Source organism: Ictidomys tridecemlineatus, chromosome 9, assembly GCF_052094955.1.
Source record: "Ictidomys tridecemlineatus isolate mIctTri1 chromosome 9, mIctTri1.hap1, whole genome shotgun sequence".
Lineage (NCBI taxonomy): Eukaryota > Metazoa > Chordata > Mammalia > Rodentia > Sciuridae > Ictidomys > Ictidomys tridecemlineatus.
This window is the reverse complement of record NC_135485.1, coordinates 111,621,175-111,765,353: the sequence shown is the minus strand read 5'-3', so window position 1 is coordinate 111,765,353 and position 144,179 is coordinate 111,621,175. Positions and strand designations below refer to the sequence as shown.

Here is a 144,179-nt window from a genome sequence, read left to right as displayed (position 1 = left end):
TGTGTTATTCCTGATCCGTAAAAATATGACCAATTTCTCCATTATGAACAAGGTTTAATACATATTTATTTCCTTCCTTCCTTCCTTTCTTCCCAGGTTGGTTTCAAACTCCTGAGCCCAAGTGACCCTCACTCCTCAGCCTCCCAAATTCTAGAACTATGAGGTGCAAAACACCATGCCTGGATTTTGCTGCAGATTTGTTCTAAATGATTATTACAAGTTTAAAAAGTTACTAAGAGTTTTTAACATACTGCTTTAGACCCAAGCAAAGAATTATAACTGAGATAAACATATATTTCTAGTTTAGTCTTTAATAATGTTATTTTGATAGATGTTCTGGTACTGAATGATTATTGGGACAAGTTATATATGAATAATAATAATAATAATAATTATTATTATTATTATTATTATTATTATTATTATTATTATTATTTTGGAACCAGGTATTAAACTTAGGGTTACTCAACCACTGAGTCCCATCCCCAGCCCTTTTTTGTATTTTATTTAGAGACAGGATCTCACTACTTTTCTTAGCATCCCGATAAGGTGCTAAGGCTAGCTTTGAACTCAAAATCTTCCTGCCTCAGCCTCTTGAGCCACTGGGATTATAGGCATATGTCACCACACCCGGCATGATTTATTATTTTAAATATATTTTTGGCATAATTGATATATGCTTTATATAATACTTAATAAATAGTGATCATTTAGACAAATCACACAGTTCCAGATTAATGCCTCCTAACTTATGTAAATCATGACTTTATAATTCTCAAAAATTATGAATAAATTTCCATTTTTCAAAATAATTTTTCCATGTATCTTTGGTAAAAAATATAAAGTCTTCTTTTCAATTCCCTACCCACAAGTAATGGCTCTTTGGTGTAATGACATTATAGGATCTGAAATAAAAACAGAATTCAGAAATCCCTTGGATTTTCAGAATCTTAAAATCTGTTTTTAACCTCACAGTGTGTAACCACTGTCACCAAGTGAATGGTTTACATTATGATTCTCAAGTCTAATTCATACAGGTAAACTTTTACTAATGATGGAGTTTAGCCATCAGTACTTTTTTTCTCCAATCCCTTCTTAAGTCCACTACTTTTCTTTATCACAGAAAAAAATATATTATAGAATACATAACTTAGCCAGTATGGTATGAGTGGTTAAAATTTAATTTTTTGAGTCATTGGGCTTTGATAATCCATGGAACACAGCACTATGTGTTTGGTCAGCTTTAGGCTTCCACAGCCTTCCATAAGTCTCATAATATTTTAAGTTATATATATGCTCTAAATATCTTGCACCAATACATCAAAATTCTAAAGTGCAGATTTTTAAAAAAAGAAAAGGAGGCCTTTGGGAATATCAAAGAAAAATACAAACACTGCAGAATCAGAAAAAAAAGTTACTCTAAATCAATCATGTACACTGAAAATTATTTTTTCCTGGAAAATCATAATTTTTAAGTAGTTATGCTTGGAAAATAGTAGAAGAAAAATAGAATCTATTTGAAAACGTTCTGCCTTCACTGTTGTTCATAGGATTTATGCTAAAATATAAAGCTGTGTAGAGTTAATATGAAACTCTCTTTAGCATTTAAAAGCATTGATAGGTAACAGACATATGACTGGTGGAAACATGAGGTTAAACTGAAAATACTTTTCTTTCTTTCTTTCTTGTATTGGTACTAGGGATTGAACCCAGGTATGCTTTACCACCAAGCTACATCACCGGTCCTATTTATTTTTTATTTTGAGACAGGTTGTAAGTTGCTGAGAGTCTCTCTAAGAAGCTGAGGCTAGGGCTGGGACTGTAGCTCAGTGGCAGAGTGTTTGCTTAGCATGTGTGAGGCACTGGGTTCGAGTTTGGACACCACATAAAATAAATAAAATTGTGTCCATCTACAACTAAAAAATTAAAAAAAGAAGAAGAAGAAGAAGATGATGATGATGATGATGATGATGATGCTAGCCTTGAACTTGTGACCTTCTTTCTCAGGCTCCTGAGTTGCTAGAATTATAAGTGCCCCACCAAAACCAACCAAGGGGATAATTTCATAAACTGGGACTTCTGTGCTGATTCCCACATTCATTTATTTAAAAAGTAATTTACCTGCAACCCTGCCTGGTTTAAATCAATAAGATATGTTTCATTCTCAAACAACCTGTTATCTACAGGAGAAATGCAGGCCTAAGGTCTGTCTGCTCCCTGCTGATAAGAAAAACACAAGTTACCTTTAATGGGTGGTAGAAGGAGTCTTTTGTGACCTTTATACAATTCTAGATATTTACATGATATTTAGAAGCAAAGTCCCTAACCATAAAATCTGTAAGAACAAGTTCCATTAGGACTAGGCAATATGGGCCAAGAGGACTCAGAGTTGCCTTGGATCATTAACATGTCACGATAATAGTAAAATCTCCCCTGTATGGGGTAAGGTCTTGTGCCTTGGGGACTTGAAAGTAGGATACAATTCTATTGTCAGTCAAAAGTCAAGAAGTGAACTGGGCAGGACTTCCTGGAAACTTTGCTGAGAACCTCAAAAACACTGGAGGACAGGAGTTTCTCCCCTCTGAGAAAACCCGCCGTCTCCCTTTGACAATGTACTTTCTTTCCCCTTTACCTATCCCTTCTAACAAACTCACGCTTGCTACTCTGAGTGATGTGTCTGAAATCCTTCTGGAGTGTTCGTAAGAAGCACTGAGAAAGGACATCCATCCTCACTTTGGCTCCACAGTTGTTCTTGTTCCATAACATGACATGCAGTTTGATAGGTATTTTGGTTAATTTTATTGAATTTTTCAAATTTTGCTACACCTTAGGCTTATCAGTATCTTAGATCTTTTCATATGTTCTCTGTTATGCAGCACAATTTGTGACACACGAAACAAATAATAAACATTAATTATTTCTCAGCAAAGTAAAAATTTACTCATAAGGCAACTGAACTAAGGTATATAAAGCTTATTTATAGTCAAATTTTAACCCCAATCTTCTGCTTCTTATGACAATCAAGTGATATTGCTGAAAAATATTTCACAACCAAGTATAATATCCTCAGAACAAAATCAGGCAGGATTTACTTGCTAAAGGTAAATTACAATGAAATGACAAATTTGCAGACAAAAGAAAATTAATGCTTGTATATCTGGATATCCTACTAAAATGCCATTGAAAGAAATTTTAAATTCTGAATGTTCACGTGGAAAATCATGATGTATGAATGTATTCTTATTGCAGTCTATCTAAGCATACAATACTCCTTAAGTAATTAAAATTACATGATTTGGCCCTAATTTTTGTTAATTCTTCATTCCAATAGCTTTTTCTTCTTTTTACCTTCTTAGGACAAAAATCAGAGGCCAAGGCCTTATAAAAGTCTTCTCTCATATAATGCCTTTGGCTAGGTCCAGCCAATCTTTTTTCTCCCTTACAAAGAAAAACAAGTTGTTGTCTCATCCTAGAGTTCCACGTCTTCTATAGCACTGTCCTCCCTGTCCAAATTCTGACAATCCTTTGGGGTTTAATTCAAATGGCTACCCCTTCAAGGATTTTTTTCTTGTTATCTATTGTCTAAAATTATTCTTTTTCCAAATTAATACCATATCTTTCTATTCTCTGCCTTTTATTGGTATGTTTAACTCTTTCTTTTACTAATATCCCCCATGCATTGTGTTACATAGTGTCAATGACATGTCATTGCTCTACCCTTTACAGGACGGGGCATATTGAAGATTCTTAACAAATAAATGATAAGTAAATGAGTTAATTAGTAAAGGATAGATTCAATTGAAAAATATTTTGTATAATTTAAGTTGTGTCTATGAAGACATGTGGAATGAGATTTTTAGTCAGTGTATGGGAGATACTTGGGTAGCTTTACATATCCACTAATGGTAAATCTAGAAATACAATGGGATATTTTTGGTTGGGAAGGTTTTTCTACCTTCTCACTTTTTATACCTTTATCATTTTCCCAGTATGTCTTATGTTCCTGTAAGAAGTTAAATTCATTAGATGTAAATATGTTTTATACTGGCTCTTCCTGCTGAAGTTTGAATTAGCAGTCTGTTTTCTGAATGCATCTATCTCCTACTCTTCAGAAAGTTGTATCTACAGCAACAGTTATATTCAGGCTGAGAACTGTCTCTTTTGTCTACTTAAAACTGCCCAAATAATTAAATCCTAACTCTGGTGTTTGGCATATGAATTTTTTATCTTCCAACTTGTATGGGTCAATGTTATGCCCTAAGAATGTTAGCCTCCTTTTTCACACACACAAAAAAAACTAATTTAATTCAACAACAGTTAACAACTAAAGGAATATATTTGTATGACAGTGATAAAATGTGGGGCTTTTCTACTAGATTTCTGAGCAGCTTTGGCAATGCCAGCTCTGCGCTCATAGATCCTCTTCACTATGGGGATTGAATTCACTATACTGCCACTTGGTGCCATGATGCCAGCCACCTGTTCCTAAAACTGGGACTCAGTGAGGAGACACTAGCAGGAACAAACAAGGTAATGCTTTTATCTAATGTGTTGACTCAAAAAAAACCCACCACTATTTACACCAGTTAAAACTCAAGATGTAATTCAAACTGAAATCAGTAGCTTTTTTTTTTCTTATTGGATAGCAAATGAAGAGGCTATCCAACAATTGTTATTAACAATCAATCCCAAAACATAATGGCTTAATATTACTACTCTTCATTTATGTCACATATCTCCAAATTAGCAATATGAACTGAGCTCAGCCAAGTGTCTTTTCAGGGCTAATCACATGTGCAGGGTCTGCAGCTGTATCAGCTGAGCACTGGTTGGACCAAGATGGCCTCAGCTGGGATAACTCTTCTCTCTCCACATGGTATCTCATCTCCGAGAGGCTACATCAGCCGATGCACAGGTGGTGGAGCCTTGAAAGACTGTGTTACAGGGAACATTTTAAAAAGGCTAGACAGGGCATTCCTACCATTTTTTGTTTACCAGGACAACCCAGATCAGAGGTGATAAAATAAAGACTACTTCTTGATGACAATCAATTGAAAAGTGCATGGATAAAGAATGAGTGAGAATAGTGGCCATTTTTGCAGTGTGCCATATTTCTCTTGGTCAGGAAGACTGATTCCATGTCAACACCTAAAAAAAAAAAAACTCTGATCTTGTTTGGGAGTAATAACTTAGCTAATATCCCATTTAGGTAAAGGATTCCTCATGAAGTGTGGGGCAAGTATGAGGCAAGAAATACCTACATGTTGATTTCCGTTTTGTCATTGGATTTTACTTATAAGTCATGGACTATTTTGTTGTTACAGTTTTACTGAGGAAAATAAGATAGATTTCCAAAATGTAGAATCATGGAATTCTATGCCTCAGTCATCATTTAATAGAAATTTTCTTGAAATGAAGGACAAGAGAGAGAGAGATAATCAAGAGTGTTCTAGTAAATTAACTTTCTCATATCAAAGTCTGTCAATTTTATGATTCATTCAGATAGCACTTGTTTTGGATATAATAACTAAACTGTTGTTTTCATCTACTGCATTTCCTTCTATTATTCTACATTCTTCTCCTTATTATTTTGTTCAAGCAGGATACTGTGCTGAATTGAACCATGAAATGAACTGTATTGAACAACATTAACAACAGAAATGTTCTGGGGTGTCATCTGCATTTTCATTTCTGGCTGTACAATTTTTTCTACAGTTATCACTTTGGTAATAATGTAATGTTTTTCATTAGATATCAAATCATAGACGAAGACAATTAAAATGGGTTAGCTTACCAGCATCAGTAAAAACAGTGGGCCCTAAACAGATCTTCCATTTGAAATATTTTGCATTGCAACATCTGTTAACTCTTCTAGGCATATTGCTGTTGATGTCAAGGATCACTCTTCAGTCTGAAAACACACCTTTGAGCATTTCTGGAAGTCAGTAAAGAAATAATCCAAGCAGTTCTCAGGGGAAGAGAAAAGAAAGGAAGATTCCTGGTGTCTTGAAGGAAGAGCCACCTGGACATTGTGGCTGGTCTTGTTTTCTTCTCAGTTTATTTCCTGCCCTTCCTCTGTTTGGATCTATTTTAGATATCTAATGCCTATATAACTATATTCCAGGCTCCCTTGATAATTTATTAGGTCCAGTAGATACACTATCATGAAGTTCAAGGCACAAAGAAAGGAAAAACCAGGGTATTGCTCCCTTTCTGTTTTGTGGTTGAGCTTCTGTTGTACTGCCTCTGCTCATGGACCAGTCCCAAGTGGGCAGGCCATTGTGGTTGGCATTTATACTGAGGGATCTTGGTGCTTGGGTCATAGGAACACTTGCCACCTCTAGAGGTAGTAGCTGCATGTGATAGCTAATGTTCTAACTCTTCCTAACCTTTCAGGTATTCTAATTTTTTTTTAAATTAACTGTTTTCTATTAATTTCCCAGAGTAGTTTCTATTATTCCACTGGATGTTCCATTGGACATCAATTAATAGAGGGGATATGAAAAAAAATAAACTACAGATAATGATGGCTTAGAATAGGGTGTGAAAGTGATTAGATTCAGGGTTTAATTTATAGGTTGAATGTGGCATAGTAATAAACATGTGGTCTTTGTCTCAACATATAGCTCCTAATGATATCAGGATTTCCTGAGTGGAAAGAGTGTCTTTTGTATGCTAATGAGATAACTAGTTTCTGGGGACACTTATATATAGTTTCAATATGGGGACTGGTCATCAAAGAGACCGTTCCTTTAGAATGTTGGAATTTTCAGTCCTACCCCCTGATCTCTGTGGATAGGAGAGGGCCTAACTTTGAGTTCAATCACCAATAGCCAATAATTTAATCAATCATTCCCACATGATGAAATATCCACAGAAACCTCTCATCTATGAGAGCTTCTGGGTTGATGAGCACATCAAAGAAGGAGCTGGGAACACAGCAAACCTGGAGGGGACGTGGAAGGTCTGTATCTGCTTCCCTTCCTTGTCCTATGCATCTTTCATTTGCTGGATCTTAAAGTGTACATTTATGTAGTCAATAAGATTTCTGGGTAAATTTTATGAGTGCTATGAGAGAAATAGGAAGTCAAAGATGACTGGTTATCTTTGCCTGAAAAGTTAAACAAAATGATCAAATTGCCATGAACTAAAATGAGAAGTATGAAATGAAAGCAAGAATACGGTGAGGAGATCGAGAGTTCAGTTTTAGACATGTATGTTTAAGATATGTATAAAACATTAAATTGAAACTGTCAAATTACTATACACACAAACACACACACACACACACCTATGTGCATCTGGAGTTCAAAAGAAAGGTACAGACTAGAGATATAAATTTAGGAATGAACAGCATTTATGGTTGTCTATTTAATGTTATCAAATTGGATGAGATCATGCCCCAAAGTGAATATTTGTAAGAAAGAAAATACTTCCAAAAGTGAATGAGGGGTCCATTGATTACACCCTCAATTTTTTTTAAAACCTTATAATTTAGTGCTGTACAACAGAAATTCCTGAAATGATAAAACATTCAATATCTATACTATCTAGCATAGTAGCTATGTTCATTTTCTATTTCTCCTATAACAAATCATCTTACATTTGATGCTTAAAATACAAATTTATTATCTTACAGTTCTATAGGTCAGAAGTCCAACTCAGTGGGCTATAACCAAGATGTCAACACGGTTACATTCCTTTCTAGAGTTTCCAGAGGAGAACGTTTCTTTGCTTATATTCCATCTTGGAGACACCACATGCATTACTTGGTTCCTGGTTCCCTTCTTACATCTTCAAAATCACTCAGGTGAGTTGCATTCTCATAGCTTAATATTTTGATCTTTTCTTCTGTCTTCCTTTTCCATTTTAAGAACCTTTTGATCTCATTGGGCACACCTTGATAATCTAGGTAAGTTTGTCATCTCACTGTTTTCAACCTTAATCACATCTACAGTCCCTTTGCCATGTAAGGTAATTTACTCACAGGTGCCAGGGATTAGAATGTGGATATCTTTGGGAGGTCATTACTTTGCATGCCAGAGAATGGTCACTATTACTATATGGTGAATGGGCACTTGAAATATAGCCAATGTAAATGAAGAATGACATTTTAATTTAATTTAATTTTAACTAATTGGAATTGAAATACCCATATATGGATAGTCGTTACTTTATGGAAAGATCTGGAAGAAAAAGAAAGTGAAGAGAAGGAAGACTTCAGCATAGTTGTAGTTCTGGCCATGTTAGCTAGTAATGGCACCAACAGAATTAGCTTTAAGATATCTTATGATAAAGCAAAATGATAAAAATACACTACAAACCAAGAAAGAGGAAAATTTTGCATTCAAGAAATAGTGGTAAGGAAACAGGCCAGAAAAATGTTCACCTAATTCTAAATAAGTATTGAAGTTTTACTCCAAAATACATATCATTTTGAGGTAAATTCATAAACAGAAGTTACACAATGTACTGAAAACTATAATGCATCAGAACTTAAATGATAAATTATTGATGCTGATGGATAAATGAATTAAGATACTTTGTCTCAAATTCAAGCATAACAAATACAATAGCAGAAATAACATATATAATTTATAATTCACCAGAAAGAAGTAACCAAGTTGAAGATAGAGGAATTTTATCAAAATGACATAAAAATATGAACAATGAAATGATAACACAAGATGGCAGCAAAAAGTTTAAACATATTCTGATAATTACAAGTTTAGCATATTTTTTTCTGAAATGTTAGAGCTAGAAGAGTTCAAAGTTTAGAATTTTTTCAGTTTGGAATGTTTGCATAGAATTTACCAGTTGAGTATCCCTAATCTGAGAATTTGAAATCCCAAATATGCCAACATCTAAACTTTTTGAGTGCAGGCCTATAATGATTAGATAGATTCCTTTATCAGAGACAAAGAATAATTATTAGCCTTCTGTAAGAATCACTTTTTTAAAATGACACAAATGTAAAAGTCAAAAAGGGAAATTAGAAGCCAGACAGCACACAGAATGAAATTTTAGCAGAAGTGAGAGCTGTTCTCTGAGTAGAACTTTCAATTCATAATGCAGGTGGGGGCTCAGAAAAGTTTAAGTCAACATTTCATTTAATGGTCTTCAATTGTAGTTTCCCCAAGAAGCCTACCACAAGCAAAAGAAAATCAACTTTTCTTTTTTTTAACTTTTCTTTCTTTCTTTCTTTCTTTCTTTCTTTCTTTCTTTCTTTCTTTCTTTCTTTCTTTCTTTCTTTCTTTCTTTCTTTCTCTCTCTCTCTCTCTCTCTCTCTCTCTCTCTCTCTTTCTTTCTTTCTTTCTTTCTTTCTTTCTTTCTTTCTTTCTTTCTCTTTCTTTTTTTGTATGTGCAATATGCTGGGTGCTACCTGTCCCATCAATCTTCTAAAACAAAGCCTATGAATTCATATGCCTTTTTCATGTATTCCAGAAATTGAAATGTTTTTCTTTCAAGAAAAAAGACACTTAGGGAAACAGGTACTCATAGACTATAAGTTTCTGTGTCATCTGTAAACATTAACCAAATTAGTCTTCCATTTATAATGAAAAAAATGACTCTCAAGCATTTGTAAAAAAAATGAATTCACAAAAAAGAAAACACAACTGACTTGTTATTTTGATCAGAGGTTTTTAATATGCTATTTATTCTGAAAATGAATGTATCTACACGCACACGTGCGCGAACACACACACAATTTGTTAACCACAACCAGATAAGAAAGATAAGGAATGCAAAAAAAAATTAAAAATAAAACAATAAAAGCTGAAGAATTAAAGAATGGTCCTAGTATTAAGCAAAGCAAAATGTGTTATGATTTTGAGTGGTCAGCAGAGTATAATACTAATGAATATGTTTGAACTTGATAATTTCAGAAGACCATGGCATTGGGCCTATTGAGAAGGAATGGGAAATGTAACACATTACTTAGGTGGGGAATGAACAATATCAGTAAGAAAAATTACCGTTTGTTGGTTTACAATTTGAACCAGCAAAACTTTTGACTAAGCACAGATACATTAAATGTAGATTTTTTTGTTGACATTATAATAATGAAGGTATCCACATGGAAATTTGAGATGAGAAGAAAATGATATGGTACAGTAATCCTGTCTTCCTGGTAGATACTGGGTAGTTATAATACTTGTCTAAAGTTATTACCATGAGAAAGGATCACTTTAAAAAATTATTTAAAATTACTAAAGTCACCAGAGTTAAAAATACAATACAAATGTAAAAATGACAAAGCCAAGAAGAAATAGTAATGTGAAGAAACCCTGATCATTCAAAGGGAAGAGAAAATACATAATATGTAAAGTTGTTAATCTAGAAAATAGAGTTATAATTAATTTATTCAGAGTTGAAGAGATAACCAGCAGAACACCACAAAATGGAAGTGGTAGAGTGGTTGCCTCTGGGAGATGTGATTATGGCTATTATAGTATTTTGCGCTGTCAAAATCTGCTTTTAAGAAAGCAGAGACACAAAGAGAACAACTTTTTATTTGAAATTTGCATCCTAAGGGAATTTTAAGAAATTAACGTATCCACAAAAAATAATAGCTGCTATTTGAAAAGATAGCTTTCTTAAAGGTTAAAATAGTCATAGCTGTCTATTTTTTTTTCTACTTTTGATTTTCTCTGTAATCTGAGTTATTTAGAAGAGTGGTTATTTCAAAATGGTAGGTTTATCGTATTTTTTTTCCTGTCTTTTACCTATTAAGTTTGAGTTATTGTGCCCAGAAAATGTCATGTATAGAAGTTTTTCTTTGGAGAATTTTTAGAGATTTTCTTTGTATATGAAGAGATTTTTTTATAACTGTTCCATGGGAGTTTTAAAACAATGTAAGTCATCCTTGTCATAGATATAAATAGTTTTAAAGCCTGGCTGTGTTAGAATACCATAGAATGCTATATAACTGTATTGTTTTAGGCTACAAACAATGGTTTCTTAAAGCAGTTATGTTAAACCTTGACCCTTGTGGCTTTGCTATTTCTCCCTCTCCATCTATATATTTCAAAGGCATGTTATTTGCAACACCAAAGACCAGATTTAATAAAATATTTTAGTCATTTAGGTTTCACCTTGAATTTTATCTTCTTGAATATAAATGCTGCTAATTATACAGCCTTTCATTTTTACCAATCACTGGATATATTTTCCTAATCTGCTATAATTGTAAAATAAAAGGAAGAGGGAGAAACACAGAATGAGGGGTTAAAACCCTCCCCAGACTGTTCTTTCACAAAAGCAGTGAGAACACTCACAAAACTTACAATCAACTTTTTTAGAACTCTGAAACCTAACCAAAAGCTTCCAAAAATCTAAGGTTATTTTAGTTTAGACAAATCATGGCATCTTGGTAACAACGGTGAGGTTTGTGGTGTTTAAAACTCTTCCATGCCCATTCCCCTCTCACCATGGTAGCCTTGAAAACAGTCACAACCACAGTAGCTGTGAAAAGTGCGAGCCTGGCAGTTTATAGAGGGGGAAAGGAGTTTGGACCTCCCGCAGATCCTCATCTTGCTCTGCTGTTACACTTGAACTGTGTGGGAGCTGCCTGACATTCTCTGTTCTCAGGGCTCATTTTTTACTTGACCTGATTTAGAGCTTTCTGTGTGAGAACATCCATATCCCAAGTGTGTGTCTAAAACAATCATTGGTAATTGTTCAAACACAGTTTCCTGAGTGAGATACTGCTGAAGACTAATAAGAGGCTGAAAAAGAAACCTGAAAGGCAAAAAATTAGGGAAAGAGGAATTGAGAAGGCTTTGAAAAGCTATAAACATGGCTGGGAACCTAGCTGGCCACATGCATGTCCAGGATTGTGAACACATGAGGGAAACTCCCCAGAAGGCCCTAAACCCTCACATCTGGTTGACTTCCAGCTACTGCACAATCAGGAAGTGAGGATCAAGGTACAGTTGTAAACTGTGTGCTGAAGTGTTAAAAAGAAGTGTCTGAACGTGAACAGAGACCTTCAGCAAATGCTGAGAGGCTTTTATGGTTCAAATTACTTAAGGGGATCTCTGTCCGATCACTAGCTGATGACTAAATTAACCAAGTAGACATTGAAGTGGTTGAACATGGAAGAAATATAGATTTAACAGAATTAGTTCAGGAAGGTCACAAATGAAAGGAAAGTCATAAAATAAAAGAAACAATAGTAAACAGCAATAGCAAAATCCCTGGGGGTGATGGAAGTCTGATTTCCGTCTCATTTCTAGGTTGCCACAACATAGTAAAGGACTCTTTTATTTTTTTTAATAAAAAAATATAAGACACAAGGGAATGGAGTTGTGGCTCAGTGGTAGAGCTCTTGCCTAGCAAGTGCGAGGCCCTGGGTTTGATCCTCAGCACCACATAAAAATAAATAAATAAAATAAAGGTATTGTGTCCAACTACAACTAAACAATACATATTTAAAAAATATATAAGACACAAAAAGAAATGAGATAGAAGTATTTTGCATATACAGAGTAGATAACTATCCCCCAGAAAAGTGACTGGACTTGTAAAACACTGGATTTATTAGTTAAAAAAAATTAAATCAGCTATTTTAAATATCTTTGACAACTAAAGAATGTCTACTACCCAGATCCCATTCTGGTGGTAACCATGCTGTTCAATATGATAAATGCTAGCCACGAGTGGTATTTAAATTTAAAATAATTTAAATTGAAAAAAATTAAAATTCAATTCCTTAATGCACTAACAAAATTTCAAGTACCAGTCATATATAGCTAGTGGCTACTATATTAGACATCACAAATATAGAAAATTTATATAAATGCAGACAATAATACTGGGCAGAGCTATTCTATAATATTTAAATTAAAGGTATGCAAAAGGGAGACTTATTCACTATCCATGGGAGTGTAAAGTGTCCAGCCTTTCTGGAAAGAACGGCAATATCTATCCAAGATAAAATGGCTTAAGTACCTTTTATAGTGAACTATAACCATATTTGTATATATGTATAAAAATATAATGTAAGGACACTTGCAGTGTTATATTTGTAATAGCAAATGATTGCAAATACCAAATTGTCTTTGATGAAAAATAATTAGCTAATTTAGATTATAAAACAGTATGAATGGTATCATATTATATATGAGTGTGTGCAGGAGTGTGTGTGTGTGTGTGTGTGTGTGTGTGTGTGTGTGTGTGTGGTGTTAGATCTCTGTAACTGGAACAAATAAGCTTTTAAGGATATTCAATGTTATGGTTTGGACATGAGCTATCCCCCAAAAAGCTCTCATGTGAGACAATGCAGGAAGATTCAGAGGAGGAATAATTGGATTGTAAAAGAGTCTTAACCCCATCAGCAAATTAATCCCCTGATAGGTATTAACTGAGTGGTAACTGAAGTGGTAGGATGTGGCTGGAGGAGTTGGGAATTGGGGAGTAGCTTTGGAGTATATATTTGTTTCTGGCAAGGTGTCACCTCTCTTCTGCTGACTGATCATCATGTGAGCTGCTTCCCTCTGCCACACTCTTCTGCAATGATATCCTCCCTCACCTCAAGACCCAAGGAATGGAGCCTGCTCTCTATGAATTGAAACCGTGAGCCCCTAAATAAACTTTCCTCATTTGTAATTGTTCTGGTTGGTTCTTTTAGTCACAGCAGTGAAAAAGCTGACTAAAACACCCACTGAAATTTTAATGATATAATGTTCAACCTTAGAGAGAATTAAAGTTTAAAAGAGAATGTCCTGTTTTGCTCTTTTTCTGTGATGTTAGAATTTCATTTCTTTTATTACAAAAAGAAGAAGAAGAAAGGTTTAAAGAAGCTATTATAGTGGAAGCAATGCCCTCCAAATTTCCCCATCATTTTAGAAATTTTTGGTTTTCAATTAACACTGTCATGAATACTGAGAAAATTATAATGCTTTTCCTCATGCGTGCTTTTCCTCAAACATGATCACATTTAGATACAGACCAATAGATAATAAAGAATTGCACATATTTGAGAAAAAAAAACCATAACATACATAAACATACATTTTTCTAATGCAATACTAAATACAGAGAATTGAAATAAAATTCAGTTTTCAGTTTGATAGTACATATACCGAAACAACAGCAGAATGAGCTGCTATCTAATTCTTCACTTTTATCTATTGTGTGTGCTATTAGCTTTGAGCTTGACCAATCTCTTGGGGGCTCTTGATAACATATTTCTGCAGAACCACTTTAATAGATATATAAGAATATAGAAAATCAATCTGGATAATTGCTTTTGTAAAGGTGAAGAATATACATATTCTCATTGGAATCTTAAGTAAACTGGTAGAAAAAGTGATCTTCTCATTGTAATATCAGAAGTTACAGCTGAAGCACTAGAAATGTATCTGAGGCCTGGTTAGGTGGCACATACCTGTAGTCACAGCAACCTGGGAAGCTGAGGCAGGAGGAGAGAGTTAAAAGCAGCCTCACAACAAATGGTGGTGGGAGAACTAGAAATCCATATGCAACAAAATGAAATTAAACCCCTATCTCTCACCACGCACAAGACTCAGCCTTCATGGTCCTGAATGATGTTTTAAACTAAACATTAAAATTAGCATATTTGTGATGTATTTTGTGGTTACATGTTGAATCTACCTCAATCGTTATATTTCAACAAACAAGAGGATGGATATATTATCATCTGAAACATTTTTTTCTTGCTTTATGGAGAATTGGATCTGACTCATACAATAGGCATTTCTGACAAAGAGTGCCAGAGGAAAATTGACACCAGAAATCTGAAATTCCAGAAACTTTGAATTCAAACTTGTTTTTTTTTTCTCTATGTATTCACTTTATTTATCCTGTTCTCTTCAACACAGCACCCTCACTCTTGAGAGGAGAGCAGGCTTATTTCATTCTTGTACTTTAACTTCTGGGCAAATATCACTTCCTAAGAGAAGGTGCTGAAGTCCTATAAGCAGCACAGCCAGCAAGACAATCCTGCCCTCCACCACGGTACTTGACTTCTGCCTTTATTTTATTTTTTTATTTTTATTATTAGTTGTTCAAAACATTACAAAGCTGTTGACATATCATATTTCATACATTTGATTCAAGCAGATTATGAACTCCCATTTTTACCCCGTATACATATTTCAGATTCACATAGGTTTCACATCCACTTTTTTACATACTGCCATAATAGTGACTTTTGTATTCTGCTGCCCTTTCTATCCTCTACTATCCCCACTCCTGTCCCCTCCCCCTCCTCCCATCTTCTCTCTCTACTGTAATTCGTTTCTCTCTCTTGTTTTTTTTTCCCTTTCCCCTCACTTCCTCTTATATGTAACTTTGTATAACCATGAGGGTCTCCTTACTTTACTATGCAATTTCCCCTCTCTCTCTTTCCCTCCCCCCTCTCGTCCCTGTTTAATGGTGATCTGCTTCTCATGCTCTTCCTCCCTGCTCTGTTTTTAGTTGTTCTCTTTATATCAAAGAAGACATTTGGCATTTGCTTTTTAGGGATTGGCTAGCTTCACTTAGCATAATCTTCTCTAGTGCCATCTATTTCCCTGCAAATTCCATGATTTTGTCATTTTTTAGTGCGGAGTAATACTCCATTGTGTATAAATGCCACATTTTTTTTTTTATCCATTCATCTATTGAAGGGCATCTAGGTTGGTTCCACAGTCTAGCTATTGTGAATTGTGCTGCTATGAACATCAATGTAGCAGTATCCCTTTTAAGGTTTTCAGGGAATAGTCCCAGAAGGGGAATAGCTGGGTCAAATGGTGGTTCCATTCCCAGCTTTCCAAGGAATCTCCATACTGCTTTCCAAATTGGCCACACCAATCTGCAGTCCCACCAGCAATGTACAAGTGTACCATTTTCCCCACATCCTTGCCAGCACTTGCTGTTGTTTGACTTCATAATGGCTGCCAATCTTACTGGAGTGAGATGGTATCTTAGGGTGGTTGTTCTCAGCATTCTAAAATTATATATCAAAGATGCCATCTTAAAAAAATTACAGTCATGTGACAATTAATGATGGGGACGGTTATGAGAAATGCCTTGTTGGTCATTTTCAACACTGAGCTAACATCATAGTGTGTACTTATAAACTGAGATGGTATAGTTCCATTACTACATGCTGCCTCTTGAAGCAACCAAGAGATGATGCAGTAAACACAGGATGGATGAGGCTGCTGTCAGCATAGCATGACATACTGTTTCAGGATAAGCATTTTTTTCTAATTTAAAATTAGAACTGTCTTCTATTAATTTCCCAGAGTAGTTTCTATTATTCTACTGGGCATCTCTTAATAGATAGGAGTAGGAGCACACTCTAAAATAATGTTGAAATGTATGGGATATACCTAACTTAGTAACATAGTCACTATCATTATCAAGTGCCATACACTATTATGTGCTATCCACTATTTTTATGTGCTATATTTTTATGCAACTGGCAGTGCAGTCAGTCATTTCAGACCAGTTTCACCAGGAATTTGTGAGTAATACATTGTACTATGATGATGTTATGTTGGCTATGATGTCACTAGGTAATAGAATTTTTTCATCTCCACTATAATCTTATGGGAACACCATTATATATGTGCTCTGTCATTGACTAAAATGTTGTTATGAAACACATGACTATACAATATAAAGTGATTTTGTGAAATTACACATTAGTTAAAAGAAACACAAAGACACTTTTAATGTGTTTAAAAAGCACTTCAGAATTAAAACATCAAAGATTACCTAGATGTCAAGAAGCCCTGTTAAAAATAAGTGATTTAGGAGCTGGGGTTGTAGCTCAGCACTAGAATGCTCACCTAGCATGCATGAGACACTGGGTTTGATTCTCGGCACCACATAAAAACATAAATAAATAAAGGTATTATGTCAATCTACAACATAAAAATATTTTAAAAAGTGAGTGATTTAGTGATTTATATTATCCAGTAAACCTGGAACTAGGACAAGAGCATTTTTTTTTGATTGCTCACCAGAATCATGTGTTAGTAAGTCATTTAACTTTTTCCTTATATCACTTGTAATATAACAGAGACTGAATAATTGAATTCCTAATGTTTCCATCAGCTGCACCATTGTATGAATTGAGGCTCTCATCTCCTCCTTCTTATTATATATTTTTAACTAATTTCTTAGATAACTGTGAATTCATACGTAGTTGAACACAGTAATACAGAGAGATCCCCTGTACTTTCTTCTGTTTCCAACAACAGTGACATCTTAACAAAATTATAGCACAATATTAGAACTAGAATATTGGCATTAATTGAATTGAGATGAAGAATGGCTTACCATAATTTGATTTCTTAATGTTAATTGGGAAAAGACATTAACAATGTTTGAGAAATTATTGTATTTTTGTTTTATATGCTTTATTTCATTTGATTGGAATTATAGGTCACTTTGAAACAGGCTCAACTAAAAATGTAAAAGTCAGATTTGAAGTTTTTCTGACTTTCAGCCCCTATTCTTTCTACTCAGCATGTTGCCCATGAAACAAATCTGAAAGATCTTTATCCTTCTTCAGACAGCATTAAACCATGTCACATATATCATGGGAAATATATGTGCATCTTATGCATCTGATTTCATCAGAAAACCTTTGCTTACACAGCTTTGCAGAGCCTCAGATTTAGAAAGATTTAAAATACTTCCAGGTCTAGGTCACTCAGCCCCCAAATTGTACCAGGATTAAATTTGTAATGTCTGTCTTCCTGTCTTCTGGACTCTCTCCTTTCTTTTTCACCTTTTACACAAAAACCTCATTCTCTGGATGATAAATGATGGCAGGACACAGAAGAAGAAAAAGCAAGAATGATTTGAAAGGAAGCATTTATATTTTCCAAGGGAAGAAAAATAATGTCAAAAATCAAATCTGCTTGGACCATTCACTTATTTATATAAATCAAACAAAACCACGTGCACTTTCTTTTGAAAATGCAGAATAGAAAATAATGCTTTTTCTACTATCGCTTGGTACCTTCTAGGATACTAAGCACCGAGAACAGCCCAGGCCTAAGCCCTTTGAACCTTGCATCCATGATGAGAGGAAGCTTAGGCTATATGGTTAAATAACATGTAAGAATTCTAGCTGAAGGTTCTGACTTTCTTAACAAAACTCCTAAAGCACAAGAAGTAAAATCAAGAATCAATAAATGGGGTGGATTCAAGCTAACAGGCTTCTTCTCATTGAAGGAATCAAAAACCCCTATCTCTCACCATGCACAAAACTTAACTCAAAATGGATCAAGGACCTAGGAATTAAACCAGAGACACTGCATCTAATAGAAGAAAAAGTAGGCCCTAATCTTCATCATGTGGGATTAGGTCCCAACTTCCTTCTTTGCCTTCTAAATGAAGTGATTCTATTCCCATTAGCCCCTGTTTTATTTATTTATTTATTTATTTATTTATTTTTTGGTTATCTCTATTTGCCACTTCCCTGATTCCTGTCTGAGAAAACACAATATTATGACTGCAGAAATTGTATTTAGCTGTCCTAACAGAGAGATTCCAGAAAGGAAGATGGAAATAAGCAAAATGAAAAGAGAATGCAGTTCAGCAGAAGTCCATCAATGAGTTTAAAAATGTCAAACCCAGAGACTCAAAAACTGACAGGATCTTTGAGAAAATGTGGGTTTGTTGAGCCATTATAGATGCTACTCAGATAAAGAACCAATCCTGGAACAAATCCTGAAACTTCCAGCAATAAAGCTAGACAGGAGTGGACCATGGCTGCAGGACCTGGAGCAGCTGGACTAGATAGGCTGCTGGACCAAGAGCCAAGAGTATTTTTATTGCCAAATGTGGGTGAGGCAGACATAAGCTGTTCCCAGTGTAACTACACTGGTTGTAAGAGAGTGGAGCACCACCAAGTGGGAGAGATTTAGGATAGAAGGGCAAGTCCTTAAGGTGAAGTAATTGCTGCTTCTGGATTGACTGGGATTGTAAAAAAGGATGTGACATTTAGGGCATGGTAACAGTATTTGAGGTAAGGTATGGTTTTAATAGACATTCTTGAATGTGACATGACCTTGTGTTATTAACCTCTCTCTTTTTTCCTTTTCTCCATCCTTTGGCTGTTGCAATTAAATTTAGCACATCTCAGAATTCTTCTATTCACAAAATCAAGCTCCAATATTTACTATTTGTGAAACTTTGTTTACTTAACTACTTTTTACTTTAGTTTCATTTCTATGGCATAAGAGTAATAATAGGAGCAAATAGATTGAGTTGTTTAAGTAGAAAGCAAGATAAGTCAGTGGTAAGCACATTTTTAGCCCTCAGGAAATGTTAGCTTATTGTTCCATAATTACTTTTATTAACATGAAAAAGTAGAAGACAGGCACAGTGGTGCACACCTGTAATCTCAGTGGTTTGGGAGGCCAATTCAGGAGGATCATGAGTTCAAAGCCAGCCTCAGAAATTTAGTGAAACCTGGTCTCTAAATAAAATATTAAAAAGGGACTGGGGATGTGGCTTGGTAGTTAAGTGTCCCTGGATTCAATTCCTGGTACCCCCCCCCAAAAAAAAAGAGTGGCATCAGTTGATCTTCCCAACAAAGGCAAGCACATAGGGAAATGGGCATATGATAATTACCATATGGTGTATCCTCAGGCATGTTATCTTCCAGTAAAATAGGTTTAAGGTAGATCTGGGAGTATCATTGGTAGTGTAACAGAGATACAAGTAACATTAGCATCACACTTCTGAAGGAATCTGATTGGATTAACTTCATTATAATGCAAATCCTCTGTGTATTTCAAGCCAGACAAAGTTACAGTATCTCTGGGTCCATTCAGTTGAGGTCTGTTTTCTTTTGTCATACCAGGCTTAAATCAGAATCATTTGTGTTTTAAGGTGACTGGGGGCCTAGCAGGTTTCTAGAGGGTTGTTTTTTGTTTGTTTGTTTGTTTTTTAACATTCTTTCTGAAAATAGGCATGTTTCAGTAAAAGGGAACATATTCTCCTTATCCTAGAAGAGATGAGGAATCTGATCCTCCACTGTCTTTCCCACTTATCAATCATCACGAAAATTACCCCACTCTGTGTTGTAGCTGTTATTGCTTGGTCTCCATTTAGGAAACAGTTAAATCCGGAGTTGCCAGTTATTCACTATCATGCCTATGTCAGTGGCATTGTGTTGCCATGCCTAGCAGGAGCAACTTACAGGAGAAAAGCTTTCTTTTGGCTTACAATTTTGGAGGTTTGGTCTGTGGTCAGCAGGCTCCACAGCAGAAACATCATGGTAGAAATTTGAGGCAGAGGAATTCTGCTCAGCTCATAGCAGCCAGAAGGAGAGAGAGAAAGAGGGAGGGAGGGAAGGAAGGAGGGAGGGAGGGAGATAGAGAAGGAGAGACTGAGAGAGGAGACATAGAGAGAGACTGTCAAGAAGGGGCCAGGGACAGATACAGTCCATAAGACCATGCTCTTAGAGACTTACCTTCTCCAGTTACTTGCCTATAGTTACCACTCCAGTAGTCCATTAATCTATCAATGGATCAATACAGCAAGTAGATTAGTTCACTGATTAGGTCATGTTATGGTTTGGATGTGGTATCCTCCAAAAGCTCACGTGTGAGACAATGCAAGAAGGTTCGGAGGAGAAACGATTGGTTTATAGTCTCAACCTAGTCATGGAATGATCCCTGTTGGGATTAACTAAGTGGTAACTTGAGGCAGGTGGGTGTGGCTGGAGGAAGTGGTTCATTGAGAGCATGGCTATGGGGTATATATTTTGTATCTCCAGAGTGGAGACTCTCTGATTCCTGTTCACTGTGTTATGAGCTGCTTCCCTCTGCCACCTTTTCCCTCCATGATGTTCAGCCTCACCTAGAACCATCAGAAATGGAGCTGGCCTTCTGTGGACAACAACCTCTGAAACCATGAGCCCTCAAATAAACCTTTCCTCCCCTGTAGTTGTTCTGATCAGATCCTTTAGTTACTGCAGCGAAAAAGCTGACTACAATAGGCCAGAACCCTAATCATTGCCTGAACCCCCACCTCTGAATCTTGTTGTGTGGGGATCATGCTTTCAATATGAGCTTTTGGGGGAACGATTCCAGATGCAAAACATGACAATGCATTTCTCTTTGGCACCAACATCCATCTGCTTCACATCCTTGTTAATTTCAACCATCACTCAAATGTAGAAGCTTTTGGATAAGAGGCGTTTAATTCTCATATCAGTATTACTTTGGCTTCTGTTCCCTAACCCACCCTATGTCTACTTGTTTTCTAAGTTCCTTCCCTATGTCACCACTCCATGATAAATGAACTCCTGGGATCATCAAATGTTTTTCAAAATATTTTTTATAACCTGGATTATGCAAAAAGAAAAAAAACATTATTTTTCTTGGAAGATCTTGATTAACTTCTTTTCTTCAAACAACGCTCTGTATTTTCCCACTAACCTAGTGTTGTAAGGGAGGACCTATGCACTTCATGTCATTTTCAGACCCTGTTTGTTATTGTTGTTGTTGTTTTGTTTTTGCTTTCTCATAAAAATTGCATCTTCTTCACGGTTCATGACAATAAGTTGTACTGTCTTTATCTATATTTGGGCTAAGCAACAATCCAAGCACTATCTTTACAAATGATGTTTAACTCTGCAGCAGATGATATGGTGTTTTTCCAGAACCATTAGGATTTATGCTGTAGAAATACTAAAAGCATTTGCAAGAAATTTTATATAACCTATTTCCCACCACAAAAAAAGGATCACATTTTAAAGTTTGAAAATGTAAAGGATATGAAATGTTATTCCATTTGCAAGGTAAGAAGTTAGGCTACCTATATCTATCTATTATTTATCTACATACCCATACATCTATTAACAGACTTGTGGTTGAGAGAAGAGACCATGTGTTTATACAGCATCTCAGAAATGCCCCAACTCCTAATTGGGCAACACCATATTCCATTTATGCATGCAAAGGATACACTATAGGACAGAAACCCTAAAACTATGAAAGTCAAATTTCTACAGAGCAGCTAGCACATTTGTCCTCCCTCCTTTCTGAAGACTTTGCTCTGTGATGTAAACAAGTCTTCTTCAGGAGAGGATTAGATAGTCTCTAACTTTTCTTCATTATTTTGGCTCCATGGGCATTTCATTTTTAATGATGCTATTCAACTCTTCTTTACTCAGAAAACCTAGATCAGACATAAATGAAAAATATTAGTTTTTTCACAACCTGTGGTCCAACTGGTCAGACTGGTTTCATAGAAACTGGGTTTACTGTAGGCTACTTTTCTCCAGAAAGAAGCTATTCAAGTTTGCCTCCTTCCAAGCCATATGTTAAAGGTTGAAGTACTATACACAAGGGTAGACAATCCTGCTTCTTAGACACAAAGATAGTTATTTTCAGATATGGGATGTGTGGAATGCAATAATTTCTAATTTATTTTGGAGAAGATATTTCAGCATTGCCCATACTTCCTCAGAACTTTACAATGTACTTGTTCTTGATTCTTCATATTGTTTATCTCCCAACTTCAAGAGTTCATGTGGTTAACCAAAGCCACATTTAGATAATGTATTTGCCACTTTTTGCACATTTGGTTCCATTGCACAATATTATCTACATATTGGGCTAATATGATGTTATGTAAATGTTCAGACATTGGATCTATTTAGAGTATGCTAAGAAACAATGACCTAAGAGTTCACATAGTCTGTAGCAAGAACATAAAAGTGTTTATTCCAAATAACTGCAAATTTATTCTGATCCTCTTTCTCAATGGAAATGGAAATTAAACATTTTCCAGATCAATGGTCACACACTGTGTATGGGAGCCTATGCTAATTATTCCACATCCATCTCAGCAAACAGAATTCATCTGGTTGACTAGTGAATTAATTTGGGACACAATAGGACCATCATGCCTGTATCTCTTAAGCCTTTAAATGTGGTACTGATCTTTGCCATTTTTTTCCAAAATGCAATATTGTATTTGATTTACTAACTTGACCAGTGGGGAGGGGAATGGTGACAGTTTCAGAGGCTTCCATGTGGCCTTTTTCATTTTAACATATTCTACCAATTAGGACAGGAACACATGAGGAAATTAAAACAATAACTCTGTATATCAATACCAATTATACATTAAGGGTCAGGACCAGAAAAGTGGCCACTGGATAGTTCTGGGGACCCAGTGAACTCACTGTGTGACAATCTGTAACAATATTGCATTTATTATATGCTCTACATATCTGAGCACCAATGTCAGCATAGACCCACTGTTCAACAGTCCTTAAAATGTTTTTGTATTCCCCTCTTCCTAGTGTATGGTTTGCCTGAGGAAATATTGGGAGGATCATTTTCCTACATACTTGCCCATTGGCATGGTCAGGTTTGGTTTCTTCCTCCTGAGGTCCCAGTTTGCCCTTCAGCTCTTATGTTTCAAATATGAAAACTGGTTTAGGTAGACAAACTGGCAAGCACTGAAATGGTATGTGTCCTGGTGCCACTCAGCCTCCTTCATTGATTTATTTTGATTCTATGGTGTTATGGTTTGAATATGCGATGTTCCCCCAAAAGAACATGGGCAATGAAGAAATGTTCAGAGGTAAAATGATTAGATTATGAGAGTTGTAAGATAAGCAGTGGTTTAATCCATTTCATGTATTAATAATTTGAATGGATTACTGGGTGGTAACTACAAGCAAGTAGGGCATGGCGGAAGGAAGCAGATCACTGGGGGCTTTCCTTTGGGTGTATTTATCTCAGCTCTCTCTCTCTCTCTCTCTCTCTCTCTCTCTCTGCTTTCTGGCGGCCTGAGTGACTTTTCTCCAGTATGCACTTCTGCCTTGATATTCTGGTTTAACTCAGGTCCACAGCCACGAAGCCAGCCAACCACGGAATGAGACCTCTGAAACCATGAACCCCAAATAAACTTTTCCTCCTGTAAGTTGTTCTTGTCAGGTATTCTGGTCATTGATCAAAAGCTAACTAATAGATGAATTAAGTCACTCTTGTTCCTAGGGAAGATATGCTTGCTTAACCATTTCCCTGGGATTCAGAATCCCTGATTTCCCTGTCAATCTGTTAATTGTATTAATCTTAACCACCTTCCTTTTATATAAATTTATTTTTTAGTTGTAGTTGGACACAATACCTTTATTTTACTTATTTACTTTTATGTGGAGCTGATGATTAAACCCAGGGTCTTGCACATGCTAGGCAAGGGCTCTACCGCTGAGCCACAATCCCAGCCCACTTCCTTTCTTTTTATGTGAAGGAACATCACCTGGAATTTTTAAATTTGGGGATTCTGGCATTCTCAACTGTATTAATAAACCCAGTTCTATAACAGGATATTCTGCTATTTTTATTCATGTACAGAGGAAAGATCACTGTTTATTGTTTCAATGATACTGTGCCTCTCTCATGAGAACATAATGTATCACTGTAAGAGAAGTGTCCTCTACTTATAGCCACAGAATATGGTCAGTTGATAGAATTTCTAACCTTACATCAGTATCTATTCTAGCACTCCACTATTTGCCATTGTAGTTATTCAATACAATAGGCCATTTTTATCTCAAACTTCTAAGCACCAGCCAACTAGCCTATGTGCACCACCTCTTCAAGTCCTTGCCAGGTTATTAGAGCATGCTGTATAGGAGAATATTACCATATCAATAGATTTCCTCATTATTTATGTTTCTGTTCCACCTGTCTTCCAAACTCCCAATACAGCATCTACAGAATTCATCCAGTCTCATAACATGATTTTCTGGTTCCTGCTGATATATGTGGGCTAGATCACAGAATTCTGTTGGGACATAGTCCATTTCTTCTCTTCCAGTCCCAGCAGTTCACTGGCCAGTTAAGGTTGTGGCTTGATGTTACTTACTGGTCTAGTGGTAAGGAAGTGAGGTGGAGCTAGTTATTTAGGTGGGGCTGCTCTCTAAAGATTGCTGCCTTATCTTCAGGCAGAGAAAATGGATAGCCTCTAGCAGGAAATGGGATTTTTTGAAATAGACCCAGAGAGTTCAAGAAAATCTGGGTCTTTGACCTTTTTTAATCCATGGCACCATCCCACACCTAAGAGTCTCCCTCATTTCCAACCACAGCTGGACAATGCAGGTGATGCATTGGCTTTCTTAGTGGCTCTGCTGGTGGCCCTGATCCTCTGCTTTGTAAGACAAAAGTTACTTTAAATATGCTGTCAAGGAGGACCTCTGACTTTCACAGTTTGCTCTTGATCTGTGATTAATTACCCTCAGCCTTTCAGTGTCTTTCCCCAATGCATCAATTATGCTCAGCAAGAGCCATCTGATTCCATTGTCTTTATAATTAGTACTTCCACCAGTCTCTCCAAAGCCTGATAAATTGTAGCAGTCTGTGCAGTTTCATTTTCTGGTGTTTCATTCCAAGAGGGAAAGTTTAGTAACTGTTGCTCACATCAAATCATCAAATTTCATTATATCTCCTTGTTTTATACCTTTCTTCTTCACTAGACAATATTCAAAATGAGTTGCAAGTCCTTAGTTCAGTGCTTGACACAATGTAGTTACTCTATTTATTGAATATGTAAATATTAGATTTATTTTATGCTCTGTGTGATGATTTTTCACTAAGTCCAATAATTGGTTGCTTGTTTAAATAATGCAAACAGAATGAAGCTAATTCTAATATACTAAAACTGGATTCTATCTGCTGGAACGAATCAGATTCATAATAAGAAATAGATTGCAGCTAAGCTAATTGTTATCATTTATCTAAAATTGGCTTGTCAGCTCAGTCTGATGTGTTGGGGTCTAATCTAAGTGGCTCCAGACAGTACCTCCTGTCTTGAGGCTTTTTGGAAATAGACACCAGGATTCTTGACAGAGAGCTCTCCACATGTAATGAAAGAAACTCCAGTTGTTGTTCTAGGTTAATTTTAAAATCAACTGTGTAAATAGTTGTAGCAATGCTCTTAATTTCAGTGAGAAGTTATCCTCTTTACTTACCCTCACAAACACACATGTATTTTTTTTATTAAAATGGAGTCCATTATGACTTAGAGTAGACACTTGCAAAATTCCAGTACTGCCTTAACTAGTGGAACATAATGGGATCAGTTTCACAGCCACCCTTATCCCCTCACCCAAATCTCTGCCTTTCGTTCCCAGTGCAATTTCTTTCAAGCTTGTTTTACAGGCTAACACAGAGAGAATGAATGCCTTTGTAGCTTGTTTGCATGCTTGGGGTAAATGTCAAGGTCTCCAAGTATGTTTCCTTCTTCCAGAGAAAGAAGGAACAAGAAAGACTGGAGCCTTGTGAAAAAACTCTGAAGTTTCCACATATGCCATTTGGCAGCATGCAAAACAGCAAGGCTTTCAATCGCCTAAAGGATATCCAGGCTTGCTTTCTGTCATTCCTCCACCACTGGTTTCTAGCCCTGAATCTAAGAGCGCTGCTGAATGCACAAAGAATTCTGTTTTGTTTTGTTTCCATTTCTGTTCTTGCTTGAGCTCCCCTGATGTTACTCCAGCTCAGCAGTCAGCTGCTCAATGAGAGCCTGTCTCTTCATCATGCAATTTCCTACTCTCCATTCTCCACTCCCAAGATCCAACAAAAGGAATTCATTAAAGGAGTTAAGTGTTTGGTTATTATCAAAGGGGGGGGGGGAACAAATGTAGCTATTTTTAACCACAGTGATCTTTCACAACAGCCATTAAAGTGACCTTTTTCCTTATTAACTGCAATCCTAAAGAATCACATACAATTTCTATTGGTCACCTCAGATGCCACTATAGGACGGGTAACTGTGGGTTTTGTTGCTATTTAAAAAACATGGACAGATTAACTATCCAATGGCAAACATTTTCACAATAAAACATTTCAAAGTGCATGTGCGCGCACACACACAAACATATCAAGGACAGATATGTGAGTATTTGAAGAAATCAGCGTGTTTTCTTTGTTCTTTGCTCATTTATGTGCCACATGTGAAGTTACTGAATTTTTTGGTAAGTCCTGAATGTTAAAGCAAATATGATTGACATATGATGATCAACTTTCCTGGAGATCAAGTTAAAGAAACTTCTTCTTCTACCTTTATCAAGTGCTGTAGGTAACAGAGTAAAATCCTTTAATCTAAGAGTAGTCAAAAGTTCTAATAGCTTGTAAGGCAAAGAAAGAAACCCTAGCTTATTTCTAAAAAGGCCTCAAATGCATCTATTTTTGACAAATGGATTGGTATATAGAAAAGTTACTTTATTCTTTTATAAAATTGCATTTCAATTTTAAACTTTTAAAAACAAATTCAACAGAGTTGAATGATTACATTTCACATCCAAGAATTGAAAAAGCTTAAAGAAAAAATAATAAAGCTGATTGGGCTGAGTTTTTTCTTTAAATCTAAGTGTTTATTTATAAAAATAAAATTGAATGCAATTTGCAATGTTTCTCTCTGTGAATTATGAGGGAAGGCTGAGCATGTTTCTTAGTTGTATTGTTGAATGAGAGATAAATGAGAGATAAATGAATGTTGGGTCTTAAACATAACATCACACATAACATCAAGATTGACAATCAAAATTAAAATTTAATTTGGTTAACTATCACACGCTATTCTTTTAGGCTGTGGCAATAGCTTTTGCTTTAGTGTCTGTCAACAGTTGTGCCTGTCTGGGAACTAACTCTGATACATAGGGATGGGGCTCCACCATTAATGTCCAACCTGTTTTCTCTGCTCCAGTTGATTGGGTCTGTTGGGGACACTTCATTTAAGCTGTGGCAATCAGATGATCCCTGGAATTTAACAAGCTGAACGGATAAAAACAGAGGTTGGGAATTTCTGGTAGCTCAGTTTCACTATGGTAGTGTACCCAAGATCTGTGAATTCTCTCAGGAGAACCTGCTCTGATACATGTTTTGCCTGTAGTACAGACAGAGAGACAGTACAAAATGCATTCAATTTTATTTTTATAAGCAAATACAATTTGGTGTTTTACTTTGGTGAAATTTGCCAGCATATTCCTAAAACATATGTTAATTAGTTTAATTTATCTCCAGTTGGTATCTATTCCTTGCAACCATATACTTAAGTAATGCCTGACTTCTATTTTCATCATGCATATACATTTGTTTTCACATTGTAAACATTAATGTTATTTTTCACTTCTCCTGTTTACTAAAGTAGGTAGAACAAGTATTTTTCTCTAAAAATTTGAACTCAGATTAAAATGTTTGCACTAATCATAAGAAACAAAATTTCAAGTCTTTCCAAACTAAAAATTTCATACTTAGTATTATAGTTTAACAACAACAACAAAAAATTGCTGAGAGAATATGCCCTTAATCTAAATATAAAAAGTATTCTGTCAAAATCTAATATATTTTTAAAAATTTGGTTATTATATTTTAAGTCGATTTATTCTTAGAAAGTTCATTTCTGCTGCTCAGTATACTCCATTAATTTTTGATAAATCAGTGTTCTAACTAAGGAAAATATTGTAAAGGACAGTTGTTAAAGGTCAAGTATAATAAAGATCAGCTCAACATTTTAAATATTGTTACTTGTCCAATTTAGGGCTTTTAACAATAGATTTCCTTAAAATTTTGATAATTCATTATTCTTTTTTAAATGTTCAACCTCTTGCCACTGTACAAATGAAGAATAATAACAGCTTCCATAGCAACCCTTATGTAATGTCAAAATAGCTTCTTACAGATGACGAATCAAGTTAGTGATGCCACATCTCATTTACTACTATCACAAAAAAAGACACTTATTGAAAAATTCATTTTACTCTTGAGTAAAATAGCAGTTATTTTTGTCCTTTGCTCCCTTGCAATATTACCAGCTTCCCTGGGTCATGGCACAAGTCTCCCAAACACATATATTCAGTCTTATGGTAAGTTCTCCATAAATATTTGTTGAATGAAAATTCACCTCCCCGAGAGGCTAATGATGAACAGATGCAGGCAAAAGCAAGATGGTAGCACGAGGAAGAACAGAGAAGGTAAAAAATCATTAGTTGGAGCAGAGGGAATAAAAGAAAAAATATCAGTTGTCAGTTTGAATGGACAGAGTGGATATAATTGAGTCTCTGATAAAATAGATGAGAAGGAAAAGGGTGACCTACAAGCTTATTTCTTACTTGAGTTTACAACTGTCATTTTAGTGGAAATAAAATATGTCTCCCTTTCATTGATAAAGAACATCAATCTTACAGGTTTTTATAACATTAGAGGCAATTACATTGGTTTTTAAGTCTGAGGAAGTATTGTAATGGAAATCCACTATTTTTCAAGTTGAAGTATAAGCAGAGTGTTAGTCTGCTAATAATCTCTGTCTTTAGTTTTGTTTGTTCTATTTGGCATAGGCTTACACTAGATTAAAATCCTAGCAATTCTGAATCCTAGCTCATGTCTATACTTATCACAGTTTACACAATTTTACCAATGACTCTCTACTTCCTGGAGATTTCAGATAGAAACATTTTCTTTTTTTCTCTTCTGTTTCTATTATTCTTCTTAACATTTTTCCTTCCTATATATCAGCTAATTAGCCAGGGAGAAAATAATAAGGACGCTTGGGACAAAAAAGCCAGGCATTATGTATTTTAAAAAGGTAATTTAGCCTGATGATTAAAGAATATGTGGGAAACACTCTTCCAACGGGGACCTGTTGGCCAAGTTACCCAGCTGGGCAAAACTACGGTTATTTCACATTGAAAACAACATAGTGCCAAAGGCACATTCACCATTTTACTCTAAAAATTGCCATATCTGCAGGGTAAGATGGTGCTCGCCTGCAATTCCAGTGGCTGGGGAGGTTGAGGCATGAGGATCACGAGTTCAAAGCCAGCCTCAGCAAAAGTGAGGCACTAAGCAACTCCGTGAGACCCTGTCTCTAAATAAAATACAAAATAGGGCTGCGGATATGGCTCAGTGGTCCAGTGCCCCTGAGTTCAATCCCTGGAATATCCCCCCCCCAAAAGAAATTGCTATATCTGAATTGAATTATAAATTTGAATTATAAAATCTTCATTTAATTTTCTGTCACTCACTGTTCATTAAAAATTGCAATCTTAAAACTGTCACTTCTCCAAGTGTTTTCCTTGGAATATTGAAACCAGTCAATGCTCCCTAGAACAGGAAGTACCTCATGAGGGTGAGCTTTTGAAGCTCTGCCTGTTGCATCTCGCTCTTGAAGATGAATAATGCTCACAGTAACATTAAAAGCTCTGAAAAGTAGTGCAATAAAAAGGTTTAATTTAGCCATCAAATTATTTTATATATAATTCCCTGAGAACTAACATTTTATGGAATATATTTTGAAAAAATAAGATTTAGTTGGCAAGTCTGATATAGCTCTAATAATTAACACAATATTTTTCTTTAGATTCGTCATCTCCTCTGGGTCAACGTTTCTAGCCAGAAAAATGACATAGACATATGGACATTAAATTTATGTAAAATTCAAAATTTGCATATTATTTAAGTGTTATGCTTAAAATACACCATTGGGCACCATGCTGAGGAAGCCTGAACCTTTTGATTCACTTACAAATTAAGCTTTCTTTTGGCATTTCTGCCATGAGGTGTATTTCAGTGTAATAACTTAAGTTTTATCGATTTTACCCTCACCTTTCCTTAATGAATGTCAGCCTTTCACCTTTCTCCTGGCCCCTCTGAGTAATCTGTAAGGAAAAGGATATTTTCAGAAAACTAAGAACCAGGAAACCAAGGTGGTTTCCTCCCTGACCCCAATAAGTATTCTAAAATATAGTTTTTAGAATAAAAGTTATAGGTATATTTATTTTGTGAATAAATTGTTGATATATTAGAATTTCCTTATTCTGTTATATTATTGATATTCAAAAGCATACTACTGAATTGGTTTAACAGTCTCTAAAACATTTCTTAGTGTTCTACTTTAGCCAAAATAAGAAATGCAGAGTGTCCTTAGCCAGTATGCAGACTATTTCAAATATATGTCTAAGGATGTGATACTTTTAGCTTTTCTATTATTTTCCTTTCTCTTCCATGTAAGTTAGGATGATGTAAGGATATAAATAAATGATGCTTTACAATCTACTTTAAATCTAAGTCTAGAAGTTCTTACTGAATCAAAAAGCTTTTTGGAAATTATCAAATATCAAGATAATGATTAGAAAGGTGTTTCTGTATTAGTAATAAAGCTTGAAACTTTATTTCAAACATTTTTTCCTTTGGTTTCTTTTTCCCTAAACTCTTACTGTTTGATGGTTTTTGTTCTTTGTGGTTTTTAAATTTCATTTCTTTTTTATAATACTCAGCATAGAAAATAAGAAATCAGCACATTATAAATCTAATAGATATATCTATTTAAATAAAATTAATATCACTTTAATTTGGTTGCATCTTGACCTTAAAAATTTGACTTTTTCATATGTAATTAGAGATGAAAAAATGGAAATGAAAAAATTCTTGATGTTTTTAAGTGTAATTTAATTAATATTTGACAAAGTACTATAAATGCCATTATTCTCAATTTATATCTGATTTTTAGAGGCCAAAATATTTCCTAGAGTCACATAACTAAAAGGTAATAAGGCTAAAGCTTGAACCCATGTATTCTTATTAAAAAATAGCCAATAATTTTTATTTTTTAATAATTTTAAAATAACTGCTCATGGTGGCTCATACCTGTAGGCCCAGTTACTTGGGAAGCTGAAGCAGGAGGCTGGTTTGAGCTCAGGAGTTAGAGGCCAGCCTGGGCAACTTAAAAATACCCCTTCTCTACAAATATAATAATAATGAATAATAATAATAATTATTAATAATAATAATTTCAAAGTCATCAGCATGTTCAGTATTGGGTGAGCTTGTCAAAATAAATAAGAATAAAAATCTTTTAGAGAAACAAATTCCTGGTATTAAAGTCATAGCAACTACAGCCATTCCTAGTTTAAAGATGGGGTATGTGCTGAGGAATGTGTTGTTAAGCTGTTTTATCATTGTGCACACATCCTAAGTGTACCTAGAGAGTGTAGGTCAGTCACTTGTCTGGTCTCAGGATGCTCTGGTAATTTTTAAATACATTTTACACACACACTATAAACACTTGGCATACTGCTTAACAGTTAACTTTTTTCCTAAGTAATAGGAGTATACCTTATAATAATGATGAAAAAGCATGGTATACTAAACACCTAAAGTAGAAACATAGTTTTCTGGTCTTATTTATCCAGTATTATATGCTCTGCATAATTTTAGGTGCTAGGCTTTCATGAGTGGCAGAGCAGTAGGTGTGTTCATATCAGCATGACCACAGTCATTTGAGAAAGGCGCGTCTTATGATGCTGTGAGGGCCATACTGTCCAGGAGAAAGGACCTTCTTCGCCACTTCATTACAGTCTTCTGGAACCACTGTTACATGTGTGGTCTGTTGCTGACCAAAGTGTCATTTTTTGTTTTCAGTTTGCACAGTACGAAGAGTTAGTTTTCTGTTTACTTTGGTGTCCCTTACCTGTTTTCCCCTTGCTTATCATCCCTGTCCTAGAATTTCCATCCATGACATTCCATAGAAAAAAATGCCCTCATATTTTTAATGCCCTCCCCCACATTTTTTTTAAAAAGTAAATCTATTCTCTAACCTCAAATGTGAAAGACCTTAAGTGGCTGGCCTAGTTTGGATTCTTGTTTCTTGTATAGTTGCTGAATTCACACCTGCTGCTTCTCCATCTGCTACAGTTTTAGATCAGTAAGACCTTCTTGAAATATGTAGAAAATGTCAAACATATTCCCAAAAAAGTGCTGTCTTCTTTAAGTGGATGGTGTCCTGAGATGACTGAAGCTTTCTTTTCTAAAAGATTACACCCACCTCTTTTTTTTCCCCCACTGACCTTTATTTAAAGAATCAAGACAACTTGGTCATGGTTTAAAGAACTATTAGATAGCAATTCAAAAGTAAATATCAGTGTACTTAATGGTAAGCGCTTCAAAGGTCATCTATCCTATTTTTAGAATATATTACTCATATACTTGAACAATATGACAACTTTGATCAATGCTTTTTTATTTAGTGAATGTACAAATGAGTTTCTTCCTACCTCAATATTAACATTATACAAGAAATTCTATATTTAAGAGCAACATCTAATGGCTTGAATTACTCATTAAGAGGTTTCTTCTGAGCAAGAGTCTACCAGGAAGTGTTCTGTGAGGGCCCCCAAAATGTGTTCATTAAGGAACTTGATGATCTTGTATTTCAGTAGGTAGATGGTTCTTAATATTTTCTTTATTTTTTGTGCTTAAAATTTAGGCATGGAATTTTGTGTTCATTTTCTTATTTATATGTAACTTTTATTGTACTTTTTAAGATTGCCTAAAAATGCGATTTCATTTCCACAGTTGTAGGGAAGTTATGGGGGTAAAAATGAATATAGTGGCTCAAAGGAGCAAGAAGTAGTAAATACTGAACCCATTATAAAGGAGAATAGCCAATGTTCAGGAGCATTGTCATGCTTCCCATTCATGTCAGTTTTTCATGTTAATATTTTGTACTCCTGGGCTCAGTTGGTAGAGTGCTTGCCTTGCATGCACTAGGCCCTGGGTTTGATCCCCAGCCACCACATACACACACAGACACTCAAAAAATTGTATTCCTTGGAGACATGTACTGGAATATTGTCATGAAGTAGCATGAAATTTGCCAATAATAGTTTTTATAAAAATAAAGCATTAATGGGTGAAAGTTTGTTTTAATTCTATTCAAAATGTGCAATGTTAGCTGTTTGCCTGTTTATGAAACAAAGGCATTAAGATACTTATAAAGGTTGGTCATTCTCTGATTCTTTACTAATCCAGTTTCTGGTCACACCATGGTAGGGTTTCTTATCACTCTGAAGGGCTGAAAGGGGGACAAAGGTTGAATCAATCCTCTGGAATGCTGTTGGCATTATTGTTTACTGGTCCTTGAGATTGTGAACTACACAGATTGATTTTTCTCCCAACACCTATGTTAAATCCTAAATCTTGATTGGTCTAACTCCTAATTTTGTTTTTTATCATTAAGCAATCTAGGCTATTTTGAGCTGTTCTGATTTTGCTGTCATTTAGGGAATGTTAGTAGAGCAATCCTTTCCACAGCTCCTTTCTGAACCTAACAAGATAAACAAATCCACCAAAAGGAACACTAGCTCACTGGGCAGTTAAGATGTCATCTAGAAACCTGACTATTTTCAAATGTGTGCTTTGAAGATGTTTAGAATGCACTACGTCAATCAATTTGCTCCCTGTAATGAATATGTTAGATGACTTTGATTTTTGATGCAAAAACAGAGAGTAAATTAAAGTGTGCATTTTATTTTAAAGAATGTGAGGCCTAAGTACACGACAAAATAGCATTTTATTGTATTTCTGCTTCACCTTGGCTCAAGATATGAATGAAAATTTTTCACTCTGAACAAATTCTCAAAGGCTACATTAATCATTCTTAATTTAAAAAAAAAAACTTTCCAAAGTATCAAGAGCATATTAAGAGATTTCCTTATTATTTTGCCAAATGTCTGTGAGAAAAGGCTGATATTTTTGACTATCCTCATTGATATGGTGATAAGACTTTTCAAGGAGAGATAATTGCTTAACCTCTTAAGAACCATCATCTTTTATTCTGTAGTCAGGACTAGGGTCTTGCCAATTCACTGAAGGCTCCAGAATCCCAAGGCTGGACCTTTCCCTGTGAATAGTCCTTGTTCCCATGTTTATATTTCTGCTCATCAGCACACTTCTGGCCAATTGATGTTGGATCCTTCTTGCCCTGTCCTTTGTGAGTGGTTTCCTCTCTATTGTCTATATCTAGACTTCTTCCTAGCATCTCATTTTCAAAAACAAGTAAATTCCACAATGCTTTATCTCCCAACATGTCTCATACTACAAGTGTCTAAGTCTTCTATTCCTCAATATTATATGATAGAGTCACAATTTGTACAGATTACTAGAAAGGTCCTTTTCTTAAGGAAAAGTATGGTCATGCTTTTAATTCTGTCATTGTGTAGGTAGCACTTGGGACTTGGGATAACTGCTTTAGAAAACATAGAAGAACTGACAAATTGAAATATCCATTCCTGTGTTTTCCCTTTACTAAAGGGAAAGACAGTGTAGTTGGTTCAGATCCTCCATTATTATCATGCCCAGGACTCTCAATATTCCTTCCTTAGGAAAGATCCTGTTTATAATTATGTCTTTGACTAGAGGTAGTTGTTTTGGAAAGGTGGCTTTTGACCATACTATGTTTTAAGAGATGTTTGGTAATGAAAGGAAAAACTAAATGGCGCTTCTGCACCTCTGTAAAACAATAATAATGACCACAAACAACAACAGAAACAAAATGTGTTCTGCTTATAGATACCGAAAACTATGTAATCTTTGTGTTTCTCTCATATAGATTTGACTGCAAGAAACTTAAATTTAAATGTAGGGTCAAAATGTATTATTCTATACTATAGTTTTTACAGTCTTCTTTAATATGACTTTTCAATTAAAAATAAATTCAGCATTATTTCATGGTCAAGTGTCTTTTCATTTATTTATTTATTTTTTTTGTGGTTTGCTAGTGTGTTTTATTGTTAAATCAGACTGTTATTTTGGAGTTAAGTTTGATACATATAAAAATACATTAAGAATTCAAAAACATTACCCAGATATTAAATGTTAAGGATTAGATATCAACATATTCATCTTTAACACATTCCATAATTAAATCCACAAGGTGACAGATTGGTCTGTGTTAAGCTGCTGATGGGCGTGAGTGGGAGTAGGATGGAGAAGTTTGTCAGCTAGGAAACTGCTCAAGGAATTCAAGTCAATTACAAACTGTCAATAGGAGTTATCATCTATAAAAAGAGCCTATTATGTGGAAATCATTGTTATTCCAGAAAGAATTACTTTGAACAAACTGCTTCTAGCACATCCAGGAAGTGCTGGCATGAAATTGATAACTAAAAGCTATGTCTAATGGCTTGGAACTAGGTCTGATTGTAAAAAACTGGCAGAGTGTAGCATTTGGATGTCTTTTCTCACCATGGGCAATGACAAAACAGCCATCATAATATTGATTTATGGAGCTGTTCTTAGATGTAACTTTGGGTTGTGCTAGAGACTCCTTTATAGAAATGGCACCAATACTTTACCAGCAAAGTTTGCTGTAATAATTACGGTTCAGAATAAGTTATTAACAATATATAATTAACACTTGCTTTAGATTATGTGTCTTTGCTGGGTTTAAATGAAATATTAAAAATTGTAGAGTTATTTTAAAAATCTTGATGATCACCCATTTGCTTACCATTCTCAGGCAATGGCCTGGCTGAAGTGCAGCATGAGCCGCTCAGGTTGCCCGAGACTGACTGGCTGGGAAGTCTGCCAAAAAGGCTTGCCAAATTTCTCATTATTCAACCTGGCACTCCCTCTCCAACAGCAGGAGTCAGTGCTGCTGAATTGAAAATATTTGGCAGCCTCTTAAGACTTGCCTTCACAGATCTCTTCCACAGAGATCTGAGAGAGAGGCTTGATACAACAAATAATATGTCCTAGATGTTCATCTGTCTGTATTGTGGATTTTGGTTATATTTTACAAGAGTTAATTTTCTGCTACTCCAACTTAGTTCCCTAGGCTGTGACAAAGTGTACAGAGAGTAAAAAGGCAAGTCCACACTATCTTGCTGATCATCTTTGAAAAATGCTGCCCAGGATGGTCTACATTGTAGACCATGTCCCTCTTGTTGGTCTTTATCCTGGGAACTCACCAAAGGCATAAAGAAAAAACAATGCTTTCCCCAGAAAAATAATTGCTGATATCTCTATTGTTTCTGGAGCAACGTTAAGAGTTGTCATGTAAGCCTCCTTTGGGGTCAAGAATGAAATATAACCAAAGGAGAGAGAAATGAGGGAAAATAATGGAAGATGAGGTAGACATAGGAAATTGATGGACATTTAAAAGCCTGTTTTTTTCCCCTTAGTTGACAGATCAATGAATTTTTGATCAGTGAGTTTTGTTTGTATACAGTTATTATTTTTTTTCTAGTGACCTGAACCATAATCAGTGAATATAGGAATATTATTTCTATCTATCTAATCATCTATCTCATGAGGATGAGAAGATATGTGATCCAATAAGTATAGCAAAGTCTAAAGATACATATGTTCCATGCACATACTACTTATATGTCTGGTTCCTAGTGTCTTCTTCATAAGGTCTGCTTTTTTTCGTCCATTTTTGTCTTTCTTTGTGGGTACTTGGTGATATTCTGCCAAGTTTTGCAAATATTGCAACATCGGTTGTCAAACTATTAAACTGCTTCCAAACTATTAGTAATGAGCCTCTGGCCTCCAGTGTCCAGAGTGAGTCTACTAAGATCCCAATCTTGATTACTGTTTTATGTTATTAGAAGACATAAATGATATAAATATACATGGTCATTTTATTTCTTATTTACCTTTAAAAATACAATACACTCCACTGCTACTAGCACGACTACTACTACCAGCATGAAGGACTCATTGATCATTTACTATCAGCCAGGCATTGTCTTAAGTATTCTGAGCATATTAACTCATTTATTTCACTTAATGATACTATGAGGTATTGTTGTCAACTGTACTTTTACACATAGGGAAACAGGTGCCCAGAGATTAAGTAACTAGCCCAAACTAACACAGGTAGCAACTGACATAACTACATAGTTTAGTTTTAGAGTCTGAGCTCTTCACTACTATCCCTGCCCGTCTTAAGCAAGCATTGCTTATTATTCTAGGTAGAGTTTTGTATTATTTTTTTAAAGATAAATACATAGACTTGCTACTATATTTGTTTAGATTTGACTTTACTGGAGCTCAGTTTAGTTGTGACATTTACAGACATGGGTTAGCTTTTATCTCACTGCAAAATATAAAGCAACCTGGTATTTAGTTTACCTATAAAAGGCAGTTAGGAAGCCCTAGAGGAAACTAATTAAAATGCAGCACATTTCCAAGGCACCATATCTTGCTGTGTTGCCATAGAAACAGTGGGGACTTTCTGGTCACTGACCTTTGAGGGAATCTGAGGGCACATTTTCATAAGAGAAGCCAACCCAGTATATTACTCTACAGTTGTAGTCTAGATATTTGGAAATCCCCTATGTAGTCCTAGTTGATTTTAGAACTAAATTATATTAGCAAAACAGTAGAGACTCAAACTAGAGCTTTTTGAAGGAATGTGTTTAATTGTTTCCAATAAAGGATTTAAAATAGTTAAAAGATACTTCAGTAGCAGCAAAGAAACATTAAAGGATATCTTTATAATTGTACAAAAAATATTGGAACTAAAGTCATATTTAGAGATAGTTTTAGTGTTACAGCTATTCTATTCTTTTGGATTCTTCAAACCTAGCCTACTCAAAGAATAAAATATAGCATTACTGTGTCAAAAAATACATGAGGAATATTAAAGATATTACAAAATATTAAGGTGCTAATATTATTTACAAATACAAATGGTTAAGTCATGCCCTTTACTATTTAATACATTTACAAATTCAGTAATTCCATTACCAACTATTATAATTGAATATCCTGGTTATACTTTAATTTATATTTTTTGTTTAGCCATTTGGCAGAAGCCAAGTACCCATGATTCAATATGGGAAATGACAAAGCCTGCCTTAATGTAGACTGTTGTTATCATTATATTAATATTTTTATTTTTTTTACTGAAAATAAGTAACAGCTCTATCACTAAGGTATGCATAGCTTAACTACAAGGAAATATATATTGGGTTCTGGCTAATTTCTCCTAGAATTATGAATATATCTCCACATATATAAGTATTGCTTAAAACACACAGATGCCTGAAGGAAAAATAGAAATATAATTTTTATGCCTAGAAAACCAAGTCTACCACCCCACATGGTAGACTTCTGGAAATTTCCCTTACATAGTTCCATGTGTTTATTCAGACAGACAACATGGTGCTGGATTGCTTAGGACTATTATCTCTTCCACTTACTAGCTAGGTGACCTAGAGATTCTTAATCTATAGGTACATTAGTTTGCAACTGTATAAAATGAGAATAATAATGGGACCTCTTAGAGTTGTTTTGAGAATTAAACAACTTAATATTGATAAATCACTTATATCTTTAGTTGATGTAATATTTGTCAAAGTGGACTGAGATCCGGGACAGAGCTAGCATGAAATGCCAGTCCTGTTGCACTTCTGCCCTGCTCAAGGCTGAGAGAACAAAGTGGGATGAACTCATCCCAGAAAAGAAAAAACAAAAACACTCAGAGTGCCATCAGTGTAACGGACAGTGGCAATTTGTCAAATTTGCAGTAAGAAAATATTTTTCTTTCTCAGTATAGATTTGGACAGCACTCTCTCTGAGAATTATTAGTTGTCTTTTGTGTGTGTGTGTGTGTGTTTAATGCAATAGTAAAAAAGAAAACCCACCTGTTTTTTCCTTCTATAGTTTCACTGACAACACTCAATGTTGTCTGATCTCTGAAAAGAACATCTCACTTCTGTCACCAGATAGGTGTTTTTTTTTCAATGAAAATTTCTCCAGTTCTCTAAAGACACCAACTGATGTTCCGTAGTTCAGAACTCTCCTGAGAGTTTGCATAAACAAACAGGTTAAGGATTTAGTCCCCAAAGACTGCCTCCTCCACTTAAGATGCCGCTTGATAAATCACTTCTATCTTTATTTGATTTTTTTTTTTTTTTTGTCAAAGTGGACTGAAATCCAGGGACAGAGCTACCATGAAAAGCCAGTGGTTCTCAGTGGTGGGTTCTCAGGTTACCCACAGCTTCTTGCTTGATTACAAATTGGAGGTTTCCAGGAATTCTCTCCTAAGTTTTGGTAATTTGCTAGAGTGTCTTGAAGAACTCAGAAAAATAATTTACTTACTAGATTACTAGTTTATCATAGAAGGATACAATCGAGGAACATCGATGGAAGAGTTTGCAGATAGAGGATTTTCAAATAGAGGATTGGGAGTGGGGAGCATTCATGCCATGTCTGGGGATTAGCCTACACTGAAGCTCTCTGAATCCTATCTTTTAGGGACTTTATAGAGGCTTCATGAAAGCCTTCTAGAATATTAACTCAGTCTCTAACTCCTTTTCCTTCTCCCACATGATCAGCAGTATGGGTGAAAGTTCCAAAGTTGTAACCATGACTTAGTCTTTCTGACAACCAATGCTGGGACTCACAACACAACACCCCAATGTACAGCACTTTGTCATATGCATATTTTGAACTGAAGAAAACTGAGAATATTGCAGAAACAAAAAGACTCTTTGAATTTCTTTTGCTTGTATACCCTCAGGGGACAGGTATACTGCCCCACTCCCAGAAGGAAGGAATATTACACAGACAAGACAGGCCAAGAAGAATATGAACAGAAAGATCTGACTACTTCCCACCCTGCTCTAGTTTATTACTATTAGGTCTCTTAAGGGTTTGGATCTGGACTGTTTCACCAAAAGCTCATGCACTGAAAGCATTCCCCAGTACATCAAAGTTGGGAGGTGGGGCTTTTGGGCACTTTGGGGCAATGATCATATTATGAGGGCTTATAACATCATCAGTGGATTAATCCATTCGAAGGACTAATACTTTGAACAGACTACTAGGTGGTAACTATAGGTGGGTGGGACATGACTGGAGGAAGTAGGTCCCTGGGGTATGCCCTTGGGGACTATGTCTGGTTTTGGTACCTTCATAATGTCCCCTGGCCTCCCAACTCTCTATTTTCTGGCTGCCATAAGCTGAGTGGCTTTCCTCAGGCATACCCTTTCACCATGATGTGTCCACCTTGGAGTCAGCTGATCATGAACTGAATACTCTGAAACCATGAGCCAAAATAAATCTTCTTTCTCTAAATTGTTCTTGTCAGGTATTTTGGTCACAGCAACATAGCTGACTAATATGAGGTCATCCCTTTCTACAGAGCTGTCTATCTTTCATCAAAACTCATCATAAAATTGCAGTTTCTCTGAATCCTTGGGTCTTCATTTTGGAGGCTTCTGTATCACATCAAACTCTGGTTAAATAAATGTGCTATGCTTTTCACTTATTAATCTGTCTATGTTCTAAGGATGTCAGCCATGATCCTTGTGATGGGAGAGGAAAAGTTCTCACTTTCTCTCTCCTACCCCAGGAGGACTTCATAGGACAACAGATGCTCCTAACACACAGGGAATCCCAAGGGAGTTCCAAGAAACTCGATCAGGAGCAGGAGTTACAGATCAGCTATTGGCCACAGAAGAAGTAGGAAACAATTTTATGGCTCCAAACATTACAAGGGTTTGGCATTCTATGGCAGAAAATGGGGAGCAGAAGCCAAATATATATATTTTATTATGTTACAAATAGCTACATCCTGCATGGCTGGAAGATAAGGAAACATATTTGCATTTTACACTGGTGGCAAGAATTTGAAAAAGATACAACTTGCTATGCCAAACTACACACTAGATTACTCTGCTGCCTATTAGTGTGCCAAAGTCTACCTTGTGCAGTTTTTTTGCTCAGCCTCTTGTGAAATAGTACTACACTGAATAGTTCAGAGTTGGATAAAATGCATATCTAGAAAATAAATCCAGGACCAGGATAATCCTTAGGCTATTTGTTAGTTTAAGGTCTTGGAAGTGAACATACAACAATCATCCTGAAAAGGCTCATATGGCTTATATAATTTTTTGTGTAAGTGCTCAGTTCAAAATAAATTATTAAGGTAGATAAAATAATTCATTGCTTATAAATAACTGCCAGATAAATGTTCAGAGACTAAGCACATTCGAGTAGAAATTCTACCAGTATAAAGCCTTAAATTCAAATTCACACCTTTTCTAACTTTAAACTATTCTCAACCATGTTGTCAATTAAATTCTGTTGTCTTTATTATTTAATGCCAATTCTTTTTGTCTTTTATAACACGGTGTTTTAGGTAGATTTAAAATCTACCACCATTTTCTAAGCTGTCTTGACATAGACTGCTCACTAATGAATTTTTATGTGCTTAAATGTAACTTAAATAAAACAAGAGACTTATCACTTCTTTCTAGGGGAAGAAGACACATGTGTCTGAGAACTCTGTAGTAGTCTCTTTCCAATTAGGCAGACAAGGAAGTTTCTATGGTGACTGTTTTTATGTCTCACATTCCTCCTTCCTTCCTTTCTTCCTTCCTTGCCAATGCCCAATATACATCAAATCACTCACAATTACATATGAACTGCTGGCACATCTAGAATATTCTTTCTCGAAGACATACTTTCTATAAGTGATTTTAAAAAATACCATTTTTCTTGAATAAGTAAAAAAATAAATGGAATAATTTTTCAATTACTTATGATAGGGTTCTTCACAATTATTTTATTGTCAGCCCTCAGAGGGAGTTAGTAAAACTTCCTTAAAGAGAAAAACTTTTCCTTAGGAAATCTCACAGAATTCACATATTTAACCAAATTTAAAGAAACCAATGAGATTTTTACCAGTCTGAGGACTTGGCTTTTCCTAATATCAGATAAAATCAAGGGGTTTTTATTTTTGATTTTCATTGGGGGTACTGAACCCACAGTCTCATGCGTGCCAACACCCTAGGCCAGAGATGATTTTAAAAGCATTTCCTGGGGTAGGGAGTGGGGATTTTAGATTTTTTTTTTAAAGCTATTGGTGGTGGTTGTTACTGGTTGTTGTCCTGACTTAGCCTCCTGGGCTGCTAAGATTACATGCATGCACCACGGATGAAGTAAGCAAAGCAGGTTTTCTGAGCTTTTGCTGTAACATCTTAATGAATATCTATAGGGGATGTAAACAAATGTAATCACATTGGTTTCCGGGGAATCCACTTTTCAGTACAGCCATCTAAGGCACCAATGTACATCAAAACACCCATGAGGTAGTGTTGTTTCAGGGAATTCTGAGTGTGGACTTACTTTTTCATCTCTTCTAAGTCCTCTCAAATGCCTCCTTCTTCAAGTGGCTGTTGAGAACTTTAAATGTAAGTTCATTATGTCAGCTCTCATTTCATATTGGTTATAAGCATCATTTTATTGTTAAAGTGAGATGGGATAAGATAAAATATTTTTATAGTGAGATAACATTTTATTTTCATTTTCACCATTTTATATACAAACACAAATTAATAAAACACATCACAAACAGTAAAATTTCATAGTTAATATTTATAGGTGCATAGTTTCATGCTCACATATTTTATATATTGTATATATTAACAAATTTCACGATACATCATTATTCTTGGACAGAATCATTAAAGACACCTAAAAATCTTATATGATAGTAAATCACAACTTCTCAACAACAGCAACAAAAAAATAGTGAAGATTTAGAAATAAGTGGTAGTCACTTAGGTGTTTTTAATTTGCTTTAACATTTTAGAGTTGAAGCCACAATATCCACAGCACACAAGGACCCTGCTACCATATACTCACTTCAGTGAGAGGGAAGCACCCAAATGCTAGGTGGGGGCAGGTACAGATACTTTAATCACTGCTGATGGAAGACTTCAAAGCACACTGTAAAAACTGTGAGAAATGTCATGACTGGGCACATTGGGACTGAGCACTTGTACAGGATGGAATATCTGTCAGCAGATCTCAAGAAACTGGGAACAAGGATTTTTCTTAGGCTTCAGGTTCATAGTCTTGATAGCCTTCCTAATAAGGAAAATCAAACAGACAGCAAGCAATCAGTAATCAAGGATTTAGAGCAAATTAGGGCATGGCTCACCATTTTGAGTAGAATTTATACTCATGATAGTTTGGAACTATTGTACTACAAATAGATACAATCATAATTTTAATAATTTGTCTTACTTGTCAGATATGAAAGTCAATTATGGTAATTGTTGGAATTAAGGTCTCTGGTTCTATTTCCAGATGTGCCATTTAATATCCATGTGACCTAGTCCTATAGAACATATTGGTGGAACTCTCTTGCTCTCAATTTTCTCAATTACAAAATTTGAAAGCCAAATAAAATGGCTTATGAAACCTCTTAAAGGCTAAATTCAGGACTAAATTCTCTAATTCTTAATAGAAATTTAAGACATTTAAAGAATAGATATATTTTCTTTCCTTTCACTCTCTCAACTGCAAATTTCATCTTCACCTGTGGCTTCAATGATTATTTTTATTCTAAAGCCAAATTCATCAATAAAATATTTAGGTAGTATCCACAATAAAAATATTAATGTGTTTAACTAAAAGACCCATATAAGTGCTTTTAAAAGCCAACTCTAATAAGATTAGGAGTCTGCTTAAAACTAAACATATCTTTAAAATCTCCAGTTGCTTTCTGAATAAAGTACAAACAAACTACATGGTTGTCCTGATGTTCTACAATTTGTCTTTAAACCATCTCTGTAATATTTCATTTATTTATTTATTTTTGGCACTGGGTATTGAACCCAGGGTTGCTTAACCACTAAGCCACATCCTCAGCCCCCGACTTTTTTTTCTTTCTTTCTTTTTTTTTTTTTTTTTGAGACAGGGCTTCACTAAGTTGCGGAGGCAGGCTTTGAACTTGGAGTCCTCCTGACTTAGCCTCCTGGGCTGCTAGGATTACATGCATGCACCATAGTATCCACATCTGTAATCTTAATTTGCTGCTATTATGTCTGTTTCCTAAACTTGAATCACAATTACTGTTCCTCAGACCTCTCCATATGCACAGACCTACATGCCTTTGCTTCTGATATATCCTGTGCTGGAATGTTCTTGCCTCATTTTAACCTATTGTATCTCCTACCCCTTTCCCACCAGATTAACCTCACCTCCTAAAAAAAAAAAAAAAAATCTTCTCCTGATGGACTTACACAGATTCTAACATAAAAGAAATCTGACAGTGACAGAGTTTTGGTACTTCCTATTAGGAAGACTCAACTTAAATTCCTAAACTTTAATTTTGGAGTGTTTTGCATATAACTCTTTACCTCAGAAGGCATTTCATAAGCCTCATTGTCAGGTTCCACTGGCATATCTTCCAGAATTCCTTCCTGTGGGGATCCTTCTTCACTCTAATATTTAAAGTGAGAAACACAAAACAGAATGCTATGAGGTACAATTTTTCATTTGTGAAGCACATTTTGAAAAAAATCATATTTTATATAAAATATATACAATAATTTTTTCAAAATATATATAATATAAATTCAAAAATATATAAAAATTATTATAAATTTATATATTCCATTATATATAAAATAACTTTTTTTTTCAAAATCTCTATATATTTTGTATGATGGCAAGGATGCTGTACAAATTTTCGGCACTCCTTTACATTATGGCTGGCCTTCTAATTATAAAACATTCTTGGGAAAACAACATGGCAACATGGGTTATAAATCCTAAAAGTACACAAAGTTTTTGCCCAAGTAACTCACAAAAGTGCAAAATTATAGTTCAAAGATTTTTAGCACTAGATCAATGCCAACATTAAAAAACTAACTGATAATTGGGAGATGTGGAGTCAATATGATTATCATTCAACTACTCAATAAGTCATTAGGAAGACATGCATTATGACATGAGAATTATGCAGCAAAAGGAGAATGTGTGGCATAATCTGTAGCAGGATATAAAGGATTGTATATATTGTAGATAAAATCTATGTAGAATTCAGTTGCAAGAGTAAAATGATTGCAAGAAAATACAACAAAATATTGCAAGTATTTTGTTGGACAGATATGTATGTTCTTATTTTTTCCTGAATTTTTCTTATACTACTATTTATAACATAAACATACAAATAACATACTTGTCTTACAACTTATTGTAAAGTGATGGCAAACAAATTATTGTCCGAAATGTGAAGATTTGGACTACATATTTTTGAAAGAAGAAAATAAAATGCACTATCAGACTAATTTTCAAAGTTATCTCTTCATAGAAATATTAGATCAAATTTGGCCTGAAATGGTCATGGCTTTATTAGTATTCTTCATTAAATACCTTTTGCTTCTAAATGAAAAAAAATAATCAAAAATTCAAAGAGCAGAGAGGCAACGAGGACATAAATGTGCTTAAAGAGATCCAATGGTCCCTCAGCTTAATTTTAACAATATGTTTGATATAAATAATATCTTCTTCCCCTGCCTTCATCATGAACGTAACTGACAGGTAGGCAGGAGGATAAGGAAGTGGCTCACAGTAAGAAAACATTAAACTAAACATCACAGGTAGGTGAGCAGAGAAGTTTATATATTATCCTACCTCGACTCCCTTCCTTTTTCCACACCCAAAAGTGCAAGTTATTTATAAATTAAATACAATGAAAACTGTTTCTAAACCACCTCACTTCTAAATATGGAATAGATATTATTTTCATAGTGTTTCATGTCTTGGTCTAATAATACAAGTTCTGTTATGTGGTAGTTAGGCACAAAGACTGTAGTATCACAAGACTTTTAGCTTCTCTCTATTACTGATCTTTTGTGAATTTGGGCTTTTATGCTTTTTAGTGTTTTTATGCTTCTCTAAGCATCAACTAGACTTAGAAATAAAATGGACAGCAATACTTTCTTTGCATCTGACAACATTAACCTCTTCGTTGATATACAGATAACTGTTAGTGACAGGTATGTGAAAAATAAGGCCAAATTTTGGTTCTCATGGGTTTTTGTTTTCAGAGCTGAGGATCAAACCCAGGGCTTCATACATACCAAGCAGACACTAAGCCACATCCCTAGCCCATGTATTTTAAAACTAACAAGTAGAAAATTAATTTTCTAATGTAATTTATTAGAAAGTTTTGACACAGACTGGACTAGTAAATGTGGCCAACCTGGTCTGCTTATTATTAATTAATACAATTGAGTTACTGCCCTTCAACTAGGGCTGGTGAAAGTTACTAGATCTGGGTGTGCATGTGTATTTGGAAGCATTTAGTAGTGGAAAAGAAAGGAATACCTCAGCAATAATTCCTGTAATGAAAATAGCCCACATGATATAAGAAGAAGTGAAGTATATCGGATATGCAATATCCTATTTTTAATCCAGTCCTGTGCTGCAATACAACACTTCTATCCTACCTGGCCTCTCACACATAACCTTGTTGTCTCTAATTCTTTATTGAAGCTTGACACACAGTGTTAAGTACAGGAAGCTGCCAGATGGAAAAGGTAAAGTACAGGGAAGAGAAGGATTATTTCATGGAAATAAGAACTCAGGGCTAGAATTGATCAGGAGGAATGTAATCACAATGTTATGGATCGAATCTGGAATGTCCTCCAAAAGGCACATGTGAGTCAATGCAGCAGCAATGTTCAGACATAAAATGATTGGATCATGAGGGGTGTAACCTCATGGGTGGGTTAATCCATTTGATAGATTAATAATTCTAATGGTGGTAAATGTTGGTGGGGCATGGAACCAATGACCACCTGAAGTCTGTCTTAGCTGACTTTCTGTATAAAACCAATCTTCAGACTAGGCTAATACTTTATTGGGAAGTACAATTCCAAGGACGTGAAAGTGAGGGAAAGGAAGAAGGATAAGGAGAAACAGAAACAAATTTCAGCTGTGGGAGAGACACACAGCTGACCACTCAGTGTGCTTCAGGACCAGGGTGAGAGCCAGAGCTTGTTGCTGCCTCCCGAGCAAGGTGGAGGTGGCCTCGCAGACTTCCAGGGCCTCCCTTGGCTGTGTGAGGGAATAATTCCCTTTGTTGCAAGCTTCCATATTTAGAAAACAGAGTGCAGTCTCTTTTCTTGACCAAACTATGATTCAAGAGGCACATCAAATTTAATTAATTCGATTTATATTTCTACCATTAAATGTTTCACATTGAGCAGGTTTTATTTAGGATACTTGTCTTTATGAGTAGATAATATTTCATTTCATTTCATGTTTTAAATTTTATTGTATTTATATGTCTATTAATTCTTTCTATAGTTTTTAAAATTTTTTGATTCCATGACATAATTTAATTTTATTACATATTTAGTCTGGCACATAAGGAAGATAGAAATGGCTTCCCCAAACCACAGTCTCAAGCAAAACATAGAATTGTCTGGAGTCCTTGTTAAAAATACAAGTTTCTAGGGTCTTGTAAATGTCTTGTTAAGTACACTCTTTGGAAAACACTGCCCAATATCAGCAACCATTTGTGAACTCTGCGGTGTCATTTAGTTTAAGAGTACAGCAATGTACTGTCATTGTGACTACATTAAGGTAAAAGATGTCTTCAATTTTGAAGTCTATGAAAAGCTAGCAAAGAGTCTGGGTTTTCAAAAGACACTGTGAAACAACATGGTCTTATTTATAATGGTAGGGCTTCATCAATTACCTGGCATGTAGACTTTAAGCATTCAAAGCAAGAGATGCACCTTTCGAATCCCTGCTTTTACAATGCAATTTATGTTAATTTATAGCAAGCCACTGATTACCTCTGGTGCTATCTCCCAAGACTATCTTGAATCTCCTAATTAAAAAGTGAAATGATAGCATATGATATTCATCAGACATTACTTAAGACACAACAAGCAATACCTAGCCATAACTTTTAGTCAAAATGTGACTCCTGAGTCAACTGGGAGACCAGACCACCTTATAGGCAAAGTGACTTACCCTACCTCAGCTATGGTATATACCTATTCAGATTGTGTCTCAGTAAATGACACATTACTATGTATCAACCATTTGGGTCACTTGGGAAGAGTCAAAGTGGTAAGCACTGTAAGTTATATAGTAAACACATTGTCCACAGTTTATACTGTCTGGGAGCCTTTTCAGATTAAGAATGCAGATTTTAATTAAATGATGCTTTGAAAGAACTAGTCCTACATAGAAACAGAATGTATTTGGAAGCCTCTAATGCTATACTTTGAATAATATTACCACATTACTCATTTTCTTGCCTTTTTGCCCTTCTAGCTATTTCTTTAGTCTTGGTAATCTTCTCAGAGCAAGAGAAAGATAAAGTGAACCAGTGAAATGAAAACTAGCTTATCTTGTTCCTTTTAAGTTTGGGATGAGGAGAAAGTAAGCCTATGCATTCAACATATTTGAGGGTTATTTATGAAAGCTATTTGTAAGTACTGTTACTGAATCATTTTAAATCATTTTAAATACATTCTGTTTCTATATAGGACAATCATAATTTATAAAAATAACTGATACATAAATTAGGAATCAGTGTAATCTTATTTTTAAGAAGAACTTTTCATTACATAGCAGAGAAGTAGTTCCATCTTAGATTCTAATTCTCCTTGGTAAGCAGCTCAGTGGCTGCCACATTAATGGCAGAGCCATGTAATTAGCTGACTCACCTAATAAGACATAACTGCACAGCAACGATTGCCAGCTTTTTTCCCGTTACTTGGATATAGACCTGGTTGCAAATACTAACACACAATGGGAAATCTGAGAATAAACTATTTTTACTTTTCATGTCTAAGGATGGATCATCTTCTATTGATAAAAACATTATTATGTATGTTTCAATGTACACTTGAATTTGTTTAAATAAAGTTGATTATTGCATGGATTGGATTCCTAAAGATCAATTCCTTGGTTGTGAAAACAGGCTAAGCTGAGGAAGGTTTGCTTCTGTGTTGGGCTTAGAATCAGCCAGCGATTTCATTTTTTTTTTTTCAAGTGAATTGATAATTGGGAGCAAGTCTTTAAACCAGCCACTAGGGGATGAAGATGTGAAGAGATATAGGCTTTGGCCAAATATGAGATAGGGAGTCAGCTTTTGTATTTTAGGGTAATCTAGGGAATGCTGAGATAGTCTTAAGAAAGAGCAAAATATAAGCAAGCCAAAGCCCAAGTATTTGCTTTAAAAAATAATGGGAAGTGGCCAGATGCCATGGCGCATGCCTGCAATCCCAGCAGCTCAGGAGGCTGAGGCAGGAGGATCCTGAGTACAAAGCCAGCCTCAGCAAAAGCAAGGCACTATGTAACTCAGCAAGACCCTGTCTCTAAATAAAATAAAAAATAGGGCTAGGGATATGGATTAGTAGTTGAGTGTCCTTGAGTTCAATCCCTGGTACCCCCAAACAATACAAATTAAAAAGGGACATGTGCTTTAATATGTGGCTGGGAGAAAATGCTCAGACAAAACAAGCTTATGCGTGAAAGGATGGATAGGACTTATGGCACTCAGAAGAGAATGAAGGCAATACCTTCAAGACTGTGGCTATGCAATCCAGAAAAATCTTAAAAATCAAGGAAAGGATGTGTTTTCTTTGTTTAAGAGATTAAAGAGCTTTAAGAAAACCAGAACAGGAATAATATATAGTAGTCAAGTGTATGTAGTAGCCTGAATCTTTGAGTTATAGGGATCTCTATGCTACTGAGAACAAACACCAAGCATAGTAAGTTCAAGATGTCCTCAAAGATCTAGAAGGAAAACTCAGTCAAGGGGGTACCAGACTTCAAGGTAAAATATCTTGCTTAGCATCCATCCTAGACAGGAAGTACTGAGGAAACAATGCCCCACAACTGCAGTGATTAATTTCAAAAAGGGTTGCAATTACTCTGCCCTGTAAATTCTGTCATTTTAAAGCTTTGTCACATGGGTGTGATTGCCATTTTGTTTTGGTAAACAGAAAAAGTTTTCTCTGAAAATCTCTACCCATACCTCAACAGATTGGTGGTAAAAAGGGAATCGTATTACCATATTATCAAGAAAGATGATGGGCTAAGGGTATCCTTAGAAGGTCATTGTAATGAAATACTTTTAAATATTTATTTTTCATCATGCATTATTTGATATTAAAAAATAACCCTATCTCCATACTGCTTTCCAAATTGGCTGCACCAATTTGCAGTCCCACCAGCAATGTATGAGTGTACCTTTTTTCCCCACATCCTCGCCAACACTTATTGTTGTTTGTCTTTATAATAGCTACCATTCTGACTGGAGTGAGATGATATCTTAGAGTGGTTTTGATTTGCATTCTCTGATTGCTAGAGATGATGTGCATTTTTTCATATATTTATTGATTGACTGTATATCATCTTCTGAGAAGTGTTTGTTCAGGTACTTGGCCCATTTGCTGATTGGGTTATTTGTTTTTTTGGTGTTTAGCTTTTTGAGTTCTTTATATACCCTAGAGATTAGTGCTCTATCTGATGTGTGAGGGGTAAAAATTTGCTCCCAGGATGTAGACTATGTTCACCTCACAGAATGTTTCTTTTGCTGAAAAGAAACTTTTTAGTTTGATTCCATCCCATTTATTGATTCTTGGTTTTAATTCTTGCAATATAGGAGTCTTAATAAGGAAGTTGGGGCCTAATCCCACATGATGAGCAGTATGGAGATTCCTTGGAAAACTGGGTATGGAACCACCATTTGACCCAGCTATTCCTCTCCTCAGACTAAACCCAAAGCAGCACAATTCATAATAGCTAGATGTCCTTCAATGGATAAATGGATAAAGAAAATGTGGCATATATACACAATGGAATTTTACTCAGCCATAAAAAAGAACAAAACCATGGCATTTTCAGGTAAATGGATGGCACTGGAGAAGATAATGCTAAGCAAAGTCAGCCAATTCCCCCAAAAGTGAATACCAAATGTTTTCTCTGATACACGGAGGTTGACTCATAGTGGTATTGGGAGGGAGAGTACGGGAGGAATAGATAAATTCTAGATAGGGAAGAGGGGTGGGCAGGGTATTAACAAGGATGGTGGAATGTGATGGACATCATTATACAAAGTGCCTGTATGAAGACTTGAATTGGGTATCAACATACTTTATATACAAATAGGAATACAAAAAGTGTGGTACTTATGTGTATTAAGAATTGTAATGTAAAAACAAAACAAAACAAAACATTACCTTAGATTAGGTAGAGGGAAGTGAAAGGAGGGGAAGGCAGAGGATGTGGGGATAAGAAAAATAGTAGAATGAAACAGACATTATTACTGTATGTATATATGTGACTGTAGGACCAAAGTGATTCTACAATATGTATACTCAGGGAAATGAGAAATTATATCCCATCTATGTATGATACATCAAAGTATATAAGTGCATTCTACTGTCATTTATAACTAATTAAAACAAATAATAAAAAAAGATAAGAAAAGAAGAAAAAATAACCTTATAAGGAAGTTACTGCTATAACCTGTATCTTATCAAAGAACAGAGATGGACAGTCTGGCTTCATAGGCCACACTGTGGACTATATGTAATAGTATTTGTCAAACTTCTTGGAAAAAAAATCAAGTTGTGCTGCTTAAACATGCTAAAATTAAGTTTCAAAAGAAATTAATTCTTTCAAAATACATTGTAAATATCCTATGAATAAGTGTCTGAGATATCTATTACTTAGAGGTTTTCACTATTTTTGGCAAAAGCAAACAAAACCTCCAGGAGGTTAAGGAGGGGTGTGTGTGTGTGTGTGTGTGTGTGTGTGTGTGTGTGTGTGTGTGTTTAAAAGGGCAAAAATCAGACATTTATACATATATTTAACTATATGGTAATTAAATATGGAAACATTAAGTGAATCAATGTTTTGTTATAAGTAAAACTAGGTTATTCTGAATTTAATGCATAGCATTTTCTAAGTGGCTTAAACCTTTGTATTAGAGTGTGTTCTAACAAAATAAAAACAAAACTCTCAGAAAAAAAAATTTTCATATTTCCCCTAAATATGTGGCAAAAATACAACAGTTGTTTGGAGCGGTTTGAAATATTATCACTTGAGTTCCTTATTTCACTCCTTTTGATAACAAATGAAGTTTTCTTACCTGGGCTACAGACCTTATCTTTCTTAGATTTACTCTGGAAATATTAATTCCTCCCAAGCCCCTGATCACATTCATTTTTATTATCACAATAAAACACAATGATCCATTAAGTCCATGAAGCAGATGTTACACTTAGTCATGATGCTTATTTATTTGTAACTCTGCCTTTATCTACAGAGAATTGAAAGAGAAATAAAAGAATTGCTCATTATAATAAATAAAAATTCTTTGTTTAATAGTGCCTTTTTCTTTAATCAGGAATTAAATGTTTGTGTTATTTTAATTACTTTTAAAGCACCCATTATTTATGGATTATGTTATTATACTCTCAATAAATCAATACACAGTACCATATTTATTTTTTTTTAACATTATCTCCTTTCTATACTTTTGGCTCACATATAACTTCCTTTGGTGTTTATTAAATAAGAATTCATGATTTCTGTATCAGAGGGAGGAAGAACAAACATAAAGAATATTCTGTATTGAAGATGCTATGACTGTCTCTATGGTTATGAGCAGTGGGTGGATGGATGCATGTATTCCTGTGTAAGTGTGCATGTGTGCTTTGTGGAGATGTTTTTGGGGAATGATTTATCACTCTGTCATGCTGCAGAGGAACTGAAATTGTGGTTACACAATCTAAGTACTATGAATCATAGTCTCTCCACCAGCAGTTCTATACACTATTTGTTGGAAGCCCAGGAGGAAATAAGCTTGTAAAAGCATGGCATTTGGTAGCAGAATGACATAATAGCAAATGGTACCTATGATATCTTCAGCAATGTGAATATCTCTATGGGAAAATGGTGATAAGAAGATCTCTTCCAGAGTGTTACTGTGAATATCAAATGAGATGATATGCACAAAATCTATAATGACCAGTGCACACATATATCAACACAAAATATTTACTGAGCATCTATTGTGTGCTAGAGTGTTTGAAGCACTTTATTTTTGTTATTTTAAGTATCCCAATAAGTGTATGTCATATGTTATCTCAATAAATGTTACCTCTGGGTTTTATATTTTCACCTTATGGCTCATTTTGTATTTTTAAAAAACTTGTTTGGTAAAGATTGTTATAAACAAAATCTACTGCTTTTGCCATTTTCCATCAAGTTCATTCCCATCTCCAATCTCCAAAGGGCCTCAGAGTTCTGTCTTTCTCACACTAGCACAGGGATCCTATTTTATTTCCTTCCTCTTACCTAGTGAGGAATACAGTTGAAGACTTCAGTATCAGTTGATACACTACATCCTACTGAGGCAGGTAAGAAGTAAATGCTACAAGTATAGTGTTTAAATTGTTCTCAACTTAAGACTTAAAAGTAGAAACAGTGAGCTAGTGCTGTGTAGTTCTACCATAGTGAGAGTGAGAAATATTTTCAGGATCGGTACCTAGAGATGAATTTGCTTCTAGTGACTTTTGTGATGCTGGTAAGAAAACATCTTTTTTGTTTTTTTTAAGAGAGAGAGATGAGAGAGAGAGAGATGAGAGAGAGAGAGAGAGAGAGAGAGAGAGAGAGAGAGAGAGAGAGAGAGACAGAGAATTTTAAAATTTATTTTTTAGTTTTCGGTAGACACAACATCTTTTTGTTTGTATGTGGTGCTGAGGATCGAACCCGGGCCGCACGCATGCCAAGCGAGTGCACTACCACTTGAGCCACATCCCCAGCCCAAGAAAACTTCTTTTATCATTTCAATCACAAGCTTCTCATAACAGAAACAAAATGAGACCTATATTTAAAACTCTGACCCTTTCTTTGTAATTTCTCTTGGCTCAATCTCAGAGAAGGGTCAGTTCTACACCTGTGAAACTCTAGACTGCTTTTATTAGTCAATTCCAACTCCTGTATAAGAAACAGCACATGAAAAAAAGATTAGAAAAAGGAGATCTTAAAAATGGCGCATATCCATCACAATAATTTTAATTATGACAATACATGGAAATAACTAGTAGCATGTTGTCTGGCTTCCAAAAAATGCCACATATTAGTTTATAAAGGGTTATCAAATCTTAGCATGCAAATGTAGACTCAAAATTGGTTTGCACTAACAAATGACTTCACAATAAGCATTTTTGCAATATTATTAATCAATAAAGACCTCTAAATCACAATAAAAACAATAAAATAGTAAATGTTATTTTTCTACAGTCTAATTCAGAAATGGTATATATTTTGTTAGAAAATATGCAATCTTATTGCCAATATCAACTTACCTGATGAATCAAAAAAAAAGAGAAATTAACAGTATAAGTTCCAATAAAATACTCATTATTCACAATATATGATGGCAAGAATGGCTGGATACAGCAGCACATGCCTGCAATCTCAGTGGCTCAGGATAGGAGGATCACAAGTTCAAAGCCAGCCTCAGAAATTTAGCGAAGAGGGGCTGAGGCTCAGCAGTAGAATACTTGCCTGGCATGTATGAGGCCCTGGGTCAATTCTCAGCACCACATATACATAAATAACATAAAGGTCTATCAACAACTAAAAAATATAAAATAAGAAAAGAAAATAAATTTAGAGAAGACGTAAGCAACTTAGCAAGACCCTGTCTCAAAAAAATGAAAAGGGCTGGGGATGTAACTCAGTGGTTGAATGCCCCTAAATTCATTTCCTCATACACACACATGTATATATATATATGTGTATATATATATATATATATATATACACAAGTATATTTTTTATATATAAACTATATATTATACATGTATGTATAATATATGTATAATATGATGATAAATGATGTACAAGATATAGTCCCTTAACCTCAAATCACTTCAAGTCTAGAAACATTAATTAAGAGATATAAAAAGTCATACATGTGACACAATACATAAGGGAGATAAGAATAAAAGGCTCAGTATGGGATCAGAATACTTCTGAAAACAATATAAAAATCAGGTCTAAATATTCTGTTCCCAGTGGGAACTTCAGCTATAAGGCATATCATGGGCAAAAACATGATGGCAGAAAAACTAATTTTGTCTGGTTGGAGAATAGGTAGAGGGATAAATGAGCACCTTGAAAGTTTACCCATGGAGTTTGAGCATTGAAAACCCATTTTTTTTTGTTTCAAGTATTGATTATGTGGTCCAAATTTTGTTTCAGGAATAATATTTTGGCAATGAAGTGCAAAATAGAAAATAAAGGGAATCAGAGATAATGAATTACAGAAGGACTAAAGCAATAATCCAGCGAGAGGTGGTAGGTAACTTGGGTATCAGGAGTGGAAATGGAAAAAAAAAAAAAAGACTGGTTTGTGGGATATTGTGGAAATTAAATGGATAGAAGTTATCAACAACTGTTTAAGGGTGTGATGAGTCCTCTTTTGTCTTACCTGCCAGCTAAAAAGTTTAGCAATTATAATTTTATGAATGTCGGAAAAGACAAAATAGTCCTAGGTCAGAAACAATGTCTTTATTACTCACAGTACTAGCAGTTGCTGGAGTATGATCATTTTCTTGCACTGACTTTCCAAGCCCTAATTTCAACAAGCAAGTTCTGGTGAAACCCACAAGCCTAGTGTGTTGTATTAGTACAGGACCAACCCGAGCTTAGGCAATCTGAATCTTTATAATGGAATAGAAAATGTCATTTTGCTCCAGAAAGAGACAAAATCTCTAATGAAGGTTGAATGCACACCTGCTTTTTTTTTTTTCCAGAGGGAAAAAGTGTACTCTGAGCCCACTAAGCCACATCCCCAGCCCTTTTAATGTTTTATTTAGAGACAGGGTTTCACTGAGCTGCTCTGAATTTATTATTCTTCTGCCTCAGCTGCCTGAGCTGCTGAGATTACAGGCATGTGCCACCATGCCTGGCAAAGTCATTTTTATCTCACAAAGTTATTTTTTTTATACAAAAATCTTAAAAATACAGTCCCAAACAAAAGTCAGAAAGTGCCTTGCTCACAAAATAATTACAAAAGTGAAATATGTGGTCTTAAACATTGTTTGTGTGCAGAAGACATGGGGACTGGATATAAAAATGCTGCATTTTGACCGGGAAGATGCAACCATTATTATTAACAGCAGAGAAAAAGGGACAGGGTAGATTTTTAGAGGCAGATAAGTAATTTTGTGGATATGGTGTATCTGAGATGCCTTCAGAAAATAGGTTGTAAATATATGAGATTAGAGTTGAGAGATTTCAGAATTATGGATGTATTTTGAGTAATTCCTTCACAGAGATTATGATAGGGTCGTTAGAGTTCATAAAATTGAAGGAGAGAAAGGCAAGTGAAGAAAAGCAATACAATATCACATGAAGAACCTCCTCAGGAGACAAAGCAGCAAACAGAAAACTGAAGATACTGTCAGACAGAAGATTAACAAAAAGAGGAAATAACAATGTTTTAGAAGCAAAATTTTAAAAAAGTCTGTTATGTGGAATTGTAACATTACTTGTCAGCGTCAAACACTGAATAAAGAAAATAAGGAAAAGAGCCACGTGTGTACACTCTTGGAAATATGTCTTTACATGCTGGGAATACATACATGTTTAATAAATGTTTGTTTCCTTAAGTCTGTATGATGCTCCAGAAAAAAGATGGAGAAATAAGTCAGATTTCAGGAGATAAAAGAACAAGGAAGACCACTGGACTCCATAAGGAGAGAAAACAGTTTAAGAAGTTGTGAACAGAGAATGTTGCTGTGGGACAGTTCATTCTGAGGGAATCAAGATTTGGGATTTGAGTAGAGTTGTTATTTATTTGCTTTGTTTTCCTTTTTTAAAGAAACTATGAGACTTGTTAAGGATTTGGTAGGAGTAGGGTTTCATGAAAGGAGGCAAAGAGTGATTGGTTGACAGAACAAGATCTCAAAAAAGAGAGAAAAGATGGAGTCAAGAACACAGGAGATGTTTCCATTGGGAAAAGTAGGGCATGTCAATATGTAGCTAGGTTCCCAGATGCAGCCCAGAGAACTGAAAGAATCTCATGACACAATTTATTTTCTGGACAAAATTGGCAATAAGATAATAAAGATGAGAAGGAGAAAAAAAGGGGAGGGAATTTATATTTATTTATTGAATGATCTCATAAAGCATTTACTATTCCATCTTACGATAAGATACGAATGTTGAAGATAAAATGTAAGGCGTCAATTTTGCCTAAAGTCACAAAAGATCATAATAAAGTTACATTTGAAATCATCTAAGTATTACATTAGAGCATCAGTTTTAATTGCCATGATGGATTGTGATCTTAAGTGGAAAAGTTTTATAAATTAGAAGAAAATTAATGGCTGAGACACAATTAAGTGCTAGGTCAAATCTTCCTATCATCACTTTTTATATAAACCAATTAGCCTATACCTTGATTTTTAATTTAACAGGCAAAGGGTTAAATGTAAGTTTTGAACTGTCACATGGACTGAATTCATTGTGAACTGTTGTTTTACAGCAATAATGTAACAGTGTCAAATCCAACAGACAACCATGCCAAAACTCTCCTGCTACAGGTAGCTCTGTTGCCAGGGTTTCTCCTCTAGGGCAACTTTCCAGCTAATTTGTAAACAAATAATTCACGTGGTCCTCCTATGTTACATTTACTAAAAGCCAAGAGGAAAGCACACATATAATAACATATTTATATGCAAAGAAATCATCTATTAAATTTGTAAGTTAAATACCTAAATCATATAACTAGATTTTAAAAATAACTATAAATGTTTACAGACAGTCAAGTTACACCTGTAATTCTAGCAACTTGGGAGATTGAGACAGCAGGACTAAAAGTTCAAGGTTAGCTAGCGCAACTTAGAAAGACCCTCAGCAAATTACTGAGACCCTCAAAATAAAAAGACTAGGGATGTAGCTCAGTGGTAGAACACTCCTGGGTTCAATTCCCAGTACTAAAAACAACAACAATATGTAAATATACACTATACACACTCATATACACAAACACAAGAACTGTCACTTTGCCATCAATCTAAGAAATATAGATTACATAAAATGTATATTAAATTGTGATAAAAACAAAAATGTGATATGATTTTAAAAACAATTGAATATGAGGATATTAATTTTTTGAATAAATATTTTGTGTTTTGACACTCTTTATAGCAAATATCACTTTCTTAACATTCTGTTTACTTGTTTAATATTTTTAATTTTAATCTTTGAATTTTAAACAGACTATTCAACCTTCACTAACCCTATATTTTTTCCAGTGCTGATATTTTTTTTTTTCTGGAGCTGGGGCTTTACTATCCCATTTTTCACACCTCAAACCATAATTTATTGTGGAGTACCCATGCATCGCATCTCTGTGGAAACCAAGATGTAGGCAATGCAAAGATAATTTTATTAGAAAGTCCACTAGAGTGGAAGAGCCAGAACACACCATTTACTTTCCCACCAAACTCAGCAAATTTAACAGGGGACAGGATGTCTGCCTCTGTTGCAATTTTCCTAGGCAAATGAAATGCTTGAAAACCACCAAATGTTGCAACCCAAACCAAGTAAAAGCCAGGTGGTAAAACTATGTGGTGTTCTGTGTACTTATGCCTGGAAAATAAGCAGGTTAGAGCTTCTGTATCATTAAATGTCATTGCAGTAGAACAGTTCCTTTCCAGATTGATAATCTAGTAATTTTAAACCTTGGCATCATCATTGTTATCATCATCGGCATTATCAGCATGATTATTAAGTACAGAAAAGTATTTCTTCAGAAGAAATTTAAAATAAAATCTCTGTGTTAATATATAAAAGTGGTTCCTGCTCATCATTCTCTTTCCCTTAGTCATGAGACAAACACAGCAAAGGAATTCTTGGGGTTTACTGGAGCAAGTGTGAAAAACACAGTGATGAACTATATAAATGTTTCTATAAAAAGAAAGGTACAAACACATTGCATCAGAAAATGCAGTCTGATTTAATAGAGTATCACTGATTTGAAACTTGGGGCCATTTCTAAGCACCATTGATAAATTATTATGACAGTCTTTACTATTCCTGTGTGTCATCTGCATACTGTAAAATGGGAATTTTTAAAGCACATATTCCTACCAGCTACACACAGATGTTGCAAAACAAATATTCTGTGAGCAACCAGATGAGAAAGCTGAGATCTTCAATTTTATTTTCTTCGTGGCCTAGCACAAGCCATATTGAACTTGATGAAATGGGTTGACATGGGTGAGTTTTCATCATATTCAGAACAAAACTCATTTCCTTAAATATTGAAAGATGAACCTGCACAGTATTATTCCTTAATCTCTGGGTAACTGACACCTCACTTTCACAATTAGCTTTTCAGCACTGGGTGTGAAGCGCTGTTCTTTCCTCTAGCCTTCTCTTTCAGAGTCACAGCTATTTCTGGCAGGGAAGATGACTACCTTGGTTAGTGTGAACACATGCCCTTCTAGAGCACAAGGCACAGGAGAGAAAAGGTTGCCCCCAAACAGAGAAGTAACTCCAGGGGAAAGAGATATGGTGCCGAAAATATAACAGCTATCCACCTGTTTACTTATAATATGATGTCCATCAGTCATAAAAAGAACATAAGGTGTTTTGACAACAGTGTTGCCTATGACTCTGCTTAATGTTGTGACCACATAATACAAAGCAATGTTCCTGCTGCTTTCAAGAAGGACAATTTAGAACTTAGAGCTCAGTCTCCAAGGATGGTTTTTATACACATCTTGAGGCAATCAAGGAGATAGAGTCTACCATTTCCAGAAAGCACTGCCATAATTCAAGTCAGAGGGCTGAAGGCAGATTGTTAAAAAAGATTTTTAAAAAATCATGAAGCAAGGTGGTTCTTATCGAAACCAAAATATTTTCATGCAATTTCTAACTGACTGAACATAATGTCCCAAGATTCACCTGAAGGCTAAGGTCTTTTTTACTATAGGGGAAAGATGAATCTTATTCTCTCATTTGTGAAGTTGAGTCCAAAGGAAATTTTGTTAATGAATGGTTTCATGAATGTGATGGCTCAGCAAGTTTTCACCAATACTTTATGTCATAATTCAAATTAATAGTCATCTATAATAAGGGAATACATTGCTGACATTTTTGCCAACAGTTAAATAACTTCTTATTTTGAACATATTTTACTATTCAACATTTCTCTATTCATTTTCTGTTCATTCAGTCCTCTTATTCTCACTCTTTTAAAAGCTGGTGTATTTAATATTGAAATCCCTCATCTGAGAATTTGGTGATGTTTTGAGTTTCAGGGATTCATCTGACATTAGGCTTTATCAAGCATAAACACCAACAAGAGAGGAGATTTTAACAATAAAAAGCTTGAATCAACAAGAAAGGTCAAGTTTTTCAGAATATTCTGTGTCTTGAAAATCTTTCTGCTGTAATTATCTAAAACCCTTGGTTAGATAATTATTGAGGGACTCTGCAATTGTCCCTTTTCTCCACATAGATCACTTCATTAATTAAGAAAGTCTCACTGGGGATAGGTTGCTGTTCTGCATTTGTAAGTATTTTTAGTCCTTTATTTTCAAAAGGGAAAAAAAGCATTAAGAAAAAGATTGCTTCAAATTTTCTGATTCACAGATAGTCTTTTTTAAAAAAAATATTTCTTAGTTATACATGGATACATTATCTTTATTTTATCTTATTTATTTTGATGTGGTACTGAAGTTCGAACCCAGTGCCTCACCTGTGCAAGGCAAGCGCTCTGCCAATGAGCCACAACCCCAGCACTGATTCACAGATATTCTTTAAGAAATAAAAAAAGAAAGGATTTTTTCAGAGTGTGCCTTCACAATCTTATTTCTTCACATTCTTAAAGAAGGTTATTAAGAAATTTGCACATTTTTTATGACCTGCAATGTACTTCTCTGATCTGACTTCATTTGAACTGGTAAAGACATGTGAATCAGGTGCTTGCTGTGATCAAGATGCTAAAGTTATATTCGCGCTACATCACCACTGTAAGGTGTGAAAGCTTTAGTGAGACAAGAAGTAAACTGATAATTGATCAGCTGGAGACTGGTATAATCTACATTGAGGAGAGCCTTCCTGGGTTAATGCAGTGATAGGGAAACCTGGCTCATAGCCACAGAAATGCCAACTAAAGCATAGCCACCCGCGAATTTTGCAAGATGCCTTACTACATTGCACCACACTACAAAAATAATATAAGCAAAAGCAAGTAAAGTTAGAAGTAAGAATTTCTTTTGTCCCCCCAAATTTCCCTAATACCTTTTTCTGAGGCCAGCTGACATGACACTAGAGAAGGAGGTATCTGAGAAGAATAACCTAAAGGTGTTCATTGTCACTGAGAGCCTAGAACAAAAATGTACCTAGTAAGTGCCAAGCAGTAGCTAGTGAATGAATGCACCTTTTCTATGAATTCTCCCTTGATTATCAATCTGCCACTCGACCAGCATGCTAGCTTCATACTAGAGGTCCTAAGCATAGAAGTTAACTAGTGAGATCAGAATAAAGACACATAACTCAATTTACCTTTTTCTTGCCCATTTCAGAGACGGCCCTTCCTGGCTCCTGCCTGGAGCCACCCTAGGTTTACACAAGAGACTAGCAGGAGAGAGAGAGGAGCACGCCAGAGAGTGGCCTTTTATTGGGGAACAAGAAATTCAGGGGAAGATTCCATCCAATGAAGGTCGAAGGGGACAGCACTCCAAGGTCAGGGTCAGTGACTGGTCTCAGGGTCAATGGTCAGTCACACCCCCACATGGATGGGCTCTTGCACCTAAAAAGGGTGGGGATAAGTTCTGACCCAGCTTGGCTGGAACACCTCACACCCAGTGGCTTCCCACAATTATCTTCCAAGAGAACTGATCTATCTCTCCTGTGAGCTTCCGTAAGTGCTCTCCCACAGACCTAGCTCATTATGAAGTGCCATGGTTGGAGACTCCTGGTGTAGGTGAATGTCTTCAACTGGGTGGTGAGACTCCAAGGGCAATGACACATTCACCTGTACCTCCTACAGTTCTTTGTCCAGTGCCTGGCAAAGAATGCCAAGTAAAAGATGTGGGGTGGGGGGAGAATAACAAAATAATAAAAGGAATGCATGTATGTAAAACATCAGTGGGCAAAACAGAAAATCAAGAGTCACTAAGAAATCTCACTCAATTTTTTTTTCCAATTTAATTTCTAAAGTAGGAATCCCTACTTTCATTAACAGCTGATATTAGGATTCGGATTCAAATAAGAGACTCTTGCTCTGAGAATATATCATAATTGTTGTATTATACGCAAAAATGTATATATTTATATTACACTTCAATTTTCAAAAAAAATTACCAACTTTTTACCTACAGATAATCGTAGAGCATTAAGAACATGTGTGAGTATTATCAGAGGTATTCAGTACACAGGAAATGCAAATTCTTAGGCTTTAACCTATAACTACTAAATCAGAATCTTGGGGAGTAAGCTAACAAGAATATGAATCTTAAAAATTAAGTCTTAGAATGTTTCTTATGCATCATGAGTGAACTTCCTTAACACATTTTAACACATAACAAAGAAAACTAAAGATAGATATTTGAGGTTTATTTTAAGCTATCTCTTTGTATAGGGACTTTATTTATATTTTTTACATATGTACTGGAAGGTAAGCCTCCTTTTTTCTGACAAAGACTGTTTTCTATGGAGAAAATTAAAAGATCATCAGCTTTCTCCAAAAGCGTATCTTCCAGCAAAGCCCCAGTCCATGTGACTACCAATCAAGAGAGTGAGTGACTTCCATCTCCCAGCTCTTACTCCCTTGCAAATAGGGCTATGGAATCCCATCACAGATGCCCAGTTTCCATTCCTGGTGTCTCATAGCAGCTTAGGTATCCGGATGAAGAAAGGACTGCACAAAATAGACTACCTAATTTAACAAAGCAAAAACAATGGTCTCTCAGAAATATAAAAAAAATAGTAATTATAAACAATGTTTACATGTAAAGTGTCTTGACCATGTAGTGAAATTGTAGGTCAGATGATAGTAGTTTATATATTTTTGTTTGATACTCATTAGGAGCTTCACTATAACTTTAGGAGAAACATACTAGGGTAAGGCCCACTCTATAGATATAAGTAATTTACCCCAACCCTTTCTGTTTATGGGAAATGAAATCAGAGAGTTTGGCTTCACAAGTAACCCTGTGAAATATCAGCTACAAAGCCTCTCAAACCATACATGTCTGTGTGGCAAGGGTAAATATGCTCAGCCATCCAGATACCAGCATGTTACTGTGTTTTGCCGAAACTCTCTAGGAATGTTTACCTTAAAGGCCGGAATTCTAGAAAAATAAGAACATATTTGTAGCTCCTAAACCATCAAGAGTTCAGTGAAATTCATTAACCGTCTTTATTACTTTGTATTTCAGCAGTATATTTAAAATCTAACAAGTAGGTGAGAACTTTATAACTGCATGACTTGAATACAAGTACAAAAAAAAAAAAAACCTGAAGTTTGCATAGGAAGAAACAGAACTTTGACATTTACTCAAACGACTCAAGTTCCCTCTGGATTTGACTTTAGATCTTGCTAAATTTCCCAGAAAGCTAGCCTAATTCTATTAAAGATTTAGGAAAAAGAGAAAAGATTGAATACAATTGTGAACAATTATTATAATACAGTCATTTTCCAATTCTCTCTATATAGCATGCCACCTCTTCTATCATCAGTGAATAACAGTACAGGTCCAAATAAATGTGTATTTAGATAAAAATATAAATATGCAGAAATATATGTGTAAATACATGCATTTGTATAATGTACAAATGTTTATATATCTAAGTTTGTATGTAGCATGTATAACATGTATATGTACATACATAGATATATAACATGCATACAACATATAATTGTTTTATATATATACTTTCTTGAAGATGGTTCTTGGGGTCTATGTGATATCTTTATACTTACCAAAATCTCTTAGCATTTGTCATTATGAGAAAAATTGAAAGCTTGGAAATAAAGAAAACTTGTCCTTTAAATGTTATTTTTTAATGGATTCAGTTAATGTTTATTAAAATATCTAAGAAAAACATCTGAGTTTGACTTTGTTTTTAACTACTTAATTAGAACCCCAACATCTTAGAGTTATATGTTAATTTATAGATTTCTGTACAGAAGAAAACATAATCCCAGCTCTTTGCCAGGTGAAATGTTAACTAGCTTTGTAGCCATTAGTAAAATCATTTCAGAATTCCTTTGACTCATTATTTCTATAAATATTTAATCTTTGTATATTCCAGAATAAATCAGTCTTACTAGTTTACAGGTTCTAACATGAATTCATTAGTTGGGGGAGATATTTTATATGTGTTCATTTTATCTTTGTATAGAAGTTATGTTCTTTATTTTTGAAAACTATGCTTTAGCACATTGAAGAGAGATCAATGGCTAGAATTATGTGAGGCATTGTTGAAACAGGTTTCCTCTTTAAGTTTTAACATTCTATATGATTTTAAATTATTTAAAAACACAGAAAATGTTTTAAGGTCATATTTATAGATGTTCTAAGTATTATAGTCTGCTACCAAATTAGTTAACTAAGCTTTTTTTGAAAGGTTTTATAAAAATGGTAAATACATAAAAAAATGTTGAAGTTATTTCCCAGATCTCCAATCTGTCTCAATATAATGATTCTTTAATAGGAGTTCAGTGAAGTAGGTGGATTTATTAAAAATACATATCCCCTGGCATGTTGTTATAAGTAATTTTTATAAATCATATTGTCTCTTTATTTGCAACACATAATATAGCCTGGTTAATTTCAGAGAAAGCATGCCATTTATTCTAGGAATTTCTTCTAAAGAGCACAGGTAAGTAAGCCAAAAGAAGAGTAAGAATAATGACTCCTCATTCAATCAAGTAGCCTCTGGGTGGAAAAAAAAAAGCCAAAGAATCTTAAACAATGGTGGGAGTCTGGCCATTGGAGAAGCCCTGGGGAAGTGGCTACTCCATTTTCTTTTTAAAAGCCTTTCACATACATCATGTCTGCTTTCCTACAGAGATGAAGTTAACTCTCTAGATAATTACTCACCTTTGCTCAATCCCTACTCCTCTCTACCTACAAACCCAAAGAGATTAATTAACACTGGTTCCAGGAAGAAACACAGACAATAGCATCCGATATTGGAATATTCCTTTGTGAATAAGTTTATACGTATGGGGAGGAAAGAAGTTATTTTGAGAGAGAAAAAAAGCATTGGATTTTATTGCTTAAAGCCAAAGGAAATAGTTATTTGTGGCAAAAGTAAGGCAATGAAATTTTGTACCTGCAAGTCTGCTGTATTTGTGGTGATGGTCTGTAATCTTAAGATGCTTCATACAAAGAATCATTGTGTTTTAAGCACCTACTATTACAGAATGCTCTATGGACTGAAGGACCTTCAACAAAAACATAAGTATGCTACATGCAGCAGAGCTGTTAGTCAGCTTTCCACCAGTGTGACCAAAACACCTGACAAGAACAGAGAACAACTTGAAAGAAGAAAAAGTTATTTGGGGATTCTGATTTCACAGGTTCAATCCATGGTCTGCTGACTCCATTTGCTCTGGATTCTGGGACTAAGAAGAAGCAGAACATCATAGTAGAAAGGGCTTGGTGTGACAGCCCCATGGCAGTCACAAAAGCAGGGGGAGTTGGAGGGAGAAGGGGTGGGAGAGGGAAGGGTGAGGGAGAGGTTGAGGGAGAAGGAGAGGGAGAGGGAGAGGGAAGCCAGAGACAAAATAAGATACCAAGCAAGCTACACATATCCAATATACAATGGCAAAGAATAAACATTTCCATTCTAAAAAGGAGAAATGGGGCATAAAAAGAAGGGATGAGATGAAAACTAGACCAGAACCCTGCAGGGCAAACGTTAGGTACTGTATGTAGCTCCATGTTCAACATCTGGGCACATGGTGACAAGATATGATCTTCAAATAGCTTGTGCAGCACCACTCCTGAGGCCTTGCTGGTTGCAGCCCACATGGTCTCTCAGGCTGGCTCTACCCACAGTCTAAAGCTTTCCTCAGCAGACATTTCGTGTTACTGGCATCTCTTAATCTCTTGGGTCTCCCTTCCTGGTTTGGCCTCCATCTTACAGCCATATGCATCACCCTCTCAGGGGCTTTTCAACCCTGCTATACCTTGCAGGCTCTCCTAAACCTTTCTTTGAAATCTTGGTGGAAATTTCCATGACACCTTAACTTTCACATCCTGCGGAGCCACCACCACATGGGCAAAACCAAGACCTGGCACAGCTTGTACGGTCACTGGGTCCCCTTGGACCTTGGCTACAGTGGCCTCTGAGTGCCTGAGCAACAAAGCATGACGTGAACTGATGTGCATCTTTTAACCAAAAGCATCACTCTACTCCCATTATAGCTGTTGCTATCTTTTATTATTTATTTACTTATTTATTTTTTTGGCTGATTTTTGGCACATTTTTTGGTTTCAAATTACATGTGACTTAATAGGACAATATTAATCTCCTCAAAATACTCATAAGTCTATACATAAAATACAGACTTCTTATTATAGCTTATGAGACTTACCTTATAAGTCCTATCTACAGTCCTCATCTTCTCTCACTATATTCTAGTAAGTCTGGCCTCTTTTATGACATGACACTAAAAACACCTGAGTCTCAGATTTTCAAAGCCTTCACATGTATGGTTGTTCTGCCTTGGAGACTTCCACTTCACATTCTAATAGCTCACCCCTTAAATTCTCTCTCTCATCACATGAACAGACCCTATTCACCCTTCTGGACTTAATTTAAGGGTGACTTTATAAAATTTATATAAGCTGTGTTGTCTGAATAAAATCAAATGGGTGATTGGTTTTACTTTTTATTTTATGATGGTTTGTTTGGAAGAAAACAAGGTGAAGGTGTTTGTGAATAATGTAAGTACAGTATAGTGAAAGTGGAAATAGAGCCTGTTCCCCAATCTGGCTCTAGGGTCTGACATCCACAGAGAGGGAGCAATGTGTCATCTGGAGACAGTGCTGATCTGCTAGAGGCAAGTGGAATACTCCAGACACAAGAAGCAAGGTCACTAGCAAGGGTGGCAATGGTGTGAGCTCTACCTTAGCAATGCGAAGGCAACAAATTTCAAAAAGGAAAACTAAGCAGAGAAAAGAGAGCACATTTGTTCTTGAGCACATGTGAGATACCCTTGGAGAGTCCAATAAATCACTTGGGAGACTGTGAGGGGAGGCTCTGACCTAGCAGATGGAATTTGCAATGGAAGGAAATCATGTTTATCCTCAGGCTGTCAGGTCTGAAGATGCTTGGGTAAAGCAAATGACCCCTGGGATGGTAACAGTCAGCAATTATTAGCAGTTAGAGATCTGTCTCTGCACCAAAACAGATACCAGTATCTAGGAATTATCAAAAACTACAAATCAATCTCAGAGTCTTGTCACACACCCACATAGTACTCTTCCCTCTCCTCCTTGCTACTTAATGGATATGGGCAAGCTGTCAAATAGAGAAACAAAGAAGTGAAGATAAGTGGTGCTCCCCAGTTTAAGGTGAATCATTAGTCAGACTTGGTTTTGTCAGGGAATTTAGTCTGTTTTCTAACTGGCTTTATTTTAGCACAGCCATAAATCTCACTGTAATTGTATTTAACTCCAGTGACTCAATACATTTAAGCATTTCATATGATTCTCAATTATGAAGAATTACAACTAATAGGACAGTATTAATATGCTCTTGCTTGCATACAAGTTATCCTACGATGCTATCGGTATAATATATGCTTTCAATTACTGTTTTTTTTTCTTGTGATGCTTATGGACTTTCATGAATCATATCTCTCCTAGTCTCCAATGGGTCCAATAGGATGCATTTGAGAGGTAGGTGGATATGGCAGAGTTTCTAGTCAGTGGCTATATTACTTCTAAATATCAAACAAATTAGCTTGCATAGGAACTGAACAAATCATGGACATATTTTTTTAATTGAATTTGCCTACTTGAAATATCATCTCAGCCCATGAAGAAACTGTTTGTACATGCTTTATAACTGATAATAAGGATATTTTTAATAAAGTTTATAACTGATAATAAGGATATTTTTTAACCGAGCTACAACAAATTGCTCTTTTATTCAAAAGGAGTATCATTTGAAGATTTACTTTAATAACTGTTTACATAGCATTCACCTTGCATTTGGTAATTTTAATCAGAAAACAAGTTTGAGCCATTGATAATGTATTTTAAAATCATATTTAACATCTTATAATGAATAGTAAACCTTTTTAAGCATTAAAAATATGTTTGATACCTGTGGGTATTCTTGCATATGATCAAGCTTTTAATTTTTTCAAGAATTTCACTCAGAATCATAATAGCAAGGCTTTTAAGATTTCATCAAGTGCTAATTCAACATCTATTCTTTATTAATTAACTTGTAAAGGAGATAATAATGAGATTCAAAGGAAGAGGCATCATCTGTGGACAGCTCCACTTCCAGATTCCAACAACACCATTAAACTATTTATGGCATAAAGACTGAGTCAGATGGCTTTTGTGTACTCTATGTGACCATATTGTGTAGCAGTGGGGGATTCAGAATAATAAGGTTCAGCCATCCATTTAGGCACCATTTGGAGCTCAGATAGCTTCAATTTGTGGTTATAATAAATTTCAAAGCAGATGTATTATTTGTAGGCCTATGTTAAAAATTAAGCAGTGAAATTGAAAAGCCACCTATTTTGAAAATAAAAAGCACAAAAATACAAATGAAAAACAAATTAATTGGATGATTCTGAATGCTTTTTTCAAATATAATTATCATAAAATACAAATATAAAGTGATAGAATGTATTTGTTAATATTATTCTTTTGATGCATCCATTGTACTAAGGCAAATAGAGCTGACCCTCCATGTCTGGACTTCATGGTCACGAGTTTCAAAAATTACTGAAAAAAAATTTGCAACTATACATGCAGAGACTACTTTTTCTTGTGATTATTCCATAAATGTTGCAGCATTAATAACTGTTTACATAGCATTCACCTTGCATTTGGTAATTATAAGTAATCTAGAGATGACTTAAAGTATACAAGAAGATGTGGGTTTATGCCAATATTACACTAATTTATATAAAGAACTTAAGCATCAGCACCTTTGTAGAGTTTGGTATCTGTAGGTGGTTCTAGAACCAAACCTTCCCAGAGATAGAGGGATGCCATATATGATTTTATATATATATATATACAAAAGAGAAAGAGGGAGAGAGAAAGAGACTTTAAAAAGGATACTTAATATGACCACTAGGTAAGATTTTTGACTATTAGCATGGGAAAAGCAAGAAAATTTGGATATATTAAATGTATTTGCTACTAATTATTTAAATTAATTAATTATTAAATTAATTAATTATTTTAATTTAAAACTACTAAATGTATTAAGTTGAAATTCAAATTTCATTTTTCCAGTATTTGCAGTTTCAAAAATATTCCCCTGAATATTTCATGAGACTTAAGATGAAATACAGCTCATGAAGATTCCTGATGAAGGGAAGTAGTAAAGAAGCAAAGATTTTTATCAAGTTCGGGGAAAGTTGAAAGATGGCTTTTATAATACATTCCTTAGATTTCTAATTTCTAAGGCATAAGTAATAGAGAGCTTTCTTGGGAGCCTGCAAAACTGCCAAAATTGAATGTTTGTATATAAATGTGTGATTAAGAGGTAGTTATCCTTTTTTTAATTTAATATTTCAAAGAAAATTAAAAGTAACAATGTATTTTTAAGTTACTGATAACTTAATTTTAGAAATCTAAATTTATAAATATGATCCATTTAAAAAACCATAGATGACATAAAATATAAAATAAGTATATCCATAATGGAAATATTACTTTGCACAAAAAAAGAATAAGATCATGGCATTTACAGGGAAATGGATGTCATTAGAGAAGATTATGCTAAGTGAAGTCAGCCAATCCCCAAAAAACAAATGCCGAACGTTTTCTCTCATATAAGAGGGGGTGACTCAAAGTGGAGTAGGGAGGGAGAGCATGGGTGAAAATTACCTCTAGATAGGGAGTAGGGGTGGGAGGGAAAAGGAAGGAGAGGAGAATAGCAAGGATAGTGGAAGGAGACGGTCATCATTATACAAAATTCATGTATGAAGATGTGAATTTGGTGTCAACATGACTTATATACAAACAGAGATATGATAAATTGTGGTATAAAGGTGTATTAAGAATTGTAATGCAAAAAAATTATGAATGAATGCACTCCCCTATTGTCATGTATGTAAGAAAAAAAGAACAAAGGGAAAGCAGAAAATCACGTTAACAATTAAAAATATAAACATTGGAAAATAAAAATTAATAAAAAAATAAAGTACATCTAGATTGCCAAAAAATAAAATAAAATAAAATAAAATATATATATGATATATGATATATATATATATGATATATATAGATAGATAGATATATGATATATGATATATGATACATTTATTTTTGCTTTAGGTATATTTTTAATAAGCTTCCCCTTTAGGCTTAATTTACCTTGACATTCAGCTAACAGGCAAGCAAAAAATTAAGTGGAACTATTGGAAATAAAAGTTAAATGAATCAGGATCTGATAACCTAATTAATAGTAATGTGAAGTACAGATTTTATGCATATTTAGATTATATTCTAATAATCGACCAAATGGTTTATTCACCTAATTGTCCCTGTCATGCATTGTGGCTATTAACAACTCAAAGTAGTGAACTGTACCAAAATAAAGGGTATTTGTATAGACACTTGTTCTTATTGCTAGTCATTTATTCTTCAAATACCTTTTAGGCAACGTCTAAAAGACAACTAAAATATAAAATATGTGTAGTACAATAGAGAAAACTAATCATTCACTAAAATAAGCTGTATAATACCAGAAAAAGATTTTTATCTTAGGCTAAGGCAATCTGAACTGAACAAATAAATTTCTTTCATGGAACTATTTCAATCTGTAAGCCTGGAAAACATCACACACATTTACACTGTTGGTTTGGTTTATTACTTCTGTTTACTCTAGCCGTTTAAGCATACATATGCACAACTCATAGTAACATCTCTCCACAAGATATTTCTGATGGAATGACAAAGTTGAAAATATACATGCTTATTTCAGAGATGCCAAAACAGTTAACAAAATATTTATGACTATGAGGAATACATCTAGAATACGATATATTGGGAAAGAACAATGTCATTTTTAAAATAAAAATAACATTTGTGTTTTGAGAGATTGGAGGTCACTGTTCTGTGTCACTTTCAGGTGTGCTTGACTTACAAGAGGCAGCTTTGGCTTGAAATAACCTTTAAAAGAATTTATATGTATCAATGCAATGATCCAATAGAGTCTGTAAGAGTTGCCCCTAATACCAATACAGTCAAAATGCTTTGGGGAGGAATGAAAAATTTAAAATTTAGCCTCCAGATATTGCTCTCATAAGCTATTCTAAACAAGGAGTTCAAAATCAGTATGCCATTTCTATTATCAACTTTCAAAATATGAGGTAATAGACAATTTATAAAAAATAATAAACCATATTTCAAAAAACTCCTAATTTCCTAACATGCATTGCTTTTAATGTGTTTAAAACTGTAAGATTTTCCAATGTGATGAGCAGATGATGGGCAGGCAGTCTGTGTGATAGTATCAGCCAGAAATCAAAATCAGACTTTGATTTCTGGCTGATACTATCACACAGACTTTTTTTTTCTTTTTCATATAAGCTGTTTGGGAAGAAGGTATATGTGTGTGTAATGGGGAGCAAGAGGAGATTAACTTGTAAGCCATTATCAGATGCAAAAACAGACCTTTACTAAGTCATCTACAAGGAGATGGTTCGATAATTGCTAAGCATTTGTATAAATCTTCAGGGACTTGGATTCTCTCAAGTGTGACAGAAGACTCATCTCAACTGCCAGCGCTCCTATTTTAAAAGATCACATTTTGCAAATGGTTCTGGCGTTTTGAGTTCTGCTCAGTTGATGGGTTTGTTTTCAATCTGATCAACAATATCTGACAATAAAATGACCTATTAAAATCCCTATTAAATTGTGTGTACTTGAGCACCCCCGTGGATGATCTTTGACTATACCTTAAGAATGAGCCTTAAGATATTCAAGGATGATTATGAAAGACATGTTTGTGAAGCCACAGAAAACCACCTCTGTTCAATGCTTTCTGTGCACCACTAGTCACGTCATAGGAGAGTATGTATGTAGTGTGAAGACTATTAGCTAGAAGCAGAATCCAAAATGGAATCTGCAACACATGAAGCATACTTGTGGTGCAAGTGATTCTCAAGGGTGTTATATAAAGTTCTGACCCAACTTGTTTCCATCATCTAATCCGTTTAATAACTAGTCTTTTTATAAGGCAGCATATGAAAAATGGCCATTTTTACAGGACAGACATTTTGAGCCTGTATCATACATTTCTTGAAGTATGCTTGTGTAATCTCAAACAAGTAGGGAAATGCTTCACTGGTACATCAGCATCCCTGCATAGTCTTCCACATCCCAATTTGGTTCTGTGAATTTCAGTAAATTACATTAGGAATGGCCACTGTATAGAAATAATGCTTATTTGACAGGATATTCTGAACATTCCCATGATATCAGAAAATCTAATCAATAAGCATTTTGTAGACTTCTTATATCCATAGAAAAAAGATATAAGAAGAGAAAAAGACAAAGTTTATATCCATATAGAAGAAGCATTCTAATCACATCATTTACTGTTCTATACATTTCTAGTTTAATTTACTGTTTCAACCTTATTGTAATTGTTAATGCTTTGATACAATTGTTTTAATAATCATTAACAAAATATGAAATACCATCTGCAATTATTAGACAGGAAAGAATTAAAAGATGCCAGACTCTTTTAGGCCAGGGAAGACTGTGGTTTGCCAAGAAGCACAATGTTTCAAACTTGACTGTGAGCTGTGTGGCTTCAGATTCAGGTGCTGTTTTAAGTGAAGAGATGGAGAATGGATGGGTCAACTGGGTGCCTGATGGGTCATTCTTGCAAGAGGTACTTTACCTAGAAGTTTTGTTTTTCCTCACAGAGCTGCAATAATGGACCAACAGCATGGCCCTAATTAGGCATGGCCAGTCCTAAGGGCCAGTTGTTATATATGAGTCATGTGAATGGGGGAATAGATGTTTTATCTGAAGAATACTGTCAAGGTGTCTATGAACGAGAGTGAAAAATAGGCTGGATATGTGTCTAGGTAGGGCTTGCAGCAAAAGGTCAAGTATTCAGGGCACTCCTGAAATGACACTAATTATTTAGGAACTGGGTCAGAAAAACCTATAAATAATAGTTCTACTAAATTTACATAGCACTTATTCCTAAAAGCTGATCCAAATAAATGGCATGACAGTGAACAAAATTTCAGTTCCAATTTTTTCTCAACCCCAAAGTATATAAAACTTGAAATATTTTCCAGCTAAGAAGCAATTACATGTTCTAGCATCAGCTTTAATTTTTCCCACAGCCATTTTCTGCTACAATCAAGGGAGAAAGGCATTCATATTTTCGTGCATTTGTTTAATTTGTTTCATTTGTTTTTCAGGGTAAATATGCTTTAGACCTGAGATACTACAGGAAATCCCAAAGCTCAGAACACCACTAATGAGAATGGAAGGAATTAACCATTGTGAAAGCTGAAGCATGAAGCTACTGTGTAGGGCTGCTCCGAGTTCATGTAGCAGTTTAATCAGGGAGCAGCTGTTCTGTGAGCTTCACTGGAACTGGAGTCTCACATCCAAAGTCTGAAATATCTATTCTTAGAAGAGGTGGTAACTTTATGCTTTGCAAAAAAAAAAAAAAATTAGTGCTCAAAATGTTACTTCTTAAATGAATTAACCCTTTGTCTTTCCTCAGAACTTTTTTTCTTAGTAGACTCAAAAGTACATAAAGGGTAATACATAATACAGTGCCTAGGCTGAGTACAATGTCTCATACATTATAAGCACTCAAAAATATTTATTGAATGAAGGAGTAAGTCATGGTTGAATGGGAAATTATATTGTTGAATTTACAATGGGTTTAGAGATAATCTATGTTAGTTGAATTATTTAGTGATATGTTTTCATTGCTAAATTTCCTTTTGTTTGTCAAGGAAAGGGGGTTTTTGGAAAGATATAGTTGACAGATTAATTATCTATAACTTCTAATACATTCATACAGTGTGGGTTTTCCTAACATGTAACTTTTAATTTATAAATTCTACAACATGTAAGCTATAACAATTTTCATTCTTCTTTTAAGGAATTGCAGAGCAAAACTGGAGTTCCCTAAGTAAAAGCCTCTTATACATACAATAAACAAATTTATTACAATCCAAATCATGTGCATTGCTCTTATAAGAAATCTATGAATGCAAGTATGCTTATAAAAATCAGCAGACCTAAATAAATGAACACATCTTTCAATAAATTTTATAGATACCAAGGAGACATTGAACTTTTAAAATCCCACTGTGCAAAATCAAATGGAAAATGATAAAGGACCAAAGCTCTGGTTAGTAACATAATTGCTGCCTAACTACAAACTAATTTACTTTAATAGCTTTACTGGAACCATATGTTACCTCTTTGAACTTTAGCTACAGAATATTTATGCAAACCCTACCATATAGAACTATCTTTAACAGGGATATTCCATTTAAGAAAAAAAGTAAATCAAAAGATATGACAGTTTTTGCCTCTTTCTAATCCCAATAGAATTACTTCACTGATATTCCATTTTCTGCATAAATTCATATACAATTTGAACATTCTGTGTAGCTTAGCTTTACTGACAATTCTATTGCATAAATCATTGTATGCCTATGTGGTATCAAGAGAGTGTGCAGCTATCTGGCATCATTAAATAATATGTTGAAATTATGATGAAAGAGTACTACCTAAGGCTTGACTGAACATTAATAATCCATATACTTGATTTCTAAAAGGATGGATTTCATCCTTAGTAGATTTTATCCTATGTTACTTATCACAAATTTGGGACATTGCTTTAAGTTACAAACTTTATGTTAATATTGGAAACTTAAACTATAACTTGAATAGCCTTAAAGATGATTCAAAATGAGATGCTACACATGGCTGCCACTTTGGGGTGGGGTGGTGGGTACTCAGAGATTTTTTATAGGGGTCAGAATTATGTAGAAACTAAATGCGAGTGTTCTAATTTTTAATCCCAATTTTCTCACTTCCAGTTTGGCAAAAGAGGCCAGGAACATGAAAAGCCTTTTTGAAGTGTCTTTTCCCTGTATCAGTTTCCACAGGACCAGTGACTTCATTCTTCCTGCTACTGCAGGTTTACCTTTGACAGTCATTTTTTATTCTGTCACTATTTTGAGTCTTACTGTGGTTGATTCTTTCTAGGTCATTTCCTAACCTCTATTTTAAAGCTATCATCAGAATATGTTAAACATGGCAATAAAGTCAATCATCTTCCTTTTATAATAATAATCGCCACTGAATTGCAACTGTTAAAGGGTAAGTACTAGGGCTGAGTACTTTAAATTCTATAAAGTAGGGGTAATTTTTATTCTCATCTCCCATGTGAAGAAATTGAGACCCATAAAAAATTAAGGCACCATGCCAAAGGTCTCACAGCTAGCAAATGATCTTTCTGACAGCAAAGACCAAACTCTCAACCACATACTATTATGGGCCCTTGTGTTATTACCATAGACAGTTCATGGCGTGGTCTTCAGCTTCACTTTCATCTATCCTGAAGTCGTAGCACAAAGTTTTAACTTGCATTGGAAGTAAATTGCTAGAAAAATAGTCTGCAGTATAACAGAGAACCTGAATGTGTTAAGAGGTTCAGACTTCATTTTGCATGGGACAGGATATTATTAAAGGGTAGTAGCAGGGGATTTGCAGGATTGCATTGTGGAGACATCTAACTGGAGACCAGAGGAAAGATGAGGAGACTCCGAGCTATTCTACTGTCGGCAAGCTTGAAAGGAGAGACAGAATCAAAAACTATTTGGAAGTGGAATAGGGAACCCTTGTGACTGATGGGATTGAGGGAGCCACTGTCTGATAAACCTCCACTTTATGACTATGACTGTAGCTGAGCTAGGACAATGTTAGTTTCTATTCCTGCTGTTAGTCCCACCCCTAGCCTGGACTAAGCCCTCCCAGTGGCTGCTTCCCCAAGATTAAAACTCCCATTTCCTACTGACCCAACATAACTGGATCACAGGAAGATGGAGAAAATGATGAGACCTGAGGTTTCCAGGCTATGACTGCACAGGTAGGCTGTGTGTTTGCCTGTGCATCTGTGTATATAAGTCATTGACAGATGTTATTTACAACACTGACAGTGTTATTTATGAAAAAATCTGATCAAAAATAGATTTAATTGTGGTTTTAATATTTCCAAATAAAAATCCTACTTCCAACTGAGCAGCGTTTTAACATACTATGGGTGCTCACCAAATTCAAATGAATAATTATTAGGAGATGATTCTATAACTTAAGGAGATCTATAACTTATACAAACATATATATATATATAATTACAATCATGCAGCTTTCAAGATAGTTCTCAGATCGCAAAAATAAAATAGGTGTCATAACTCTTCACCTCCACCATTCCAGCAGGAATGCTAATTTTAAAATGCACCTTTCTTAGAGCTACTTAGGAAATCCCAAGGCAAGCCATTCTTCATAACATAAAAGTTTAGCTAGTAGGACTCTGGAGTCCCATAAGCCTACTAGAAAGAAACAGCGAGAGCTCAGGTGAGAATCCTGATGAAATAAATAGGGGCAAAATAATACAAATGCAAACCATTATGTTTAATATAAGAAAACCAAAACATGTGCATGTTAGCATATGAGTCTAGGTACACACACAGAAGAATTTCTGGAAAGCTCTAATCAAAACTTTTAACAGTGTTTTCTATTAGGATGGAAGACGAATTTTGTTTTTCAAAAATGATGGTGAAAAGAAGACATCAAAAAGAGCTTTGCTTGTTTTTCCTCGTGTGATTGTGATTTGAAGAGTGAGAGGAACAGAAAACAGCATAAGAAAAGGCAGATGGGGTCAGGGACTTCAACAGAGACCAGGCACACGGTGCATGCTTTGTGGGAGTCTAGGGAAGACTGAATGAAGATCAGGTAGCAGCAAGGAGATTTTCTATTTCTATCAATTTCTGAAAGTTCTTCACTTAGGTTGTAGTTTTGACTCTGGTTTCCAACTTTGAAGTATTGCACTTCCGTAAAGTACAGGCCTATGTAATAAAAATCCACCCCTCACAGAAGTCCTTGGGCTGAAAACTACTTCTACACGTTGTAAGAATTCAAACTTCACAGAAGTGACAATTTCTTCTCCTTATCCACACAACCCCAGCTGTCCTGGTTGACTCTCAGGTGGGAGTAGAGGATATCTACCTCCTCCAGGAAAGCTTCTGCAGTGTTATGGGTTGGATGTATGGGGTCCCCCAAAGCTTCTGTGCTAATGGTGGAATGTTCGAAAGGAAAGCAATTAGACTATGCAGTACATCCTAGTTTAAACAGACTAACCGGGTTATAACTCTAGGCAGGTGGGGTGTGGCTGGAGGAGACGGATCTCTAGAAGATTTCTTTTTCCCTGAGACCCCCTTCCCTCCCCTGCTTTCCTGATACCATGAGCAGAGTATTACTCCTCCCCCACGGCCCTTTCACCATGTTTTGCTTCATCTTGGGCCTCAAATTATGGAGTAGGCCATCATGGACTGAACCTCTGAAACCATGATCCCCAAATAAATTTTTCCTCCTCTAAGCTGTTCTTATTAGGTATTTTGGTTATAGCAATGGAACATAACTCATGGAGCCAGGTCAAAGGCACTGTCTGCCTCCATCAAAACTTCTTTACATGATGATGTGAGAGGTCTGGCTCTCAGGGGTGAGCACTTAGATCTACACTCACTGAGAGCTGAAGTTGATCTGTCTGGTCCTAACACAATTGACAGTCCAGCAAAGCTCTCTTAAATACACTGGCAGTATTCCCATGTGTGTAATTTAGAAGGATTTTAGGGGCATACATAATTCCACTCTCCATTTCCAAAGAGGTGATAATATCCAATACTTATTCAATGCTCAGTATGTGCCATGCACTTTTCCCAACACTGACATATTATTGCTGGCTTGAGGCAATTACTGTTCTCCATTTTGGATATTTGAGAGAAAGGAAATTGAATCTCCTGAGATAGCACCGTTGTAAGTGGAAAAGCAGCACTCTGACACCAACAACAGAAACCAGAGACGACTGTTTTAGCATGTTTATTATACATCTCATTAAATCAGAGGAAATTGAAAATATACCAGGCCTTATCAACTTAGCACAGATGGAGGATATCTAAGAAAATAATAATTCCAATATTTGGCAAGGATCTTTAGTAGCTGTAGAACTTGGATTGCTGGCACAAGTAAACTCTCTATGAACTTTGCATGAAAAATGTTGCCCTCTCTTTTTTTGTTGTTTTTGTTTTTCTCTTGAGTTTGTGGCTGAATAAAGACCTCTGTTCACTGGAATATTTCACATGCTTTCTCTGTTGTAAGTGGGTTTTTTTCCTATTCAGAAATCACAGGCCTGTAAGTATCTGAAAATTAGCAGTTTTGTTGGTTGTTATGCTCCACCACTGTGAGATCACCCAGGAAACAGTTATGTCTCTAACCAGTTTCTTGCATATTTACAAAAGGGGTCTTATTGTATGTTTTAGTCAGTTTTTTCATCACTGTGACCAAAACACCTTACAAGAACAATTTTAGAGGAGAAAAAGTTTATTTGGCTCACAGTTTCAGATGTCTCAGTCCATAGATGGTAAACTCCATTGCTCTGTGTCCTACATGAGGCAGAACATCATGGCAGACGTGGTGAAGGAAAAGAGCTCAGAACATGGCCATCAAGAAGCAAGGAGAGCTCCATTCACCAGGGACAAAATATAAACCCCAAAGGCATACCCCCAGTGACCCTCCTCCCCCAGACATAACCTACCTGCCTATGGTTACCACCCAGTTAACCCTATCAATTGATTAATACAGTGATTAAGGCTCTCATCAATAACTACACCTCTAAATTTTCTTGCATCATTTCACATATGAACTTGTGGGAGAACACATCATATCTAAACCATACATTCCATAATGTGGAAATATGCCAAGGTCATTACAATGAGACAAAACCACCATTTGAAAGAAAAGCTCAGTAAGCAGATACTAAGTTTATGACTTGATTTTAATATTTGGACTGCAGACTAACTTGGGAGCTAATGTTGAGAGTACAACAATAGCAAAAAACATGGACTTTGGAGCTGGAAACATCTGTGAATACTCAGTACTCAGTTATTTAATGTATCAAATTCCTTACATCACAATGACATGAGATAATGCATATAAAAGCCAAAATCCAATACCTGGCACATAGAAAATGCTCAGTATATGTGAGAAATAATGGTAACCTGTGTTGTATTTTTTGACTAAATGATATATATTTTTCATATTTTTATTTCTGATATTGCTGTCACAAGCTGTCCATGGGCTGTGTTTGGACTATGTTAAATAGTAGCCTAATAAGGGGATAAGTCTGGTACTGGGAACATCTTGTGGCACGCCCCCATAAGGATTGACCTCCTTATGTAGGTGAACTTCCCCCTCAAGTTCTACCAGAGATCCCACACAGCACCTGAGATGGGTATGACCTGCCAAGGTGTCAATCGTCCGACTGATTGTAATACACCACAAACAAGACTCCACCCTTGAATCCTTATCCCTGCCTTTGATGTCCCTCCTCCTCATAAATAAATCAAGTTCAGGCTCTGTTTGGCCAGAGTATAGAAGCTTCATCTGTCTGATCAGCTTGCCTGTCCTGCCCTTACTTTGAAAACTATTTTTCATGTCCTGTGTGGGTTATTTTTTTTTGTGTGTGTGGTTGATTTTTCTTAGCTTTTATTACTCAGCCAGCCCATTTCCATTACCTGCGCAGGACACAGGTGAGATAGTGTGATACATATTTTAAATTGGTGTATATATTCCCCTCACTTCCTGTCCCCCAGTCCCTTCCAAAATATTACTAAATTCATTTCATAACTCATTATTAGATATCAAAGTCAAGAACGTAAGGGAATAGTATCATATCAAATGCTTGACTCAGTGGCTGAAATCTAAGGGCAACTGACCCATGGAGGAGGAGACTTTATTGATTGACTGAAGATTTACCCTCCACAGCTTTTTTTCCCCCTATCTTGTTACATCTCCCTCAACAAGGATAATTCCTTCCTGGGTACTTCACTTTATTCAACTCTGCAGCAAACATCTCCTATATGACCAACAAAGTAAGAGGTGTCAGAAATTCAGGGAAGAGTAAGAAGCTATCCCTCACCTGCAGGAGTAACAAACAAAACCTTCTTGCAGAACAGTGCTCTCTCTAGAAATTGGCAGGGATTGAAGGGATGAGAATCAGACAAAGGACAAAGGGACTCATTTTAAGAATTCGCTTGTTTCAAACATAAGTGTAATTAACACGACTAGCCAGGGGTAGATGAGGATTGTATAATTTGCAAATTGTAGGATTCCTTTGGTCTTAAAGATATTGAGGATGTTTCTTGACTAAAACTGGTGACATTGTACATTTCTTATCTGAACAAGGCATTGCTCCAATCACAAATCCCCTGCCTCCTGGAATCTCTATGAGTCACAGATGGGAATGTGGAGAGAACAACTCCTTGATCTAAGAACATCAGTTTCAGGGAGGTAGATGGCTCAGTAGTGGTTATCCTGACAGCCATGCTGCCACTTCTGCTGATGAGCAGAGTGCCAAGGTGCAAGATCTTTACTTGGATTACTGTGCTCTTTGTGGGTAAGAAGATTGACATTAGAAGTGTTCACTGAACTAAATTCTTGTTGGATGTTTCGTTAAAAATCTGAGAGAAAGAAAAATAAGCGTGAAGCTATTTTTTAAAGGGAAAAGAATTTATTGTAATTCATTTAATTCATTGAAAATATTCTGTTTCAGTTCTCATTGCTACTCTGTTATTTATCCTTAGGTACCTAAATTATATTCAAGATGCCTACAGTTAGGAAAGAACAATTTGAAAATACAGAACAAAATTAGTTACTCTAAATACAAAGTAGATTTTTTTTTGCCTCCCTGAACAACTAGTCTATTTTATATTAGTTGAAGTATGTTTTTATCATTACTAAAATTTTCACAGGATGAGACTGATGTCACAAGCATTTTTAAATGTTTGCTGACTGATTTTAACAGAAAAAAAAAACTGAGTAGTGAGATTAAGAAAGAAATTAGATAGACAAATGACTAGCTGCAGAAGGAACATTTAAACATATTCTATTGAGAATGTACTTGATATTTCATGGAGAAGCAGTTGCTTTATATTGTTATTTATCTGAATAAGAAAAATATATAGCTTTAAATATATATGTGTAAAACTTTAAATATATATGTGCAAAACTGGAAAATACCAAAAGTTTAGATATCTTTGACCCTCTATAATCTTCTGCTCTTCATATATGTAACATCTGCTCAGAGGCACAGAAATTCATCTTCAGGATTCATTTTTGTTTGGGTGGAGTTACAGGGTTGCCTTGGTAACAGCTACTGTCACCAAAAAAAAAAAGTGTTTACAACAGAACATTTTTAAAATGCAGATGCCAAAGTAGGACAGGATAAGGAAAGAATATTTTAAGTTCCTTTTTCATCACATCTATTAAACATTACAAGGTTTGTACTACTTTCAGAAGCTTTCTAGTGTTTAAAAAAATACATATGCACACATGCACATATTGAGAGCACTTCTCACGGAGGAATCATCTTATTGGGGCATGTAATAAAAACCAGGTCATTTTCTAACCATTAACTAAGAAAGTAAAGATCTTTATTCTGAGGACAAAAAGAGCAATATATAATTGTGATGCAAGCTCTTGCTTCTTCTCACTTTGAACAGAATTCTGTAGCCAGAAGCAGAACATGACTAGCATTTGGTCTGGAACCATTTTGAAGGGTAATCTAATACTGTGATGTTAAGCACAAACAATTTGGCATTTGGCTTCAAAAATATGGTCAGGATTGTTACTTTTTCCTCAGATACCGGCCATCAGCCAAATAATTTCTAATCAAATTTCTGAGCCCAATTTTGTTGTGCTACTAAGATACTATTTCAGTTGCTGTAATGACATGGTCGAGTGTGAAACATTGACACTTGTGAGATAATCAAAACTTAAGCTAAATTCTACAATTTTTGTTTCTGAATTAAAAATTAAAAACCAAAAAAGAATGTGTAATATTTCCAAACCACTTAATTGGTTTCTTCTACCTCGAATCCAAATTGCTTAAGTTTTTTGTTGTTGTTATTACTTGTTTTGTTTTTTAAGCTAGAATTTGTAAAAACTAAAGTATAAACATTTTAGGTAAAATGTTAAACTGCTAAAATAGTGGATTGTTTAAAAAAATCAAAAGTTAAAATTTTCCCTAGGTTAAGCCTATTATTATTTGGAAAAAAAATAAAGAGTTGTATGATTTCTAAAAGGTGTAGGTTATGAATAAAAGGTGCATGTTTTCCTAAACTTAATATCAATATTCAATTATTTAATACTATATAAAAATTCTACTTTTTTCTTTCCTTGGTTCCAAATTAAAATAAAATGAAGCATTTTCCTTTGATGGATAATTAGTATAATTTAAGAGGAATGGTGTATCTTTCTACCTCATGGCATATCCACAGATACTACTGGTGGTTTAGGGTACAATGAAGTGTGCTTTATAAGGTTTCAAGGAAAGACCATATAAATATGACATTATATATAAAAACAGCATCATGAGAAATAGCAATCAAAGTTCAAGTATTTTGTAACTATATCACTTTTTATGAGATATTTTGACCAATAGGTTTTTTTTAAAAAAAGTGTAATTGCTTAATTTCAAATGTATTTATTTTAACATCTTTATGTTTTTATCTGAATAACACTTTTCCCAGTTGTAAAATTTTCAGATTAGGGAAAAAAATTGTTTACTTGAAGAAGCTATGAAGATAAATGGTTATACCCAAAATTTATTGAACTGAAGAGACAAATTTTTAATTTTTAATTTCATAGACAAGGTCACTGGAGGCTAGTTAAGGTAGAAGACAGGAGGCAGAGGGCATTCAGATACCAGGCACCAAAATGCAGTTAGGTAAGAAGATTAAATTCCAGTGTTCTCTATAGAAAAGTAGAGTAACTAGAGATTACAATAATTTATTATATATTTTATAAATAACTAGAAGAATAACATTGGATGGTTCCTAACCCAAAGAAATGATGAATGTATGAAAAGATGGGAATGTTTAGTTACCCTGATTTGACCATTATACATTGTGTACATGTATTAAAATATCACATGCTACCTGTAAGTATGTAAAATTTTGTATTCATTTAAGACCTATTTCTTCCCAAAAGTTCCCAAACATAAGACTAGAATAAAGGCAATAGGCTTTTCAAATAGTGTTTTTGGGTTAAGTAACATTCACTCATTTCTGCTGGTCTAGGATTTCAAATAGAATTTGGTGGCAATGGGAATAGACGCCTTTTGTCAAGTCAGACATATGAAAGAGTTTGCAAAGTGAGAACTTTCTCTCTCTTTTTTTTTTTCATTTTTTCGTTCCATGGGTGAAGTGATAAATCACAAGCATCCTGCTTTTCAAAAGTAAATATTAGGACTGATTAGCCCAAATTTTTCATTCACTCCTTAAAAACAGATCCACACTTAATCATTCTTCATACCTCACTCCCTCACTCCTCTCACAGAAGTTATTAACTATTTTCTCCAATCTCACATTAACAATCTGCTTCAGACCTTCAGTGACTTCTCCCTTACACGTGTGCTTACATTTCTTGGCTGGAATTCCTCCCTCTAATCTCCTAACTCTGTGCATGTCATTAGAGTTTCCCTTCTAAAACCCATAAGCTATTTCACTGATCCCCTGTTGCAAAGCTGCCATGGTGTCCATATTGCTCAATGGCTACAGCTTTCAGACATGCAGAACACCAACAGTCATTCCTCAAGTGACATAACCAACTTTCCAGCTAAAATCTGGGGATTCCTCTTGCTCTCAGAATGGTGTTGAGGATGCAATGGTGAATGGGATGGACATTCTGAGGAGAAAGACAAGCAGATCTATATAACAGCTCAGCTAATGTAATGACAGAAATGTGCATAGGTGCCACAAGAGCAAAGAGAAAGAATAAATAAGAAGCCACACTGAAAAAAGGAAGAATTTACTGGATGCCATGCCCACTAGGAAGTCTTGAAGTACATGTGAGAATCGGCTAAAAGCAGCAGGGTAATAACAAAAAGAGCTACACTGGTACAAACACACCATGGAATATTAGTCAGCTTTAAAGAAGAGTGAATTTATGGCATTTTCAGGTAAATGAATGGGGCTGGAGAATATCATGCTAAGTGAAATAAGCCAATCCATAAAAACCAAAGGCTGAATGTTTTATCTGATAAGCAGATGCTGATCCACAGTCTAGGAGTGGAGGGGTAGAAAAAAATGAGAAAACTTTGTATTGTGCAGAGAGGAGTGAGTGCTAGGGTGGGGCGGTTGGGGTTCGGAAGGACAGTAGAAAGAGACAGACATTATTACCCTATATACAGGCATGATTACACTACTGGTGTGGCTCTGTACCATGTACAGCCAGAGGAATGAGAAGTTGTGCTCCGTTTCTGTATAACATGTCAAAATGCCTTCTACCATAATTAGAACAAATTTAAAAATAAAAATAAAAGAGTGACACAGGGCATCAAGTCAAGAAAAGACTTCGTTGAAGTTCAAATGACAGTTTGTGACGCTTTCTGCAATTTTCTCCTTCAGGGTTTATTTCTTGATTCCCTATTGTCTTGAATCACCTTAGACCTAATTCCATTATCCTTGAGATGTCATAGCCTTTATTCATCTTTGTATCTCTCACTCCTAGAATATGTCCATAGTGAGACCCACACAAACATTCTGTGAATGTCTGGGTTAGAGAAGATTGGGTGGTTAAATTCCATGACTTTCTATTGTGGAATCATAGAGAAACTGGGAGAGAAAAAAAATATTCCAACTCTCAAGAAGCACGTGCTCATGAATTCTCCTTGTGAACCATGTTGAATATTATAAACTCTTTTAAAATTAGAGGAATAAAGACAAAAAAGTAAGACCCCATATTTCCAACAATTTAATATTTGGAGTCCCAAACTATTGTGAGATCAGTTACATAGTAAACGACAACAAACTACCCCATAGCATTTCTCTGAAATTGCTGTAACTGCAGGACCCACTGATTTCCCATGCAGCTTATCCCCTCTTCACATTCCAGAGCCCACCTGACTTAGGGTTCTAGGTACTGAAGCAGGTTCAAATGCTTATCTAAAACAGCACTGCAGAGGGTCTCTGGCCTTGTTTCTGTCCATGACAGGTCCTTAATGTCTCTTTGGTCAAACCTGGTGCACATTAGACACCAAGTTACATTTCATAAAAACCTGAGAATTGATCGCCTGCCTTTAGTCAAAAGTCTTTTAGAGGACAGTGGCAACGCCTGGCTCATGGAATCATCTCCTAGCCATTAGTGTCCCACAATATATATATATATATTCAGGGAAATATATCTCCCTGAATGAACACAAGACTTTGTTCCTAAAGAGTGTTTTTAAGGCTATCTTCCAGAGACATAGTCTAGGGAAACTATGCCTCAATTCATACCCTATGTATCTCAATTTGTATACCTGGGACCCTGCTTTTTAATCCTTCTTTTCAATGCCAAAAACCTGTACTGAGGTTGTGTTTATGGACTGTTTGTGTGGAAATTGTAACTCACTCTTTGATGGCCATATAGGATGCTTATCATACTATCATGGCCCTCCCTCCCTGCCTCACAGATGTCTCTGCTGGTGTGTATGTGTGTGTGTGTGCGTGTGTGTGTAGTTTGTATTTGACTCCTGAGGAAGACCATCCATGGAACTCCAGTCATGTGCTCTGCCACCTGTTGGTAAATCCTCAGTGAAAACATCTGGTACTATTGATTTTCCTGATTTCTGCTGCGCATCATAGATATTAGTTCTTTTTGCTCTTTTGTTATGAGATATACATCCCTATGCCAAACACAAACACAAAGATGACAAATATTTTAAAGAGTTCTGAGAATATATCTACAAGTCTAAATTGTTTGTGTTCAGTACCTCAGAAGGAAGGACAAACACTCCCCAAGTTATTTATAATGAGGATCTTAAGAAACACTATACCAGCTTATAGAAGTCCATGAATTAGTAACAAGAAAATTATTTTTCAAAAGTCTTTCTAAATCCATGGCAAAATATAGAAAATACATTAATTTTAATTAGTATACATGTGCTATGTTAACAGAGTATTTTATCATTGAGAAACTACCTGTTAAATATTTGACTAGCAGTTGTAATATGTAAAAATCACTCCAAAATATTGAGATAAATCTATTGCAGGGTTGGGGATGTGGCTCAAGCAGTAGCGCGCTTGCCTGGCATGCGTGCGGCCCGGGTTCGATCCTCAGCACCACATACCAACAAAGATGTTGTGTCCGCCGAGAACTAAGAAATAAATATTAAAAATTCTCTCTCTCTCCCCTCTCTCCTCTCTCACTCTCTCTTTAAAAAAAATAAAAATAAAAATAAATAAATCTATTGTGACCTTCCAATTATCATTCCTACCTCTGACTTCTTCTCTCTTAAAAGCATTCTTCACATTGTTGTCAGATTAACTGTATAAAAACTTCAATTTTATCTTGTTATTTTTCTTTAAGTTTTTAAGGATTTGATTAAAATTATTGTTCATAATATTCATTAGTATTTACTCTAATAAGTGCACTAATTATTTGTAACTTTAAAAATAATTTTAGTTGCTGATGGACACAATACTTTTATTTTTTTTTTTAGCTTTTAATGTAGTGCTGGGGATCAAACCCAGTACCTCAGCTGTGCTAGGCAAGAACTCTATCACTGAGCCACAACCCCAGCCCAATTATATTGTATCTTATTATTTGACTACAATTTTATTATATTATTTGACCAAGTAGTAATTAAAGCATTAATTATAATATTAAGTGGCCTATTCTTTAAATTAGTGGATTAATTAATATGCCTTATCAATTAGATTTTAAAAGCTTAAGGTCAATTGAGTAGAGAACTAATAAATGATTGCTGAATCAAATTATACTTTTTTATGTAGACAGTCTCATATATAAGGCCTCATATATTCCCTCACATAAAGTACAAGAATCAAGTAGAAATCAGTTATTTGATTAATCAACTAGCTGCACTTTGTAAAGTTTGAGTAAATAATACCTTGCTGAGAAAGTATGATAAATGTTTCACTTATCTATAAAAATGCAACTGAAGTCTTGTGGTTTCCTAGTTGGAAAGTCAAAACCTTTACAGACCCATGTTTCACCCAGAGACATCAGTCTTTCACATCAAGAAGAGGATCCCTAAGCCTGACTAGCTGCATTGCAATAAGCTGTGGCCACAGGAGGGTTCTCAATATCCTTCCACAAAATTCATGGAAAAGAAAAATTATGTGTCTGAGTGCACAATCCTGATTGCAGCTCACATTTAATCTTCAACAAGACTCCCTCTTTTTATATTTTGTTAAGCTTCTCCCAATGGAGAAGACTATTTTATGTTCTGTTATGAAACAATGCAGTATTCTACCTAATAGCAGTGGTATCTCACTTTAGGACTATATAACGGTCTTATATATCTTTTAAATCCTTTCTATCTTGTTTCTAAACAAGGACATAAAAGGAAAACACTTCTTAATATTTATTTTATAAATACAGTTTATAAAGTAGATAAAGCAAAATACTTGGCTTTTGTCATTTACACACACACACACACACACACACACACACACACACACACATATTTTACAAACATAACCAGAAACCACTTAGAACTGGTATTAAAGTAGTATAAATGTTGTTTGGTTCTTTTCATGGTCTCAGAGGACAGACAGATATGTGCTTGGGGATTCACTGAAAATAATAATGAAAGGTGTTAATTATACAGTTTTCCTGTATTTATTTTTCATTTATTTGTAAATTTATTTTTGCAGTTCTGGGGACTGAACCCAGAGCATCAGTCATGGTAGAAAAGAGTCTGCCACTGGGCCATGTCCTTAACTCACTCATCTTTATGTTAAACTCATTTCATTGATGTAAGAATGAGTGTGATCCAGCAAAGAAACATTCTTCAGATTTGAGAACAGATGGTTAATTACTGTGACAGCGAAGAAGATGTTCGAGATGAATGACCAACATGCTGAAATTGTTTCAACTTTTAAAAGGCATTACCAATTGAAAATGCCCTTCTTTAAGAGAACTAACCAATACAAGCATTTTATTTTAAATTAATTTATGCTCTTGGAAAAATACTATTGTTACAGTGGGATCCTGGGTGGTCACTTCCTTGTGATTATAAGCATTCATATATTCATATGAATACAGTTACTTCTGCATGCAGTGGCAAATATATTTTGTCATTTGGCATACCTTCAATATAAAATTTTCCTTATTTTTTTTTTTTCGGTACCAGGGATTGAATTCAGGGGTATTCAAACACTGAGCCCATTCCCAGTCCTATTTTATATTTTTTATTTAGAAACAGGGTCTCACTGAGTTGCTTAGTGCCTCATTTTTGCTGAGGCTGGCTTTGGACTTGAGATTCTCCTGCCTCAGCCTCCTGAGCCCTGGGATAATAGGTGTGCGCCACCACACCCGCTTCAATACAAATTGTTACAGAATTATTCTATTACTTAGAATTCTGAGCCTAATTCTCGTACTAACTTCCATCCGTAAATTATTTATCTTCTAACCAAAGGCTATTTGAGTAACCTGTCATTCTGATGTTTGAGCTTAGAAAAGTCAGGTCAAACAAGGAGTTATGCTTGTTTCAGTTATCAACTAAGTGTTAAGAAAGATCTTTAAGGATTTGATATATTCCACCAGGGAATAGGAAAGAAATAGATTGGATCTGCAATATATTTTGGGATTAAAATTGTATTTTCCTATTTAACTTCTTTTACAGTAGTGACATGAGAAAATAGATATTTCTTCTTAATTCTTACATTTGCATTTTAATGGATCATGTATTCTTACTTGAGCTAAGCAATTTCTTTTCATTACCAATTATTGTTTGCCAGGTCAAGTGGATGGGCCCTTGCTAATCAAGCCAAATAAATTTTATTTTCATACTCTATTTTACCATTAATCTATAGACATGACTTTTGACTGTCTTGACTCCAAATTTAATTATAGCTGAGGCTACATTATGGGAAAAAATTTTCATCATTTTTCATTCAACATGATAGGAAAAACTGAATTTAGGCACCTCATTATCTCTAGCTTTAATAAATGCTTGTACAAAATTTTTAAATTTTTACTTTTAAAAAAGAAAACACAATATTTGCCATTAAATTTTAAGAGTCCAACAGCTAAATGGACTCATAGGAAACCACATTTTTAACTCTGAGTTTATTAACTATATAGAGAAACCTAATCATAATGATAGGCCTTTTTCCAGATTAGATTCTTAAGAAACAATTTTTTTAATATTGCCTTAGAGAATGAAAAGGGAGTAATAAAACCTATTTATACTATTTATATGGAACCTATGTCCTCTTTAAACACCTTATTTGAAACTTTCTAAACCATGTATAAATAAAAGAATATCATATAATAACAAAATAGACAGCATTTTTGCTTAATGACTGTAATGTGCCATAATAATTTTGGATCATTTTTCTTAGTTTTATATGTTCAAAAGCATTTTAAGTGAATGAGAGAATCTCTATGCTGCATAAATAACTTTAGGTTGATTTCTAATGTAATAAATAGTGTGATTTCAAATTTTTAAAAAATAATAGAAATTATTTTTATAGTGATTGTATTGCTTACATACATGTCAAAACTCATCAAATTGCATACTTCAAATATATGCATTTTATTGTACTTCAATTTTACCTCAATAAAGCTATGGAAAAAATAAATAAAATGCCTTCTACCAATTAAAAAAAAATAACAAACCTGAAGTACAACAAAGAGACTATGGTCAAAATTAGATATATTTACAGAAGTAAATATACTTAAAAAGGATAGAGAGAGAAGCAAAGAGTATTTTGTGGTTTCTCTCTATGTTCCTTCTTTGTGGAGTGACAGAAACTAAACCTGAGGGAAAATTAATAGTAGTATTTATTAAGCTGAAGCAATGGTTGAATATGAGAATGAATGAATGGATGATGTATACTTGTACCAGGGGACCCTTTTGTTATCATGTATAAGTAGTGCTGGCCTCTCAGAAAGGATCATGTGACATGCCTCCTTCACCTGTGAATAAACAGACTTAAATACACATACCAGAAAAACATGGGTTCACAAAGCTCAGAATTATTTTATAAGGGAAAGAAAGGAATGAAAGTTCCCCATTAAAGAAACACTTTTCAACTCTTGATGTAATATTTTTACTAATGAATAGAAAAACCTTGCTTTAATGGGAATGGAAAAATGTACATGGTATGCCATCACTATCAAGCCTCTTGCAGGTAAAGAAGAGAAGATGACCACTGTATTAAAAAAAAAAAAGAAATGTTTCTTTTACTATGGGATGGGGATAGGAGGTGAGGAGGTTGTATCTATACTGCTGAAAATATATTAAACAGATCAGAGAAAGGGAGATCAGAGAGGGTCTTCAATGCTTTTAGAAGATACAGGGCTTCATAACAAACAACTGCAGCATTAGGGAAAGTGGTACTTATTCTAAAGCCCATCCTGTCATGTTGTAGCTTTGTGACTCAACGTCAGCCAATTACTCTGGGTGTGAAGATAAATCTGAACATGAAGGATTATGATGCTCTTTTCCAACACCAAGACCAGTGGTTCTGCAAACATAATTCCATCCGGAAACTCAGTGGCATTTTTGAATGCCACTAAGAATTCAACATCCACTTATTAAAAATAAAATCAACAACAACAACAACAAAACTATGGTAGTAATTCCTAAGCATAATACATATCATGCATGTAAACAGGTGTCTTTATTAAAATTCATCTTAGGTTGTTGCTTCCAAAGATAGTGGAAACTGAATAAATCTTAGAAATTCATTTAAAACTGATATCATTCTACTTGATTATAAAACTTAAGCCTTTAAGCATTTTCCTTTATAAAATATATTTATATGAATATTTACTTAGTCACTTTAATCTATAATATGCATAAATTCAATCTTCAAGTAATTCTGTTTTAGAAGTATGGAACGGGACTGTCAACCAGTATTTTTTGAGAAATGTTTATTCTTTTATGACAGTGTGGGGAAAATAATGTTAAAATCTAGCACAACAAAAGGGACTTATTCCACAAATCATATACATTTGGGGGATGAGGTGGTAAAATCTTACTGTTTGTAAAGAAACAAGCTCTTCTACAAGAGCAAGAACACTGAATTCTCTGGTTTTCTCCTTCTAGTTCCACTATGGCCCTGGCATCATATCACTGCTGTCAATCAACTGCATCCAGAAGGTGGAAAAAATGCCAAATGATATTTTTGGCAGGGTTTCAAAGATCTTCAGATGGGTTCCCCCACCCCCATCTTTAAAACTGTACCATATGAGCTATATTTATTTTGAAATGTCCATGAAAAACAAGTCAGATTTTTCTTAAAATTAACCTCTCTTAGGGATGAGATGCTTTGGGAAATGTTTCATAAAAGCTCATTTGTACATTTTATTACATTTAGTCTGGCTCATAAATCTGTACTCTGTAAAGAGCTTCACAATTTCATTATGTCTCATATTACTACATCATATTACTATCTCATGTATTCAATTGAAAGATAATAGTTGATATATTTATTAGGAAAAAAGTACCTTTTTCAATATTCTTAAGAAATATTAGAGGAAATTCAATATAAACAGAAATTAAAACTAAATACCTTAATGAAGTTGACCACTGTACCAAAAAATTAACAGTAATAAAATATATATACTGTCTTACATAAAGGAGTACTTTTACAAGTTTCCTTTTGATTCTCATAATAACCCTGCTATTAGACATAAACATGTATATATACATATCACATAAAAAAACCCTTTTGTTATAAATAAGATTCAGAGAGAGTAAATATCACAAATAAGGTCAGAGGGTGTCTTAAATTATGTGCAGTTAATTATAATTCTAATATTTTTCTATCAGAACAGCTAGCTCCATTGATATTAAAATATTACACATAGGTACATGACTTTGTAAAATTCTGCGTTAACTTTTTAGTGGCCTTATATGCATTTGTTCAGAAACTATTGCAAAATGAGGAAGGTGAATACATTTAAAAATGAGAAATTTTTATCTTGCATAATGCATTTATTATACATCAGGAGTTCTTAATAATGTTAATGCAAAATATGCTTCTCAGACTTATTTTCACCTTTTCATAAGAAACTGATGAAGATATAATTATTTAAATGTAAAGATGTTAATCAGAGCCTTATTTTTAATATGCAAAAATTACAGAAAAATTCAATGTTCAAAAACAGGTGGATAACATTTTATTCATCAATAAACAGATCTCAGAAAGGCCACATGATTGATCATAGGCACAGCAGTAGTTAGGAGCAGGACTCAAATCTATGTTAGCAACCTCTAGATATAGAACTTTCCCTACCAGGAACTTTTTATACTATCTGTTAACTGCAGGAATGATACTGTGCCTAACTGTGCTTATGGGTTTATGTTTGTGTATAACTGTGATTAAAGTCATTATTTTTATTAAAAGAAAGAATCTATAAGTGAATAGATTGTGGCAAAAGTAAACAGTATAGATTGCCATACTGCCACATGTACCAAATGTTATGTAACACACTTCATTTTTAAATATATGTCCAAGGTCTTTATCTCCTTCAAAAGCCACAATGTTGAATGATCTTGTCAAACTAAAAACTGTAACTACAGAATGTCTCATTCATATGACAACTAAGGACTGAGTTTAACAGAGCTTAAAATTAAATTTATTAAAATTTAGGGATAAACCTAAGTCTATACTTCAACTGATTTTTCTTTTACTTTCTCAAATAACATTTTGGGTTCATTTTTGGGAAGCCAAAGAAGAACAGATGAGAAAAGATAACTAATGTATAATATTTAAAGGAAAGTTGTAAGTTAGCATTCACAGAGGTTTCAAATGATCTTTTAGCATTAGATACTATTAGGAGTGAATTATACCCAAGAAGCCAAGTTCAAGCTGATACACAAGCTGTACATTAATTATTTGAAAAAATTCCCAGTAGGGCAATGTCTAAATATATTTTGATGAGAATAGCATATAGATTTGTTACAGAGGTGATGATCTAGCCAAGAGGCTGTCTGATCTCCAAAATATATCCACTAATAAACAACAACAACAAAAATCCTATGGAGTATTTGTACAAGAATAAGCAAGGAAATCTGCAACACAGATGGGTTTCTCCATATTTTGGCTCTAACTGTACCCTTGGATAGATCAATCTGTATGATCAATTTTGTACAAAGCCATCAATATGATTAGTTGGTTGTGAAAAATGTAGCAATTGCCTTGCTGACATATTCTATTCTCATCAAAGTTATAAACTCAATAGTCTTTACCCTCTGAATGTTAGCAAGTATAGATAGGTTTAAACACAGAAAATAAAAACTAAAAAAAGTTAACTATTTTCAACTATAATTACAAACCCTCCAATTAAAACATTGTCTCCCTCTACCTGACACAATGACATTCAATGATGACTTTTAACCACCCCCACAGAAATTTATAGCTAAATTCTACTTGCAAATATTTCATTTTGCTCAAGTGGCAAAACTCCTAGGTAGATATGATGATTTAGCATATGTTCATCCTTTGTGGGTTCATTTACAGAACTGACTATGTGTTCTTATAGCATTTCTAAATGCTGATCACCTTGCCCAGTTTCAACCAATGAGAAGGTATTCAGTTTGAGCATGCTAAAGGGAAGAGAATCTCTTTGTACTGAGCATCTCTCCACACAGAGTGCTTAACAGGTAGCACTGGAGTTTTCTAGTGGTCCACCAATATTTGCAAGGGCATGTGGCTCTGTACTACACTTTGCATTAATTATGGCCAGTGCCAACTGAATGAGAAAGAAAATAAATATATGCTACATCATACCATGGTGGATGCATCCCTCTATAAGATGGTAGACTGCAACTGGAAGGAGAAAACTCACCCACCTGCCATAAAAACATACCTGGGACTTATAAGAATAAGAAATGGGAATTTTATTATGTTTGAGTATTTTACAGATGTTCATTTTATGATATTTAGCAGAGAGTTCAACAGATATTCACCGAATAAATACTTCGGTGTTTATTTGTTTTGATTTATTTCAAAATTCAAAATACATTCAAAACCACAAAACAAGTTTCAAAAATAGTGACAAGGGGTCCCTGTGTCAATTTCACTCAGAATCCCCCATTGTTAGTATTTTACTTCAATTGTTTCCCTGTCCAGTGTGTGTGTGTGTGTGTGTGCGTGTGCACACGCATGCACACATGTGCCTTTTTCTAGCAAGTAATTAACTCCAGGTATGTGTTCTTACAACATTTCTATATGCTAATCACCTCGCTCAGTTTCAGCCAAAGAAAAGATAGTAAACTAACCCCAGGTATTTTAGCATGTACCTCCTCAAAATAAGGAGAACTCTATACAGACAAAACACTGCCCAAACCAGGAAGCTGGCACAGAAATAACACTACCCTCCAAGTCAAAAGATGGTGAAATGTTCTAGTCTATGTTTGTTCAATTATTTATTGGTGTGACAGACAAATCTCAAAACCACCTAGACTTCCTCTTCCATCCAACACCTCTGCATCCCTCCACTTCCCTCCCACTCTTCTTGCTGCCAGAGACACTGCCCTTGGCCTGTGATTGGCACCCCTTCCCTCATCACCATGTCTGCTCAGACACCAGGCACTAGGTCTGCATGTCTCCATACCAAATGAGGAGGGAAATGGCAAAAGGAAGAGAAAGGAGAGAAGATAAGGGAAAATGGATGAACAAATTCATTTTCGACATAAAACTACATGAAAGAAAATGCCAGCAAGTGATAAAAATGTCCTCAGTAATAAAAATGTCCTCAGAGGCTACCTAATGTGGACATCTACATTTCACTCCAAGTTCTGTCTGAATTTCTTAAAACTAGAGGACAGGACACAAAAAATCGGAGCTGGCTGCCAAAATTACAATTCTCTTTGCTGACCATCTTTTTGCTATATTCCAAATTAGCCAAATCGGGCATACCAAGCTGAAGTTTTCACTCAGATTAAAATATAAATCCTTCTTCTCTTGTTCTCTTTGTTGTAAAATATCTTCCTAGACTAGAGAGAGTCTAAAGGCCACCAGAGAACAGTGAACATTCCTTTCATCTGTCCAGTAGCATAATTCAAATCACCAACAAGTTCTTCTTCATGGGGGATTAATATTTTTTATGTTTTTGTATCTTTCACCACATACCAAATACTGCTAATTTATAAAATATGTGTGTAAGTCAACATGATTCTTTTGCCAAAGAAAAGTGTTTTTTCCCCTGAAATATACTTACAGAAGAGTTTTATGAAAACCATGTGCAACACACATTCAGAAACATTTTGTCTCATAGATGTTTTAGTAAATACTTGGTTCCTATGTAGGAGGCATAACATTCCTGCTAAAAATACATTATCATTATTGAATATCCACAAGTCCTTGCCAAATATTCTCACAAAAGAATAAACACAGGACTGTTTATCAGTATCTTATTTAATACAATAATAATTTTGATTTTAGACAATTTAAACGTCTATTGATTTTAATAATCCTGTAAAAATCCCATGATTAATGAACTATATATAAAATTTTATCAAGATTGATAAATTAACAAAAAGTAAAGACTTTCTTCAATATCTATAATAATTCTATTAAATTGGCCTAAAATGAACCAGTATGAATAAGAATATATAAGAAAACAAATGACTTAAAAAATAGCAAGAGAATATTATTACCTAGGGCAATGTCACCTAAACCATGAATGCCTGTCATAACATGTACTTTTTTGGGGACACAGGTACTGGGAATTTAACTCAGCAGTGCTTTACCATTGAGCTACATCCCCATCCCTTTTGATTTTCAGACAGGGTCTCACTAAGTTGTTGAGGCTGGCCTCGAACTTAAAATCTTTGTGCCTCAGCCTCCCAAATTGCTGGGATTACAGACATACACCAGCACACTTGGTCCTAGCATATAATTTTTAAGTCTTTTGCCTACACAAAGAAGTTTATACCATCAAAACTGCATTAAGTATGTGTTTTGTTTCCCAAGGCAAGTCCAAAGCAGTCTTATTTAATTTGCCAAAAAATATAACACGTTATTAACACTGCTTCTCTAACCCAGAAATATCAAAGTCCATGAGATCATTTCAGCAGAAGCCTTCCTGAGTAACAAAATCCTGGTTTCAGAAAATACTTGTCAAGTATCAATTTACTATATTGTCTGGAACATTGCAAGCTAGGGTAAACTAATAGTTGTTACGCAATATCTTTAACTGCCCAGATTCAGTATTTTACAGAATGTTCTCTGACATTAGTGGGGACTAATTGCACTGTGCATACTTAACTAATATTTTGGTACATAGTTACTGTTAAGGATTTCTGTGCTATATAACCTTTGTGAGTTTTCTTCTATCTCAAAAAAAAAGCTGACATTATTCAAACAGCTTAGCATGGAGTATAAAAAAACTCATAAAATAAAAGTCAAAGATTAAGTAGGATGGTCATTGAATTAATTTGTTTTGCTTGAGAATATTTCTCAGGTAAAAACTAAAGTCACTGATAGATAGGTCTCTCACACTGTTCTCTGGGTGTGAACAAAGCAAGTTATTAATTTCCTTTGGTGGCTTTATTCTTGTCTCACAAAGAAAACATTAATAAATTCTGCATAGCTGTGATTTAGTGTGTGACAGAAATGAAGAAAGTGTTTCTCTGTCTACAAGGCAAACACAATATGAATCCCCTCCTCTTGTCTCCCTCCCCCATCACCACCATTTGGCCAGGTGAAATGTTCTGAACCCCCATGGTAAGGATACACTGCTGCCTCAAAATCATATTCAGTGCAATTTTCTAGTTTTTCATAAATATACCTACCAACAAATTTCTTACTTCTATGCTGTACATATAGCAATGGTTTCTACAGATAAAATCTGCAAACAGATAATCATGACCCAGTTGCCTTCAAACATGAATAATAACCCCCTCTAAATTGTTTTTATTGGAAAAAATGAAAAGGACTTCAGAAAAGCAAATCATTCTAACTTGTATTAACAACCTCAGACAATTTTCTCACCTCTGGATGGTCTGTATTGTAAACACTTCTGAAAAGAAACAAAGATATGTAGACTCTAAATATTATCTGCATTTATTTCTAGAATGCGTCAACGTTAACTTTTTGAATTTTGCTTTTTAAATGAGTATTTCTGATATCCCATGCATTTAGAATATTTACAATAAATAGCAAATTTTCACTGTGGTAACAATGAAGAGTTAGACAATGTTAGAGCTGCAGAGATCCATTTAGAGATCTTGCAACACACATCGTCATATTTACAAATGTTACAGGGTTATGCTAGTCTAAGTGCCTTTCCTAATCCATTAGCTAGTAGAAGAACAGAATGGGCCATCCAGTTTACTTTCTCCCTGATATACGCCTAGTCATACAATACCTAGAAAATTCCATCACAAGACCCCAATGTCTGGACTGAGAAAAATTCTGTGAACACACTCCCAAATTATCAGTCTCCTTGGATTACTTCTGGTGCAATTCATTTCTCATAGCTAATTCCCTGGTCATGACTTTGTCACTAGTATATAAAGAGTTTCAGTGTTGTCTCTTGATGTTTCTATCATCCATTATTCGTAAACACACAGCAGTCAGCATCTAAACTATCTTTTGGCTCACATTTTCCTCATGCATACTTGGTTTCTAAATTAAAATTAATCCAATAAAATACTGTTTTTTCCTTGTTTGATTGCTGTTTCTACTAGTACATAGTCTATTATAAATTTCACTTTAGGAAGAAACTTGTCTCAGATCTCCTTACATGTACATCGTTTGTTTGAACCTCTAAATTGTCACGATAATGATGATGATGATATTAAGCATGGATTACTGCAAGTGCTTTGATTATATAATCTTCTTTAGTACTTAAAAAGTTTTTGTAGCTACTATTTGTTACATGTACATTTCATTGTTCTATGATACAGATTATTTTTATATAGCATCAGTTTTCTGTTGCTGATGTTGTGAATTACTACAAATTTAGTAGCTTCAAATGATAGAAATTTATTAAAGAATTCCAGGTTAAGAATCCAATGGCAATCTCACTGGGTTGACCTCAAGATTCTGGAAGGACTGCATTCCTTCTGGAAGCTTCAGGAGAGGGTGTTTCCTTGCCTTTTCTAGCTCCTGAGGATATGATCACTCTTCTTTGGTATGCTATATCTCATGATCATTTTCTGCTTTTGTGCTTGCCTAACCTCTGGGAAGATGCTAATTCCCATGCTGATTTGTATTTGTTTTGTTCAGAACTATATCTTAGTATCTTGGAATGATACCTGACACACAACAGACTCTCATTCAACATGGGTTAATGAATTAGTGAGCCAAAATTTTAGTTCCATCACTCCGTAACTGTTATCTGGCAAAAAATGTGAAGACATCTTAAATCTCATATGTAAACTGGGAATATGAATATCCAAATGCTATTTTAAGGATTAATTGAGTTTATGTTTGTAAGTACCTGCTAGCACAATATCTAACACAAAGGATAAACTAATTGTATTATTATTATTTATTAAAATAGAATTATGGTTATTTTCTTTAGAGCAACTATAAGCATCCAAATTACCTTGTTTATTTATTTACTAATTTTTAAATTATTCCATAAAAGGAGAATCTTGCATGCTTTGCTTCTGCTTCTCCAATATCTAGAACAGTGTCGGGTACAAAATAGAAAATGAAGAAACGTGTTGAATGAATGTTAGGTGTATGTAGCAAAAGAACCTCAGGGGTCTTTCATTCTACCACCTATTATGCTACTGTGTCCACTCTTATAAAAGTTCTGTCATGTGTTCATGAGGACTCAGTGTAAGACATCAGATGAGACAGAGTGGTTGGTAGCGGGAATGGGAGAAGCTTTGAATTCTCCCTACAGTTCTTAACCTTTAGTATGTTATTTAATCCTGTAAGAATATGGTGAAATCCAGGAACAGTTCTTCTGATAATGCAGTCCCTTCATGCTCACAAAGTGCTACTTCCCACACACAGCATGCCCACATGCCACTAAGCAACTGCAGATAACCCAGTGATCCACCTGTTGCTCACAAGCCTCAGGTTAAGAGCCTCAGGGCAGACTCTTTCCAGAGGTTATGGTATGTGACTATTGCAATCTGGTAGGTTGACATAGCAGGAAAACATTATAATGAAAGAAAGAAGATAGAAAGTTATTACTACAGTCCAGGTGAGGTATCATGAAGATCAGAATTGACATTGTGATGGTGGAATTAGAAGATTTATGTGAAGCCAAATAAGTAGTGTTGGTACTTGGGAGAGTAAGAGAGGATAAATTATCCTTAAGGATTTATTTCCATCCTCTGTAGAGCTCTACTTTGTATATATTTTGTACTTATAATAAAGAGTTGAAACAATATTGACTGTGAAAAGAACTGATGAAGAAAGAAACAAAAGTTCAGGAGCATTTTAATGTACTTTTCATCCATTGATAACTCATGTAATAATCTTAATGCTATTTTATTTCTTATTGTACTGTATGTAACCTAGAACTCATTTACCACATGATCATTCCTTGGGGATTTCTTAACCTGTCTAGAGTATACTTACATGTATGCCAGGAACTGCTTCAAATTACCACTGAACAAAGATGTTAAAAAATAATCCAGTATTGTAACTGTAAATATCACTAAGTCATACAATTGACATAATATTTCTGTCCTATTGTTAAGAGTGTTAGAGAGGACATGGAGCTACTTAATCATCTTCACATGGAGATCCAAACAATAAAAAACCACATAGAGCAATCAATAAAACTTTAAAGTCAGAGCAAATCTTTTTCACTTTGGATGGAGGTTACCAAAGAGGGGTGACACACAAAATTGGCTCAGATATACAGGGAACCTATCCTATTCCTTCAGTTAATATTCCAAAAGAAGAAAAACCCATGTCCTCTTCTCCCTAAAATGTCTAAAATTTGGGAGATTTTTTAAAATCTTATTTTGGTGGTAGTCCAATGAAACTAATTTACATTAAAGTAGAAAAATTTAACTTCAGATCTACCTTTATCACAACTGGATGAGAATTCAAATAATTATTAGAATTATTTATCATAATATCACTTCATGGATATATACTCAGACTTTTAATTTGTTTTCTATTTATACCCTTATGAAAAAAATATTTAGGAAGATTACATAAAGAACTTTAAGAAGTGACATCTTCTGTTTTCCTAAAATTGTTGTTTATGCAGCATTATTTATTCTACATAATAAAAATATCATAACTTTTATTCTTTGTTAAAAATAGAGTAAAAAAAGGTAAACCACAAACTAAATAATAATTGATTGATTTCATTTGTAGATCTTCTATGTTCAAGGACTTTTAAAATGCTTAAGATTCTTTTATTTTAATGAGAAAGACAAATACCTGCCTTTGAGAAGTTCCTTGTTAAATTTTGGAAATAAATTATTAAACAAAGTTACGAGACAACATGAGTCATAATATTCATGAAAAGATAGGCAGAGGATATTAAAGAAATCATCAACCAAACAGAAGGTAAAATGTGGGGTGGCAGAGGCAAGAGATGAGGTAGGAGCAGAAACCTGAGCTGCTCTGTACCAGAAATGTATCCAGAATCTGAAGGAGGGGGCGACTTTGACAGCTATGGCTCTAGGCACAGAAAGGGACAGACCAGTTAAGCAATTATCCACTTAAGAGACCCTGAATCCCTGAGGCGAATTCCAGAATTACATTATAATAAAAAGTGAAATTTAAAGACTTTGTGATTAAGTAAGTACAGGTGAGGAAGTTGGGTGAAGGAGGGGGAAGAGTTGAAGGTGATCCAAAGAATAGATTCTAGGAGGAGGAGCAAATTTAGGAAAAGGTCAACTCATTGCATGAGCAGCATGACAAGTGATATAAAATCACCCTTCCATTGTCTGCACAATTTTATTCCACATGCTCTGAAAGTTAAATATATCATTTAACAAAACGTTCCTGCATATTTTACTTCCCTGGACCCCTTAACAGATCTTTAATGTTTTATTCCCCTGGATGAATAATATAATTCCTCTTTATATGTAACACTTTATACTACGTAAAAACCATAACTCCTTCAAAATGCATGTTATTATTATCCCTTTCATTTAGTATTTTTAAAGTCTGTTAACTTAGGACAAAGTCTATTTTCCCTTCCTTTGCCAAATATCAAAGGCTTCATCACCTCCACCTGTATTTCTGGCTCCTGCCTAATCTAATCTTTCATATTTCTCTTGGTTAACTGCACGTTTTTACATCGATACTACATCATCACCTAAATTTCAATAGGTCTGAAAGTTCAACTTAATCTTTCCCCCAGAGAGGAAAGGGGGATTGTAAAGAAGGAGATAAATAGTCTTGAATACATGGCTCTGCTGAGGAAAAAGGAGAAAAGGTTAGAGGATGAATCAGGAGTCTATACAGTGGATTAAAGGTTTACCTTGAGAAAATGTGGAAAAAGGTATTTGTGGATAATGCTCTTAGAAATAAACCAAAGATTAATAAAAGAAATAAATATCAACTAAGTAGAGGCCATGCATCTAGGTGTATATATACATATACAGCTGCAAAATGTCAAGTTTACTAGCATACTGGCTGTATCATTATGCAAACCACAACCTTAAACAGCACACAAGTAAAAGTGATAGAGGATTGCCTGTGTAGTCATGAAATCCTCTGTACACACATCACAGTGTTCTATTACATTCTTGTCCATGTTTTACATAATGTGACTTACTGTCATATGAGAATTGTGTGCGCCCTTTATTAATAAATCCTTGTATAAATCCCACAAGGATTTCTCTAAAGACAAACTTGGCTTGCTAAAATATTATGCACTCCAGGTTGAATTTTAATAAATCTCATAAAACACTACTATGTGTGTTTTGAAATGTCTGCATTTCCAGTACTATCTTTTCCCAGGTCTACTTTCATTAGTTTCTTTTATGGCTATACTGGTTCCTTCCTTTAGCCCCTTCAGAAACTATCCTATTCTTGCTCTGCCCCAAGAAAAATGAGCCATATTGACAGTATTAGGGTCGTTCAATCTTGGCGCTACTGACAATTTAAATGGGTTACTTTATCATGGGAGGATGTCCTCTGCACTATGGGATGCCTAGAAGAATGCTGAGGATTCCCCATGGAATGCTAGTGGCACTCTCCTCCCCTTCTGCCCTAGAGTCATGACCACCTAAACCATCTCAGGGAACAAAACTGCCCAGGTTGAGAACTACTGAGACCTCAAGGTACTCCTTTGCCTTTTGGCTGCCACGTGAGTTGCACCAATGGGAGCACCCAAGAGAGGGCACAGGGTAGGAAGAAAGTAAGGTCAGGTGATTTTTTTCCCAGGTATTCACTATACACTCTTTGTCAGACTACTTCTGGTAGGCAGTGTTACTCTAAAGATAACAGCTCTGGTCAGGAAGCCATGTTCACACAGAATTTGCTTGCTCATTTTTCTCTTTCCTCTTTCACCTAGTATATGGTAACCTTCCCTGTTCACTTAGCCTGTTTTAGCCTAATGTTATAATGTTGTCCATTGCTACCACCCTGAGGGGCTGCACTAGTCCTTCTATTTTTCCTAACTTTGTCCAAACCTTCATAAATGGTCATTTATATAGTCTCCTAAAATTACCTCATTTGTGTGCATGATCTGTTTCCTGCAGGAATTACAATTGATACAGGGTAAGTGCACATCAAAATATTTACAGAAGCAAAATGGCAAATAGTCATTGAGATGCTTCCTCTTTATAGACCCCAATCACTGGAACATTTTGTAAACACAGCACTGTAATAACCACCGATTGATATCTATATTACTCCATATACCTCCATATACCTTCATATTAGCTTAATGAAGGCTAAATATGAATAACAAGACCAGTTAAAAACACTACTTATTCTTTTTACTCTCAGGTGAAATGGGGATGTGAATTTATACTAACAAGTGGCAAGTCACTGAAATTGTTCATAGCACTATATCCAAAGAAAGAAGTATTGAGATGGTAATAAAATGAGACTGTGACCATAGATAATGTGTATCTATCTCAGTATTTGATTGTCACATCTCATAAATATAAGCAGGGAAGTAGAAATAGGTGATTGCTAATTCATTTAGCCATAGGTTCATTGAGACGATAAATTCTTGGGGCCTGTTGAATCTGAAGACCTTGATTGTGCCAGATGCTGTGATGAGTAAAATATGGTCCAATCTAAGGAAGAAGTTGCAATCTTCCAAATCATGGAGAAACAAATAAGACTGTAGGTGGAGTGAATTTTGAATGTTAAATCATCAATGTCACAAAAAGATGTCCTCAGTACCTGTGGAGAGACCACACAATAGGCCCACAATAAAATGTTAAATGTACAAAATTTCAAGGAAGGAGGCCAAAAACACACAGAATGCATCACAGTGCTATGTGGAATCTAAAGATATGATACATTTTTTCCAGTTCCTAATTGCATTTCAATCATATCTTGTGTACATCAATATTTTGTGATTAAATGATCTATTCATGCTTACTTTAGGGCTACATTAATTACAGATTATTTTAAAATAAAAATAATTTCCCCAGAAATTTTAATCCAGATATTTGTATACTAAGCCTTAGTAAAGTGAAATCCAATTTTAAAAGGTAAAAGAATCTGAAACAAACTCCCTACTATTCTGGTATTATATCGAATCTGGGCTTTATATCCTTCTTAAGACTTTATTTTCAAAGGAATTCTAGGTTTGTAGAATAATTACACAAAAAGCACAGATGTTCCCATATATTCTATTCCTCTCCTCCTTAAATTCTCATAATAATATATCATAATTATTATCTTGTGTTAGTGTATCACATTATTAAAATTGATTAAATAAAATTGATATATTACTATAACTGAAGTCCATAGTTTGCATTTATGATTCCCTCTTTAAAAAACAGGCTCCCTGCTGTTCTGCATTTCACTTCCTCATCCTTCCACCCTTTCCCAGAGCCTCTGGAAACCACTGATCTCTTTACTGTCTCAATAGTTTTGTCATTTCCAGAACGTCACATAGTTGGAATCATATAGTGTGTAGCCTTTTAAGACTGGTTTATTTCATTTAGAAATGTATTTAAATTCCTCCATGTGTTTCTGTGATTTCATTGCTCATTTCTTTTTATCACTGAATAATATTCCACTGAGTGGATGTGCCACAGTTTGTTTATGCATTCACCTATTGAAGAACATCTTGGTTGCTTCCAAGTTTGTGCAATTATGAATCAAGCTACTATAAACACTCATGTGCAGGTTTGTGTGTAGACATAAGTGTTCAACTCATTTGGGTAAATACCAAAGTACTGTGATTGTTGGATCATATGTTAAATCTAGGTTTAGCTTTAAAAGAAACTGCCAAACTGTCTTCCAAAATGACTATATCATTTTGCATTCCCTTTAGCATTGGAGGAGAGTTGTTCCTATTGCTCTACATCCTTACCAGCATTTAGTACTATCAGCATTTTGGATTTTAGTCATTCTAATAGATGTGTAGTGAGTTTTACAATTTGATAGCTATGTTTTGGAATGGCAAGTGATCAAGTAAAGAGCCGAGAATCAGAAGTTCTATTTTTCTATGGAAGCAATGAGAAAGTAAGTGGCCGCTACAGTAAACCAGTATGGAAAATGTAAAAAAAAATTCTAAAGTTGACATACACAGGATATGAACCTTCTGCTACCCATTCTTGCATTGGTATCAATGTCTCATTTGTAAACTTTTAGGCAATAATAACTGTCAGTATCTGTTAGTTGTTAGCAATTTCAAGTAACAGGGTACCTGTTCTGGTATGTATGAAAATTTAGATGAGAATCATGTAATACAACATTAGAAATTTTCCTGGAAGGGGCAATACTCTTTCTGATATATTTAGTTAAGCACTGAGCTTAAAGTCAGTGGATTTCAGTTTGTTTTTTTCTGTGTAGATCACAGGTCCAGATTTTGGTTCAACCGTCTTTTGCAAGCATTTAAGATGCATTTATAAAATGAAAACTCTCTCTCTCTCTCTCTCTCTCTCTATATATATATATATATATATATATATATATATATATATATATATATATTCACACACACATATATATATCCCCTTACTAGAAAGCTTGTGTAATAATGTTGAAAACAACAATGATAATAATAATCAGAACTTATCAACTATACTGTGTATTTGAAATAATGGAGAATTGGAAAAATCATAAAGTGATATGTAAAGTACAATATCATTGATGGTCCTTACCCCCAAAGAATTTAGAAGCATGAAATTAACCAAGGTACAATTTGATTCAATTTGGTCAGAGCTAAAGATGAGATATAGCACATTTAATGAAGATAATAATAGGACAGGATTATAAATATTAAGCTCCTTTTTGCCAAGCTCTGGGACCACATTTATACCATTTAATCTCCATCACACCTTCAAGATGTAAATTTTATTCTTGTTTCATACAGATGAGGTAACTAAATAATGAAGCAATTTGTTCATGGAAGCATAGCTAATGAAGACAGTATAGTTCCATCCTTCATAAAAAAAGAGAGAAGGCTATAACATATCCTCAACTGCACAGGTAATTTCTAGAATTCAAATGTCTAGAAATCAAGCCATGCTACAAACATTAACCTTAACACTGATGATGCTAAAATGTGGAATCTCTGTAGAGATCCTGCCTACAAGATTCCTATTTTCTCAACAATCAGGTTTAGACATTGATTCTGTGTTCATAGTGCTGTTTATTTTTTTTCTTTTGATAAAACACATACACAAACACACACACATACACACAACAACAACAGCAACAACCTTATTCTATTTCTGACCTTCAATACCAAGTAAGACTGGATAGAATATCAAGATAAATTGGTGACAGATTTAGTATCCTATCACAGTTGCCCAGAATTTAAGAGGCTTGGAATGATTCCAATCTGATAAGGATAAAAAGACATTGAACTAAACATCTAGAGTTCAAAACAGATCTTGGAAAACCATTCCTTTAGTTTTTTGAGATTGTATGGATTGAGGCACAAAAGAGGAGTCAGAATAACTGTCATGCAGAGATGCCAAGCTCTTGTCTACTAAGATCTAAGAACATGACTTATACACTCGTATTCCAGGACTTAGTAGAGTGCCTGACACTGCACAGAAATTCATTAAATATTAGTCAGATATTCCTTGGGGAAAGAATTAATGATGTAAATAGAACCTAATATAATTTTATGAACTCACTTGCGTTTTGTGTTTGCCCTTATGATGGTTTTTACAGAGTTTTGCTGTTGAAATTATTATTACTGCTATGTAGGGATCACCTTTAATTCTCATTGAAAATATAAACTTTAAAAAGAATGAAAATTAAAAATGCAAATGCATTTCTAGTTTAAATCACATAAGGGATCCCAAATGTATAGATAAAAATGACAAATTTTAATATCTATGCAATAATAGATCCTGAAAACAAGTATTGACTCTATCAGCTTGTATGATTTGTTCCTGAACGGAACTGAACAATGGCATTCTCAGAAGCCATGCCATTAATATCAGCTTTTTAATATCATTAAAAAAGCATCATGCTAACTCCTCTCCCAGTGAAATGCATAAAAGCCATCCATGAGCTCCAAAAGGAAAAACTGGTGATGTTCTTTAAAATATTTTAAGACATTCCCATGGTAAAAAAAAAATAAATTATTTAAAAACACTACTAAACCTTTCACTAACCCAAAAGGGAACATAGAGAAAATAAATCAATAAAGGCATATTTCAGGCTGAGAAAACTTAATGAAAATGCACCTAAAAAGGAGGCTGAAAGTCTATTTGTACAAGAAAACTATAGACATAGAATCAAAAGGAATGGGATAAAATGCCTGAAGAATCAGAAGACTACAAATTTTAAAAAGTATATTTTACTGAATTTTTAAAATCAATTTTTAAAGGAAGAATTTACCTGGAGGCAGCAAAAGCTATGCCTGTGTGTCTGGGCAGAGAACAAGTGAAAATTGTGGGCAGAAATAATTTCGTATGAAATAATAAAAATAAATCCAGCAAAATCTGCAATGCAGTTTCATACAATGAATTTCCCAATATTTTTAATGTGGTAGGATGTAACAATTTCAAGCAAATACCCAAATCTATCTGGTAAGAAAAGGTAAGGTGTGGTTGCCTACTTCTACCTTCGTGAGGCAAAAAGGGCTGGGTCATTTGGGACTCTTTAGGATTCTTCCAACTTTATTAACTCAGAAGAGGAGACAGACATGAAAGGCAAAGGACTGTGGCCCTCAACCCATCTGACTCACACAGTTTTCACTGGCATTTAGATCTGATGGAAATGTTTTGGATTTCAGAGTAAACATACAAAATTTGCACTGGAAGTGAAGACAATGGCCTTTTCCCATGATTCTGCTGTAGGCTATCAATTGACTCTCTCCTAAAGCAGACAAATTATTAACTTAAAATGAATCAAACCAAATAAAATATTATAAGTGGCAGAATTTATCTATAGTTTTGAGTAGATTATTTATTATAATGAAGATCTGTCACCAAGTTATCTCCTGAAATTAGACCTTTCTAAATAAATCAGTATAGCCTTTAGATAAAGGGAGGTACAGAACCTTCCTTTGGAACCTTGATCAATTTCAGAGGTGACAACTCCATATCACAAATGCTAATTTAACATTTTTCTCTGCTGCTAATGAAATCCTCACTGCTTAAGTGTTCTGAAGAAATAAAGAAGCCTGGCATTTCCAACACTACATCTCAGAGTTCTGCATGGCTGATGAGTCCAGACAGTGACAAATGACACACTATTCCTCAGTGTGCCACCTTTCTTGCCCTCTCATCTTCTTGCAACTGAACACTGCTAATCTTCCCTGCACAGGAATTTACATTTCATAACTGTCATACAGGCATGAAAGGCAGAGGGAGGGGAAAGTCCGCTTTCCATCTGCCTCAACATTTCATTTTATTATTTACATTCCAATTGCCGTGAGAACACATTGGGTACATTTGTAGATAAGACAAGGGGAGTTGTTTTGGAAGACCTTCCTTTTCAAAGTAAAACACATAGTGGAGATTCAGGATCACAGGATCAACATTTTCAAGAGCAATCAGACTCTCCCTGTCTTGATATTCCTAATCTTGTTCCTGGCATCTTATACTCACCAACTGCCTCATATTGAATGCATGTGGTTCTACCCATCTGTCCAACAGACATTCTAAATAATGTGTTTACAAAGAAAATATTTCATAGGATATGAATAATGTATGGTTACAAACCATTTTTTTTAAATCTCCAAAGGTTTGGCTCATCTGTGAAATGGTTGCTTTGTTTTTAAGAAGAAAATTGATTTTATGTATTAATGCACAACTAAAGTTGTTATAAAAGCATGGAAAAGCAGAAATAATTTTGTATGAAATAATATGAATAAATCTAGCAAAATCTGAAATGCAGTTTCATACAATGAATTTCCCAATATTTTTGATGTTTAATACTTAGTAGACATAAAAGCCTGCTCAGAGATAAGTATATATAACACAGGCACAATTAAGTTCATTAGAGCAGGTTCATGTTCCATAAAATGCTAAATTACTAACATGCAGTAAAACCTCATGGAAATCTAAAATAGAGCATGTTATCTTTGCCCTTTTCCATAGTCTTGCAATTCCTCTTTTTAAAATTAAGATCAAGAATTCTTGGCCAGGTTTTTTGTAGAAGATTATGTCATTTATCTGATAGAAGGAAATGGTCCACACTTAACTTTACTAGTAACTCATTTTCTACTATTTAGCAAGTATTGAAAATACAGTTACCAGGTCTGAGGAATAGTGAGAAGGGCAGTGTAACTGGGGTTCATAGAGAGAAAGGGGTGGAACTTAAGAACTTGATGAGGGCCAGACAATGCCGGACCTTTAAATCAGAGTAAAATTTTGGATTTCATTCTTAATTTTATAAGAGGTCATGGGCTAGTTCAGAGCAGGGAAGACATCATGTGCTTTACCCTTTTAAAGAATTTGTCTGATCAAGAATAGACTAGCCAGGATGTAGAGTGAAGACTGAGAGAGCAGCAGAGAGCTAGGGAAGCAGCCCAGGTGAGAAGTGATGAAGGCCTGGCCTGGGCTGGTAGCAGTGGAAAAATGAGATGTGGTGAGATTATAGACCCAGTTTTGAAATACAGGTAAAATGTTTAGCTAAAGGATGAAGAGCGTAAAAGGAAAAGCATCGAGGACATGTGTAGCATATCTGCAAATGCTATGAGACTAGAGAAAGAACAAATTACTATTCATTTCAGTAGTCAGAAAAAGCTTTTTGTTTTTTTGAGTTTTGGATGCTTGATCTGGACTTTTCAGCATGAATAATACTTAGACAATAGACATAAAAGCCTTCTCAGGGGTAAGACAGAGTTACAAGTTGTCTATTCCTTTAGGAATTTGAGAGGCATCTTGAAGACACTTGTGTACCTACAGTTAAGAGTTCTGTTGAGTAATGGAGAGATGAACAGTTGAAAAGAGAATCCAGATAAATCAGGGTCTTGAATAAAAGGATCAGGCCTTAGGACTTGATTCTATAAGTTGAAGAAAGCTACTGGATAGTTTTCAAGAACTAAACCTGCTAGAATTTCCAAATTTCCAGCTCACTACATTAAAGAATATACCACTAGAAACCATCACATGGATTCCAAAGAATCAACTTTGATAGAGATTATCAGAGTGGACCATACTTTAACCACAGTTTTAAGCACTCATGAAAACTAAAATGACTTTTCTGAATCCGCTGCATGAGTATAAGTGTCCTAGGGCACTAAGAAGGAAAATTAGCCCCTTAAATGTCTAGTTGTGGCTAAAGGAGCAGAACACTTAGATATATAAATTGTAAAATAGGGTGGAATACTACAAAGACCACATTATTATGCTTTTGTTATAAATCTGACACATACGTATTAAAGGAAATTGGAGAAACTATTAAGTAAAAAATGAGTGCACTCCATGATCCACAAACAGTCCCTGAGTTGCAGTTTCCTCAAGGACAACATGGTGGGGGGCTCTTTTTGGTGGCTGCAAATGCCCAGGGAGCACTACTGTCATTTAACGAGTAAGGCACCAAGCTCATAAACACCTTACAGTGAATGAGACAGTTCTCCACAGCAAAGAACTTCCCAGCCTGAAATGCAAAGTGTGTTTCATTGAGAAAAATTCAGTTTCTGGTGCATTTACTTCAGGTCTTTATACAGACATACAAAACACCACATATGGATAGTTTTAAGAATAAAAATGTTACACTACACAAACTGTTCATATGGTTTTATAACCTATTCTTTCACATAATTCTGCAAGAGAAAACTACCATGTCACTAATTCTTCTACACCAACATTTTATTTATTCAGCATACCCTGAATAATTGTACTGCATTTAATAAAGTCCCTACAGTCAAATTTCTAGCATTGTTCATTGTTTCAATTTTGTTATAATCAGTACTATGGTACATGTCCTTTTATTTATGTTTATGATCGTTAAAATTCTTACACATGACATTGAATCAGTATGTATAAGTTCGTACTTTTAATATCCATTTCCAACATGTCCTCAAGAATGATTTGTGCCAACTCTTTGTACAACAATCTTGTTGGTGATTGATGGATGTCTCTAACATAAAGTTGAATAAAATGTGAAACACCAATTGAGAACACTGTGTCCTGGGAGCAGGCTGGTCCCTTTCCCATCCCATATCTTAGTGGAAGGTGCAAGGATTACTGTAGGATAAATCTGCCTTTGAAAACCATATAACTCATCTGAAATACAAATGCTAGACCTTTTCCTTATTTTTCCAGTTAAAGAAAGAAAGAAAAAGTGTCAGGAAAAGATATTTGATGGAAAGTAGTAGTGAAGTTTTGGAGCTTGTCTTTTGCTCTAATCCCTCCTCTGTGGAGACAAGTGGTGACTAATGAAGTTTGGAGATGTCTTCAAGCAGGGAAGTCTTGCACCTCATTCCCTGTTGGGATGCTGCCTTAAGAGCAAGGCCTATAGATTCTTCTCATTGCCAATATAGTGTGAGCCAACAATAATACAGACAGCGAGTGCTGACATGCCAATTTGTAGAATGTCAGCTTCTGGCACTCTCACATACACACCTTGGTTCCTGAGAGTTGAGGTTGGTATAATAAGAATTCCTAGGTTTCCCATGGGCTCAGATAAGGTCTGGGAAAGAAGTGGAGGGAGGAGCTGGCTGACCAAAGGATGGAGGATACTAAGTGACAGGAACATCAGTGTAGTTTAGACTTTAAGTTTAGGAAGGGACCATCGAGACAGTTAGATCACATGAGAAGACTCATGCCAAGACATGAGTTGCCTTGCAGTAAGTATGGTAAATGAACATCAGACCCTATCGAAAACAAGGATATTCCTGTTCCTCTCTTTCTTCCCTTCACCCTTTGGAGATATACCATCCTACATTCAACTGGAACTGCTCCCATTTAGAAATTTATGCCATGGGAAACTAGGGTAAGGAGAAACTCTATGGTATTCTTCCCTTTAATGACTTTTCTGCCTTAGGGTATGAGGAAGAGGATCTAAGAAGATGTGCCAGCCTATTTTCACAGCTGCCATCTACTTGGACCTTCTGTAATTCAGGTCATCAGAGATCTTTATCAGGTCACTTATTTGGAGTTGACTCAAGGAATTTTAAATAAATGACTACAGAAGAGAGGACTGTGGTTTAGACTGCTGAGTTTTTATGAGAATCTCTATTTATCTTTAATCTGGGATCTAAACCCAGTTACTATTAAGAGAAGGAGGAAGAGAGTAGATTAAAAAAATTCAGTTAACCTGCAGTATCTCAAACCTATGTTCTTCTGAACATTAGGAACTAGTCTCCATGTATGATATTAATGAGACATTAGGAAAGAAAACAGTACCTCAAGACTCTTGAAATTTTCTCACATTAAAAGAAAAAATATTTTAACTTTGTTTATTCCACTCTTTCTCAAATTATTTGAACCAAGAGCCTTTTCTAATTATACCATATGCATAAAATTCAACGGAACTGCATGATTTTACAAACTATAAACAAATTTGGAAAAATAAGTCTATGATCATGTACCTACTTACCTCTTAGAGGTTGAAATTCAAGCCTTTCTTAGCAAAATGTTAAAATTCATCATTTATCTTTTGTCTGCAAAAATCTCATTTTACTCACACTCCAACCCTGTGCTGGCCAGTTATAGATGAGCAGCTTTGTATTTGCAAAGTTAAATGAGCTGCCAAGGGGTCTGGCAATGCATAATTGAATAAATGGGACTAAACTTCAAGCCATTAAACAGATTCAAAACATTCTGAACTCATTTAATTCAACATTTTTATTTTATAAATGAGAAAACCCTTTCTCAGAGTAGTGTTATGACCTCCTCCAGCATAATGAAGGAGATAAGACCAACTCTGTTCCATGCTATCTACACCCAGCCATACTTTCACTATGTGTGACCAAATCAAATGGTGCAGGTAGACCAGATTCTCCATAAGAAGAGCGAGGCAATCTGGCCCTAACACTGTGTCAAACAACACATATAGAGAAGCTATAGTCAGAACAAATGTGAACTGCCTTTGTTTCAAACTCATATTAGTTTCCCTTTTCAGAAAAAATACCATGGGAGGATTGCTACTATAAGCACTTTTAGAATGTAGGGAAGACTGCTTTTTTCAAGGTGGCTACTTTATATATATAATAATATAAGAGATTAAAGATGAACTATTCTTAGTATCATTTTATGCTTTGCATGAAAACTATATTAATCCCAAACTCAGTGACCTAAGTAGAAAGTATATGCCTTTTCCCTTAGAGATAGCAAAAAATACACAATCCAATGAGCAAAAACTACGGCCTTGAGACTCAGCTGTATTATGTCCTCAGATACAAGAAATGAAATTGTGTTGTTATGGTTTAGATATGAGGTGTCCTCCAAAAGCTCAGGTGTAAGACAGTACAAAAACTTCTTGAGGTGAAATGAGTGGGTTAGGAGAGCCTTAATCTAATCAGTGCATTCATCCACTAAATCAGACTGACTGGGTGGTAACTGAAGGCAGGTAGGGTGTGGTTAGAAAAGATAGGTCAACAGGGGCATGACTTTGGGGTTTATAGTTTGTCCCTGGTGAGCAGAGCTTTCTCTGCTTCCTTGTTGCCACGTCCTGAGCTGCTTTCCTCCACCACACCTTTCCATCATGATGTTCTGCCTCACTTTGGGCTCAGAGCACGGAGTCAACCATCTATAGACTGAGACCTAACCCAGGAGCCACAACAACTTTTCCTTCTCCAGTTGTTCTTGTCAGATCTTTGGGGACAGAAGTAAAAATGCTGAATAAAATGGGTAAATGTATAATAAAAGGGAAGTTTCCTATCCTTGCATGGATCCCAAATAATCAAAGAGAAAAAAAATCTATGTATTCATGTAAATTGGAGATGATTTGCTATTAAGCAATATCAGAACTTTACCATTCCCTTTAAGAACAGATAGTTAAAATATATTTGATTTTTAAGTTGAAGTTTCACATGGTAATTCACAATTCACAAAGCTGCAACTGAATTAATTCATATGAATTGAGTTCCAAATAGATATATTATACTTTGTTAATGTGAAAAATACAAAAGACAAGACAGTTCCCATCTCTAAGCAGAAAGGTGAAATGTGTATACCTTCTTTTCACTTTTCAAATTATTTATTTACTCAATACCTGTGTGCTTTTATGTATTAATATACATTATAGTCTTAATAATAATTAAATACAATTTTTGGTATATCCATAAATACATGTTTAGTGATTCTAGAATCACTTGGGAAAGAAGGATATCTATACTGAAACTTAAAAATTCAAATGCTAGTAGAAGTTTTATTAAAGTTCCTTATAAAAGAATTACCTCATATTTGAGTTGACAAACTATTCATTTTCTCTTTGTAAACGAACAATTAGTTTGATGAACCAATTCTATCAGCCAATTCTAGGACCCATAATTGTATATTTACATGCCAAACAAAACTGATACCTCATTTATCTTATTTCTATTCCTGTGACTATGAAGTAATTGTATTATGTACTAGATTTTTGTGTGTGTTGAATATTTTAGAGCATCATTGGATCATTTTTGCAAACACTACCATTAATACCTCCTTAAGGTTAGAAACTGAAAGCTTAAAATGGAAGAGGCAAAAATTATTTCTCACTTTTTAGAGACAAAGTTGATTACCACTGAAGTATGAGATAACAGTATTTTATATCATAATATGTTAACACATCTTATTTTCTTCATGCCTCTCACCTAAACCTATAAATGCTCTCTGGGTTTACCAACTTTATTATGAAAAGAAAATGGGGCTTACATGGGAACAGAGGCAATAAAACCTCAAACAACCTGTTACATAGCATGAACAAGAATATAGATCTCATGTACAGCATGAGGATTTTAGTTAATAACATTGTATTATATACTGGTAACTTGTCAAGATGAATAAATTTTAGGTACTCACACATACATACTAAAAATGATTGCTATATGAGGTAATGTATGTTAATTTTCATACACAAACACATATACACATACACACATATGTGAAGATAAGTATATCAAAACATGTGATAAACCTTAAATATATACGATAAATTTTTTAAAATCATCTATGTTTGAAACCATCCTACATTTAACCTGATATGAGATATTATCAAAAATATTACGCCATCTTTTCAGGTGAAGGGACACTAGCAATGGATGTTAGCACATTCATAATAAAATGTGCTCATAAAAGTATAGTCATTGCTCTCATGTTGCATTCAGCAGAATTTTAATCTATGTTAAGCATTTACGAAGAAATAAGTCAGTTGCACAAATATGACTTCAACCCATTCACCAGTGTGCCTCAAAGCAATTTTTCCACCTTATAATACATTTCTCAACAAACAAGACTAGCATGACTCGGGGTAGTATTTTTATGTCTATGTGTAAACAGCTAAAGTATCATCTATATGGATAACTTCAGTCTACTGACAAAGAATGATATTTATTTAACACAATTTAAAGTATAACATTATTTAATATATTTATTGAGTATGTATAAGATTTTTGAGAGGCTAGTTCTTCTCATTTCTCACTTTGACTTTCTTAGGATAGAGGCCTATTAACAAGGACATGTTGTTCTCAGAGAGCAGAGATGCTCCTTTTTTCTAGGCATAAGCATGTTAGTCTCCATGCCTGGATTACACATTCCCCAAAGGCAGGAACCCTCTAGTGTGATTCCCTTTTGCATTCCTGATAGGGCCACCAGAATGTCTAACAAAATGTCTAATCAAAACTTAACAATAAGCCTATTTTCCTTACCATTTCATTTATAAAATATATATTCCCATTTAAACCTTACTGGAGTAAGAGTCATTAAAATTCACAATTCATCCATATTGAACCCAGTGAAATGTTGTCAAATAAAAAGAAAGTTTATAATGGATGTATTTCTAAATGGGGACGATTTATGTACCATCAGTAAACTCACATGAGTATAGAATATTGACTTTTATTTACCACACTGCAAAATGTTAATGATTATGTATTTTTTGAAATAAACCAGTTAGATCACTGTATACTTTAAGATTACAATGTTGTTAGTACACAGTGTTCCCATAACAAATATAAATCAGCCAAGTCACTGTGCCACAATGCTAATTTTAGTTGAGGTTTAAATATACCTAACAGTCATGTTGGTTATTTTCTGAGGTCAAGCACATAGACAAGGATCAAACTTGTGTTTATTTGAGACAATACATTATTGATCATTATTGAACACATAAGAAGAAAGCTTACTATAAATTAAAATATTTTGCAAATCCTCATATCTCTTATTGCTACCTTCATATTAACAATATTAACATTATACCTAACGATTTGTGTACTTTTTCAAAGAAATTGCAAATGTTTCCTTTGACCTGTGGCTTCTTTGTGAAATAGTATTAAATGATTAAGCTCTGGGCAGCATACAACATCTGACTAATTATTTAATCAGAAGGTATATAACACTTAAGTATTTAAAATTTATTTGCATGAAGCTAAACATAGCAATCCTGATAAGTCAAAAGAAATAAGTAGAAGGATGTTATAAATGCGATAAATCATAATGTCAATTCTGACATTTTCATTCTGTTTTCATTTTCTTTTAGCACACATTTAGTTACTGATCCTCTTATGAATTAAGTTTGGGTTACAGAGTAAACATGATTTATCTATTTAAATCAAGAGGTTTAAAAAGTGTTTATCATATACAAATTTAACTTTTGAAAAGTAGCATTGCTTAAGAACTTCATTCTGGTTTAAAAAAACAAGTAATACTATTGAATCTGGAAATTTTAAGTTTCTAAGGCTATAGATATTTCAAGATTATTTCTTGCAGAAAATCATTAATCACCATGTAGATAGCTCAATGTCTATATGGGAAAAGAAAATGAGGCTGAACGGTATATTATTTGTCAGGCAATGGTTTCGCAGATTACTTGGGAGTTTCACACTCTAAAAATTCAGAAAATTGCAAACATTTAAAAAATCTCACAGTTCAATTCTTCTAGAGCATTTCTGATAGCATTAAAGAGAAGCTCATTTATTTAACAATCATTTAGCAGCAACCACATGCAAAATACTGTTGAGGGGTTGGAATAGATCAACTGTTCCTGTGATTAGCTCTATATCATAAATAGTGGCACTACAGAACAACTCTGATGTCAGTAACTTTTTTGTACAAGCAAAAGCAAATCTTGCTACAAGTAAATCTATCTTTCTCAATTTAAGTAGAAAAGTTAAATTTTATCCATATAACATCTCTGTTAGTTTGACTTGAAATTTTTGCAAATGCATTTTCAGCTTGTTTCTGCTGTGACAATCAATATCAAGTTGTGGAAAATTAATTATATGACTGATAACCTATTATGCACACAAATAAAATATATATATATTAAAAAATTTATTATTCTAATGTATTAAATAGAGAAGGTAATAATGTTTGATAAAACAAATCTTAAAGACAGTCTATCTTTTTAATCTAGTATTTTATAATTAAAAATTATTACTAAGGGTGATTTCATTTATATGCTCAAATCTACAGGTATCAATCTTAATTTCCTCTTGAGTGACTGATTAGTTGTTTAGGAGTATGTTGTTTAATTCCTATATATTTTTAAATTTTCCTATTTCTTCTTGTTATTGATTTCTGGTTTCAAACTATTTTGATTAGAAAAAATACTTAATATAATTTCAATCTTCTTAAATTTGTTGATTTGTTTTGTGGCTTAACATGGTCTATCCTGAAGACTGTTCAATGTCCAATAGAAAAGAAGTGTACATTACTGAAATGTTCTATCTGTGTTTGTTAGATCTATTTGGTCTATAATAACGTTTGCTTTATATGTTTAGGGGCTCCAATGTTAGCTGCATATATATTCACAATTTTTACATCCTCTTGATCAATTGGACACTTTATATATTATTAAAGATTAAGTATCGCTTATCAGAAATACTTGACACTAGAAATCACATAGACTTTTGAGTATTTTCAGATTTTGGAATAATGGTACATGTGTTCTTATAAGCTAAAGTGAATTTCTTATAGGTAGCATTAGTTGGGCCTTGATTTTTTATTGATTTGGCCATATTACAGCTTTTGACTGAAAAAATTTAGCCCATGTACACTTACAGTTATTTTTAATAGGTAAGGACTTCTTACTATCATCATATGATCATCTCAACAGATGCAGAAAAAGTATATGACAAAAACCAACATTCTTTCATTAATAAAAACTCAAAAATTAAGTATGAAAAGATGTATATCATCATAATAAAGTCCATATATTAGAAGTCCACAACAAACACCATAGTTAGTGGTAAAAACCTGAAAGGAAAAGGGAAGAATGCCAACTCTTGCCACTTCTATTCAACATAATACTGGAACTCTTAGCAATCCATATTGGAAAGGAAGAAATGAAATCATCCATGTGTACATATGACAACTTGATAGTATATAGAGAAAAAACCCTAAAGTGCCCAATTTTAAAAAAAGCTAGAAATAATTGATAAGTTCAGTAAACTTGCAGGATACAAAATCAACATTACAAAATTGATAGCATTTTTATATACTAAAAACCAATTATCTGAAAGAGAAATCAATAATACCTTTAACAATGACATCAATAAAAATAAAATACTTATGAATCAATTTCATCAATTTTTAAAATACCTACCAGTATTCTGAAAATCAGAAACATGAATGAAAAAAATTGAAGAAAATACAAATAATTGGAAAAATTACCTGTACTCATTGATTAGAACAATCAATATTCTGAAAATGTCTGTACTACCCAAAACAATCTAGAAATTCAATGTACCCATCAAAATTCCAACTGCATTTTTTCAAATAGAAAAAGAAATCTTAAAATTCATACAGAACCCAAAAAGTCAAAGCAAAATATTCCAAATAGCCAAGACAATCTTGAGCCACAAGTAATAGCAAAGCCATATGATATCTTTGTAGTTGATTTTTAAAAAATACTATAAAGCTGTAGTAGTCAAAATATCAGTGCACTATCAAAAAAACCCAGCATAAACAGCAATGGAAATGAAAAGAGAACCTATAAATAAGTCCACACATTTGTAATCTATTGATCTTCAACAAAGATGACAAAAACATCCAATGGTAAAGAGGTAGTCTCTTCAGTATATGGTATTGAGAAACCTGGATATCCACATGAAAATTTCTTTTAAAAATGGACTCTTATCGCACACCATAAACAAATATCAACTCAAATGGATTAAAAACTTACATAAACACAATACAACAAACTATAAAACTAACTAGAAGAAAATAAAGCAGAATTTTCCAAGATTGATTTGGGCAATAATTTGGGGAGTTATGACCCCCAAAACACAGACAACAAAGCAAAACTAAGTAAATAGAATAGTATCAATCATAAAAGCTTCTGCACAGCAAAGAAAATGATCAACAAAATGAAGACACAACCCATGCAATAGGAGAAAATGTTTGTAAACCATACATCAGATGGGAATTAATACAGAAGGAACTCAAAATATAGAAGGAACTCAAGCAACTCAGTAGCAAGAAAATAAATAACCTGATTTATAAAATGAGCAAATAATCTGAATAGATATTTCTCAAAAGAAGACATAAAGATGGCCAGTAGGCATATAAAAATATGCTTAACATCACTAATCATCAGGGAAATGCAATTCAAATGAGATATCACCTCATCATACCTTTTAGAATATCTTTTATAAAACAGACAAAAGAATGACAAGAATGTGGAGAAAAGGAAACCCTTTTACACTGTTGTTGAAAATGTAGAAAGGTACAGCCATTATGGAAAAGAGTATGGAAGATCCTAGGAAAATTAAAAACAGAATTATCACATCATACAGCAATCACAGTTCTAGGTACATAGATCTTGAAAAGATAACTGCACTCCCACATGAACTGTGGTATTATTTTCTATAATCAAGGTATGCAACAAACCCAAGGGTCAATCCACAGATGAATAGATAAAAAAAACTGTGGTGTGTACACACACATTGTAATATGATTCAGTGTTCAAAAAAAAAAAAAAAGAAACACTTCCATTTGCCATGTGGATAAATTTGAGGACTTTATGCAAAGTAAACTAAGCCAGGCACAGAATGACCAATGATGCATGATTTCTATTCTATGTGAAACCCAAAAAAAGTCAAACCCAAAGAAACAGAATAGAACAGTGGTTGCCAGGGACTGGTGGACGGAAAAGAATGGGGTCAAAGGTATACAATTTCAATTAGATAGAATGAAGCAAAAATAAATAAATAGAATAAAAATAAGTTCTGAGATCTAAGGTATAGCAAGAGGTGCTGTAGTTAATACTACTATATTATATACTTGAAATGTACTAAGGGGGTAGGTTTTAAATGTCACCACAAAAAGGAAAATGATAGTTATGTGAGATAATGTATATGTTAATAATGTTGACCCTGGAATCATTCAGGATGTACACATACATCAAACTCAGGGGTCAGAATGCAGCTCAGTGGAAGAACCCTAGGTTTAATCCCCAAGTCCACAAACAAAAACAGAACAAAAGGACCAAAAACAAAAAAACTATCATATCATACACCATAAACATATAATTTTTATTTACCAATCATACCTTAATAAAGCTGTGGTTATATCTTTCTGTTAACATCAAAAGTAGGTAGAATCCATCAAAGCAAGCATTCCAAAGAAATAAATGCACCAAATAAAAAGAGGAAAATAAAAATGAACTACTAAACATCTTAGTTTCAAATAAAACAGAAAAAAAGGGGGGGAAGAAGGGAGAGAGAACATTCAATTATAAGCCAGATACCCTTCCAGGGCATAAAGGGGGAAACCAATGTCATTTCCTACTTTGCAGCATTTCTGATCCTAAAGAGAAATACCAATAGCCAAGAGAATGGCACAGCCATTCATCTCCTCCTGAAATCCAGATATCTAACCATCCTCATTGTCACATTCATATTTCTCCAAATTTCTAGCATATAGCAAACCATCATTATTTCTAGAATAACAAGTATTTGAAGAAGAAAAAAAAAAGAAAAGGAGAAAGGAAAGGAGGGAGGGAGGAAGAGAGGTGGTAAGCTTTTCATTTCTCTGACCAAAATACCAGACCAGAATAATTTAGAAGAGGTAAAGCTCACACTGTCAGGAGGTTCATTTCAGAGTTGGCCAACTCTATCACTCTGGGCTCAAGGTGATGCAGAAGGGCATGGTAGAGGAAAGCTGTTTAGCTCATGATAGCCAAGAAGCAGAGGGAGAGAGATCAAGTGCCAGGGACAAACATAAACCCCAAAGGAACCACCCTAGTGACCTACTTCCTGTAGCCACACCCAACCTGCCTATAATTACCACTCAGTTGGTCCATTCAACTCAGGATGGACTGATAGATAAGGTTATAGCTCTCATAATCTGATCCTTTCACCTGTGAACATCCCTAATTTAACCCAGGAGCCTTTGAGGGACCCCTCATACTCAAACCACAACAGAAAGATGGAGAAAAAGCAAGGAGATGAGGAGAAGAGAGGAGAAAAGAAAAGAAGGAAGTGAGAAAAAGTTATTTCTATTCACATGGATCATTCTAATTAGAGTGTAAAAGATAAAATTACGTTATTTTAAATTTCATATTGAATAATTCAATAATTTCATTTATATTCTTTAGAATTTTTGGCACTCCAAAGATGTGGTCACAATTATGGGTATTTATTAGAATATTCCTTGAATTATTATAGAAACTCAGCATATTATTGCTAAATTTGGCTTTCTCAGCATATTATTGCTAAATTTGGCTTTAACAATTTTCTAGTAGAATTTGCTAGTAAATGAGAAAGGGTTTTAAGGGATCTGCAAAAGGTCATCCAGTCAATTAATGACCAAGCAGGACACAAAGATCAGCCATTTTAGTTCCCAGTCCAATGTATTTTTCCCATAGCCATGTTGCAATTTCTAGGTCTTATGACTTCGTTTCATTTTAGAAACTTGTTAGACCCTGTAGTACCCATTAGAGAAATATCTCCAAATGGTTTTCCTATATCATTTAGATTTCTGCTTTAAACTATTAAAATAAGTAGCAGTGTTTTTAAAAGGTGAAAAAAAGCAATTTTGAAAATGATAAAGCACTTTCATACCTCATTTGCAATTTGCATTATATATTTTAAATAAAGGCAAAAAGTAGAGGGTGTATGTTGGCCTGATTTCTTCATATCTGAAGCAATGAAATTCTCCAGTTAAATCTGGTTGTCCACATTTCAGTTTATAAAGACCCAGAGGAGGTTCACTATTGAGGGATTTGTCAGGGGAGTGTTAAAGTAGATGGATCAACATTCTGGGTGCTCAGTCTACCCCACCTTGTTGTGCGACCTTGGATACTTAAGTCTCCTCTGTGACTTTCAGTACAATCATGGGATTGTGCTAAATCATGGCTTCTGTCAATGGATGTCTCCTTAGGCCCTCCTGTATCTACATGTGAGCATGCATTTTTCTGAGAAGAAGTTCTATAGCTTTTATTAGATTGTCAAAAGAAACTGGATCAACAAGCAAGTTAATTGCTTCTGTATTAGTATCTGAAGTCCCTTCTAACTTCTGAATGCAATAAAGCTATGAACATAATTTCAAATTGGAAATAGGAATCAGTATAACTATTAGCACGAATAAGATTATTGGAAAAGAACATTCTGTACACAGGTGCATGGCTATAGTGAAGCATACATTTAAATGTTAGCTGAAGGAATTCTATAGAAGCCCAGTCCAAATTTTCCATGATTACCATTAATTGGCCAGACAATGTAACTACATATGGAAAATGTAAATATATCACCAATTTCTAGTCCTTCCTCTTTATTATCAATATTTGAATGGGCCACCAAGGTAGTCCTGCTACTTAGGATTATAGGAGGATCAGTTATACCCATGCACACACACACAGACACACACACACACACAAAAAAAGTCTATCCACACAAAGCTCCTTTCTCACAGTTATCAAAACATCCATCACCAAAACACTTTGATTATAACCTTTGAATGGATGGCTGAATAACTGATGTTCTTATAGAATGCACATGATTACAAAAGACTCAGAAAGTCACTCTGCTTATTCACATATTTTCTTCCTTTCATCTATCCTTAATTTAATAAAATTCATTAATTATCTCACATGGCTGGAAATTCTCCTGGACCCCTGTCAAATATCAGTGAACAAAATAAACACATGCCACTCTCATAATCCTTACTTTGTGCAAGAGGAGAAATGAAATAAACAACATATGTAAAAATAAGTAAATTATTATTTTAAAAGACTATAAACACTTGGGCAAAAAAAAAGGGGGGGAAGGGTAATGAGACAGAGTAGAAAGATGGAGAATATCACAGGAGAGGTTTCCAATTTTAAATAGGTCAATGCAGGCTTTACCAAGAAGGTGTCATTTCAAAAAGTCCTGAGGAGATGAGGGAGTGAGCCAAGTATGCAATCTTGGGGAAGAGCTTTCTAGGCAGAGAAGGAAACAGAGCCAGGGTATGCTTGATTTGTTCAAGGAATAGCAAGGAAACCACTGTGCTAGGGGTAAAGCAAAAATCATCCTGACGTTGTGATCATGAAATACGTAAAATTTCATCTTTGGTTCACATTTCATACTCTATTATTTCTGTATTTAAGATGAAAGTCATAAGACCTATTATATAATCTTAGTAGAGTCCTGAATTTATCAAGATATGCAAAGTTAAAATTCTTCTGAAAATTTATGAATCACTCCAGAACCATGATCTGATTGGTATGCATTTTAACTTTCTCTGTTCCGACCAACATATATTTGTAAAAGGCTGTTATTTGATATGCAAATATGGCATTTAATAGGAGTTGATGTCATTGTACAGTAATCAACTAAAAGATCTTCATTTTAGAAATTGAGAGCACAGGCACAAAGAGATTCGTTATTCCAACAAAGAGAAATTCTAAGATTCATAGTTCACATGAAAGCACCCATTCTTTACGAAATGTCACTGATCCTTTTGGCATTTATTACATTGTTCGTTTCATTAACTTTCTTCCAGAAATTGAAACAATCATGATTATTGTACAGTTTATACGGCATTTCTCTAGGTTATTACTGCAAAGAACAAAATCCATATAAAGATAGTAATTTTTTTTTTTTTAAGAAGGGAGAGTCAGGCAGCCATCCCTCACAGGAAGCATTTTATTCCTGCCTCTTTCTTCCCTCAGGGGAAAATGAACCATGACTTCACGACCTTATAAATATAGCATAAAACGTAGGCAACCGTACCTTGCCCAGCTGGTCCTTTTTGACAAAGCCAGTGGCAGCTGCAATGTTCCCTGCGCCCTCCACCGTCTTCTGGGCTACTGCTGTCACGCCGGTCACCACTGCCCCTCCAACATTTGTCACTTGCTCTTTGGTCTTCTCAGCCACTTGAACAAATCAAAAGCAACAATAGATTAATGCATGGTGGGATGACAGTGACTTTAAATACTTTCTACTGTGAACTTCTATACATCTGTATTGACATAAGCCCTAGAAGATGTGATGAAGGAATCAGAAGAAACAAAATCTACCGAGATTCAATCTTTGAATCTTTGCTGAAGCATTTCATTGTAATTGTGCACAATGCTAAAAGGTGCTTCAAATTTAATTATCATGAACATATACTCATTAGCAGTTTGGGTTGGATTTATATTGAGGAAAGTGTTCTGAAAGCCATACTACAGGATTAGTTACAGTTGAATCAGTCTCAGCATGAAATGCATTTCTTTATTTCATTTTCAGTACCAATTCTTTGATCTCACTCAGCAAACTCATTTTCACCACACCTCCATGTAATATAACACTTACTGCTTACAGGTGAAGCATTACTAATCCAATGATCCAAAATTGGAAATGCTCCTAAAATTCAAAACTTTTGGGCACCAACATGGAACCACACAATATTATTTAAAATGTCATATAAAATTATTTCCAAGATTCATATAAAATGTATATGAAACAAAGAAATTCTGTTTACACTTGGGTCCCATCAGTCCCTTTCTTAAGATATCTCCTTATTTATATGTAAATATTCCAGAACCAAAAAAGGAAAAATTGAAATTTGAAACATTACTGGTCCTAAGCCTTTCAGGTAAGATAGTATACATGTTACCTACACATGCTAGAAATAAACAACAATAGAAGGCAACTTCTATCCTTTTAGAAAACAGAAGGGTTCTTAGTAATAAAATTGATTTCCATAAGTTCAATGGGAACTTAGGAGCCTGACTTTGAGTCTGATAATAGTTTCATTTGTCACTCAGTTTATCTTAGTAAAATAAAATAAAACTTAATAGAAGGCAGTGTTAATAGTACAGACTGGATTTGTAAGTAGAGATCTTAACTTCATATCAAAAATTCTCCAAGATATTCAAGAATTATATCTAAGTGCTGAATGATATTTCCATATTATTTCCATAAGATCGCATAAAGAAAGCTCCAATTTTAAAAAGGTTCTGTGTTTGTTTTTTTTTTCAATCAACTAAAGGGTTCTTTGAAAAAAAACTAACCAAAGAAAGAGATTCTGTTCTTTTAATATTTCCAAGGTCAGTAGAGAAATGAAACAGCTCCTCTTCTTCCAAATCTCTGTCAAAGCCTTAGGTTTTGCATCTCATCTACATGTATGTCATGTTTGCCTTTCATTTTATCTCACAAACTTATCCTTTGTTTTCCCCTCCAAACTTAAGAAATCTTTGCTTTTGAGGGATGCTCTTCCTCAGGCACTCTCCTAAACAAATAAAAAGACCATTTTTTCATCATGTTTTATACTCTCCAGATAAGCCTCAGTATGGTGACCCCAAAGAGTTACACTATATCAGCTCTTAAGTGTTATTCACATGATTATTATACTATGCAGAGCTGTCATCATTAGCTGGAAAGGCCAATAGTTAAGCAGGATGGACTGAGGTCATAGAAGCAAAGGTGGTTTGTAAGGACTCTTTAGTCTAAGCAGTGTGGGGAAGCCTGACATGGATCACAAAGCTTAAAACCAAAAAGAGTCCACAGCTGATGTTGCTCTGTATCTTCTGCCTTTTAGGCTAGAACTTTGTCGATTACCTACTGTCTTCCCTTTTAGGTCATGGCTGATACCTCTTGAAGAATCATTGCTAACCACAATTCAAGTTCTATTCAAATGACAGTGAAAGACTGTCCTGGAAATTTTATGACTTTAACATTCCTGGAATGCCGATCCTTTAAAAATAGTGAATTGCATGGTTTAAATTGTCATTTCTTTTCTTTTCCAAGAACACGAATAGAAAGTTTTGCTCAAGACGAACATTTTCTTGTCATAAAATCTTAAAGCAAGACAAAAATAGGTTTTGATTTTTTTTTTTTTAACAGACTCACGGTTTTTCTGCCAGCCATGAATTTTACAGTATGCAGCTAATCCTTTAAGTATGTATAAACTTTAATATATTGTTTTAACACATATAAAATTCACAGTAAAATGAACCTTGTATGTTACTATAATTTCACTAGGCTTATTTTAATAGCAAATAAATTAATTCCATTATAAATGGCAGAATGTTCAGATAGCAATAACAGACACATCTGAAGAGATTTTTCTAGGACTGATTATTCCAAGAGGATCTCCCCTGACCTTGACCTTAGTATTTCCCATTTAAGGTCTTTTAGACTGTTCTTCTACTCACTGAGATGCCAGAACAAAAGGAACCCAGAGAAATGCAAATCAGTAGACTTGGATTTAATGAATGGTATTTAATTTTAAGAGAAAAGAAAAGAACTTACAATTGGGACCACAAAGGATTACTTTCCTCCCAACCAATAGATACTATAATATTTTGAATTCACTTATCTCCTTCCCAATGTGCCAGTCTTTCCCATTTTTGTCCACACAGCTCCATCTGGTTTAAAGCCTTTATCCCATTCCTGTTCACTAAGCAGACTCAATTGCTTTTGCTGAAACTCGGCTCAAATGTCATATTCCATTTAAAACAAAACAAAACAAAAAAAACCTTTTCCCAAAAGTACCTCTTTTCCTCACCACATGACTTTATAAAGTTTTAGACATACTCTACTATTGAACTTCCTTCTGCCTTGCACTATAATCATCCATTAACCACTAGTCAGCTCCTCTTCATCTGCCCTATTTTATTTCAAATAAAAGGATCCTGCTTTATTTTTCCTATGTTATCCCTCAATAGACAGTCAACACATAATTTGGAATGCTCTAAAAGGAAAATAGTGTCTACCTTAAATGTTTACATTAATTTCAATCATTAAATTTACATTTTATTTAGCTAAGTTAAAATTCCAAAATGGAAATACAGAAACAAGTTTTAGAATAAGGTAAATCTAATCTTTGACATTAAACAAAACTATAAAATAAGAAGTTCTAGTTTGAATTGGTATACAAATTCTAGATTTGGGGAAAATAAATTTAAAACAATTTACTGAGGAATATGATTAAATCATGTTGAAAATGAGTTTTGGTATGTTTTATTGTGATGTAATAAATTTCTGTTGATAAGAATCAAAACTTTCAGAAAATATCCAGTATTCGACATTTCTTTATACCATACTTATATAAAAAAAATCTACATATATGTGAGGTGTGTGTGTTTCTGGTGTTTTGTTTTCTGTTTTTTATTTTTTTTGTGTGTGCTAGATATTGAACCTATGAATGTTTTACCATTGAGTTACATTCTAGCTCTTTATGTTTTTCATTATGAGACAGTCGCTTAGGGCCTCTCTAAATTGTTGAGACTGGCTGGACTCAAGCTTGCAATACTCCTGTCTCAGCCTCCCACGTCACTGGAATTACAGGCACTGCATCTGGCCTATCCTAATTTATGTTTAAAGCATCTCTCCAAACATGTGTTTCATGGCTGTGGCTGTGGCTCAGCAGTAGAGCGCTCGCCTAGCACATGTGAGGCCCTGGGTTCAATCCTCAGCACCACATATAAGTAAATAAAATAAAGGTATTATGTCCAACTACAACTATTAAAAAAAGTCATGTGTTTCAGTTAGTCCAATCTAAAACATTCTCATATATTCCTTTAACATTATGCTTTGGTTGACAACTTAAATATAATTTTCTGAGGCCCAACAAATGCCAGGATTTAAAGTGAAGCTTTCTTTTTCTTACCTTGAAATTATCTACTGAGAGAATTTACTTCTTTAGATTTTATTGATAGAAAATCCCTGGCATAAGTTGACTGAAATCTATATTTCTGCACAAGCAACTCACAAGCTGAATCTTGGGGAAAGTATTCTTCTAACAATATTGGATAATGTATGTACTATAAAATATTTTCTTGCTTTCCTCAATAAAGACAATAATGAACAACATTTATTTAACAGTTATGATATTCCTATATAAACATTTTAGACGAAGTATAATAAACAATCAGTTCTCTCTCTCCTTATACACTGAAGTGATTTTCACAAACTTACTTATCCTCATAACTGGAATTTGGGTTTGATAGTAAATACAACAAATTAATTAGTGTGTTTATCTGATGTGGAAGAGGAGTGGCACTTATTGCAGCTAGTTACTTGAAATGCCTTCTCAGAGTCAGAGTAATTATGACATCTTTTTGATATTCTGCTACTTCCAGGGTCATTAACTGGTATGGTGACTGTACTATTGACCAAGCCTAAGCCACTATATCCTTGCAACCTAAGGGCCTTTTCCATAGTTTTCTGTGAAACACTAGTTTCTCTTGACCCTAACTATTGAAAGAAACTTTCAAGAGTCAAATAAGGTTGAAAAACCCTGGATTAAACTATGTTATGAAAATTTATTTTACCGAAGAACATTTCTTGTTCTTTAACATGGTAAAGGAAGGATTACACTATACAATTTACGACATTACCAAACCACAGAAACATAAGCTCATGGGCTATTTTACTTCAGAGAATATTTTGTAAAATGTTGAGCGCCTCTCTCCCTCTCTCTCCCTCTGTCTCTGTCTCTCCCTCTCTCTCTCTCTCTCTCTCTCTCTCTCTCTCTCTCTCTCACACACACACACACACACACACACACACACACACACACTCATAATTACATTCTGGAAAAGACTGAAAATTTCCAAACTTGTCAACATTTAATCCTTGTAGCTCATCTTCATAGTTTCCTTTAGAAATCAGTAAGTATTAGTAAGCTTCTGTGATTTTCAGCAGATAGAAATATTGGGACTTGCTGTCTTCTTTCTAAACCACATGATTTACCCTCGACTGTCATAATGGAATACCATTAATCTGGGTTGGCTGCCTTCAGATAGTATAGCCTCCTCCTGTCTGCTATCCAGTTGTTACAAAAATCAAGGTTGATAATATTTACAGAAGGCCCCAGGAAGGTAATCAATGCAGTGCCTTTACTTGCCTAGTTCTCTGCATTATATATTGGATTACAACAGAGTAAAGGAAAGATGCATAATTAGCTTTTAATAGAATCAGTTGTCAAAGAGTTCTGTTTTATTTTGTAGTTTCAGTTTTATAAAAAATATAAATTCAAAAGGCATATGAGCTTTGGGGGGGGGGGGTGGCCCATGCCTGTAATCCCAGTGGCTGGAGAGGCTAAACAGGAGGATCAAAATTTAGAGACCAACCTTAGCAACTTAGAAAAACCCTAAGCAACTTACTGAGATCCTGTCTCAAAATAAAAAATAAAAAGGGCTGGAGTTGTAGCTCAGTGGTAAAGTTCCTTTTGGTTCAATCCCCAGTAGCCCATCACCCCCCCCCCAAAAAAAGACATATGAGATGCTTTTATTCATATGCTATAAAATTGTTGCTTAAGAAAGGTCTACTAGAAAGAAATGATACTTGTATAGTGCATACTATTTGCTTTCAGTTTTCTAATGTTTTGTGTATATCGATTCACTTAATTCTTTTACGGCTGAGTAAATTAAATCACACAGAGGTTAAGAATCATGCAGAACATCACACAGCTGGTGTGTATAAGCAGAAATTTGAACCCGAGAGGACTGACTCTAGTGTTTGCAGTCGTAACCAAGAACTGATTTAAGATTCCTATTTCATTTTCCCCATCTCCATTTTATAATTTAGTGACACAAAACATGTTATTTTGGTGAGGCACTATTATATTTAAGGCTTTCTGGTGATAGGATTCATGTTTCTGATGGTATCCCATCTCAGCACACCTGTCGGGAAAGGGAGTCATCACAACATGGAACGATGGCAGTGAGTCTATAGGATAATTTGTTAAATTTTTATTCTCCTTTGATTTTTCTCTTTCTATCATTATTATCCTCATCCTCCTGATGCTCATCATGACCATCATTTTCACTATTTTTTTAACTTTTTAATTATAAATCTTCTTATAGACTTATTCAAATTATTGACACAATTGGGCCAAGTAGAGATAAATATAGTAAACAATTTATAATCACCTCAAGGACATTTTCTATAATGTATTCTGAATCATAAAATAAATACTATAATCAGCATAATTTATGGCCAGAATATTTCATTGGACTTGAAATTTTATGTTAATATTTTGACAAATAATAACCTTCACATTTTGTTAATGCTAGCAGTTTGCCGATTTTGGGTTGGAATACCCGAATGCCCAATGACTATAGATTAAACAGAGCAGGTCAATGAAAGTCTTAGCAATTCTTGGCAATTAAAATATATGTCTTTCTTGTTTTTCATGAATATGTATAATTAAAACATTCATAAATAAGTAAGTTTAAATTAGGCTAATACTCCCTTAGAATGCTCCTCTATAGGCACAGTAGTTGTTTACAATTACATTCTAAATAATCCATGCTAATGCCCTATTGGTTACCCAATATTTTGAATGTTATCCCTGGATATAAGTCTCTGAGAGCTTACCTGTTGTCACACCATGAACCACTCCCTCCTTGGTTTTGGAACCTATAAAACAAAAAAATTCAAAACATAAGTCTCAAATCATCCTTAGATAATTAGTTAGCCAATTTTAAATAGAACCAAATTTAAAAATCTCAATCTTCAGAAGTCCATGTGTCAAGATATTCCTGAGGATACCAAAAATAAAAACAAAAGGAAACTGGAGGAAATTGAGTAATCAGTACCACAGATAGAAGAAATCAAAGCTAACAGGAGGGAGGTGAGGTAGGACCCTAAGTTGATCAGTGGACCCTAAGTTGCAGTTATACAGCAGTAGGAAGTTCTGGGGTGGTCCTGCACAATGATTACAGAGAGCAACTGTGCACTATATATCTCAAAAAGCTGGAGGAAGAGATTTTTGGACGTTCACCATAAAGAAATAATAAATGTTTGAGATGGATATGTTTAAGCTGATTACATAATGTATATATATATCAAAACATCACATGGTACTCTATTAATATAAACAATTTTGTGTTTTTCTATATCAGTTAATAAAATACACTTAATTTAAAAAATGAAAGAAAAGACTTGGGCATGAAATGACCTTTTATTCCCTTGCTTCCCACTTCACAGTTCCACATACAGAAAGACAAAAAGTGAGATAACACTGGAGTTAGTGAGAAAAAGATTTTAGATTCAGAGCTGTTGAAACCACAAAAGCACAGCCCAATAGATGAGATATCCCAGAAACACAGATGGAAGGCAAAAGAAGGCAGTAACATTTGTCAAGCAGCTATTATGTAAAAGGCTTATTAAATCTCATTTAATCTCTATGATATTCATGTAATAGAAGTGCATTTTGCCCAATTCATACCTGAGGAAATTAAAAACCACAGTGCTTTGCCAAGTGCTATATACTAATAGGCTACAAGCACATTCAACCTTGGTTTGTATGTAAGAAAAGAATTTCCTTCAAACCTTGACCATTACTAAATTTACAAACAAATAGTTACTACATGCATTATTCAAACTATGTTTCTTAATTATTTCATTCATAACCTCTGAGGTTAAATTTTCAGTATAGTTGACACCATTTTTTTGGATTAAAAGGATTTTTTTTTGTTCTAAAAGAAAATAGCAAATAGATTTGAGATTCATTTAAAAGCTATTCTAAACCTCAAATAATGTCACTCTATCAAGACCTAGAATATAAGGAAATAAGGAAATAAATGTAAGATAAGAATTTCCTTCAAACCTTGCCCATTACTAAATTTACAAACAAATACTTATTACATGCATTAGTCAAACTATGTTTCTTAATTATTTCATTCATAACCTCTCTGAGGTTGAATTTTCAGTATAGTTGACACCTTTTTTTTTTTTGGACTAAAAGATTTTTTTGGACTAAAATAAAATAGCAAATAGATTTGAGATTCCTTTGAAAGCTATTCTAAACCTCAAATAATGTTGCTCTATCAAGACCTAGAATATAAGGAAATGAGGACATAAAAGCGGAAAAGGATTTAAACTCATGTGAACATTAAGATAATTATTAAGCTTCATTTAAAAAAATGCACTAAATTTTGTAAAACCCTTCCTGAGCATACAAGAAATAACTAGCAATGTTTTTTTTAAAAAACAAACCAGAAAATTGTAAAGGAGCCTCAGTTTCCTTTTCAGCAAATTTAATAAATAAATTAATCAACTACTCTCAAAATAAAAAGGTTTTTAAAACCATGGGGACAGAATATGATTGATTACTTAGTGGTTGTGCTGGTTTTAAAATGCTGACCATCAAGTCAGAGTCCAAATGGTAAGAAAATCCATTGTACAGATATTTAAAATTTTAATAATCTTCATTATCTCTTGCTCGTAATTCATGAATCAAACTTTGAAAAATGTTTTATCTGAGTTTGTTTCTAGATCCAAATTTATTTAAAATTTAGAAGACTTTCATGATCTAATAATATGATTGATAAGATGATCTAAATAAATACATAAGATCATATTGAAAATATTTATTGAATATGTTTGAACATATAAAAATATGGCATTAAGATATGCATCATATCTGAACCTATTGAACCTTCGCTATTTTATAAGATATAAAAATAGACAATGGAACTTTCCAGATTTAATAAAATAAGTATACTTAAGAATTTTCAATATCAATGTAAAGAGCCCCCCCCCAACACAAATAAAACATAAACTAAAGCTTTATAGTTAAGCATGTAGTCTTTGGATTCAGAATGTCTGGGTTTGAATATTCATATCACCTCAAAATAAGCAAATACACATTACTGGTCTACATGATGATAAAAGGAAATAATTCATATGAAGTTCTTAAGGCATGTTTAGTACATAGCAAATACTTAGTAAGTGATAACTATTATTCTTCAAAAATAATGTTTGCAAAGGGATTTGCAGTTTAAAGCAGAGGACAAAGCACCAAATTGTAAATGTCATAAAAATGAAGATGTACGGTTGTTAAATATGTCAAAGTATATATTATAGCATTATATATAATACAACATTCCAGGCAAGGTTCATTTTTAAATGGTATTGTGACATTGTGAGATGCACTGAGCCAAAGCTGTGTAAGTTATCTTAATAATTAATGAGTGGAAAATTACAAGTAGTCAGTAGAAAAACCTGATTGTCTTATGACCTTTATTGTTGAAATAAGATAATTTAATCTTATTTATAAATACATAAAGAAATGAAAAATGCTAAAATTAATTTAACTTACTCTTAAAATGCTATTTATTTAGTATACTGTAATTCAAAATATTAACAATGAAAGTGTTTTATTGCTTCATAAAAATTTTATCAAAAGTAGTTTAAGTTGGACATGTTGGCACATTCCTATAATCCCAGAAACTACAGAGGCTGGGGCAGAAGGATCACAAGTTTGACACCAGCCTCAGCAATTTAGTGAGGCCTTAAATAACTTAGCAAGACCCTGTCTCATAAATAAAAAAACAAAAAAGGCCAGAGATGTAATTCAGTGATAAAATACCCCCAGGTTCAATCCCTAGTTTTAAAAAAAGAAAAACAGTGTTTGCTTTATCATTGCATAACTTTCTATTTGGGCACCTTTTTATGTTTTGGTTTTTTTTAGAGAGAGAGTAAGAGTGAGAATTGAACCTGGGCCGCACCTGGGCCACACCTGGGTCACACATGGGCCGCACCTGGGCCACACCTGGGCTGCACGCATGCCAGGTGAGTGCGGCGCCCCATCTTTTTATGTTTTAAAGAACCATCATAGTCTTTCTAAGTTTAGATCAATTTCCACAATGTTATCCTTTGCACTTTTAATATGATAATATGTCCCTGATAGTTTCTTAAAGTGTTTTGTGACATTACTTCCTCTGATAACACTCCAACCAATCCAGCCCCTCCTCCCTAATGTTGATATACTTTACTTTCACAGAGTCTTCTTGACAGCATACCTAGAGTCTCTGAACTATAGTAGTAACCATATTCCTGTGATCAGCTATTTCTTCAATAAATCAACATGTGTTTGATTCAAATTTTCTACTTCCAGCATTTTCTACTTCACTTATTTATTTCATCTTTGTGGGCCTCTTTGCTGTGCCTATTGTGCACTTCTGTGAAATATCACATGGATTGATCACTAGAAGACAAGGAGGCTATACAACTACAGGTGTTGCTTCTGCATGAACAGCATGACAAATGCAAAGTGACAAATCACTGACAAACTTTAAAGGTGATGTAGTTTAGTTGTTGAGTATAATGCAATTCTGTTATTTATGTAATGGTATGGGGGCTGAAGAGCTAGCAATAAAGTTTATGCCTTGTGCAGTTACTCTCAATTTATGCACTGTGATAACAGAAATTTAAATTGTGCTGTTAGGGGACAGGTGTGACTTTGTGTTAACTGTAATCTGTGTATACTGGGCAATGCACAATAAGAACACCTTGTATTTAAAAGAATGTCTCTCATCTCTATCCCTCACCCTCACACCCTGCACTCCACATTTTAAAAAGTAAATAAATACTTGTGGAAAAGTTTAATGGCTGATCTGGTTTTCCCTCTCTGCCTCAGCAGTACCTGAGAATTTGACCCTTGGTTAAATTGTGGAATGCACTTAGAATCAAAGACAAGAGTCCCTATGAAGTTTATACACACACACACACACACACACACACACACACACACACACACACATCAAGCCAATGACCTGTTCTTTGCTGTCATAATTGTTCATTGGTAATTTAATTTAATTGATTATTAACCCTTAACTCCTGAGCAATCTCTAACTGATAAAACATACTACAAAATAAGTACCAAGGGGCTATGTGATAGCAAGATATCAAAGCTGAAGGGCTAGCAGAGCTGATGACCTCTTTGAGCTAAGGTAGCCCACTCTTTCCCTATCTCACCTCTCTCACCACCTCACAAGGGTGCAGGGTAGACAAGATCACAAGTAACACCTGGGATTTTCAAGAGCTCCACTGTACAATTTTTGCACATGCTGTGTTGACTTTCTCAACCTGTGAGGTGAAAGCATACTGTGACTTGAGCATTTGAGATCAGTCACACCAGTGACCACATTGCTGGTTGAGCAGGATGCTAGAAGAATTGTGAAGATCATCATTTTCTTGCATTTGTTTTTCAATACTTTATACTATATAAAGATAATTAAAGTTTTCTGCTTTTGATTTTTGAATCCCAGTTTACAATTTGTGAGTCGTGTGATTGAATAGATTTGTATCTACTGAACTGAAGTAGGCTAATTGAAAATTTCTGTACACAGATTTTATCAAGGGAGGAAAAAAATACATAAAAATAACATTGATTGTTATGATACTTCTTCAATCATGTAAAAGGTAGTTTTCAAATATGTATTTTATATATGGAATGAGATTACTTTTGAGGCTTTTTCCAAACCTCTTCAGACAAAAGTGAAATTATACATTTTTCTTTGATCACTTCTAGTCTTTCAAACTTGTTATTAACAATGGTTTTTGTAACAAAGGATAAAAAGATAAGAATAAATCATATTGGCAAAGTAATTGCTCCCTTGGAGAATTGATCTGATTGTAATAACCATAGTTCTTATAACTGAGAGTATGCTCAATTACTCAGATGTCCTGTTTTAGTATGCCATTCTCACAAAGATTCCACAAGGTAGTTGTATTTTTCTAGATCATATTTTTACAAATGAAGGAAGCAATATTCAGAAAAATTATGTACCTTCACCAAGACACTAAAGGTAAGAAGTAATATAAAACTTAGATCTGTATAACATCAAGTCTGTGTTCTCTCCACTTTATGAGTCGTCCAACTATGGGCCTATGGTCAATTTCAGTCTACTATCCTCTTAGGTAAAGTTTTTTTTTGAAACACAAACATACTAATTATCATCTATGGTTGCTTTCACTTCAACAGCAAAGTTGAGTAGTTGAGACTGGGATCTTAAGGCCAAATAATTATTATATGATCTTTTACCAGAAATATTCACCAAAACCTGGACCATGTTCTCAGTGTTCAGTTGGTCATTTTTCATCCTAAGTCCTAAATACATGTTCAACTTTTAATTGGATTCCAGAACATAACCAATAAATAATTTGTAAGATATACTATGTGTTAGATACTACAATAGCATTGAACATTATTAGAATATTTGACACATTAACATATTACAATATTATACAATCACTTAACAGCAAATAAGAGAATTAATCTCTGAAAAATAAAAACGTTTTATTTCCCCAAACTCATAGTTAATAATGAAGACATATAAGTGCTCTAAATGACAAGATCTGTTCATTATCTGAAAAAGAGCAATACATTACATCAATATGCAATAGTTTATGTGTTTATTACAAACTAAGGGAGTAAGTCTTAGCATTCTAACATTAGAGAAAAAATAACATTAGAGAACAAAGTTACTGAGTAATTGATATCAAAGAATAGTTGCAAGCCTGAAATTGCAAAACATCTAAAAACTGAGGATAGAGAGAAAGACAGCAATTACCTGATGTCACTAATTCTGTACTTCAAATTTCATTTAAAATACATAATCACACTTCATAAAAAATAAGCTGAAATTAACTTATCAATCTTTTCCCTCTTGTTCACACTCATTTTAAGATTTTCTGAAAATATCTTAAAGTAAAGAAAGTATATTTTAAGAAAAAATTAGTGGAGAGATTCAGTCAATTTAAAAAAGAGTCTTTGAAGAATAAGTAAAAGTGATCTGCTATAAACTTTGATGAGAAGCATTCATAAAATGGTTTCAGGCTATAAATGTTTGCTTGCTTACCGTGGATTGACACCATGCTTTCTTTAATTCCATAAACCTAGAAGTAGCATCCATGCCTTCTATACCACCCCATATGCTCATCCTCTACCTTAATTGCTCACTTCATTTAGGAAGAAATAAAAATCCTAGTTTTCTAGCAAAATGATTCTGGAAATACAAAAGATTAGCCTTATCTTTTACTATTTGCTAAAACACACACATTTGCATTCACCTACCTATGGACAGCTATGACTCATACCATCCTCTTGAGAAGTGATCACGAGAAAATGAATCAAGCAAGAAGCTCCAGCATTTAGAGTATCAATCATTCTGAGCCTTCAGTCATGAATAGAGATGAAATGACATTTGGGGTTTACATACCTACATAGAGAACACCCTCTTTTGTCTTTCCTGCTGCTTCTGCCACACCCTGTTTGGTTTTTTCAGCAGCTGCCACAACTCCCTCCTTGGCCTTTGAAAGTCCTTTCATGAATACATCCATGGCTAAAGATTTTCTTGAGACTACCCTGGAGAACACAAAATACACTTCCAATGAGAACATCTGGACAAAAACAACCAAGATTAAAACATCCAAGATTTTAAAATAAACACTAAAGAACAACAGTAGAAATCCCCAAGACTGAGAGACTTTAAAGTACCCTCATTTCACCCATGGGACAGACCAGTGTTTTTAGCTTTTGTATTAAAAATTTAACATCTCCCATCCACATTGGCTAGTAAAAGTCTAGTCACCTAACATAGATTAGGATGAATTATCTGAGTTGTTCTTCCTGCATTTCAGAAGTGGAGTTGCTTGAAAAGATGGACCCTCTCTTTCAACTTCCCAGGGTCCAAAAGGTAATAGTAAAGTTAGAAGCATGCTTAGAAGAAAGGCTGGAGGCTTGGGGTCAGGGGAATCCTTAAAATGAATCCAAGCCGAGGGCTTATAGGTTGATCCAGGAGAGGGGAGGGAAGAGAACTCACTACCCACTCCAGATGTGGCTGAACCTTATGTTAACAGCTAACCCAAAAGCGCTGGTTTTAATCCTGCAGACCATCCACCTCCGCCCTGGGCTATCTACTCAGAGCAGGTCCTCTCTATCCTAAGGGTAGACTCCAGTCTAGCGCCAGCCAACCCAGAGAGCATCTTCCTCAGCTAGAACGTGGTATCTGACCTTGAGCCTCGCACTTGTTAACCCCTCACCACCTGTTGACTTGTCTTCTCTGCACTTCCATTTAATTATTTACCAAACGCAGCTTCCTCACTTTCCAGAGAAAACTGAGTAAGCGGGCTGAGGGAGGGGGAGCGGGATGTGATAAGAGAAATAAAAGTTGAATGTTCACGCATCCATCCTCCTAGCGTTTCCGCAAGCAAAAGCATATTCCGGAGGAGCAACCTGCCCCCTCAACCTCTGGGAAGGAGAAGCTGGGAGTGTAGGAAGCAGGAGGAAACCTGGGTCAATTTACTTTCCTTAAGCTCACTAACCCACAAGTACCCAAAGACCCGACGCAGGTGGTCGCCAACGCTGCACCAAACCACCTCCCAGGAGTCCACGGTGACTCCCCTACTACCAGTCCCCCCCCCCCGCCGCCCCAGAATTTCCAAAGCTGGGGGGTTATATCTACAGGTACTCACCTGTGTCCCTCTGCGTCTCCAGAACTCCAATTCCTCCTCCTCTTTTTTTTTTTTTTCCTTTTTAAATCTAAACAATTTCCAAATGTTATTTAAATAGGTAGAGGGAGGAAAAGGAGCGAAGGGCGGAGGCGGCACCAGGAGAGAGGATGGTCCTCAGTGGAGGCTGCTGTCAGCACAACACAGGGACTAGAGAGTGGGGGCGTGGGAGGCAAAGCCGCGAACCTGTCGTCGAATTGCCACTCCCCGTCCCCCCACACAGGAGGATCAGAGAAAAAAGATACAGAGGGTCGAAAGGGAAGGCGGCGGAGAGAGCAGAGGATGGAAAAGGCGGGGCTGGGTCCCCGAGGGCTCTCTAAAGCCAGCACGCACCTCACTCCTCGTCGCCGCGCTGGGTCGCTAGCCCCCTCGCTCCGGCCCCCTGCTCGTGGTCTCGGTCTTCCTCCCCCGTCCTCTTCCTCCTCCTTCCCCGCGGCTCACCGCCTCCACAGCTGATTTGTCAGCGCCTCTCCCCGCCCCTCTCCCCGCGCTCGCTGCTTTCGCTGCCGCGTGCGCTTCGCTCCCTTTCTTGGATGGAGATGGGGATGGGGGTGGGGGAGCAGGTTGCACCTCCAACTGCAGACCCCCCCCTTTAAGGTCCGGGCGGCGAAGAGGTGGGCTGTTCCGCGCTTCACCTCGAGTTCAGGGTCACGGGGGCTCTTGGGGTTATCCGGCACAATTACGCTTGGGCTCTAGTCTCCCCCGCTCCCCTCACCACCTGCTTCCCTGTCTTGGGCTTTCCTTTGGTTCCTCTTGGGGACCCTCCCGTCAGAGTCACCACCAAAAACAGTGCCTAGCTCTTGGGAAGAAGCTGAGGGAGTCAGGCGGCTTTGGCAAGGGTGGTCACAACCAGTCCATCAGGAGCACGTTTCCTGGCATCATTGAGATCGTTACGGTCTAAGACACAATGTTAAGGGTCGCTTTTGTTCAAACATCCCCAAGATTTTCTTTTGCTCTTAATCTGGCAAGAGCCCGAAAGGGTCCCGCGGGTAGAAAGAAGACGACTATGGAAGAGTTACAGGTCCAGGAGGCTGGGCAAATCCTCTTCCCACCCCACTATCACCATTTTCTTTTCCACCAATCAGCGGATGCCAGACGCTGATTTTTTTTTTTCCCCATCTGTAGAGCAAGAAATAAATATTCCCCAGCCGTCGAAAACAAGAGATCATAAGACATTCCCTCTTAGAAATGGGACATTATTTCTAGACCCAAGAACATGGTCTAGGAGATAAATCCGGTGTGGTTTTACCCTCCGGGAGCATCATATCCAATTTTTGAAAGGCAGATTCTGCACACCACTCACCTTTCTGACTTCTGGTTCTGGTTGCACTCAGAGCTGACAGCCCCCTCTCCAGTTCCCAGCACACACACGTACACACTCAGACAAAAAGACGTACAAGCGCGAGCATCAAGACAATCTTTGCATAGGTTAATACATTTTCACCTCTTTCAGAGCTGAGTGGAGAACAGCTGTTCCCGGATCCCACCGGAATGGAGAACCAAGCTCCTCCCTTCAGCAGAAAGCCTTTGCTTTCTTTGCCTGGATTCTGAACAGTACTAGAAGGAAAAACAACTTTTTTTGCTGCATTTTTAAATTTTGTTTTGTTTTTATTTTTATAGGAAAAAAATGTTTTCTCTGACTCTTGTACTCATTTAGGTTCTAAATGTTGTGTAAAATGAAGTTTAAGTTTTATTTAAAATTTAAGTAAAGACATTTTAGATATCCTTAGACCAAATACAACCTTTTGAAACCAGGAGGGAAAAGAATTAAATAATTATGTATTAAACATATAGAAAAGTACACACACACACACACACATGTATATGTTTGTAAGAGAAAGAGATTTATTGCTTGAGCTCCTTCACCCTTAGTATGCCTTTTTTTTTTTAAGTAGCCTTTGTAATGCAGTGGTTTATATTTTGTTTCCTTGGGATCAGAGAAAGAAGGCTGGACTTGGGAACTGATTGACTTTGAGAACTTATGCTTTCCAGTCTCCAGTTTCCCCTTTTGTAAATGAAGACATGAACTTAGAGAGAATTCCTCTCTTTCCAACTTTTTACTACGGAAAATATTCAAACCCATAGTAAGGTAGAGAGAATAAAGGACTCCCATATGAATATGACTCAACTGGGAAATTTTTCAGTACATGGTTGATCTTATCCCATCTATATGTCTGTCCACTTTATCACTATTAACCCCTCTTCTTTTTAGCAAATTCTAAATTTTACGTGTATATATTTTCAACTGTGAATAAGTCAGCCTACGTTAATAAAATGCAACAATTTAAAATAACAAAAACATTAGATGATATTTTAAATGAAAATGCAACTTATATAGTGAAATGTTCATTTTTAAGTGTATTTATATCAGTTTTGAAAAATCCATGAATTAGTGTAACATCTCACTTTGGAGACATAGAACATTTTTATTAGCCCAGAAAGTTGCTTTGTACCCTTCCAAGTTAGGCCTCTTCTAGTTGTACATATTCCATAAAAACAAAATCTCATACTATGACCTTTGTTTTGTACCTCTTGGATGTTTTTTCATTCCGCATATTGGTTAAACTCATTTATGATGTTGCATGCATCAGTAGCTTTGTCTTTTACTAAAATTTGTTCTTTTTAGATGTACCTGATATTAGAGTGTATTTTGACATATTATACATACGTGGAGTATAACTTGTTCTAATTAGAATCCCATTCTTTTGGTAGTCCATGATATGGAGTTTCACAGGTGATGTATTCATATAAGAACATAGCAAAGTTATGTCTGATTCATTCTTCTTTTTTTATTGCTTTTTATCGTTTCATTTTATTATTGACAATAACATATGCTTTCCACTATGACACATCACATCCAGGTACCTTGATAGATTATGATGTCAATTATTCAATGTATTGTTTAATATGACATTTCATACTTCAACAGGAACCTCCTCAAGACCAAGTGCATTAAATTAAAGAGGTAAAAAATATTTTAGGTCCCACTAGCAGACCAAAGAACAAATTATTTCGGGTCATTCGTGCTTCTTGTAACAGCAAAATTCCACACCCTTGTATGACATTTTATGGTTGGTTAAGAACTAACATGTCACTTAATAATAACAAGTGGGTAAGTTAAATTTTATGTAAATTTTGTAGATAGGTGATCTGAAACTCTGAGTTCACTCTTAAGAAGCAGCTGAAGCAGAGTACAGTGGCATACCCTGTAATTCCAGCAGGAAGTCGAGAAGGAGTATGACAAGTTTGTGGCCAAACTGAATAACTTAGTGAGACACTGTCTCAAAATTAAAAATAGCTGGGCACAGTGGCGCTCACCTGTAGTCCAGTGCAGCTCAAGAGGTTGAGATAAGAGGATCACATTGGCAATGTAGGGAGGCCCTGAGCAATTTAGCAGATCCTGTCTTAAAATATAGAATAAAAAAGGCTTGGGCTAGAGCTCACTGGTTAAGAGCCCTGAGTTCAATTTCTGTTTTGTTTTTTTTTTAAATAAAAATAAAAAATAAAAAGGACTGTGGATATAGCTTAGCTGTAGAACCCTCCTGGGTTCAGCCCCCAACACTGAAGGAAAAAAAAATGAGGCAGAGTTGAGATAATCTCTCTCTGAAGCCCACAGACTGGGTGTGGCATAGGGTGGGTAGGAACAAGGGGAGATCCAGCTGTGGTTAGACTTGCCTTTAAACTTGACTGTGACAATGGAAATCAAGAATTTATGTTCCTACAATACAGTACATTCATACTTGAAAATTAGGTTTGTCTCTATTAATATTCCTCAGTGAGGAGAAATGATTTCTCACTACCCACACAAAAGAAAAAAAATTAAATAAATTTTGTTATTTTGAATTAATTATAGTTCTTTTCATTCCTCAAAGCACTTTGAATGTAGTAAGTGTTCACTAAAGTTTTAATTATAGATAATATCAACAAGGTGTTATTTATGTTCTACCTAAAGTCAGAACACAGAGATAAGAGGCAGAGCTACTCAAAGACAAAGAAGGCAACTGGAAGTTAATACAGTTTTCTCTTTCTCTTTTCATCATGACCTTGTGTAAATCTTTAGCCTCTCTGACTATAACATTAAAACTTAGAGCAATTAAAGCACATGTACCTCATAAGAAACATGGAAGAATAACCTCGTGGGAGCATTAACTACCACATTCATGTTGGTTTTTCTCTTTTGTAAATGGAATCTAAATACTTCACCTTTCATTTATAGGATTGTTTTATCTGGTTTTAATTCAGTAATTTAGCTATGGATTAACACTCAGCTTTTTATCTCTGTAACCAAAATACATGACAAGAAAATTTTCAAAGAAGAAAAACTTTTTGGGTTCACGGTTTCCCGAAGTCTCAGTTGGTGGCAGACCAACACCATTGCTTTGGCCTGAAGTGGAGCAGAACATCAGGGCAGAAGGCCTTGGTAGAGGAAAGCTCAGATATTGGCAGCAGAGAAGTGGAGAGAGAGCAGAGCCAGGAACAAGATATAATCCCCAAAGTCATGCCCCAGTGACCTACTTACTCTAGCCACATCCATTCTACATACAATGACCACCCTGTAGTCCATTCAAATTATTGATCTATCAAATTGATTAATCCACCCATAAGGTTATAGCTCTTATAATTGCCTAAAAACTCCACCTCTGAACTGCATTGCTTCATTGGAGATAGTGCTTTCAAAACACAAGATTTTGAAGGAATATTTTTAGATCTAAACTAAAAC

General features: G+C 34.9%; 1 protein-coding gene across 4 annotated transcripts; it reads right to left on the bottom strand.

The window, feature by feature from the left end:
- Positions 1 to 43,063: 43,063 nt before the first annotated feature.
- Snca (synuclein alpha) lies at positions 43,064 to 140,994 on the bottom strand. 4 transcript variants are annotated; one of them, XM_005337532.4, is made up of 6 exons: positions 140,904 to 140,994; positions 138,169 to 138,314; positions 131,537 to 131,578; positions 124,958 to 125,100; positions 44,939 to 45,022; positions 43,064 to 43,661 (listed from the first exon to the last, which is right to left on the bottom strand). In XM_005337532.4, exons 2-6 carry the CDS (start codon positions 138,287 to 138,289, stop codon positions 43,629 to 43,631), a joined length of 423 nt encoding a protein of 140 aa, XP_005337589.1. In that variant the 5' UTR covers positions 138,290 to 138,314; positions 140,904 to 140,994; the 3' UTR covers positions 43,064 to 43,628. The 4 variants fall into 4 exon arrangements, with proteins under 4 accessions (XP_005337589.1, XP_021590382.1, XP_005337590.1 ...); XM_021734707.2 differs by lacking the exon at positions 140,904 to 140,994 and adding an exon at positions 140,763 to 140,897; XM_005337533.4 differs by lacking the exon at positions 140,904 to 140,994 and adding an exon at positions 139,793 to 139,935.
- Positions 140,995 to 144,179: the final 3,185 nt, after the last annotated feature.

Coding starts and splice junctions, on each gene's coding strand:
- Snca (XM_005337532.4), bottom strand. CDS start 138,289: ATGGATGTATTCATGAAAGGACTTTCAAAGGCCAAGGAGGGAGTTGTG. Junction 45,023..124,957: donor AAAAGGACCAGCTGGGCAAG/GTACGGTTGCCT, acceptor TTTAAATATTAG/AGTGAAGAAGGATCCCCACA. Junction 43,662..44,938: donor CTTATGAAATGCCTTCTGAG/GTAAAGAGTTAT, acceptor TTTCCTTATTAG/GAAGGCTATCAAGACTATGA.